General features: G+C 42.3%; 1 protein-coding gene across 1 annotated transcript; it reads right to left on the reverse strand.

Moving 5' to 3' along the window:
- Window positions 1-17,581: 17,581 nt before the first annotated feature.
- On the reverse strand, window positions 17,582-118,798 carry CNKSR3 (CNKSR family member 3). Its single transcript, XM_081941090.1, has 13 exons — window positions 118,436-118,798; window positions 62,373-62,536; window positions 51,367-51,569; window positions 45,998-46,085; window positions 42,616-42,657; window positions 36,514-36,633; window positions 34,888-34,947; window positions 30,845-30,913; window positions 29,039-29,185; window positions 25,283-25,401; window positions 22,557-22,765; window positions 20,140-20,229; window positions 17,582-18,811 (listed from the first exon to the last, which is right to left on the reverse strand). The coding sequence occupies exons 1-13, from the start codon at window positions 118,485-118,487 to the stop codon at window positions 18,513-18,515; spliced, it is 1,662 nt and encodes a 553-aa protein (XP_081797216.1). The 5' UTR covers window positions 118,488-118,798; the 3' UTR covers window positions 17,582-18,512.
- Between the last annotated feature and the right edge of the window lie 25,381 nt (window positions 118,799-144,179).

A 144,179-nucleotide genomic window follows, 5' to 3' on the forward strand; every position in this document is an offset into this window, starting at 1 on the left:
TCATGGTAAGAATACATTAAATTAACATGCCCACTCAATCCTGTGCAAGGCGTTTATATCAGAACATGTCTTAAAGAGTTCAGGTGCACCTAGCAGAAAGCCTTCACAGAACAATTCTGTGTATTTCTACTCATAAGTAAATCATTCATTGTTCAATTGGGCTTCTGTGTAAGGGTAAACAGAGGGCTGCAGAGCTGCTCCCAGGTGTTCTTTGCACCTTTAATTTGCATTCCTTATTCATCTAGTTTGTTCCTTTGGCACAAAGGAAAAGCCCAAAGTACTAAAAGCCATAGGCAGGAAAAGTAAAGAGGAGCCAAAAAATGGAGTCCCGTTTTATTCAAACTACAGTATGTATCTGTTTTTTCCCCTCACTTGAACTTTACAGAAAAACACACACACACAAATAAGGCTTTGTGCTGCCCTGAATGCGGTCCACAGTTATTGGTCCAAGTAAATATCAGCACCGTCTCTATTTGGGAAACAGAGAAAGAGCTTGTTGAATGGGCAGCCAGTAGCTGATTCTGATAAAAGCATGAGATCTGCAGATTTATCAGACCAACCTTCTATGAATCTTGTTCAATTCCCTACCAGGGCAGCCTAGACAGTCTGTTTCGTTACTGCTAATAAACTACACCATTGCTAAGGTCCCACTGTCATCACTGGAGCTTAAGAGACATTGCATTTGGGATTACAAGCTTTGTATTTATGGTTTGAATTTATGTCATTGCCATGCTATTAAAGCTGCCATCACATACACACTTGCCTGAAAGTAAATCTCTACTGGAATAAGAATATATGTTGTAGATCAGCGGCCCCCAACCTTTTGGGCACTAGGGACCAGTTCCGTGTAGAGAGATTTTTTTCGCAGACTGGAAGGGACGTGGTTTTGTATGCTACCTGCATTCCGCAATAGAGGCTCCGCTTGTTTGTGGGTCCCGGTTTCTGATATTCCGTGGACTGTGACTTGGAGACCCCTGTTGTAGATAATTCCCTTGCCTGGATATTATATAGACGTTACATTAGAATAATCTGTATGTGCTGTATGGATGGATGTATTAGTATACTTTTTATGCTTATCTGAATATGGCTAACTCTAAGCAGCTCACAATAATCAACAAGCCAACAATACAAATAAAAGAAATAATAACAAAGAACAACATCACATCGTACAACATTAAATCCACAGTGCCATCATTCTAAGGCTTGTTTTGTTTTGCTTTCATATTTTTAGATATTCATGTCTTTCCATCTATACCCATTGTTCTTACTTTGTTTGTCACATGTACATAAATTGCACATGCTTCAACTGTTTTATTTCGCAGGGAGAGATAATATTTTCTTGTAAATGGTTAGCAAAATGTTGTTCCCCAAGTATTGCCTTAGGTCAAGTTAAAACTATACACCTGATCCCACAGTTCGGAAAATAATGTCAGAGCTAAGGCTTAGATGAAACAATGTCTGATTTACAGAGAACAAAATACAAGCATGTGTTGGTGATTTCAGAGAAGAAACAGCGAATTGAAGACAGTGCTGCTAAAAGAAAAGTCACCAACCACAGTAGGATGAACAGCATAATTCCTCTGTCCGGACAAGGAAAGGACTAGAGCTCACCCACAAGTGCTCCAGATAGTTGCTCCTTTTGAGGAGATCACAAGACAGTGCTACCAAAAAAGTGATTTTGATAATTTTCTATATTGGATTTACAAAAGAGGCTTGTTAAATCTTTGAAGAATTTTCTGAGAAGGTACAAAGAAGAAATGAAAAGCAATCAAGCTCTAACACATTATTTGAAGGAACTAAATATTAAGATTGTAAGTAAAGGGAAGGAATACAAAGTTGGCTTATTTAATCAAGGTTAAATAGATATATTGTCATCCCAGGTAACCCTTAATGAAACTTTGCTGATCAGGACAGAATTGATGTGGTTTTAAGGATTTGTTTATGGATAAGACATGAGATATGGGAAGCAGAGATCATTTATTGAACTTTAGAAGCAAGTGATAAGCTACTAAAATTGTTTCTACTTGTGATGAATGGGAAAATCATTCCCTTATATATTTTTCTTAATATTATTAAGTTATGAATTTACAATGATTTTGTCCAAAATAGGAGCTACAATTTATGTAGGTATATAGTTCACTGATGTTTAAATTCTCTTTGCGCTGCTGTTCTACCAGAAGAACTAATTTTGCTGCAAGTCAACTTAATGTTTGTAGCCAGAAATACTTTATCACTCCTCAAAACTCCAGCAGTTCAATACAACAGTGATGAAAGAAAAACAGCCTTTAATAAATCATTATAATCTCTTGCCAAGTTAAACAAATCCTGGCATGTGTAGCATAGCCCTCAACCTTGAAGAGACCTCTCACATGGATGATCAGTGACCTTGTTACTTCACTCCACAAATCTTTTTGAACTGTCAGGTAATCTACAGCACAGTATAATAGCCACATTTTGTGTTATTTCCTATGAATATGGCCTTGTATCAAAATATTCTGCTAACCACTTTGGAAAATGATGTTTGCCTAGGCCAAAATTTGAACAGATCGTGACATTTTATACAGTGACTATTGTAATGCTGAACATGTCTCACGGTGTGAGGGGGGGCTTTTCTTTCTCTTGCATCTGTAATAACTTTGGTTGCCATATAAAGATACAAACATGCATTTTTTTTCTCATTTCTCTTGCTGAAATTTGTAGAAATAGCAGTATGTCATTTTACCTTTAGCTATGGAATTCTTACTCCTTCCATATCAATATGTGGAATTCTTATTCCTTCCATATTAAGCAAATTACCTGAGTTGAATATCCATAGCTGCTCTGGAAATGAGGAAACAATGGGCAGCTAACCATAGCTCTATATTGCATTTCCCAAGTCTGTTATTCTATTATGTTCTATTTATCCTGTTAAACCAGTTAAAACTTAGACTCACATATCAGGCTAAGCCATAATGTTGTTTGATTTTGACTGAATGTATATGAGAACCCATAGCCAACTATGACTTATTTAAGAATTATTCTATTCTATTCTATTTCCTTCCAGTTGTAGCATGTTACTTGGACTCCTTTTCCTTGATAGTATCCATATGCCAGAGACAAGGAACACAGTTGGAGTGCCTCCCAATCTTTCAAAAAATAGGGAGTGGGGGGTTAGGGTAAAAATATGGCTAAGAAGCAACAAGAAATTAAAGAGTAAATCTTAGGATGAGGTACACTGAAGAAAAGTGTATATTAATCTAATTCTACTTAGGGTGAAAAAGCTTTTCTCCACCCAACCTTCAGGGGAAAGCAGATGAAGAACATAGGATGATGGTGAGTGAAGCCACAACGTGAAGTGAGCAAGGCCCAAAGAAATCTATCTTGTTTTTTTCAAAATAGCCATACAAAAGCAAATCATTATACAAAGATAATTCGTGCCACTAAAAGTCCCTAGTACAGTAATCCTATTTCCTTCTAAAATAGGCACATGACAAATGTGTCTTTCTCTTCCTATCTAAAAGTGACAGAATGGGCAGTTGTTACTTTCCTTTCAAAGTCAAGGGCTGAATTCTCAGTTTCATTCTGCAGACAACACTGTTCTATTTTTAAAGCTAACACAGTAACTTCGGTGTCTCCTAAATTGCATTACGTTTGATATTAAGACTTAGCTTCACCTGTCTGTATTATGGCTATCGTTTGATTGGGGGGAAAAGCTAGACTATACAAGCAAACAAAAATGGAGCAAACGTGGAGAACTTGTGATTAATTTGTTGACTGATTGATTGTTTCATTATATTTGTTAAATGCGTCAATCGGATATTTCTGGACTATTTCCATGCATCTATTTTAACTTCTGCTTGAGCTGAATAAGGAAGCAGAACACCATGTTGTGTTAAAGGCTACTTTGAGGAAGGCTAAAATATTTCATTTATATTTAGCCATGGTAGATTTTCTACCACTTGTTTCTTTCTTCCAAAATGTTATCTCTGGCATGGTTTCAGTATGAATTGGGGGGGGGGGGGGAGGAAGGCACTGAATTAGGAACATAACTTGACAAAACTTCATTTCATACCATTGCTCATCAGGACACTATGCATATTCAGAGCTGGAAAAGAAACTGCTTTTCTGACTTTTGACCCCTCTTCCTACACTGTGGTATATCCAGTGTGATGTATTGTGGCTGATGTATGTTTAATTTTAGAGCAAAGCTGGGTAATGTGCAGACATTCAGATGGGAACTGGAATGTATCATCTGGAGGGGAACTTTTTCCTAAATTTGTTTTCAAGGCTTTGCTTCATGCTGATATTTAACTGCAAGAAATTTTGAAAAACAATTCAGTGGCAAAGCAAAAACGAATCTCAACTTTATTGTTTAATCTCACAGGCTTGTAAATTATAAACTTTGTTTTAATCTTTGGAGAAGTCTTTGTATTTCATTTTTGGTTTTTGAGAAAGGTACAAAGATGGAACTAAATGGATCCATTCAGATAACATCATTGAAAAAGCTGTGAGTAATTCCTTCCTTTCTAAGCTGGTGATGTCACTGAAAAGACTTCTTCACTATAGACAATTATGCCTGGAAGTAGCTGTCCACCACTCCCAAGTATTAAACTTTACATATGAACTCCATAAGCCTCTGTGATGTTGCTAAGGATTTCAAAACATAATTCCAGCCTCCCACATTAGGAAGGAGTTTATATACAGAATTTTATTTTGAAAACTGGAATGCTTTGTTGATAATTTTATTGTCCAGAAGGTGAAGGAGGGAACAAGAGGGTCAGCTAAATTGAATTTAATATTACCAAGAGTGAAGAAGTGATCATTGAAGTGAAGCCAGTAGGAACCTTGGATGAAGGTAACCAAATGATAAAAAAAAAATCACTATATTAGAATGTAGGCATGGAAAACTGCAGATAGCTAGTTAAGTATTCTAGATTTCAAGAGGCCTTCAACAAACTAAACAAACTAAATCTTTCATATTTTGGAAAATTTCCACGAACAAAAAATGCTACAGGGGGAAAAAGATCAGAAGAGCTGAGTAATTCCGAAAAATAGTTTTAAAACTTAATCACCAATAATAATAAAGATGGGGAGGCCACTAACAAGGCCAACATGGTTGCATGAAAATCTCTCTAATAAACTAAGAAACAAGAAGGACGAGTTCATGAAATGAGAAATCAAGAAATGAGAGCCAGTTTGGTGTAGTCGTTAAGGCACTAGGCAAGAAAGAAAGAAAGGAGGGAGGGAGGGAGGGAGGGAGGGAGGGAGGGAGGGAGGGAGGGAGGGAGGGAGAGAGAGAGAGAGAGAGAGAGAGAGAGAGAGAGAGAGAGAGAGAGAGAGAGAGAGAGAGAGAGAGAGAGAGAGAGAGAGAGAGAATCAGGAACTAGCCCAAATCTCTAACAAGTCCAGTTAGAAAAGCTAAGGTCAGCATGAGCTGAGGTTTGTGGTGAATGCCAAAAAAAGAGGGTTCTTTAAGGTTTCTGCAGAAGACGACAAAATCGAGGAAACGGATGCCCGCTCTGCAGGTCAAAATAGGTAAGGCAAGAGAACACCTAGCTGCTTTGAAGGAATTCAAATCTCCTGTACTGGATGGAGCCCATGGTGGTAACAGAACCTGCTAGATGTTGTCTTAGAGTCCCGAGGAGAAGGGAGCAAACCCAGAGCACCGAAGATTGGAGAAGAGACAATATTGTTCCAAATGGGAAAAAGGAAACTATAGACCATTTAGCAGGATACTAATATCTTGGAAAATTCTAAAAAGAATCAAGCGGTGGGCTTGCAATTATTTAGAAATGAATAAAGCCATTATTTGAGTTAGGATGGGTTTATTAAAAACAGCTTGCACCAGACAATGTATCATTCTTTCACATTGCGACTAGATAAGTGGACCAAGGGAATTTTGTAAGTGTGCTGTACTTAGACCTCTGTAGGGAATTTGATAAAATAGACTATAGTCTCCATCTTAATAAACTAGATTGATTTAGGATGGTTGTCACTACTACCAGAGTGACAATGGATTTGTGGTTGGCTAAACGATCATAACCAACACATGGTTCTCAATAGATCTATGAAAGTGATGGTGAACCTTTTTGGCACTGAGTGCCCGGAATCAGCTGGTTTTCGGCACTGCCGCACGTGCGAAGGACAGCTGATCATTGTGCGCACATGTGCACCAGAAACCTAGAAGACAAACAGGCAAGGCCACGTGTGCCAGGTGATATGGCTTCACATGCCACTTTGCCATAGTTTGCCATCACAAACCTATGCCTGGAATCAGCTGGTTTTCAGCACTGCTGCACATGCGAAGGACAGCTGATCATTGTGCACGCATGCAAGCCAGAAACCAAGAAGACAAAGAGGCAAGGCCGCGTGTGCCAGGTGATATGGCTTCACATGCCACTTTGGGCATGCGTGCCATAGGTTCACCATCACAGGTCTATGATCACATAGTGGGAAATATACAGTGGAGTACCTTAAGATTCTGTTCTAGTCCTAGAACTCTAAAGCACCTTGATAAATTTTATTTTATTTATTTTATTTTTATTTTCTTCGAATTTCTAGACCGCCCCCTCTCCCGAAAAGGACTCGGGGCGGTGTACAGTCCACACAACAAACAATAAGTATCAAATACAAATATAAATACAGATATAAATACACATAAGGAGGAGGTTAAAAATTTAAAAAGAACTGTACGGAAGAATATAAATCTGGTTCTAAAAACCCTAAAATCAGTTAAATTTAAAACCGTACCCTATAAATAACCAGGTGAGAATATGTTTCCAGGAGGTAACAGTTGTCACAATTATAATTATGCCAGGCCAGCTAATCGAAACAGGTGAGTCTTCAATTTTTGTCGGAAGGAGCGGAAGTCTGTGGTGGTTCTGATATCGGGGGGGAGATCATTCCAGAGGGTTGGGCCCATCACAGAGAAGGCCCTACTCCTTGGCGTCGCCTGCTGGCATTGCCTAGTGGACGGCACCTGGAGAAGCCCCTCCCTGTGAGAGCGGATTGGCCGCAGGGATAACTTAGATGAAGGAATAGAAAGGGTGCTCATAACATTGAAGAAGATACAAAGTAAGGCATGTATATTGTTAAGTTCAGAAAGCACAAAATTCAGCATGCAGAATTTCTTACGATTCTGCAATTTGGCAGGAAAAACCAGATGCCAACGTACATGGCATGTGGTACATGACTCAACAGTAATACTTGCCAAACGAATCAAGGTGCCCTTGCAAACTGTAGCTTTAAGTAGAATCCAGCAGTTTGATACAGCTGCAAAAAGAGCCAATGTAATTTTGGACTGCAGCAAGGAATAGTATGAAAAGAACGACAGAAATGATAGCACTTTTCTATGCTGCATTGGTCAAACCACATCTGGAATATTGTTTCCTTTTATGTTGCCACAATAGAAGAAAGATGCTGAGGAACTGGAAAGAATGCAGAGAAAATGGACAAAGCGAAGGGCTTGGAAGCTAAATTGTATGAAGGGTGATTAATGGAACTTGATATGTTTAGGCTAAGGAGAGAAGGCTAAAGGGAGCCATGATACCAATCTTCCAATATATGAAGCAGGGGTGAAATTCAGCAGGTTCTGGAGAACCGGTAGCGGAAATTTTGAGTAGTTCAGAGAACCGGCATATACCATCTCTGGCTGCCCCCAGGAGTGGGGAGGGAATGGAGATTTTGCAGTATCCTTCACCTGCCACACCCACCAAGCCACGCCCACAGAACCGGTACTAATTTCACCTCTGATATGAAGGGATGTCACAGAGCAGAGGGCATGGTTTTATTCCACATAGGACTCGAGGGTAAGACTTGAACCGGCTGATGGAAGCTTTATAGGAGAGATTCAAACCTGAAATAGGAGGAATTTTCTGAATATTAGAGCTATAATTAGATAGTGGAGCAGCTTGTCTTCTGAAGTTGTGACTGTTCCTTCACCAAAGGTCTTCAAGATTGGATAGCAACTTGTCTAGGATATGTAAATTCTCACACTGGGCAGGATGCTGGACTGGAAGACCTCCACAATCCTTTCCAACTCTCTGATTTGATGAAACTTGGTGTTTCTACGAAAGATTAAAATAAGTGTAGCTCCAAAGCTCACTTTTGAAACCTATTAGAAGAGCATGTTCTGCCTCTTCTGGACATCTTTATTGTAAAACCAATGGGAAAAAAATGAAATAGGAAAGCTCCATTTTTACCACCCATTTCCTCATTTGGCACACAATCCAGACTATCCCCCCCCTCCCGCCCATCCCAGATATTGTACAAATGTTTTAAAACCATTTTTTCAGAGAGAAAACAAAATGTTGATTCATTTCCATTTTTCTGAGGTTTTATATTTTTCTTCTGTAATGAGCTTTTCTATAGCCATTAAAAGTAAATCCATCTTCCATTTTTTCTTATAAGGTTTAATAATTCCTTTTTTCCCACTAGGTCAGTTCCCAATGAATTTGCTTAGCTAACAACATTTTAATAACACACTTTCTAATTCATATTTGCAGTTCCTGGGCACTCAAAGGCTACATGTGCACATTTAGAATAGCTTGTTTTTAAACTTTATTTTAAAACTTATTTCTTAATATTTAAAACTGACCTATTTATAGCAATGTGTCAGTTATTTCCAAGCTCATTTGAAATAAGATAAACTAGGTTAAAACAAATAAACACTTTTTATATATTTATAGCTGGATCCAAACGTTTAATTAGCGAGGCAAATCCTGATTTAATTCCAAAGTAAGGCATTTTTTTAAAGATGGAGAAGTGACATTCTCCTTCTGCTACCTTTTACTTGGCAGAGAAAAAGGGAGCAAACCAAATTCAAAAGTGATTACTTTTGATTACTTACCCAAAAGTTTGGCATGAAAATAATCTCCTCAGGAAAAGGAATAATGAGATGAGCATGCAATTAAATTATCATTTAATACTTTCCCTTTGGAAAGAATTTACAAAGAAGAGTAGCTCATTAAGGCTCCGACTAAATACGGTACTTAGTCAGGTTTAATGGAAAAGACTGTTTTGTGTAACCATCTTGCTGATTAAGAAAAGGATGCCAAGGAAAAGTAAACATACTCTCTCACCCAAGTTATATTGACCAAGAATCGCTGTAATTTTAGCTTTGTGGGGGACTATGGTGGAACTTTTCCAGAATCATTTTTTAATATTTATATCTATTTTCATTTCTGTCAGTCTAATCTTATAATAATAATAATAATAATAATAATAATAATTTGAATTTATTAGCCGCTCCCTTTCCAGGCAGGACTCGGGGCGGCGTACAATGGAGCATATAGAACATAAAACATGTGTACAAACACATAAACATACATATATACAAAGACACACATGCACGGAGGAGGTAACAAATTACAACATTTAGACAGTTAAAAATCACCATTAAAATACCCCAATTGTAAAAAACCCAATGTACAATTAAAATTTAAAATTTAAAAAGACAGTCAGGAGGAGTAAGAAAAATTATGGTTGAGCCAGGCCAGATAATTGAAAGAGGTGGGTCTTCAGCTGTACACGGAAGGAGCGGAGATCGGAAGTAATCCTGATGTCACGGGGGAGGTCATTCCACAGGGCTGGGCCCATCACAGAGAAGGCTCTGCTCCTGGGTGTCGCCCCCCGACACTGTTTGGCGGACGGCACCCGGAGAAGTCCCTCTCTGTGTGAGCGAATTGGTCGTAGGGATGTGTGGGGCAGGATGTGATCCTGCATGTAATTAGGCCCTGTGCCATGAAGCGCTTTAAAGATCATAATCAAAACCTTGAAACGCACTCGGTAGACCACAGGAAGCCAGTGCAGCTCGCGCAGGAGAGGTGTTACAGGGGAGTATCTAGTCCTCCCCATAATCACCCGCGCGGCTGCGTTCTGGACCAACTGTAGTCTCCGAGTGCATCTCAAGGGAAGCCCCATGTAGAGAGCATTGCAGTAGTCCAGGCGAGACGTCACTAGCGCATGGGTGACTGTGCGTAGGGCATCCCGGTCCAATAAGGGGCGCAATTGGCGCATCAGGCGGACCTGATGGAACGCCCCCCTTGCCACGGCTGTTACATGGTCATCCATGGACAGCCGGGCATCTAGGAGGACGCCCAAATTGCGCACCTGTTCAATGGGGGCTAGTTGCACGCCCCCGATGGCCAGAGATGGAAGCACCTGGTTGAACCGGGAGGCCGGAAGCCACAGCCACTCCGTCTTGGAAGGGTTGAGTTTTAGTCGGTTGCCATCCATCCAGACCCGTACGGCCTCCAAACACCGGGACATCATTTCGACGGCCTCATTGGGGTGGTTCGGGGTGGAAATGTATAGCTGAGTATCATCAGCATACAGATGATATCCCACCCCAAAACCACGGATGATCTCGCCCAGCGGTTTCATGTATGTGTTGAACAGGAGAGGCGAGAGCACCGATCCCTGTGGCACTCCACATGTGAGTGGCCTCCGGGTCGATCTCTGCTCCCCTGCCAACACACGTTGCGTCCAGTCAGAGAGGTAGGAGCTAAACCACCGTAAAACGGTGCCCCTGACTCCCAGCCCCTCTAGTCGGTGCAACAGGATACATTGGTCGATGGTATCGAACGCGGCCGAGAGATCTAATAGGACCAGGATAGAGGAACAACCCCTATCTCTGGCCCTCCAGAGATCATCAACCAATGCGACCAAGGCCGTCTCCGTGCTGTGCCCGGGTCGGAAGCCGGACTGGCGCGGGTCTAGATAATCATTTTCCTCCAGGTGACGTGGGAACTGCTGTGCCACCACACTCTCTACAACCTTCGCTAGAAAAGGAAGGTTGGAGACTGGACGGTAATTGACTAGGTCCGTTGGGTCCAGGGAAGGCTTCTTGAGCAGGGGCCTCACCACCGCCTCTTTCAAGGCGGCCGGTAGAGACCCCTCACCCAACGAGGCGTTCACTAGGCCCAGGAGCCAGTCGCGCGTAACCTCCCAGGATGCCAGTACAAGCCAGGAGGGACACGGGTCCAATAAACATGTGGTGGGTCGCAGACGTCCACGCAACCTGTCCAAATCCTCGATGGCAACCGAGTCAAACTCCTCCCAAAGCGGTCCCTCAAGACTCGCCACGGGCGTCTCTGCTGAACCACTGAAAAGGGCCCATCCCATCCGGATTTGAGCGACTTTGTCCTGTAGATATTTCCCAAACTCCTCTGCTCTGCCCTGTAAAGGGGCTTCCCGCGGTCTCTCAAACAAGAGGGAGCGAGTCACCCGAAACAGGGCGGCAGGGCGGTTATCTGCGGACGCAATAAGAGCGGCGCAATGTTGACGTTTGGCCGCTCTTAATGCCACGAGGTACGTCCTCAAATAGGCTCGTGCCTGTGCTCGGTCAAATTCGGAACGGGAGGATCTCCAACGACTCTCTAGGCGTCTCTTGTGGCATTTCATCACCCTTAGCTCCTCGGTAAACCAAGGGGCCAGGGTGGTTCGTCGCCGCAGGAGAGGCCGCAAAGGCGCCACCCGGTCTAGGGCCCCGGTAGTCGCACTATTCCATGCGTCTACCAGGTCCTCCACTCGGGGGCGGGTCAGGTCCACAGGAGGTGGCCCAAGCTCCGTCTGGAACCTATCTGGTTCCATCAGGCGCTTGGGGCGGAACCATCTAATACCTTCCAGTTCCGCCTCCTCGCGGCGGGGGGTAGCACCAGGGAAGTCCAGCCGGAGAAGTGAGTGATCCGATCATGACAGGGGAATAATGGCTGGATCCCCTATTTCCAGATCACTCATCCACTGGCCAGAGACAAAGACAAGGTCCAGCGTGTGGCCTCCCTCGTGAGTAGGGCCCTGAATTAACTGGGTCAGGTCCATGGCTGTCATGGAAGCCATGAACTCCCGAACCCCCTCAGACGCTTCTCCCATCGACGGCAGATTAAAATCCCCCATCACTAAGAGTTTGGGGGTCTCAACCGCCACCGATGAGATCAGCTCAAGGAGTTCAGGCAGGGCCGCTGACGTATAGCGAGGAGCCAGGTATACTATCAGCAGGCCCAACTGCCTCCCTGGGCCCCATCTCACGACAAGGGACTCACACCCAGATGTCTGTGGCACGGTGAACTCTCTCGGCTCTAGGTCTTCCCGGATAATCACTGCTACCCCGCCGCCCCTTCCCTGGGCCCGAGGCTGGTGAAATGCTCGATAACCTGGCGGGCACATTTCCACGAGGGGTAAACCTCCCTCGTGGCCCAACCAGGTCTCGGTTATTCCTGCGAGGTCCGGCTCCCCCTCCAAAATTAGATCGTGGATGAGGGGGGCCTTATTGACAACGGACCTCGCGTTGCATAACAGCAGTCTCAGGCCTTGGGTCTGTAGATCCTGACCACCTAGTATGCAGGGGTTGGTACAAACGACCGGGAATGACCAAAAACCCCGGTCTCCCAACCGACTACGCGCTCTTGATCTGTCCTCGCACCTGCCCCTCCCCACGACCGTTGGTATCAAGGAGCCCTGCGCAGGAATGGTATCTTCCCTCTCCTCCCCCACTCCGCTCCCTCCTCCCTCCTCCTTCGACCACACCTAGGTGCCTGGCTCTCCTATTTAGTGTTACATCTTAGGATATGGACACTCTGGTGCCATAAAATTTGTATTCATGTGTGCACTCTGACCTTTACATGTACAAATTAAGTCAAATAAGGAAATTTGCTACATTTCCACATGTATATTTTACTTATACAGTATACATGTTGCTTCTTTGGTATAATGTATTTCAAGCAAAGTAATCAACAAGGTCATTAGAACTCCATGCTTTGAATGGAAATGTTATTTAGGATTTTTCGGAATTCAAGAAACTTCGTCTATATTTTATTGGAGTCAGGTACGAGAGTTAGAAGCATGCTTTCCATATTTAAAAGTGGAGATTGCCAGAAATTTAAATTCTGCACTGACTACCTTCTTTCTGTACCTATTGCAATTCTTATGGTTGTGAATATGTACCTCTCCAATGGGCCGAACTGAAACAATAGTTCTCCTAACTAATGACAATTACGTGATGAACAAGGAATTGGAGGAAGGTAGTTTTCAATCCTATTTCATTATGGTTCTGGAAAGTGTGGGAATTTCCTCTCCTTGGCTAGTCTTTCCAGGATGCAGATTTTGGGGGTGCCTGGGAATTGCAGGATAGAATAAACCTGTTTACACTGTGATGAATTGATTTAAGTGTGAAAAGTTAGACAAAGTTTAAGATAACAAGAGTGGTGTTCAATACTCCACAAAAATGCAAACACCCACTGAAAACTGTTGGTATCTACTCACTTTTTTGCTGATCCCAAAGTAGTCACTTCCTTTGGCTGCAGACTTCATAGCAAGGTCCATTTGTTACTTTATCACTCACTTCAGCAAAATTAAAGTAAAAATTGCTTTTCACACATACAAAAAAGGACAAGCTGATTTTGAATTCTAAATGAACCTAGAAGGACCTGTGAAGTCAGGGTCAGCTATCATATCCCGGGCAGGAATGTGCAGTTAATTATAAAGGAGGCTGGCAAATCTCATTTTTAAAATCTTAATTGGCTTCCACTTCTCAACAAGTTAAATTTATTTTGCAGTAAAGCTATGGCCTTCTCTGCAACCACAGAATCAGCACTATAAAACTGCACATATCTTGCAAATTACAGCAACCACATACAGAAAGGCTAATTTTATGGCTGATTCCCACCAAGAGTGGCACCCCAAGGGTAGACAGATTCTGACCAATTCATATGTTTTGCCCTATTTCCCATTGTGGAACTGCGGCACTGAGGAACTGCTCCCTTGTGTACAAGAAAGTACATAAACGCTTAAGGCTAAAAACAGTTGAACTTCACTACATGCATGAATATATCCAAAGATGCTTTTTCAAAAGGGAACTGGACTTGGTTTTTTTTCCTTTTAGACATTTCACTTCTCATCCAAGAAGATTCTTCGGTTCTTGGATGAAGATCTGGAGGGAACTGAGGAAGCTTCTTAGATCAGAAGTGAAACATCTTCAAGAAAAAAAATGAAGTGTAGTTGCCTTTTGAAAAAGCACCTTTTGGACAATCATGACCTGGATGACTGAGAATCTCCATGGATATGCATGATTACACAGATAGCAAAGCCATTAATTTTTCTGGTGTATTTGCTGCATGCATAAAATGTAAAAAGACTATATTATAGTTTAGATCTGCAAGACCTACTGTATCTGGTCACTTTCCATGTACACATATTCTTTGCAATGGGTAATTGTGAGCAGGGTTTTAATTTTTCTCCTTTTCATTGATGCAAAGAATTCAAATGCAGCTGGCCTGGGCGGGACAATTGTTCTGCTTTCTGTGTTTTCTAAAATAGAAGAAATATAACTGAAATTTGCATGCCTACTGCCTTCTAAAGCGGTGGTATCTATTTCTAAAGAATTCTGTTAAGAGATTCTTGAAATATACCCTAGAGGAAAGAACTATTATGGGCACTGAATTCATACAAACATAGTTCCAAGATTACCTCAGAGATCATGTAGTTCTAGATGATTTCTCCAACTGTGCTTCTGTGGGTAGATGGTATTTCATGAGAGATTAATGGACTTTGGCCCATCTTCAGGTTCCAAGAAATTTCTTTTTAAAAAATCTGGGAAGTTCCAAGGCCTGAAAGCTTGAAACACCTAATCGAGTCCAATTTAATGTCAGTTTTTCTAGAGCAATTCCAAGATGGCTCTCCAGGTTCTGTTTGAAGACCTCCAGTGAAAAAGAACATACCATTTCATGAGGCAAGCCATTATACTGGCTGACAGTACTTACCACCAGGACATTTCCCATATCTACGCTGATTCTATGGTTTTTAGTCTTGCCCTTCGGGGCAAACAAATAATCCACCCCCTCCTCTATATCACAGCATTTTAGATATTCAAAGGCTGTTGTTATATTCTCTTCTCTTAGTCTTTTCTTCTGGATCAACATACCTACTTCCATTAGCCACTGTCTATAAATTATAACCCATTACTATAAATGCAGGTAGTCCTTGACATAGGACCACAATTGAGCCTGAAATTTCTGTTGCTAAGCAAGACAGTTGTTGGCTTTTGCTCCATCTTATGGCCTTTCCTCCCATAGATGTCAAATGAATCATTGCATTATGTTAGGAACATGCTTGTTAAGTGAATCTGGATTCTCCACTGACTCTATTTGTCAGAAGATCGTTAAAAAAAAGGTAAACACATGACTTCAGGACACTGCAACCTTCGTAAATACAAGGCAGATTTTGATGACATGGGAATGCTGCAACACTTGTGTGAAAAAAAGTCATGTCAATTTTTTTCCACTGCCATTGTAACTTCAAACGGTCACTAAATAAGTTCAAGCACTACCTGTACGTTAATCGATGGCCCCGAAGTTGGAATGGTGAAAAGTAGACTTGGTTTTTTTTTTTGCACTGCTTTGAATCTGTACTCTATACCCCGTCAAAGGAAACACACTGCTTGAGCAATGCAAACATCTCCATAACAATTCTCCATGCTTCCCCTCAGAATAATCTTTGAATGTTTTTTTTCCAGAACCTTTCCTCTAAAAATAGTAAAATCAGGATTAGACTCCATCACGCCTCATTGGCTCATTTACAAATTAAAAAAGACAAATCTTCATTCAGTGTAAGCATGTCCAGCATTACTCCACTCTTGCAGATAGAAGGCAAAGGCTAAATGGGAGTCCAATCAGATTACAAATTAAATCTCAGGTAACATCTGAACTCAGGACTTCTTGACTCACAATCAGTAGCACAATCACCTTTTTCTCTCTTATTATTTTCAGTATGTACCTTCCATTACCTGCTAGCTAAGCTGGGAAAAGTTTTAAGGCACAAGATTCCTTCTTTTGCCACAGCAGTGGTTTCTGCCTCAACTTGCAGAGAAATTATCAGCTTGATTAAACAGACATATCAAAAGCATGTTAGGTTTCTTGTCCAACTTGTTGAAACCCCCAAGATAACTTGCTAGTCTTAGAAATATCCTCCTCTATCATTGTATTTGAACTGTTTAAATTTTCTGAGAATTCTTTGTGGTAGACATATCCAAACCTTGATAGACATTTCTGAATTTCAGTTCCATTTGAGTTTTTGGGGAAAGGTCCGTGGAGGAAGTGTCTTTCTCTTTATAAAAGTAGAATACAGGTAGTTCTCGACTTAAGACCACAATTGAGCCCAAAATTTCTGTTGTGAAATCAAAAGTTTGTTAAGTGAGCTTTGCCCTATTTTATGACTTTTCTTGCCACGATTTGTTAAACGGATGACTGCAGTTGTTAAGTTAGTAACAGTCGTCAGTTGTTAAGTGAATCTGGCTTCCCCATTTGACTTTGCTTGCCAGAAACTTACAAAAGGTACATGATCCCAAGATACTGTGACCGTCATAGATATGAATCAATTGCCAAGTGTCTGAATTTTGATCACATGACCATGGGGATACAACAACGGTCATAAGTGTGAAATATGGCCATAAGTGACATGTCTATGGAGATTCTCAGTCATCCAGGTCATGGTTGTCCCAAAGGTGCTGGAATGGAATCTTTCCATTGCCCATCATTTAGTCAGAGCTGAAGAAGCTTCTTGGATGAGAAGTGAAATGTCTTCAAAGAAAAACCAGAAACTCCAGTTGCTTCTTGTTCTTCAAGAAGCAATTTGGGACAGCCATAAGTTGCTTTTTCAGGGCCGTTTAGTGACTTTGAACAGTCACTAAATGAACTGTTGTAAGTCAAGGACTACTTGTAAATATTTTTGATATAATGGGAACACAAACAAAATAAGGCACGATGACTCCGGCATTACTGGAGTTTATTGAACTGATGCCACTATCAGGTTGGGTGTGAAAGCAATATTGCCTTCTCATTTTTGGCTCTTACCTACAAGGCATATTATGTTGACCAGCTCCAGTTAGCAGTTTGTATAGAATCTAAATTGCTTTGGCTTCATAGATAATGTGAGGCCTATTTTCCAAATGTTAAAAAAAAGCCTTATTAGTTTCAAAATTAACATTTTTAGTTGATAAATTTGTCATGAACCTCTGTGGAAGTTAATCCAATATTTGAAAGCAATGTAAAATCTACATTTTTCTTTTTCATTGCAAATAGTATACCCCAAAAGAGGTTTTTTGGAGTAAATGACCATGACAAATCTAATAACAATGGCACTTTCACAGCTGTCCAGAAATCATCTAAATGAGTTAATTAAGTGAGATAAGGTACCAATAGGTTCGTACCAGAGATGGGTTTCTGCCGGTTCGGCCCGGATTGGGCAAACTGGTATTGGCAGTGGTAGGAGGCTCCACCCACCTGCCCAGACGCATCTGCGCATGCACAGAAGCATCTCGCACATGTGTGAGCACACACGAGCGAACTGGTAGTTTAAAAAAATGGAAGCCCACCACTGGTTCGTACTCATTAGTAACTAAGGGAATAAATAAATACTGAATGACCTCTAAATCCAAATAAATAAACTTTAACAGAAAAATACAGCACAATGTCATTTTTAAATTATTTTAAAAATGAAAGCTCTTTGTGAAACTATAAACAACACATTCTTAGTGGTTTTGCAATTACTTTCTTCCATAAATGGCTTCCATTCCAACCCAATGCTACGGAAATAATTGGGACAGACACAATTTTGTCTACCAGTGTTTTAACATAGCAAACTGTTTTAACAACATTGTCATTTATCAGAACTCAATCTTTATAACACAAACAACATCAAACCAGTTCAACCTTGACCCACCAGGATTCTCCAGAAGTCTGCAGGGTTTTAAAACACCACTTTGGTTAATAGCTATTCAGTCTTTTTTTTAATTTTTCCACAAGAAAATATATATTCCTTTAGTTTTTACCATTGTCACTAAAAGGGCATATCCGTGACATGTGGTAACAATCTATGTCAAGGGGATCAAGACTGCAGCAGTTAAGGCAAGGATAACTCAAAACGGCACTGAGGTTTTAATAATTGGGATTGTACCCAAAATAGTGATATTTGTGGTGAAGCAGAATGACTGAAGAAAGCTTCTCTTCCCTTGGAGCTGTGGTTTCCACAGGCACTTGCAAGTTGCATAGTTTTGAAGCAGAATGACACCTTCTCTTTCCTCTTCCTTGGTCAGAGTTGGAGCTTAGAGGTTTTTATCTCAGTGCTACAAAACCTCCACATATGAGTAGCTGCATAGCATCTGAGCAAATGAAAGGCCATCTGACCTTAGGCCAAAGCAGAGTCTGCTTCTGCCCAGAATCCATTGATTTCACATTAGCAGTGACTCCTGAAGTTCTCAACCTGGACTGAATTCTCTGGAGGTCTACGTGGAAGTTCTCTTCATAGGCAGGTGTTGTTGTTTTTTAAACATCTTGAGATCTCCTCTGCCTCTCCAATAACTCCCCTCTCCCCCAGTTCCACCAGTGAGATAGCAACATAAGGGAAAAAGGATTCTCTGAAGGAGGGGGAGGGGAATAAAAGACTTAGTCACTAAATATCTCTTTAGGAAATAGAGATCCCTCTGACTGGAGAATAAAAGAAGGCACTTGGTGAGACATTCAGCCACTTTCCATTCAAACTACTCAATGAGTCAATAACCTCAACCTTGTGATCCAGCTAACCAGCAAAGAGGGTTCTGTGGAGGAAGATTTCGTGGACGTGGTCACGGGCGGCCTTTTAGCAACATCCTCCTGGAAAGGGATGGTTGAACTGTTGTGGAGATCCACGTTAACAAAACACCTGCTACCCCTGATGTAGTCGGCGCCTTTTACTAACTGTTTTTCCGCCACTGGTCTGGGAAACGGATGTTGCAAAGGGGAGTTTTCTTCAATAATGGGTGGGATTCTTTCATTGCTGAAGTATCGGCAGAGGGCGTTTTCAGCTGGAAAACCAAGTGGAAAAGTCTTATAAGAATTCGCATTCAAAAAGCCTGCAAAGACTAAGTAGCTTTTAATATTATGCAGCAGACAAGATAAAAATGACTTTCTCTGTCTGCTGTGCAGAAGGAATATAATCTGAACTGGCCTCCACATTTTTTTTTTATACTAACATTCCTTTTCTTAATCCGCTAAAACCTGAATCTTAATCATCGGGAACAGCACCAGCCCAAATTTAAGTTAATGAGTAAAGTTTCTACTTTAGGAATTAATAAACTATACATAAATACATTCATTCTTAAAATTCCATTGGTGTTTCCTTTAGGAAATAAAATAAACTTAGTAAGGGACAAATTGAAACACATGAATTGCAAGGAAAGTGTTTATTTCCTCAGTCTTTCTGTTGGAACTTTCTCATTTACCACTTCTGCTATCTCCATGCCTTTTCCTTCTAAGCAAGCTTTTGAAACACAGCAAACTGAGATTGCTTCAAACTCTGACACAGATACAATGATGTAATGATATACACTTGCATCCTAATGTTTGCTGCAACCATGCAAGTCACACTTTCTGAACCACGGTGCATGTTTTGGACTTGACACACACCAATATATACACACATTCCTTGCAAACGCCAATGCCCTGAAAAGGCTCTAGGAGACAGATGTTTTCCTATTTCGGCCTAGAACTTAAGATTTGCTAGCTGTGAGCATTTTAAATATTATTTTAGCAACAATGGAATGTCCCGACTCGGTATTCATCTCAAATGAGACATTAAAACCAGTGTTTGTGCAAAAGTCCACAATTCCTGCTAGGCTAAGGGCCTCAATATGGGTGACATCAAACTGTATTGTGATTTCATTTACGCCTCATTAAAATTAAACATAGGTCTTGATGTGATTACTCTCCAATCAAGCATTTCAAAATTTCCTCAATCCATCGCATTAAAAATTAAAATTTGGTAAGCATTTCTAGAGATGTCTGATGCATACACCCAGGGCTTTCGGGAGCCACAGGCAGCCAGGGTTGTGCACTTTTACTCTCAGTATAATAACAGGTTATTACATTAATATCTGGAGTATGAAGTATCATCGAAAGCACCTCTCCTGTTAGATTAACATAACATAAACTAAGAGTCAAATATTGCTTTGACATTTGCCAAAACAATGTCTAGTTTGCTGACCCCAGGGAGGCTATCTGATTAAATAAATATGATGCCTGTTTCTCTTTGCTTGGCAAACGCACAGAGGGAAATGTAACATTAAATTGCAACGTGGACCATGAATAGACATCCTCATTGGGAAAAGCCACTGAATGTCAACAAGTTCCTTACCTTTTCTCCCCATCGCTCGCGGCTTAGAGAAAGATTCTGCAGCTCCCGACCAATTTCCATCAGCAGGCATAGACAATGGGCGAGGCTTTCCTAAAAAAATCACAGATAGTGTTACTACAAAGATACTATTAAGTTATGTGTAGGTTCTTGGTGCTTTTTCAGCTTGGTTGTTTTATTGCAGACATTTAATTACCAGGCTAGGTAACATCATCAATGTAAGAGGGGGATATTTTTGCCTTGATGGTAACAAGAACCCAGCACTTCAACCCTGAGTTACATGTACTCTCCTCCATGAGATCTGTGTGATGGCAATTATTGTGAGAAGACAACTTTAAACAAGTTCATCTAAGGCCAGCAGCTCCCATCAAGAGACCACTGGATTCTCACAAGCAAGACCTCTTTACTTCCTAATATCTAAAGCTAGACTATTTCAGTATATGGGAAGTTTATTTAAGTTAACAAAATTCAGAGGTTGATTTACTAATCATTAATAATCTAGCTGATGAACTGATAATTATTTTTTAGTTTATTACATTAATTTGTATGCTATCCTAGTTAGCCTACAGCAAATAACATCATAAAAATACGTTAAAAGTCATTATGCCTACCCAGTCCCTCAAGCACCACAGCTTGAAATAATTCCCAGATCTGAAAAATCCCATGCATTTATCCCATGAAAAATCTAGTTAATATATCAGAGCAGTCTGCAGGAGAGTTCTCCAGTCTATTCTTGTCCAACAGGGAGCAGCTGACCTTAAACATGAATTTTTTTTTCAATTTTATTAACAAACATGTAAAATACACACACACAAAACTTAGACGTACAACACATTTACACAATGCAATACAAACAGGAGCTTCCTGTTCTTTCTAGTAGCAATTATCAATCGATAGCGCTCACCTTATATTATTTCCCATTCAATTGTATTTCATTTGGGTTTCACCATTCTTAACTTTCTTATTTTACTCATAACTATTATTTTTGAGTTTTGTTACATTCCTTCATTGATTCTTGTTTCTTTCCTCCATCCACCTGTACCATTTATCCCATATCTGGTAGAATTCTGATTCTTCTTTTCCCTGAATTTCTTTAGTTAGGCTTAAACATGAATTTCTATGCATGCAATAAGTGTGGAGAAGTGTGACTTTCACCATTCTTATCACCACAGCGTAGACCGAAATAGGGGCATGCACTTGTATTCAATTACTTTCATTCTTCACCTTTTGCCACCATTACCGCATGTCTCCCTGCGGTTGTTCTGTTTCTCACAATTCCTTGGTAAGCCACTCATTCCACTCTATTTCCATTTTCCTGGACTTGTGTGGCACAACTGACTGTCTTCCAAGGTCAGTAAAATGAGGACCCAGATTGTTGGGGGCAATATGCCGACTCTGTAAACCACTTAGAGCGGGCTGTAAAGCATCGTGAAGCGGTATATAAGTCTAAGGGCTATTGCTGTTAAAGGATCCAGGCACCTGAGATGGACCACCTTAACTGATCCTCTACTTTTGTCTCTTGGGCAAAGAGTGAGAATGGAACTAATTATTCTGAGTTAAATTTCAGCAACACATGATTTTGCAGGTCTACTCAGAAACAGCTTAGTAGGTTCAATGGGAATTGTTCCTATATCAGTGAGTATAAGACTGCAAATGAAAAGTTATAAACTGCAGATACATAGCAGAGCTTACCATATTTTTCAGATTATGATGCATCTCCCTCCCCCCTTAAAAGTGGGTGAAAATTTAGGTGCATCTTTTTTTTTCCAAATTTTTTTTATTGGTTTTTACACATATATGGGGAAAGGTAAATGGGTATACAAAAATTTTTGGCAAAATTTAGGTGCATCTTATAGACTGAATACGGGTACTTTTGGCCTCCAGAACCCTCCACACATCGCTTTTTCCCCCTCCCCGACCCCCAAAAGCACTCTGCAATGTTCTGCAAATCCCATTTTTGCCAAAAACTGGCCTGTTTCCTCAAAAAATGGGCCCTTTTTTTAGACTCCTAAGCCCTCTGTGCATTGTGTTTTTGCCTTCCCAGTCCCCCAGAGGCATTCTGCAGTCCAAAAACGTTTTTGGCAAAAATGGGCCATGCAGAGCACTGCCGAGTGCTTCTGGGGGGCCAGGGAGGGTGAAAATGCGACACACGGAGACCAAAAACTATTTTTTTCTTGTTTTCCTCCTGTAAATTTAGGTCTTATAGTCCAATGCGTCTTATAGTCTGAAAAATATGGTATGTTTTAAAAACCTTTTAAGTATTTTTCATAATTTTTCATAATACAGTATTTCCATCAGTTATAGATTCTCTATGTTTGAGTCTTCTAAAAAGGAAGAGTTTTTTAAAAGCTTTTTTTTAAAGGTGGGGGTTAAACCCTCGGAAGAAAAAAAAACCACATATAGGCTCACAGTTTTCTCACCATAAGATGGAGTTTTCTCCCTCATCTTTGCAAGTGGAATATTCATTTCTCTGGGATAGGTAGGCAATGGATCAGAATCTATCAGAGTAAACCTTCGTCTTCTACATTCCTGATCAAGGAAAGAATTGGGAGATTCTGCACCTTTAGAACCAGGGAGAGGCTGTCTAGATTTATTGCCTCCTCCATAAATGAAGTTCCCTTTCTCGTCCCTGAAAAGATATGAGATTTAATTAGCAACATAAACAAAGGGCCTGAAACTCTGAACAATTCTAAGGCTATTCAGTTGCCACCTGAGAGATAGTGAAAAGAGTAAACACAGAAGGAAAACAAAAGGAACTCGGAGTTCATATGCCTGCTGCAATTTTGCAAGTTGCAGGGAAAAATAGAAAATGTGGTACAGCCCCAGAATTAAATTTTCTTCTTTTCTGTTTTCTTTATAAAGTCCCAAGCTTTTACGGTGCAAGCAACAGCATGTTTAAAGTTAACTCAAGATATTATCACATAGTACTCAGACAGGCGGCTGAATAAATCTCTGCGATCAGAAGAATGGCCTAAGTATTCTGCAATTCAATTGTTCTTCCCTAATATTGGCAGCAACTCAATAAATCATGCAAGAGACCTGACTCATAATTTTCAATAAATTACACAATGAGCACACCTATGTATCATTTCCTAATTTATACCCAGCAGAAGAACTCAATTTTTACCTTCCTTTAGAGTTCTATTAATGTTATATAAGATTTTTTTAAAAACAAGGGAATTTCTGGTTAGTACTCCTGTCAAGTATTACAAGGATTTTCTTTTTTTTAAAAAAACAACCCTTTGTTCTTTTTATAGGAAGAAATGCTGTGCACTTTTCCATCAGTATCCCTCAGAGTTCTATTTGTGATGGATGCATTACTTGGAACCTGACAGTATCTTCAAGGTGGCTTACTTTTTCCTTTTACAATATGTAAAAAAACCAGTATTCAAAACCAATTAACATGACATCCCAAGCTAGCAAATTCAAGTAATAAATAAAAAGTTGAAAAGGAAAGACAGAACGATTTGTTATCAAAAGCTGGAAAGAATGAAGCTTCAACAAATCATTTAGAGATGTCATAGAACTACTCCATAAGATTGATTCTGACATCTTACATTTATTTTAAGTTATTGCTGAATATCCAGGTGAGAATATCCATATGCAGAGTAAAACAATACTTAAAGAACAATTTGCTTCTGGGGACATAAATGATTGAACTAGACCTCTCACCCTCCCACTCATGTGACAGAAATGTTTTGGCAAATCTCCGAAAAGTAGAATCTGAATGGAGTTTTCAACATGTAGATTTATTTATCTAAAGCAAAAGATTCCAATGGAAGCTTTACCATGTTACAAGCATTGTGCATGAATATGGTGCTTAATGTAAGTCTCCACACTAACATCAGAAGACAATTATCCTTTTGCACTTTTAGTGACTTTGGCATGGCTACTTTGGCTTCCAATTCACAGTCTTAGCATACAGCATTCTGTATCTCAGAGGTATCTGGAAGGTGGGTAAGTCAAGATGGCAGGCACCCGTGTGATCAAAACTCCACCCCCAGAATAGAAGTGGGACCTTCTGACAGTCTTCCCAGTAAACTAGACAGGAAACACACCCTGATGATTTAATTCTACTTTATTGTAAGGCTACATTAAGAGAATCCAGCAAGTCTAAAAGTAAAAACTACCCACTGCCACTTTTAACTGTTTGATCCATTAGACTGGGCTCTCCCTAAGTGTTTCTCTGACCATTAAGTCACTGGGGGCTCCTCCTTCTCTTGTCTGATTATTTCCTAGGCAAGACTTCTTCCCCCTTGTTCCTCAAGGTCATCTACACATTCCACTACACCATCTCTTTGCAATCATGCTCACATCTTGACTTTCTGACATGCCCCAAGAATGCCCTTCCTGCTTTTTTCTTCATTCTGAAAAGCAAAACCAACATTAGGTCTAAACGTAAACTATTTAAAACATTTACGAGTGAAGAGATGCACAGACATTTGCATCTCTTTTTATTTGCACATGCTTTTTTTATTTGAGTATAAATAAATGTGGCCTCCGCTAAAAATCTACTGCAGTCAGGCCACTGCGAATGATCACGTCCTTTGAGCCTAAATGAAGCAACTTTAAGTCATTTCAGCTGCTTAAAGTTATTTCAGCACATCAACTTGGATTCAAAAGATTTAGAGCAGAGGTCTTCAAACTTGGCAACTTTAATTAAGACTTGTGGACTTCAACTCCCAGAATTCTCCAGCTAGCTATGCTGGCTGGAAAAATCTGGGAATTAAAGTCCATAAGTCTTAAAGTTGCCAAGTTTAGGGACCCCTGATTTAGAGGCACAACCATTTAGAAAAGAGAAATAAAAACTTCTAGTGCTAGACCGGAACTTTTTAGGAAGCAGAGATACATAATGGACAAAATGTAGGAGTTTTGCCAAGCACTACCCCTAACCAAATTATACATCTTCTACTAAATTTTTTCTAGTAATTTCTTTTTGTAGCAAAAACCTGTGCTATATAATTCTATCGACAAAGATTTTTTTCAGCCAACAGAAAATAACACTGCGGTACATTTAAGAGTTCAAAACTCTATGAAATACAAAGTAAATCCTGATTACAACGAAGTAATTCATCTGGAGAATGAATGCAAAATAGCCAGATAATAATGAGCGGCTCTTTTAAGTAATATGTAGCTGTTGGCATACCGAGGTGCGTAGGGAACAGCTGGCGGTGGAGGTATGTAAAGATCCAGAATGGCTGGTTTCTCTTTCTTTAGTGATGTCTCCTTGGTGTTTTCTGATGATTGAGTTGGGTGTAGGCTGGTCTACAGGGAGAAGATACAACAGTTCTTAAGTCATTTTAAAACTACAAAATGTAGTCAGGCCAGTTTCTCTACCATATGCTTACTTTATTCTCCATTCCCTATTTTTATCTGATTCACCGGAAACTGGAAACAATGATTTCTTTAAATACTTTATTTTAGGATAATTATTCTTGGAATTTTATCATATGCTAACTACCTAGGATTGATGACAATAAGGACATGCACAATGTTTTTAAAATAAATACTCTGTCCCCCACAAAGGTGCCTTTCATTTTTTGTGTTCTATCATGTTGGACTTAGGTTTGGCCAAAGGCTTTAAGCCAAACAGAAGTACAGAAGCAGTTTTAGGAATACAGAATTGCTTTAAAACATTAGGCACAAATTAAGAATTAAACATTGGGCAGAAGTTCAGGTTTTACCCTGCTAGAGACAGATGCTATCTATGGAAGGTTTAAGATTGTTCATCAACCTGGAAGCCATTTCCCAATGTGATCTTTCCCCAAACCTCCTCAAGCATTCAAGTGATTAATCTCATAGGGTAATTCAGTTAGATTGTATTTCCCCTACATATGGTTCAGATCCTAAATAACTTGCAAAAGAGTATATATTTTGTTCCACTTATATAGCATGAATTAATATTGTAAAAAAACCCAAGATACTGTTTTTAAATTTTTAAGGCACACTGCTTTCCTCAGTGGATTCTTTCTTAGAGATATTGAATTCACCCTTCCCTTGCCATTATCTGCTTAGACCCCAAAGAAATTCTCTTTGAAAAGATTTTAATCCCCATATCTTCCCCACCCCTTTTCCCTCCCAGGTTAGACAATGCCTCCAGTTTTGCTAATATCAGCAATTGGCACTTCAAGGGGGAACAGCATAATTCGGCATAATAGCATAATTCAGAGAGGCTATAAAGATTAATCTTTGACAAATGCAATATTTGGTCACAATTTTTCTACTCTCCAACTATCCACAGTTATTTCCTGAATTCAACTTTTGCAAAGGAGTATAAACAATTCAGCTCAAATAGCCTTTTAGATATCCACCCCAGTTAAGAATGTTCTGGGAGTCAAGGGAAAAAAATATTCTTCCCTATTTTTTAATTTCTTTTGTGCAGTAAAATAAGATTACTATAAAAGGAGACTTCACAAATTCATTTAATTTTTTTAAAAAGGCTGAAAAACTATTTTGATAAAATCAGTCGTTATGACCTACCAATTATTAAATTTGTTTTAGATTTATTTATAAACATACACACACACTTGCTACTAATTATACTAATGATACTAATATATCTCAGTACATTTCAGACCTTTTCACAGGCTCTCTATTGGAGATTTTGTATTTTTTGTTGATTTTCTTGCTTTTTTAAAAAAAAATTATTAGCCACCCAGATTTGTTTAAAACGGACAATCACATTAAGTAAATAAATACCTCATCTTATCTAAGGGAACTATTTTTGCTTGAGTTATCTTAAAATTAATATGTATTTACTACGTTTTGAGCTAATTTGACTGAGTTGATTTGTATTTACTATATCGTGTTTTTATAGTGATTTTTTTAAAACGTGTTTTTTAAAAAATCATCTTAATTTAATTGAAAGGAAAAAAATCACCTTTAGTTTAATTGAAAATTTTTATTATGAGCTAATGATGCTCTAAAATGTTTCAATCGCAGAGACTGCTTCATTTCCACATCCCATTATAATCTATAAGAACCAAGTATACACCTTTGAGTGTTCTATCATTAGAGTTGACTCTTTTTTTCCCCTTTCATTTTCAAAGTTGGAACGTTTTAAGTAGTTCCAAAGGAAATAGGGGAAAAGAGATGTAAGCAATTCAAAATTGTCTTATGCAAGACAATCCTTCCTGCAGGAATGTATGTAGATGAAAGATCACAGAGTCAAATGCCGATGATTAAAAGATTTAAAAAAACCAATCCCCAAAACTGAATACGGGAAACTGGAATATAAGAATCACAGCTAATCTAAAATCTTAGTTTCTGACATCCTAATTTTTCATGTTCTTAGAAGCTATCTTTTTGTTTTTGTTTTTTTAAAACGAAGATCACTGGATATCAAACAACTTCAACCAGTAGAAGTATGAAAAATAACAATTCAACAAGGACTCTATCTAGTGCTTATTTTGCATGGTTAAATGGATCACCGAAAAAAGAGTACCGTATTTATCGGCGTATAACACGCACTTTTCCCCCCGAAAAATAGGGGGCAAATGATGTATGCGTGTTATACGCCGATATACGCCAGGCGATATACGCCAGGTGCACAGAAAAGGATCACGGAGCGCTTTGCCCCAAAAGCAGCTGCTTTTCTGTGCGCCTGGCGTTTAAAACATCCGGCTATCTATCTAAACGCCAGGCGCACAGAAAAGGATCGCGGAGCGCTTCGCCCCAACAGCAGCCGTTTAGATAGATAGCCGGATGTTTTAAACGCCAGGCGCACAGAAAAGCAGCTGCTGTTGGGGCGAAGTGCTCCGCGATCCTTTTCTGTGCGCCTGGCGTTTAGATAGATAGGCGGATGTTTTAAACGCCAGGCGCACAGAAAAGCAGCTGCTGTTGGGGCGAAGCGCTCCGCTATCCTTTTCTGTGCGCCTGGCGTTTAGATAGATAGCCGGATGTTTTAAACGCCAGGCGCACAGAAAAGGATCGCGGAGCGCTTCGCCCCAAAAGCAGCTGCTTTTCTGTGCACCTGGCGTTTTAAACATCCGGCTATCTATCTAAACACCAGGCGCACAGAAAAGGATCACGGAGCGCTACTCAGCGGGGTGTGGGCGAGAGGAGGAGAGAATGGATGAGCCGTCTCTCCTCTCCCAGACACCCGACTAAAACACTTTCTTTCGCCCGCGGAAGAGCTCGGGCGGGCGAAAGGAAGCGCTTTAGACAGCGGGGTGTGGGTGAGAGGAGGAGAGAATGGATGAGCCGTCTCTCCTCTCCCCGGACTCCCGACTAAAAGTTAATTAAAAAAAGGAAGGAGGGAAGGATGGAACTGGAAGGGAGGCAGGGAAGGAGGGAGGGAGAAAGGAAGGATAGGAGGATAGGGAAAGAGGAAAGAAGGCAGGCAGGCAGAAGGGAGGGAGGTGCAAGGAAGGAAGGAAGCATAGATAAGCAGGAGGGAAAGAAGGCAGGCAGGCAGGAGGAAAGAGGAAGGAGGAAACTGGAAGGGAGGCAGGAAGGAAGGGAAGGAGGAAGGGAGGGTGGAAGATAGTAGCAGTGAAAGCAGCAGTGTTCATAGTTGCTTTTACTGTCCTTTTACATTATTTACCTTATAAGTGGTAATAATATTAATAAAAAAAAAGTTCTGAGCTACCCTTATTTTGCTTCAAAGTTCTTTATTTGAAATTTAAATTTTTTTCCTGAAATTTCCCTCTTAAAATGAAAAATACGCCTGTGCGTGTTATACGCCGATAAATACGGTACATATGTTTTCCAATATGAAAACTGCATTTATGACAACATTTCTATCCCACCCTAGCTTTGTAAAATCCAAGGCAGTTTGCATAACAGCAAAATATAATTAAAAGGTTCTGTCACACATAACCAATTATGGAGACAAAGTATACGTATTCAATAAATAAATAAATAGGTATATATAAAGGGGAAACAAAAAACTTCATATTACCTGTACAAGTGGTGGCTTCCACCTCAGATTTTTAAGTGGCGCGGGGGTAAAATTAAAAGACCCTGTATGGCGTTTCTTTACTAGGAGAGTAACTCCAGAAGGATTCTCACGGAGCTTCCTTACGAGATTTTTCAACTGCCATCCCACCTTTTAAACACACAACATATAAATCATTTCATTAAATCCAATTTAAGAAATGAATTTAAAATAAGGGCATCTTCAATACATCAGAAGAAAGTCAAAATGTTTCCCATTGCTATGGTTTGTGTTTGTTTGTTATTTTGCATGCTTTCAAGAGTGTAAGCGCAAAGTCTCAACGGATACAGTCTTCTTTGACATAAAACAGTTGTGGATAAATAGGATATCACTAGTTTTAGGTATATTGTTTCTGTGAATCCTTTGGATGTCAAACGGCTTTAGAGGAAGAACCATTGTGGAACAAATAATGTATCTATGGGGTCTATGTCACCCCAAGGAGGTAGATATGGTTAATTCATGTGGGAGATGAAGCATTACACCAATAAACTCTCTCCAGTATTCTTGAGGATATTAAGTATTTTTCTCTTAATGGACCACTTCCATTTGTTCTATAAACTTTCAAGCCATTGGGATAGTTTAAGAAGCAAAAAAAACTAGCCCATGCAAGAATTAATTTTGGTTTTTTTTTAACCACTAACCATTACACTCTGATTTTTCTTTTTTTTTCTTTTTGGCAGAGACTATGATTACTGTTAGGCTAGGGAAGGCAAATAATAAACAGGGAACAAATCGTCCTATCCTAGGGCAAAGAAGAAATAACGATGGGGATGATGATGGCCATTAAACCTGAATACAATTTCAAAATGGAAACTGCCACCCAAGTTCCTGTTCTTCCAAAGCCCTCTGTGCATCCTTGGTTACAATGGAAAGCCTTTTTTGCTTAACTGGCCAAGAATACAATATTTAGTGTTTGTGCTGCTTGACTATATGGCTCAAAGCTTTGTAGGTTGGCAGACAACTGGCAGAGGCACAAAATCACATAAGGCAGAGGGAAACTGTAAAGCGATGAATTGGAAATATTTCCCATAATAAAATGCTAATTCTGCTAAATAGAGATGTATTTGTTTATATAGATAACTATTCATCATAACTGTAATGATTTGTAATTGTAAAGATGCCAGAGGCTGCATTCATGGACATTTACAACATTCCTTGCATAATGATCTTAGACATTTCACTTGGATAAATTCATAAAACACTTAATAATCCAACACTGGATTATTATCAGCAGCCAACACTGAGCTTGTCAATCAGAAAGGTCGGCAGTTCGGATTCCTAGCGCGGTATAACAGAGTGAGCTCCCGTTACTTGTCCCAGCTTCTGCAGTTCGAAAGCATGTAAAAATGCAAGTTGAAAAAATATAGGAACCACCTTTGGTGGGAAGATAACAGTGTTCCATGCGCCTTCAGCATTTAGTCATGCCGGCCACATGACCACAGAGACGTCTTCAGACAGTCTCTTTGGCTTAGAAACGGAGATGAGCACTGCCCCCTTGAGTCGGAAAAAACTAGCACATATGTGCGAGGGGAACCTTTACCTTTACATAAGTATTTCTATTTTTTTACAAGAATCAACTATTCAAGCCTGTGTTTTCTTTAACCAAAATGGTTTGTGACATTTCATCCTTTTTTTAAACAGATGGTTTTGCTACATTAAGATATAAGCAGTGTTCCAGTATAAAAATAAAGGAATGCAATAGTAAATCAGGCTAAATTTTGGTTCTAAGTAGGGTATTTTGAACCACTTTTGCTATGGTCATCTGCTTACCACTGTCTGCCGGTTCACCTGAATCACTTCGTCACCAGCATGGATTTTCTGAGACCGATCAGCAGGAGACTACATAGTATAAAAACAAAGAAAACAAACATTTCCAATTTAAAAACCTCCAAATGGTACACAACCTTTGGCAGAAAAACTATATAAACGGAAATGTCTGTAGTGTTTCTGTATGAGATACAGCTCCAAAGGCAGGCCCCCTACAATTTACTAGTCATTAAATAACTAGCCAATTGTTAAAAACCAAAAAGGACTTTTCTGACACTGAGACAAAGGCTAGCAATTGAAAAGGGGGGGGGGGGGGATTCATTTCAATCTGCAGAATTCTTTTCTACTTCTCTAATAAGACACCAGAAATTTAATTATGCATCCCTAACTGAGTGAATGAAGCCACTTGTCTTGATTCCTGACAAAATTCAACCTGAAAGAGAGAATTAAAAACTTTGAGATAGTTCAGAGATCCTAGGAAAAGAGGTGAATTGTTTCATTCTCTATTAGCAGACAGCTTTGGAGTCAATCAACATATCATGCTGATGGAAAATATTTTTTGCTGAAGAAACAAGAGGGAAATTATTCCAGAACACCTTTATGTGCCTTTAAAGTCTGCAGCAGAGACTCCCATCAGGGTGTGGGATGAAGAGGAGAAAGTTCTGCTCTGCTGGCAAAGTTAGTAAGACAATTAGGAGAAATTTTGCTCAGTTCTACACTGCAAGGGACACGGTGGTTCAAAGGGACACAGTGGCTCAGTGGTTAAGATGCTGAGCTTGTTGTTCAGAAAGGTCGGCAGTTCAGCGGTTAGAATCCCTAGTGCCATGTAATGGAGTGAGCTCCCGGTACTTGTCCAAGCTTCTGCCAACCTAGCAGTTCGAAAGCACGTAAAAATGCAAGTAGAAAAATAGGAACCACTTTTGGTGGGAAGGTAACAGCGTTGCGTACGCCGTTGGCATTTAGACATGCCAGCCACATAACCACGGAAAAGTCTTTAGACAGCGCTGGCTCTTTGGCTTAGAAACGGAGATGAGCGTCGCCCCCTAGAGTCAGGAATGACTAGCACGCATGTGCGGGGGAACCTTTACCTTACACTACAAGGAAAGGAGTGCTGCAGACTTTGTTTGAAATGGCTCTGCGGCTGCAAATCTGTTCCAGTGTTTCTCTGACAGATCTCATCATAGATAAAGAAAAAAGGTCCTGAATTGACCTGCGTGACTCAAATCAGCTGAAACCAATGGCTCATTTCCCCTGTTCCCTTATCAGGTGCAAAGCAGGGCAAGAAAAATTCCCTTAGGGCCATCTGAGATGGAAAATCTTATTAGGAAAGAGATCCCCGCCGTCATCGGACTGAACTAAGGCATTCTTTTCTTACACATCAGCATTAAGAGGCAAAACTATACATGTTGCATCCTTTCATAAATGGAAGCTCTGGCGAAAGAGAGGAGAGACATTGGGAAACATACAGACTCCAAGATAACTTCCTTTTCTTAGTAACAACATTCCTTTCAGGGACCTAGCCGATCTCCCTCTGAACAGACAACTGTAGACACTGCGTATCCAAAACACATTCTTTCTGAATTGAGAATTAATTTGTTAATAAACAAAAGAGGGGGTGAAGCCCAATCAGCTTTCATCACTAGGATTTGGAAAATGACTGGAAAGTTTTGTTTGGGTCAAAACATTCCCATCAAAAGCAGGAAATCAAAAGTCATTTAAAACAACTTGGAAATCCTGTCACCTGACAGGAATTGGACACATTTCTCCATGGCACTAAGAGCTGCTATGTCAGAGATGCAGCTGGATAGATACCAAATGACAGGAAGCCACCAGAGGCAAGACGCTGTTCATTATACTGCTACAAAGAAGGGAAAGGACGCTTATCTTAGCAACATGATTTCTCAGCAGAGATCTGGAAACCCAAGAAAAGAAGGTTACATGCTTGTGAACGCCGACGAAGGTTCCTAGCACTGAGTTCGTTCAAACAGAAAACATAACAGTAAATCTAAAAGGCCAGTTTGTCATGGTTAGGAGAAAGATTTGAACCCATGCATTGCTTAGGTGTTTTATATGTTTGGGATAGGAAGCAAAAGAATATTCTCAAATGACCAAAGGCCACACTGGCTGGGGAGAATGGGAATTGTCATCCAGTTCTATATCTGCAGGTCAATGGGACAGGACAGGGTATGGAAGAGAATCGTTATCTTTCTATTAAGGCAAAAATGAAACGGGAGCTCATAATTAGTTTTCCCACCCATTAATTAAATCTCCATGGCTTTTCCTTTTCAATTCTAGAGACGCTTTGCATTTAAAGAACTCTCTCTTATTTTAATAAGTTCCTTTGATTCCCAGGAAGCATATGGACTCTTCCATGCCCAGTCTAAATATCGTGCTGGTGTTTTCGGAAGGAAAAGAGTGCACTACATGAGCATGTATTTGCTGAGCCTGCATTTGCCGTCTAAGCATTTTGCTCATTCTGGGAATTCCAGTTGGTACAACCCCAAGTAGCATTTAGAAAGACTTTTACTGATTTGCATACAGCAAACTGAACTAAAGGGTGGATATAGAACAGATAGTCAGTCATGCACATGCTAAATTACTGCTGTCAGCAATAAGATAATGATAACACTATGAAATCAAAATAAATGAAAAAATAACAAGCATTTGCTTTCTATCCCATTTTTTGCCACTTTTGGTAGAAGAAATGGCAAACTGAAAACAGTGAAGCTTTGATGACTATAATGGACTGTTCCAACAAATGGACCAGCTCTTCAGGATTCTGGACTAGGAGAGAATTTGGAATTGTCCACAAGTACTCCAGACGATGGTACCGTTTCCCTGAAAATAAGACCTAACCGGAAAATAAGTCCTAGCATGATTTTTCAGGATGCTCGTAATATAAGCCCTGCCCCCCAAAAGAGCCCCTGTTAAGATTGGCAGCCAGATGGGTGCATTTAGTGCCGTATTTCCCCCAAAATAAGATCTAACCAGAAAATAAGCCCTAATACATCTTTTGGAGCAAAAATTAATAAGACCCAGTCTTATTTTCACGGTAGTCTCCAGCAGCTTTAGAGGTCTAGATGAGGGATCCCAATCTTTGCCCAAACTGTGATTTTGTGTCTTTATGTACATAGGGTTCAAATACTTCCTTTATTAACCAATTTTGGAAATGGCTGGTTAACTGCTTTTCAGATTTTATCAACCTTCAAATGGCAAGATTTATTATACCAAATGAGTTTCCTATAAATACAAATTTAAGGACTGCACTTGGGAGATGATATGGAAGAGGAACACATTTTAAAGGATAGGATTGAGACTGATCTGAAAATGGATTTTAAAATGACTAAGGGCTGTAGAAATGATGTAAGGAGACACTACACTGGATATACAAATGAAACTGCCTGATAGCTTAAGAGACTAAAAGAATGACCTGGATAACTTTTCTTATGCCAGATTTACAAGAGACCTATTAAAGGTGCGTTTTTTTTTTAATTTGTTAAGATGGGACAAGGAAAAATTGAAAAGAAATCAACCTCTAGGACATTTCTGAGGGGATTAAGAATCAAGAGTGTTAAAAATAAAGGGAAGAAATATAAAAAAAATCAAGTAAAGTAAAAGGAATATGAAGTTAGTTTATTTGACCAAGATTAAAATAGATATGCTGTTATCTCTGGTAATCCTTAATGGACTTTTGCTGACCAGGACTGAATGTCAAGCCTTTAAAGATTTATGTATAAAGAGATGGAATATGAGGAAAAGAGAAGGTGATAACTTAATAAATATATAAATTATTAAATAATTTACTAAAATTGTTTATATATGTTATGAAGGAAAAAGTTTTTCTTTATATATTCCATTTTTTTTACTTCTTTCCTATTCTTTTTCTTTTCCGCTCTTTCTCTTTCCAGTTTCTATTAGTTCTTATCTCTTTAATTATAACGTTTAACAAAACTACTACTTTAAAAAAAATGTTTTGCCTTTGGTTCAACTTTATCACAAACAGTTAATGTTAATTTCTCTTTGATGAAGTCATTAAGAATACTTACATTTTCTGTTGTCCCAGTAACAACATGTAAACCATCATAAGTAGATTTTATGTACATTCCCTAAATTGAGAAATAGAAAGATAAAATAAGCATAAGAATAATTACAGCACATCCACAGTTATACCTCAAATGCTTTTCAGACAATTATTTCTGAGGAACAGTGTGGCTGATAATACCATGCTGGAGCCTGCCCCAAACCAGCCCTGTTGAATTGTGTAAACAGAGTATAGCCTCCTTTTGGAGAGAAAAAGGAAAATAAAACCTCCTCACCTATGGAGGTGAGAATCTAAACAAAAACCACTTAACACCAAGACCCTCCAAATCAATCATGGAGGAAAAGTGATCTCAATTTATTTCTTAGGAGAACATCACAAACAGAAAATTATTGAATGGCTCAAGGGAACAACTGTTTATTTTGATCTTTAACATGGGGAATAAAAAGGAATATTTATGTTTAGTCAAGGTGGCTTGATGTTCTGTTCATCTATTTTTCACATTTTTGAATCACCCATCTCCCTTAGTGTCCCTCATGTTATTTTAGGATGGTATTGTTTTATTGAATCTGTGCTGGCAGTACTTACTTCTACTTTTGTTATTATTGATTGGAATTGGGCAGCCTTAGGTAATCTAATGAATAAACAAGCATAAAATGATTTATCTGTATATAAAAGTTGATAAATTTTGATTTATTGTAGCATACTATATGCATTGCTTGTCATGCTCAAAGTCATTTTGAATCGTAAAATAGAAGCAGTATATAAGCATATGTGATGAATAAATAAAATAAATATACAAGGGTAATTTCCCCCCATATTCTCAGTATTTAGATGAGGGACACAAAATGAGTGTGGGTCTCATGGGAATAGCTGAAAATCTTTAGTCTGAATATAGCCTAGAAAACTCTTCAAAATGTATATATACGTGTTGGTTGTCAAATTTAGCTTTTTAAGATGTTTTTCTAAGCTAGAGCATAGATCACCAAGAGGTTTGTAATATTTCAAATGTTCCTCTAAAACAAATCAATTTCAATGTAATTAAACTTTTAATATTAATAACACAATCCTCTCTTGATATCCACATTTTTAGCAATGACAAATCTTAATGGGACTCCATAATGATGTTTCAGGGCCAATACAAAGAACCCTGTTTTTAAGTGTTTCTCTGTTCTCTTGTATAGAGTAGGATACTTCATATGGGAATTCCCTATTGGAAAAAAATTAAAGTCCTGGACATGAAGAATTACAACTTTTATATTTCAGTTTGCAATGAAAACTAATTATTCAAACTAATTAAGAGGGCACTTGCATTCTTAGCCAAAATACTGTCATAAGTAGGAATGTCCACAGGTCTGTCTGTCTTTGTTTGTTTGTATGTATGTAAGAGGCAAACAGTGAGAGAGGAATGTCAACATGGTGGCCCACTCCTTTTTATATGTGCATACATGCTGTGGATAAGATGCATATAAAAAAAGGGCAGGATTTCAATTATGCAATTATAGCCTCCATCTTGACTTTCTTTTTACCCTTCCTGCTTTGAGAAAATAAAGTAGACTTTGTTATTTTAAATAAACTTTAAAGTAGTAGCTGGGAGCAATTTAGAAGAGCAAGGAAATGCAAATATTCTTACCAAGCCTTCCCCAGGTTTGATATTGTTTAAGTGAACTTCTTCGAGGCAGGCACCCTGACTCATCAATGGATCAGTTGTTGACCTGATTGTCTTGTCACAGATTCCATTCAAAACCTTTGACTAGAAAAAATAAATAAAAACATGCTTCTTTACACATTATTTCAGGAGGTAGAATGCTGGTCTCATGCACAGCCCCTCCAACAAAGAAAATAACAACTAAATTAAGAATAGCTTTAGTGCTAGTTCCAGAGTCATAGGATACAGCATTCTGCTCAAAGTTCACTTTCATTAATTTCATTGGTAACAAAGCTGTGGTACTTTATTTCAAACTAAAAATTCTATAGCCATAATATAAAGTCCTTTTTTTAATTTTGGACACATACGATCCAAGATGGCTATAACTGTTTATCATCCACAAGCCTGGAAGATAGTAAATAATATTTACTGGCAATCCTCTGGGACAAATGATAACATATAGGCTGAGTCCAATTAACCTGAAAACCATGAATTAACCAGGAGATTCTCCTCTCCTGTATCTAAGTCAGCTTTCCGTTCCCTATGCCCAATCAGATGTACTACGAATTTCAAATCAGGACGGACAACAGCTAGGAATTACTAGATTTACAATCTCATCTCATATGGAGAAAATCAAGTTAGAGGAGAACATTTTCCAGAAGTTTGCTCACCAACATTAACCAAAAACCTGACTTTGTCTAAAGAAAAAAAGTTAGTCTAATTATCTTAGTGGTCATTAAATTATAGAATTTATGTCCTAAAATACGTCAGAAAATCCAGTATTAATCATTTAATACGCATTTAAATAAAATTTAAATGTATTTCTGTTTGAGTTGGCAATGTTAATGTTTAGGTTTTAACATTTATAGTATTTACTTATTTCAAAAATAATGAGATTAGTTGCCTTGGATTTCCCAAATATGGATGCATATTTCAAATAAAAAGAACATTTTATTGCCTTGTTTGGAATCCCAAACTTTTGGCTCCGAGATGCAAATTTAACAATACAGGGGGGAGGGAGGGATCAAAATTAGATCAAACTGAAGCTGGCCAAGGAGAAGCGGATTTAGAAAGGCATTGAAGAACAAAGTCTTCCCATTGTGGATTTTTGCTATTGTGATCCCTGCTTCTGAGTTGACTCAGCAGAATATTTTCAGCATGAAATGGAGAGAAAAAAGCCAAACTCTCTCTTCCACCAAATGCATAGTATACAATTTTCTTTTATATATATGTATGTATGTATTTGTGTTACAACCCCTGGTATGCCCAAATATGGGAGGAAGCTCACTACTCCCTCTTTCTGTCCTTCGGCTCATCACAGAAAACCATCCAGGCAGAAACCCATATTTTTATTTTTAATGTTGCCTTTTTATATTTGTGTTGTATTTGTGCTGATAAATAAATAAAGGGAGACTAGTATAGATCCATTTCAAGCTATTTAGCTCTCATCAGCTAGCCATACCCTTACTGGGATTCGAACCTGGGCTGTATTACATATTAGGCAGGAGTCTTAGCCACTAAGCCACAGGGTCTCCTCCTTTTATCAGCTGAGCCAGGGAAATAAATAAATAAATATATATATATATATATATGTGTGTGTGTGTGTGTGTGTGTGTGTGTGTGTGTGTGTGTGTGTGTGTATTCCTCCCATATTTAGGCATACCAGGGGTTGTAACACAAATACATATATATATGTTTTTCTCCTGTCAAATAATAAGGAAAAGCAGCCATGGTGTGTGATGTGGTGGTTAGAAAGTAGTACTGCAGGCTAACTCTGCTGTCTACCAGTTCGATTCTCACCGGCTCAAGGTTGACTCAACCTCTTATCCTTCCGAAGTCAGTAAAATGACGACCCAGATTGTTGAGGGCAATATGCTGACTCTGTAAACTGCTTCGAGAGGGCTGTAAAGCATTATGGAGTGGTATATATGTCTAAGAGCTATTGCTAGCCAAGAGCATTGAAACCTGAAGGCAGCAGCAAACAGGGAAGTGAAAAGATGTTTGACACAATTGTAGAAGGCACAGGAAGGAAAGACCAAGAGACAGTCTTCTCAAAAGAATGCATCCTTGCACAGTCAACATCTACAATGTTATCACTGAATGATAAACACTCAGAATTGTTTCCACATCATTTCACATTTTAAAAGGATGCAATGGTTATATATCATGAAGCAAAACAGGATAAAATCATTAGGATGAGGCTGCAATTATTCAATGGGCTCGCAAACAAAATATCATGCAAGAAAACTAGAGGGAAAGCATCAGAAGATAGGTCCAGGTTTGGATGTTGGACCGTGTCTCAGAATCCATGTGCACAGGTACACAATTGTATGCCGGAATGTTTACAGTCAAATCATTTGAAAATTGAAAAAAATAAAATATTGCCAGTCGTAAAAGGTATATTGTAACAGTGAAGTAAGAAAACAAACTTCAAAGATCCTTGTGAAACATTATTTCAGTAAATCAAAGAATCATCCAGAAGAAGAATAAGCTTTGAGAGCTGCTGAAGTCAGTTTATAAATATAAATATCCCCAAAATTAAAGAAAAGATACTCCTATAACAAATGAATGCAATTACCCTACATGTGCATCTTCACTGTCAATCAGAATAATGTGTTAATCTCAATAATCAATCAATTGAAATTCTCCAACACTTATCTAATACCTCTCCAGCCTTGTACTTCCAGCTTCTCCTTGCTATCAGTGCCCAGTTTTTATCCCTTATTCACCAATATGTACGTATAATTTCAAACCTAACACTGTATTGTTGCAAGTTCCACCTCCATAATTTATTAGTGGAACAGCATTTATCTGTGTCTTGCATCCAATACAAACAATTACAGCCTCAGTAATATTTACTCCTGGCACCTACTATTGCAAAAGCTAGGAACAGTGTATACAAATGTTGTTGGAATTTGACTAATAAGTTGACTCTTACCTACTATTTCGTAGAATTGCCCCAAAGCCAAAACCCATCACAGCATTTCCCTTATGGGGAATGTTACTACCGATCAGGTTGAATAAAAATTAATGATATATATCTGCTGTATATTCCGCAATATTTAAATTTTTGGTAAACTCATTCAATGAATCCAAGTTCTGCAAGATGAGATAACTTGCACTGCTTTGATGCAATCACACAATTTCACAGTAACCATGAGATAAATCATAAAATATAAATCATAAAACAAAGTTCAGGAATATTCCTTTATCCCATTGTTTTGCAAACTTATGTACACTACAAACTGTATCAGTGGTGGGTTTCAAAAATTTTTAGAACCTCTTCTGTAGTTGTGGCCTGCTTTGTGGGAATGGCTTGCCGGCCCTGTGACCGGGTGGGAATGGCTTGGCAGTCATGTGACTTGGTGGGCATGGCCAACTTGTAAAATGTGGTGAAACTCACTTAACAACACTCTTGCTTAGCAACCAAAATGTTGGCTCAGGAATTCTGGCATTTGAAGCACGCAAGTCTTAAAGCTGTCAAGTTACAAGACCCTTTGCACCCCTAACCCTTTAGAAAAAAAAACCCCAGGGGTGTTCAAACTTGACAGCTTTTAAGACTTGTGGACTTCAACTCCTAGAATTCCTCCTCTCGCTCTTCATCTTGATGATGTGCAGACAGGCGGGGGGAGGGAGCTGGAACCGGTTCTAAACGGCACTGTAGATTTGTGGAACCTCTTCTATAGAAGAAGTTAGAACTGGCAGGAACCCACCCCTGAACTGTATGATTGTTAGAAGAGAAATGCATTTGTACCACCAAGCTCTAAGTGTGAGGAGGAAGACCAAGCAGTAAAAATGAAAGTGAAACCTTCTAAACAGGTTATAAATGTAATATTAAAGAGCATCTGTCATTTCAGATCCATCATGGCAGCCGGCATCCATTCACCTTCTACCTGCCACATCCCTCACCTTATCACCACTCCCGCATCACCAGCCGTCCCATTAAAGTGAATGGGACTGTCAGTGAGTGAACAGCAGGTCAGAGAAGGAGCCTCTGCAGGACAGAAATGACAGCTGCTCTTTAAAAATTATGATTTAAATCGAGTTGATTCAAATCAAATCCACCCTGCTACCGATACAGGAAGAATGTCAGGAACACCTCTCAAGCTACAACCCAACATACACTATGACACTAATTAAACAATCATGGCTACTAGACCAGAAAGGGATATGGGGCAGTGAAAAGGAGCCAGTGAGCTGGATAGGCATGCTTTGTAAGCTACAAGCTTCTCATGTTTTTAGAACACAGTTGTTGAAAGCAATTACACTTACACACACACCAAACAATGTTACTATAAAAAGTAAGAGTATTGAAAGAACCATAATGCATAAATAGAAGGGCGTATGGATATTTTTTTTTACGGAGGGTAATCAACAATTGTTCTGTTTTGAATGGAGGTGTGAGTATTTTTAGATACTGTGAATTCCTCCCCATCTCACTGGCAGGCGGAAGGCCTTATCAAAGAACACAGCCCGATTCATGTCAAAAGGAGGAAGCAATGATTAACCATTACAAAATATTGAACGCAGGTCACTGCATCCCTATTCCAGTCACAAGGCCGCCTCAAACGTATTTGGAAAAATCTCCTTTCACATCCGTTCTGATTCAAAAGAGCGTTTTTCTACTATTGTAATGTATTGTCAAGGGACACGATGGCTCAGTGGCTAAGACACTGAGCATGTCGATCAGAAAGGTCAGTAGTTTGGTGTTTCGAATCCCAAGCACCACGTAACGGACTGAGCTCCCGTTACTTGTCCCAGCTTCTGCCAACTTAGCAGTTCCAAAGCACGTAAAAATGCAAGTAGAAAAATAGGAACCACCTTTGGTGGGAAGGTAACAGCGTTCTGTGCGCCTTCGGCGTTTAGTCATGACCACGGAGACGTCTTTGGCAGCGCTGGCTCTTCAGCTTTGAAATGGAGATGAGAATCGCCCCCTAGAGTCGGGAACAAGTAGCACATATGTGCGAGGGGAACCTTTACCTTTTTTGCTGTGTGTTCCCCTTAAAGTTCTGTCCCCAGAACAGTGAGCTCTGAGCTCTATTGAAGCAAAACTGTTCCCCTTCTACTTCCATTGGAGGCCTCAAAACAGATTGCCACGCTACTCCATCTGTCAACACCCTTTTGCACCAGCAATTGTATGCAAGGCAGTGACTAAAAGAAAAAAGAACAGAATTCCTTTCCACCTATTTTACATTAATAATACTATTCATTGGGATTTATAAGCCACTGCGGTCCAGTGAGACTCTGAATGTGTAGTATTCTCTTCTTTCAGTAAGACGTTTAAGACAATAAAGCCACATAACGAAAGAGCCACAGGAGGAAAAAGAACTACAAAGACAACTATGGCTATTGAAGGAACCATAAGTAAGCATCCATACAACCTAGGCTGGAGGTCCCAACTTACAACAGATCCATGGTTCTATTAAAGAGCCAGGCTTGACAGCTCTCCTGAAACTCAGCAGGGTTGAGTAGATCAAAGGAAGAGCAGAAACAATGCAACTGGAGAAGAATCTTTCATTTGCTTTCTCTGTGGGTCACATTACAAACAGCTCCCATTGTTTTCCATTTCCTGTCCTGAAATTTCTCTGCTCACACAGAAAAGGAATATAAACTCCCCATTCGATGGACCAATATCCTTCGTATTCAACCTCGGTGTATTTAGTCATGAGTCTTGCAATGACGGGATAGGAGTCTATATGCATTTCTTTGAGAAACAAAAGCTTGAATCCAGAATAATGTACAGACTTGTATTTGCATTTCAGAGCAGATGAAAACCAAACTGAATCAGCAGCAGAAAGAATGTAGGGAAAATGCTCCCTACATTGAGTGGAGCCTCTACTTTGTCCCATTTTTAGCCTTCAACTAAGCAAGCTACATATCAAAACAGGGCTTTTGGATCATCCAAAAATAGTTTGAACTTTCTCATTTTAGGCGATTAGATAAGCCTGGAAACTATGCAATAAGGAGCCATAGATGCCTGTTGTTCCTATTGAGCTTCGTAATAAGTAAAGCTGCTTTCAATCATAAAAAAAGTCCTTAACAGAAAGGAATTCAAAAAATGAATTGAACATAAACATTTATACTTACTACATTGAGAACTTTATCTTCCATTTCAGCTACGAGGCAGTCCTTTAAAAAGAAAAGAACATATTCTATTACTGGAAGATCCTTATATAGCATCAAACTGTAATTTTGACTCGGCAGTCAGTAAAATATGTCTGGAGCATAGAGGACAATGCAGAAGGTTTTTTGTTTTTTACAATGATCCAAAAATCTAATTCTCTGCAGAAGCTTCAGCAAGAATCTTAACTGTTGGTTTTAAAATGTTTTTATAAGCCGTTTAATCAAAGGCTCACATAAAATAAAATATATGGTTAAAAGAAGCATAGTTAAACTATTAGTTCCTCAAGAGACTGGAAGCTTAAAATCAACATTGATTTTCCCAGAATTCCTCCAACAGCATGCTGCAAGTCCAGACATCTTTAAATTGACAAGGGTGAAAAACATTGCTTAAAGAAAAAGGAAGCATCAATAAAGTAGGATACTTAAAAATTCAGGGTTGAAATGAGTGATCCTTAATGGTCTCTGAGCTTGGTTGTTTTCTTGCCAATGTTCCATAGCCCAAATTAAGTAATATTCCAGGGTTTCAGAGGCAAGTATTTCCCAATTCTAACCAGAGATACCAAGGAACAATCCAGGACAAAGTAACAAGGCACTCAATCTATCATGTAAGGTATGTGCTCTGCTACTATAATAGAGCCTGTCCATCTTCTGAACACACAATGTAAAAAAGTAATATAAAGCACAATGATTGGCATCTAAATAAGGGCCTCTTATGTGCAAATCCTCCATCCGCTTAAAAATAATGGGCAGCAGCTTCAGTGATTGACTGTCAAATCAATCCCACTAAATTGAGAAAGTTTGATCAAACCAGTTGAAGGACACAGGGAAGTAGTGGAAAGCAAGCAAATGGAAGGGAGGCCTATTTGTTATGTAGATTTCCAGCTAAAGTTGGAAGTTTGCATCTCGGCCATCCAGCAGTGCTTCTATTATCTTCACCTGCTCTACTATAACTCCAAAAATATGATTCGCAATGTATTCTCATAGAAAGGTGTTTGGCTTTGCAATTATTACCTGCAAAGACTCTGGGATGAAAGGACTACATCCAGCAGAGTGTGAAAATATACAAGGCATCGTATATTCAACAGGAGCAATGAAGAATTAGAAGATTACACACACTTTCTTCTCCTTTTAAGGAACTGTCTGAGCCAGAATGGCAAAATAGACACGCTAGCAAGCACAAGATTTTAAGGTAGCATCCAATTACCGTATTTTTTGGAGTATAAGACAACCCATTCCCCCCCTAAAAGAGCATGGAAATGTTGGTGTGTCTTAGACACCGAATACAGCCATTTTTGGCCTCCCAAATCCCCACCCCCGCATCCAATTTTTGCAAAAAACAGACTGTTTTCTGCCCGTTTTTGCCTTCCCCTTGCCTTGCTGAAGCCTACAGAGAGTTCCTGGGGGACGGGGACGAGAAAAACTTTTTTTTCTTACTTACTTCTTCAAAATCTTGGTGCTTCTTATACACCAGTGCATCTTATAGTCCGAAAAATACAGGAAGACTCTGGGATGCAACATCAGAGAGCCTTTAGAGATTTCTATCACTGGAAGAAGAAAGTGGATTTTTTGGGTTGGGGGTCTATTTTCCCCTCCACACTGCACACACAATATTCTGATAACAGATATGGGGGTTAAGGAGATAAAAATAAGCCTTTACTTCTTATTCCACTGGCATAAATCTCACCTGGATCAACTGATGGCCCTTTGCCAGCAGTCACCTCAATAGGTCACAGCTTAAAATAATTTATCTTGATCCAAGCAAGAAGAAGAAATGACCATGCCATTACTGGGAAAAGAAACGACCCTAAAATGTGCAGTTCTGTAAAGATGGCTTCAGCTGAAAATAACTATAATCACACCTATATCTAGAGCATAATCTTTTTAATCCTGTGTGTGTCTACTGTAGAAAGTGACAATAAAGGCAAGAGTGGCTAGAGAAAAAAACAAATATTAGCAGCCACTGAATAGGGTGAAACTACTGTTGCCCACAAGCCCTACACATCCAGAGGCAGGTTTTTAGACCCAGCCGTAAGTTAAAATATTTATTGGATCTTTCAGCTGTTATGTTTAGTCTGACTCTAAACTGTTTCTACATTTGAAAGCATCACTTACCGTGTTTCTCTGAAAATAACACAGGGTCTTATTATTATTTTTATTCCCGAAATAAACGCTTGGTCTTATTTTCGGGGAGGTCTTATTATTTTTGAGGTGCAGGAGGTGGCAAGTGTGGTCACCTGATGGCTGCTGCTCTGTTGCAATATTTGGGGGGGGTCTTATTTTAGCACATGCTCCCCAAAGCCCGATTGGGCTTATTATCTGGGGAGGTCTTATTTGGGGGGAAGCAGGGTATTTCTTTTTGTCTTTCTTTTTGGATCAATATACAAGTAGTCCTCAACAACAACCAACAACCCCAGGTTTCTGTTGATAAACAATGCAGTTGTTATGTGGGTTTTGCCCCGTTTTATGACCTTTCTTGCCACAATTGTCAAGTGAATCATTGCAGTTGTTAAGTTAGTAACACAGCTGTTAAATAAATCTGGCTTTCCAATGGCTTTGCTTGTCAGAAGATCGCAAAAGGGGATCACATGACCCTGGGACACTGGAATGGTCGTAAATACATGCCAGTTGCCAAGCGACCGAATTTTTATCACATGATCAAGGGGATGCTACAACGGTTGTTAAGTGTGAAAAGCATCATCAGTTGTTGTTTTTTCAGTGATTTTGTAACTTCAAATTGACACCAAGTACTGTAAATGGTTGTAAGTCAAGGACCTTTTTTATTCCAGTTCTTGCTTCCTTCTGTGTATTTATCTCTCTTCTGGTTTTATAGATGCCACAACTACAAGTTGCTGCTAGCAAAAATGAGCTGCTATGTATAAATTACTCAGGATTGTAACTGCCTTGCTTTATTGGCATGCCTCCTACTATTCTGCCTTTTAAAAAAAAATTAAGAGGTATTACCAGTAAAAACCTGGAGAAAAATTATATGTTAAGGCCTTATGTTTTTTATAGATTCTAACAGTGGCGGGTTATTAGCAACAAACAGCTGCTACAAAGGTACTGTTAGAATTAAAAATCTAATAATGAACTTCCTAAGTAACTAATTTAATAAAAAATTAATTTAAAAAAAATCCTTGTTAAAGTAATAGTCTTAGCAACAACAACAGTTTAAACCAAAGCTGCTTGATCTGATCATACAAAATCCAAAACTCACATGCATCACTAAGCTGCTCATAAAATTATATTACAATTATTTCTGCACATCTACTGTTCTGCATTCCTTTGGGGCATTTAGGAAGAATAACAGCAGAGAAAGAGAACAGACATACGCACTCTCTTAACTGACCTTCTGAACAGTGGTGGTAAGATCCAAACACAGCTGAATGATTTTATTCTTTGTCACAGAAAAGTCAGCTATCCCAGTAAACGGAGTCCTGTGGTAAGACAAGAATGTGCCATTAAGGAAAGAGGAGGCCACACAACAAGAGTCATTACTAGAAGCTTACTTTGTATGACAGTGTTGCTATTTGTTGATTAACAGTGTCATCATGTCACTTTTCATGGCTATTTACAATAAGTTCAACTCGGGATTTGCTGAAGATGTCTATATCTGGGGAAAGGCAAAGTCGGTTTTACTTTAGTTTTCCAACTAAGGTATCTTTTGTGCAGAAAAGTTCAAAAGAAACAAAAGGGCACAAGTTCTAATTCTAATTCTTTCCCCTAACTTCCATATTTGTGGAGTTGCTCATTGGCAAGGATACACTCCTCTTGACTTCATTCCCAAAGCCTACATTAAAGGTTAAAGATGACTTTCCTTAGGCCATTGCAAGGTCAAGAGACCAACCTTCATGCAGGTACCAGTAATCCTCAACCTATGACCATAATTAAGCCCAAAATTTCTGCTGCTGAGCAAGACAGAGGTTAAATGACTTTTGCCCCATTTTACAATCTTTCTTGTTTATTAAGTGAATCACTGCAATTGTTAAGTTAGTAACCCAGTTGTTAAATAAATCTGGTTTCTCCATTGACTTTGCTTGTCAGAAGGTAGCAAAAGATTATCACATGACCCCGGGACATTGCAACCATCATAAATATGAACCAGTTGCCAAGCTTCCAAATTTTGATCACATGATTATGAGGATGCTGCAATGTAAACTTTTTTCAGTGCTATTACAACCAAGTGAATGGTTGTAAGTCGAGGACGATCTGTATTATGTGTGGTGGAAGAAAAGGGAGCTACTTCTAGTAATAGGCTACACAGATCAGTGAAACCCTGATTAAAATTTATGAGGCACGACAAGGAATTTCCATAGATGAATAGGGAAAAACAAAAATAGAAGCAATTGTTCTAAGTATGTAATTACTCTCTGAAAGCTAAGCTTGTTAAAATGCAAACTTCAGTTCAGATTAAGAGTTATTTTTTACCAACAGTTATAACCTACCACGTAATACCAAGAAAGTATCGATGCCACCCAGGGGAAAAGAAATGGATTTTCTCACCCTGGTTAGAACAAGTTATAACCACAGTCTGTCATAGGGTGTTTTGAGAAGCAGAGACCTCTGACTGGTAACAGATCTCCCCATCATCCTTGACCCCAGGAACTGAATAGAGAGTAGCTTCCTTACAAACATAAGACATTCACATGGATGGTATCTGTCTGATGTTGGAAGCTAAGCAATACTGGACTTTGTTAACAGCTGGATAAGAGACTACAAAGAAATCCCAAGGTTAAAGTGTAAACTAGGAAGGAACTGAAATAGAGCTCCACCTCACCCACCCACCCACCCCAAAAAAAAATCCAGAAGAAGAGAGTGACAAACTATTTCCATATTACTACCTACCGTATTTCCCCCAAAATAAGACCGGGTCTTATATTAATTTTTGTTCCAAAAGACACATTATGGCTTATTTTCCAGTTAGGTCTTATTTTGGGGGAAATACAGTACTAAACGCTTCCATCTGCTGACGATCTTAACTGGGGCTTATTTTAGGGATAGGGCTTATATTACAAGCATCCTGGAAAAAAATAATGCTCAGGCTTATTTTCCATTTGGATCTTATTTTCGGGGAAACGGAGATATATGGAAATGCTCATGAGGTCACCAACAGTTGAGCCTAAGTTGAAGAAGTCTACCTACAGCATACATCTTGAGTCAATACTGTCTATTCTGACTCATTATGGCTTTCTGATCTGAGATAAACTCCCACTACAATCTTCCAATGAATTATAGCCTCTTCCCATGTAAATCTTACTTCAGGCCTGTCTATGTGTGCCTAAGTTAGTTCACATTGGCTATTGCAATGCCCGTTAGGAAATCAATACACTTGACTGAATAAATCCACCTTTCTTAAGACTAAAACACAAGAATAAAAAAAGATTTACTTTGGAGATAGTCCACTAAATACAGCTATTATTGTGATATGAACCCAAGTGACAGGATAGTATTTGGAAGGAGTGACATATTTCACAAACCAAATTCCTCTCCATTCTCTGGTCCATATTTATATACACAATTTCCTGATGCCGAACATCTCATTAATGAACTTATTTATTTAGCACATTTTACCCTCATCGATTCCAGGTTCAAATGTGGGACCACTTGCTGAAACTGGGAACCCTAAGGAGGTGTTCCCAGTCAGTAAAGACACTTACTGAACAACAACAACCTTTGAAAGAATGAAGATTGTGAAGAGCCTGCATTATAGCTTGTTGCACAAAGTTGGATCCATTGCAACTCAGTGAAAAAGGAGAAGAAGCTATGCTTACAATAGGCAGCCAATATACATCAAGGGAAGAAAAAAAAACAGACAGAAAAATGGGGAAAAAGGGAATCCAAGCAGAAAACAGAGGCTATTTGTAATACATGTCTGTTTACTCAGTTATAATCTCTTTTTATGGTCACTTCATGGTATCATGACATGGTATATAATATCAGCTCAACTGGATGGCTCAATGGTACAATGAACCTTTGTCCACCAACAAGAGTCCTTGAGCCTACTATAATTGGGAATCTACAAAGTAAGTCAGTAATCTCTCCATTTTTCAGGGTTCTTTAATGTTCTAACAAGTGCTTTCCTGCCAGTAATATATCTGGTGTATTTCAATCCTTTCGGTAAGCCAGTGTTTCTCAACCTTGTCGATCATAAGATGTATGGACTTCACCTCCCAGAATTCCCCAAACAGCATGCTGGAAGTTGAAGTCCACACATCTTCAAATTGACACGGGCGAGAAACACTATGTAAAGGGAAGTATCAATAAAGGAGAATATTTGCAGCCTAGGGTTGAAATGAGAGGTGGTCTCTCAGCTTCGTTATTTTCATGCAGATGTTTAATTACACAAACTAGGTAACTTCATTGATGTGTAGCACTGATGATGTTACATTTGGGTAATGAAACATCTGCAAGAAAACAACCATGCTCAGAGAACAGCAAGAAGCTTCCAAAGAGAAGTATTTTCTAACCCCAGATCCAGAGATTATTTGTTCCCAAAGTAGGCATTAAAAGCAGCTAAAAATGCTGCCCCTGCCGTAGCATCATCAATTGCCCCTCACTCCACTTTTACACATAGGAACAAATGATTCTGACTGATCTGTGGGAGAAAGTAAACAAAGATGAACGCTTGGCTAGGCTAGAGATGAAAACATCACTTATCTCTTGGCAGCAAAACCAAGGGATACAAATGAACGCCAACATCCACTGCGTGCGTTTGGTTTGAAAGTCAATTCTCATAGCAATTCATGATGAACAGACCACAAAATCGCAACGTCCTGCATTAAAATGCAAAGTTGCTTTTTAAAGATAATATTTGAATTTAATCTCATTCTGAAATAGAATTGGGTTGGAAAACAAAGGCCCTTTTAGAGAGCCGGTCACCTGATTCTCTTCATTATCTGCAGGAGAGGTCAAGGCAGAGACAAAATCAGGCTGGGAGGTAGCGATGCTATATGAGCTGCCTTTCATCCTGCAGAAACGTCTCTTCTCTTTAGAAATCCATTAGATGGGGGTGGGGCCAGTCAGAGGTGGTATTTTCCAATTCTCTGAACTATTCAAAATTTCCGCTATAGGTTCTCCAGCACTGGTCAGAACCTGCCAAATACCACCTCTGGTATAAAATTCACCAAAGGATCTGGTGCAGGACGTTTTCATCTCAGCAGCATAAATTGCTTCAGAAGGCTCTTGAGGGGACATAATGATATGAGCAAAGTTTGGATTTGAAGCAATCAAAGTGCTAAGGGTTAGGACTGAGTCCCTTGCTATAGCTTTTTTGCAGCTCCTTCAAGGAGTCATAACCTTTCCTGAGCTGGTAAGGTTTGGGCTCCAGAAAATGTTTGAGTTAAGAATATTCCTGAACTGAACTATTTTCCTAAGTTTGCACAGCTGCTGATTGAGGAAAAAGAAGCCGTTCCTTGAAGAAATAGCCAACAGGTATAGTAAGAGCGCTGATGCCAGATCTGAAGTACCATTGGCTGCTTCACCTCCAAATATTGCATACTAATGGTTGTACTGAATGTTAACTCTTTTGTCCTTGTTTGGTTTTGTCTAGCCCAGAGTACAGCAAACTGCGGCTCTGGAGCCGCATGTGTCTCTTTCCTCCCTCTGCTGTGGCTCCGTCACCGGTCGGCGCCACAATTTTGAGAGGAGCTTCCAGGGGGCGGGGGGAGAGAAGCACAGTGCGTCAGGGGAAGATTCTATGGCAAGGGGAGGGTTTTCCAGTTGTGCCCACAATTGATAGGGCTTTGGTTATGATAGGTAGAGGAAAAAGTATGCCGCGCTAGGAGGAGACTCTATGGTGGGGGAACTGAACTTCTGGTCAGCTCCAGAATTGAACAGGGGGCTTCCGGTTAGGATCTTTGTGGCTCCCAGTATTTTCTTTTCTGTGGGAAACGGGTCCAAATGGCTCTTTGAGTGTTTAAGTTTGCCAACCCCCGTCTAGTCTTATCTTTGAATGTAGTTTGCAATCATAAAAATACAAGCATATTTCTCTGCTTGCAAAAGGACATTTTCAGCCTTCTAGATACAGTATGTACTGTGGGTAGGTACGTAAGCAGACAGACAGGGAGAAAGGAAGGAACAACGAATATGACCCAAGACTGGGAACAAAGTCCATCTGAAGGACACCCTGAAGTCTCTCTCAGAATGTCTCTCCTCTATATTTCCTGTCTCACAAGGTGGAAGGACGCAAGAAGTTCTGTGCTATCTCCAAACCTCAGAGGATCTTCTCTGCAGTTGTCACTACACTGTAATCTGTAATATTAGCTAGAAAGAAAAGACATTTCTCTCAATATATTTCTCTTTAGGCCTCTGACTTGGTTTCCCTTCATGCATCGGTGAGGAATCAGGCAAGCCAGACTGCAATCTTGCATCTTCTCACCTGGGAACAATCCCTACTGCAAGCAATCATACTGCCTTCTGAATATTCCCATATGCCTGTTTAAGATTCAATTGCAAAATGTAAAGCCAGCCTAGTTACCATAATAAGGAATCTGGTCACAGTTAACTATGTTAACTGGAAATGCCTCATATAAAAAAGGAATCCAAGGGAGATTTTTTTTAAAAAAAAAAGTACTTTTGTTGGCTCACTCAAATATGTGCCTTGGCAAAAAGATGGGCAAAGAGAAAAAAAACAACCATTACTAATCCAGGAATAGATCACCCCTAGACACATGAATTACCTCCTTGTTTGCTGAGTTTAACAGGATACAAGACTCCTACCTGTCCAGCCATGTCAGCAAAGCCTTAGCAGCACCAATGAGTTCTACCACGGAGGTAAGGAATTCATTAGGAGGTTTGCGTGAGCTATTTCCATCGTAGTTTGAACTCTTCCTCCGGGTGCCAATGTAGTTTTGCAGGTTGTTGGATGACGCTCGCAACTTAAGAATCAAGTTCTTCATGTTGTCTGTTTCAAGGCCATAATTCTACAGAAAAGAGAATAATTTTTTTTAAAATGAGTGTCCTGGTCTCTCAAAATGATCACTGAGCGCCCAAGGTAGAAACAAAGGTAGACTATCGGGAGGCACCTATCATGCTCTATAAACCTGCATACAAGGTAATCCTGAATTTGCAACAGTTCATTTAGTGAAAAAAGTTACAATGGCACTGAAAAAGTGACTTATGTCCATTTTTTCACACTTACAACATTGTGGTATCCCCATGGTCAGATGATCAAAATTCAGGCGCTTGGCAACTGACTCATAAATATGACGGTTGCAGTGTCCCAGAGTCATGTGATCGGCTGTTGTGACCTTCTGACAAGCAAAGGAATCTGGAGAAGCCAGATTCACTTAACAACCGGGTTACTAACTTATCAAGCGCAGTGACTCACTTAACAACTCTGGCAAGAAAGGCCATAAAATGGGACAAAATTCACTTAACAACAGTCTCACTTAGGAACATACATTTTGGGCTCAATCGTGGTCGTAAATTGAGGACTACCTGTGTTATCTGAGTGCAATTCCTTAAGTGGTACACATCTTTTCCCCACTACAGCTGTGGGGAAGGGAGGGCATAAATGCATGATTTACAGGAAAGATGCAGATGTGTTAAGGTGCCATGGTGCCACCCTTTAGGCACTGTGAAATAGCATTTATTCTTGGAACCAAAGAACTGCACAGCCTACACTGTCAAAATCATCTCATGAGCTGGTAATCAAACTTATGTATTTTCAGACCTTCTACATCAGGGGTGTCAAACTCGATTTCATTAAGGGTTGTGTTTGACCGGGGGGGGGGCAGCAGTGGTGGCCAGGGTGGCCATGGCCAGCTCAACATCCTGCAGCCCATTCACAGTCCTCCTGGGCACAGTTTTCGTCCGCAATGCAGCCCTCTACCAGTGAAAACGAAGCCTGGGAGGGCAGCGTGCCACCATCCCAAGCTCAGTTTTTGCTGACAAAGGCACCATGGGCCGGTCCTTCGCTGTTTCCAGGGCAGACCCCCAGGCCAGATATAAGTATCCTGCAGGGCAGATGCAGCCCACGGGCCTTGAGTTTGACACCCCTGTTCTACATGGATTGATTTGATATTTTAAAGCTGGTAATCTAATATCTACTTCCTTGAAAGAAAACTCCTCTGAATTTAATAGGACTCACTTCTAAGCAGTTATGAATAGGATTATCCTGCCAAGTCAGCAGTGGAAAATTACCAATACTAAAAATACTAGTTTTAATAAGTTAATTAAAATCATACTTTTGATTTCCAGTATATGCTATTCCAAACATAGCTGTATTAAGTCTTTTTACAAATGACTAATAATATATGCAATTCAATGATGCGTTTCTATTATTGCATGTCCTCATGCATATTATTCCATCTAAATGTTTTTATGCTCACATTAAAAGATGCTCACAAAGAGAGTTAGCTAAACACAAGCAACCAAATCTAGGTTAGTGCTAAAACGAAAGAAGGAATGCCAATTAACTGATAATATTTTAGATAGAATGTTCTCAGATTTATAGACATAGATTAATCACAAATTTCCTCCTGTTGCCACCCAAAAAGACACGAGGCACTACACTGTATTTTTGCTTTTCTTTTTAAAAATAAAAATAACGTTTTAAAAATCCCAGACATTCAGTTTAAAGAGGAAACTAAATAATTTATACTTGTCTCGGCATTATATTTAAACATCCTTTTAAATCAGATTTAAAACTTGATCTAAATAATTTCAATCAGTTTTTGTTCATCTATTTGACCGTAATTAAGTTGCATTTCATATATGACATTTGATTGATTGATCAATGCACACTACTTCAGACACTCACATATGTTTAAATTCATCCCTGGAGAATTCATTTAATCCTCTTAGGGGGATTAAAATAATGCTTATTAGTTCAAAATCAGCATCACGACAATTCTGTCACCCAAAATATTTTGTCTCAAACTACAATATGGGCCTCCATGAAGAATGAAAGTAAGAACAGGAATATGTTAAAGAGAGACAGTAATGCTTACTTTTTTTTTTCCTACCAAACTATGCCTGTCTGCATTCTCAAGTGCAAAGCATAAACACTACAAAAACCACCTTAAATCTACAGTAGTTTTAAAAACATCTGGGGCATGTGGGCTAAAGCAATATGTTAAACTATAGGTACCCACTCCAACCAGTAATAATTGTACCAAGTAGTAGTTATGCACTAAGGCCGTGATAGCTAACCTATGGCACGTGTACCGTAAGTGGCACACAGAGCCATCTCTCTGAGCACGCCAGCCGTCGCCCATTGCTTTTCTGAGTTCCAGTATGCACATGTGTGCTGGCCAGCTGGTCTTCGCAAGCACCAGGAAACCGAGCTTCCAGTTTTTGGCATGCACATGCATGCTGGTCAGCTGGTCTTCATGCGCAAATGTGTGCCAGAAACCAGAAGTCCAGGTGACCGGCATGCATGCATACGCTGGAAACTGGAAGCTCAGCTGACCAGTGTGCGCATGAGCACTGGGGAGCTGCTCTTCCGGTTTCCGGCACTCCCCTGCAAGCATGCACGCTCCCGTTTCGGCACTCAGTGCCAAAAAGGTTTGCCAACACTAAGCTAGGGGTTAACTATATAGCAATAGCACTTAGACTTATATACCTCTTCATGGGGCTTTACAACCCTAAGCGGTTTACAGAGTCAGCATATTGCCTCCAACAATTTGGGTCCTCATTTTAGCGACTTCAGAAGGATGGAAGGCTGAGTCAACCTTGAGCCAGTCAAAATTGAACTCCTGGCAATCCGCAGAATTAACCTGCAATACTGCATTCCAACCACTGCATATATGGCCAAAAAGAAGTTTCCTCTTTCCCCTTTGGCAGGATGTTTTTACTACCGAGTTTGGTCTTAATGCAATCCTGGTTTGTTTGTTATGTGCACATGTACTGGCAAATGCATTTGCTAAAGTCTAAGTAATAAGTATGAAACAAACACAGCTACACATGTAGAGAGGTTTATATCTGAGGCTCACATTTGCTTGTGTATATAATCTTCCATCATTTTCATTTCTCTTTATTACTAGTCATGATTTCTGAAACTATTTCTTTCTTCAGGGTACAATTAAAGAGCAATAAAAGGTAAAGATTCCCTTGAGTCAAGTCAGTTCTTTGTTACCTTACGCATATGTCCATGTAGTTTGCTTGGTATCAATTTGGAAGTAGTGTGCTATTACCATCTTCTAGAATGTTGTTTACAACTTCCCAGGACAGCCTGCAGATTTGGATCTCATGGGTGGTCTCACATCCAAATAATAAGCAAATTATACTGCTTAGCTTTTTCTGTGTCAGCCAAGTGTGCCCAGGCTGTTATGGATTAAGTAACAAAAACACCCCAAACTGGATTGACCACAACCTCCAATCCTCTACGATGTAGTTCATCAGCCCTCTATTGGATCACCTCTGGTTCACAAGTCAATCATTGCCTTACTTGCTTGACCTCCACGCCAATGATGATTAATTAAGATGGAGTAACTTAGGCAGAAAATGGTCTAAATTAAAATTATTGCCAGAAGACACTTGAAGCCTTTTCTGATGATCAGTTCTGCTGTCTCATTGTGCAACTACTTCTTTGGAATTAAAAGATGACTAGGCACCATTGTCCCTAATGGCATCTCCTACATTACTTTTTCTAGAGCGAACTCCCTAGCTATCTTAGGAGCATCCGCATTTGAAACAGCAGAAAACAAAGAGTGAATGATTGGTTGCACCACGGAATCGTGGCAATAACAGCAGCAAAGCAGTTTCATTTCTTCATTTTTATTGAGCCTGCAAGTAAAGCAATAACAATAGAATCTAGACTTACATACCGCTTCATGGTGCTTTACAGCACTCTCTGGGCAGTTTACAATGTCAGCCTATTGCCCCCAACAATTCTTGTCCTCATTTTACCAACCTCAGAAAGATGGAGGGCTGAGTCACCCTTGGGCAGGTCAGGATCAAACTCCAGGCAGAATCAGCCTGCAATACTACATTCTAACCACCCCACCACTCGGCCACTGAGCCAGGGCTCAGTAATTCCACTCATATTATTCACTATCTATATGAAATTTCAGGAGTGATACTTCAGGAGTGAAATAACATTGGTATGGTGGTCAGACAAACCTGGGATTATATGGAGATCTTGACTCTACAAGGTGATAATTTGAGTCTACATAGGTCAAACCAAAATCAGATTGAAGCCCTGAAAAGAGGAGGTACTGCCTATAGGTGATCAAACAGGTTTCATCTTGATCCTTAAATCAGTTCTACACAAGGCTGCCCTAATCTTGAAAGAAAAGATCCTTGCTTTGGGGGCCCTTCTGTACCTGCAGTTACTATTTCAGCAACTGTGTGTTTTTTTCTGAATGAAGACTCCCTAGGAATTATTCATGTTCTCATCACCTCAAGGTTAGATTATTGCAACAGTCTCTACTTGAGGCTACTTTTGAAGATAGCCCAGAAGCTGCAATTGATTCAAAACTCAGTGGCTTGATTAGGAGATTCAGCCATACTGAAATCATTGATTTGAACATGCTTCTGAGTCAATTCAAAGGACTGATTTTTACTTTTAAAGCATTACAGGGCTTGGCACTTACGTTTTAGCAGTCATCTTGACAAGAATGTTTGGTCAACAATCAATTCACCCTATGTATGTGTCCTGAGGAGGACACTCCAGGTCTCCAACTCCTGTAAGTCCAAAGACAACCCCTCCATACCTTACTCCCTGAAGTACAAGGGGTTACAGCTTTACTTGTACTTCATAATGCAGTTAAAACCATCCTGTTTAGATGGACTCTTGGTATGAGCTATGGGACTGGGCTATATTGGTAATTGTTTAGGATCTTGTTTCTTTATGGCTTTATTTTTTAGTTTAGTTTTGTGTACATTACTATCTTGAGCTGTTTTGAAGTAGGCCTATTCACTATATTAATATAAATAAACAAATGGTGCTTGAGAGACAAAAGAGACTGCAGAATTCAGACAGGAATAATGTGTGAAAGAAGCACTTAAAATATCTCTGTACTCAACAGAGAACTTCATGCTCAGGCTGAACTTCACCCTTTTCATGGTGAAAAGTCTGCAGAGTGTCAGAATGGAGTTTATATGCATGTCCTCAATCCCTCTATGCAAAATATGCAATTTCTAGAAATATTTTCCCCCTTATTTATGTGGGCAGTTGCATAGCACATCTCAGAAGCTCAATACACCTTTTCATCACACGGATAAAAACACACACAGCACTGGGAACACACGAAGGTCAAACATTCCTGTCTTGTTAATCATTAATCCAAGTAACTGTGGCTCAAGTTGCCTTTGACAGTGTTTCCATAAAGCTTATTAGAATTTACCCGGGCATAATGCAGACGGTATAACACATGTATCCTATGCATCTTACCAGACAGGACAGTGAAAAGTTAACATTGCCTTTTAGTATTCAGTGTTTTAAAAGATAGCCAGGGAAAAACAACCTGCACCCAGTGATATTATTATTATTTAGTACTTACACAACATTTCAAAGCTGCAGGCTGAACTCAGCAATTTGTGTTATAGACAGCCTTACAACAGTCAACCAGCCATCACTGTATTGCTATTATTTCCACTCTCTCCTCCCAAGGGAATGAAACTAATTTTCCCTTAAGGCCATCCGTGGGTAAGTAGGGATTAACCAGCTAACACTCCAATCCTCTTAAATTTCTCACAGAGGCTCTTAGAAGGTAGGGAGAGTTCTGTGGGCCTGAATTCTGTCTGTCTATCTATCCATCTACCCACCCACACATCAATTATCTTCAAGTTGATTCTTTATCAAATGCCTAGACAGTCCCTTAAATTTTCTTGACAAAATGTTGGAAGTGGTTTGTCATTGCCTTGTATCTTGCCTTAGACACAAAGCCAGCTGGGTGATCTTGGCCCAATCTTAAGAAGAAAGGATTGGGCCAAGGTCACCCAGCTGGCTTTGTGTCTAAAGCAAGAGCAGAAAACACAGACTCATGGTTTGTAGTCTAAGTGCCTTAAGCACTATCTATCTTAATATATCCCCACTTTTTCAATTGTCTAGCAAATGGAATAGAGTGGAATAGAGTTGAAGCTGGGCAAGAGTGGCCTACACAATTTTTGGGCGGAGAAACTGAATAGATACTTTCTTTGAATTTCTCCAAGGGGAGAAGATGCCTTTTTAAAGAGGATAGTAACCCCATCACTGAAAAAATCCAATGGGAAGAACTACAGCTTACTAACTTCCAAGCTAGGGAGACAGGTAACCTACGTTCTGCTGGAGAGGTGACTATACAACAAATAGCAAGACATCAACACAAGCTCTTGACTATTTCATAACTAACTAAATCTAAGAACACTGTTTGTTTGTTTTTAATTCCATTTCTCCAGCTGCAATGACCATTCATAGGGGGGGAAATGCAGAATTTCTCTATGCATATTAGATAAATTTAACCTAAACGATATCAATTATTGAACCACATTCAAAACAGATGAATAGGACATCTTGTTCTCTTGTTCATGAGCAACATTTAATAATACTTCTACCAGAACTGATCTACCATTCACAGAACAAGTCTCCAATTAATTGTGTGGCACCAACCCTAGTGTCTTCTGAGCAGGAGATAAGAACATTTCTGTCTAGAATATTTTTGGGAGCTGGTCTTTCATGCTGACGCAGGGAATGTGAATCACAGAGTGGGTCTGACCTAATAGTAACCATAGATTTAACAGAGTGTTTCTCAATTTCTGAAACTTTGTGGGTGTGTGGACTTCCCGCAAGCTGGCTGAGGGAATTCTAGAAGTTGAAGTCCACATATCTTGAAGATGCAAGGGTTGACAGTCTCTGAGTTAGTATTTCAAGAGAAGAGTCTATATAAAAGGCTCCTTTCTGTTTTAGATTAATGGCAGCTTCTCATCCTCCAATCTTGGACAAAATGTGTTTAATTACACATTCATTCAGAAAAGCAAACCCAGTTCAGACTATAGTTTATGGGAGTACTGGGTATCTTGTCACTTTCTAGTATTTCTAAGAGGAGCATTTTGTGACCGCCCATGCCAACTAGACCAGTTTTTTTCTGAAAATGAGCAAACCGTCAACCCCAACAGCAGCTGTTTTATGAGGGCACCCAGGACAGCTAAAAATAGCTCTCTGCCTCTGAAGTAATACAAAATGAATAAGTTATATACTACACCAGGTTATATCATGGCTTTTTGTTTGTAGCTTAGATTGAGGGTTCAACTCAGCCTCTGTAATACAAAAACCATGGTTTATGGCTTGGGGCACTATGGTTTGTTCAATAAACAAAAGTTAAGCAAATCATGTGTGTGTGTGTGTGTGTGTGTGTATCAGTGGTGGGTTTCCGTTTTTTTACTACTGGTTTGCTCGTGTGTGCGCTCGCACATGATGTTTTTGCGGTGGTTCGGCTCCCACCTCTCCGACCGGAGAGGCAATGTGTGTTGACAGGGGGACAGAGGTCGACCCCGAGGCCACTCACTTGTGGAGTGCCACAGGGGTCGGTCCTCTCGCCTCTCCTGTTCAACACATATGTGAAGCCGCTGGGTGAGATCATCCGTGGTTTTGGGGTTGAGTATCACCTCTACGCTGATGATACTCAGCTGTATATTTCAACCCCAAACCACCCCAACGAGGCTGTCGAAGTGATGTCCCGGTGTTTGGAGGCCGTCGGGGTCTAGATGGGGGACAACAGACTTAAACTCAACCCCTCCAAGACTGAGTGGCTGTGGCTACCTGCACCTCGGTTCAGCCAGCTGATTCCATCGCTGGCCATAGGGGGCGAACAATTGCCCCCTGTGGAACGGGCGCGCAATTTGGGTGTCCTCCTTGATGCCCGGCTGTCAATGGATGACCATGTGGCAGCCGTGGCGAGGGGGGCGTTCCACCAGGTTCGCCTGGTGTGCCAATTGCGCCCCCTACTGGACTGGGATGCCCTACGCACGGTCACTCATGCGCTGGTGATGTCCCGCCTGGATTACTGCAACGCTCTCTACATGGGGCTGCCCTTGGGACGCGCCCGGAGACTGCAGTTAGTTCAGAATGCAGCCGCGCGGGCTGTGATGGGGAGTACGAGGTACTCCCACGTAACACCTCTCCTGCGCGAGCTGCACTGGCTACCTGTGGTTTTCCGGGTGCGTTTCAAGGTGCTGATTACCATCTTTAAAGCGCTCCATGGCACGGGACCTAGTTACTTGCGGGATCGCATCCTCCCACATACATCCCTGCGGCCAATTCGCTCACACAGGGAGGGACTTCTCCTGGTGCCGTCCACTAGGCAATGCCAACGGGCGACACCAAGGAGTAGGGCCTTCTCTGTGATGGGCCCAACCCTCTGGAATGACCTCCCCCCCGACATTAGAACCACTTCTGACCTCCGCTCCTTCCGGCAAAAATTGAAGACCCACCTGTTCCGATTAGCAGGCCTGGCATAATTACAACTGTCCCTCCTGGCAAATGTATTATATCTGGTTATTTTAGGGGTTTTTTAATTTACTGTGTCTATTTTAGGGGTTTAAACTTATATTTATATTAGCTTTGTACAGTTCTTTTAATTGCATTTTAACCTCCTCCATGTCAACTGTACATATTTAACTTTTTTATTGTATTTTGTTATATTCTGTATGGACTGTACACCGCCCCGAGTCCCTTTTGGGAGAGGGTCGGTCTAGAAGCATCAAATATAAATAAATAAATAAATAAATAAATAAATGCACAGAAGCATCCAGGCGGATGGGCGGAGCCTCCTACCACCACCGCCATTACTACTGGTTTGCCCGATCCGGGCCAAACCGGCAGAAACCCACCTCTGATCTATATGCGTATATATGCATATATCTCATGAATTCTGCTTTCCACAGGAGATGGAATGGCATTTCGACTAATTCTGTCTAGTGCATTAAACAAGAAAGATTAAGATAAAGGGCCAAACTGAAGAAGGGACGCTACTTTGTCAAATGTTGATCTCTTTTCACTCTATATCCCCAGAACAGAACAGAACTAGAACAGAAGAATGTCCCTAGATGGATGCCATACATATTATTCAAAGCAAGATTGCATTCAACAATTTGAGTATGACAGGAATATGTTTACTGGTATGACCCTAAACTCCCTTACTCCAACATGGATAGTTGTATTTATTGAAAATTGCCAGGTTAAATATGTTTACTTAGCGTCCTTTAACCCAAATTATCTGCAATTGTACAATTGCAAGGAATAGGATTGATTTAAGTCAATAGTTGCAAGTCTAATGCATATGTTACAGTACAAAAAACATCTCAAAGCTTCCAGTTGATGAAGTGCAAATGATTTTGGTCCTAGACCTCTAAATGCAATTTGCAAAGGGAATCCAAAGCTCTGCCCATTTCAAAAAGAATACACTTAAATGCAAGAAGTGTTACATAATACATGGAATGCAGCCGGTTAAGGGCAAAAGTGTGATGAAAAATTCTTTCCCACCATTCTCACTGGTGAAACAGTATATGCTTTTGGCACTGGCTCACAGGATTGAACAAACACTTTATCCAAATATATTCCTACCGTGAAATAGACTACTCACAAGCGCAACAGCCATTAATGAAAAGGAGGGTGGGGGCATGGAGGAAAGCATGTTATTTTAAATATTTAAAGACAACCCTGTATAATACATATTTTTGCATGAGAGGAAGAGGGGAGAAAGTCATCCGTGAAAGATTTCCCTTTTCGATGAACTTGCTCTATCATATGAGTTGAAAAGCTCCAAACCTTTTCCAGGAAAAGAAAATGATTCTTCCCAATCCTCAAAATACATAATTCCCTATATAAACACCTCCCAGAAAAACCCACTGAGCCCTCTCACGCATTGCTTAGAACATGGAAAGTAACCAGTGGTTGGCTAGTGGGTGGTGGTGGTGGTAATTTAACAACCAGTTCGCCCAGGGTCAGGTTGGCTGTTGTGGGAGGTGTGGCCCACCCACCCCCACATATGGGATGAGCCTCCCACGACGGTCAACCTGACCCTGGATGAACCGGTTGTTAAATTACTACCACCGCCACGCTATCAAAGTGGATCCTGGGTGCTACGCTGTAATGGGGAAACAGGCAACGGAACGGCCAGCACAAGGGAAGGAGGAGCAGTAGGGAGAAGAGAGGGAAAGCGTCCTTCTCCTTCCATTGCGCCAGCCGCTCCATTTCTCCAGCGCAGTGCAGTGCCCAGGATCCACTTTGATTGGGGGGGGGGGATTTAGCAACCGTTTCGCTTGAACTGGTGCAAACTGGCTGAATCCTACCACTGAATGCAACCTCCCACATGCTTTCAACAAGATAGCCCCTTTATAACAGATGAACAAGGTACAACAAACAAGGTATGACCAAATCACAATCCCTATCATTCCTCATCAATAGGCCAGCTGAAAAATGCTGGAGAGGTAATATTTAGTGGCCCATCTGTTAGCCACCCTTGCTATGCGCTCCCTAGAAAAACTCAAGATTTTCCTTGGTCATCATCTTTGATTTGAATGGGAAGCATTCAGGAGGCAATACGTATGAGTTAAAATCAGAATGACTGGACAACTCATGTATAACAACTTCTCCGTCCAGTTAATCCACTTGCAACCATAATACTGGTCTACGTGTAAAATACAAGTACTGATTGCATTGAGAAAGGATTTGGCAAAGTTGCTCAACCTTTCTCAACGCAATCAGTATCTCTCTTTTGACAAATATTATTCAAGCTGAGAAAAATGGAACAGGATGACAAGGTCAACAATGCATCTCAACATTGATTTTATCAACTGACCAGTGCACAGAGGAGATCCACAGCCTCTAAAACAAGCTCTTGGTGGCCAATCCGGGAGACCCCCAGTTCTTCAAGATCCTGGTGGGAAATCTGTAACAGCTGAGCACCATTTATCTTCTCTCGTTCAAACTTTTGGACATACTGCTGAAGACAATCATCCAGACCTACATTAAACAAAAACAAAAACAGCCGATGTAATTGTTTTTCTTTATTGAGTTTTAATTTAAAACCATGCACATTAATTATCTACACAACTCTTACCTGGTTAATATTGCCTAAATAAAACATTCCACGCACCTTTTATGTCAAATTAAAAACACTTTAAAAATGAAAGCAGGAGAGGCAAAAAAAAAAAAAAACCCATGAAAGCAGAGAAACACAGTATTTTTTAGTACAAATGTTATTTTGGAAAAAAAATGCTTACTTGGGATAACCTTGTTGGATAATTCTCTAAGTGACTCATATTCATATAGCCCTGCACCTTTCCTTTGCCTCCATTTTATATCACTGCTACATCTACCTCCATTACTTTCATATACAGGTAGTCTTCAACTTACAACCATCCGTTTAGCGATCGTTCAAAATTACGGCACTGAAAAAAGATGTATTTTTTTCACACAAGCATTACAGCATCCTCATGGCCATGTGATCAAAATCTAAACACTCTGCAAGTGGCATGAATTTATTATGATGGTTGCAGTATCCTGGAGTCATGTGGTCACCTTTTGCGACCTTCTCACAAGCAAAGTCAATGGGGAAGCCAGAGTCATTTAACAACTGTGTTACTAACGTAACACCTGCAGCGATTCATTTAAAATCTGTGGGAAGAAAGGTCACACCATGGGGCACAACTCACTTAACAGCTGTCTTGCTTAGCAATGGAAATTTGGGGCTCAATTGTGGTCATAAACTGAGGTCTACCTGTATTACAATCAAAGTGCACAGATCATGACATGAGGAGTCCTCTTTCTGCTACTAGCTCTAGTGATGTGATACGATGGAAAGTAATGATAGGGACAGAGTAACACTTAATTTCCAATTTCTAAAGTTGGCAAGAAGCAACCTTCATCACCACTGTTATTACAGTCTGAACTTTTATTTTTTTAATACCAACAATACCAAGATAAGAATAGAACATCCAGTTTTTCTGGTCGTCAGCCAGGTGACCACAGCATTCTCACTCGTAAGGAAACTAGAGGGAAGTGAACTTTATGCAGTGATGGGATTTAAGAAAGAAGTGATTTCTGGCATTCTCTTCCCCAAATTAAGTAAGTTATTAAAACAGGAAGATTTCAGTTAAGAGAGCTGAACTGGAATGCTTCTGAATAGTTTTGTAACTCCGTCACTTTAGGTGCCTGTAAAACAGGCAGATTCTACAAATGCATACCTATTTGGTGCTAGAGGTTGCAGGAGGATAGCCCCAAAGACAATAGGATACAAAACCAGAAAGTCATATGGAAAGGATTTGGTCTTTGCACCAGAGCAAAACCATTATTTTTTTTATTCCCCCACTGTGTTCAAAAAGGAGGTTTTTAAAATGATTTTTTTTTTAGCATTTATAGTGCAACGTTCATGGACTTACCGCCACAATGGTTAATTTTTACAGCTAGGGTTGGGAAAACCCTGGAGAAAATCAAAAGCCTTGATGTGTCTTCTACCCATGGAGTAAAGTTCTTCATCCACCCACCCATCCATCCACCCAGCTAACCGGCCCAGGATGGCGAACCAATGGCACATGTGCCACAGGTGGCACGTAAAGCCATATTTGCCGGCACGGCAGCCCACATGGCAGCTGATTTTCAGCCTTCTGGAGGGCCAGGAGAGGCCTGGGAAGGGCTAAAACTCCTCCTCCTGGGGGGAAGGGGGTGTCGCACACATGCACAGGTGGGTGGAACACGCACACACACATTTTGGCACGCCTGTAGGAAAAAATTAGCCATCACTGTAATAGGCCATGCCAATCATTGATGCAGTCTTTGGTTTTGTTTTTAAGCAAATATAAACTGATTCTACACACATGTGTGTACGCAACACACAAATACACACATACAAATCTTACCTAAAATTATCTATAAAGAACATAGGTTGAACACAGGGTTGGCAACCATTGCCATCCAATTTATTACTTCCGCTCTGGAGGGCACAAGGTCAAATTGTGTGAACTCTGAATAGTTACATAAAACTCCGGGTTAGTTATCAGTCTTTAAAAGTGCAGGAGTTTGTGCCTTATTTCATTTAGCACCCTACAGATAACGAAGAAATGGGATAAAATGAAACTCTGGAATGCCAAAGAAAACAATGCAACTGTTATTAATCCATTAGTTCAATGTGCTAAAAGCTTCTTTGTCTGGATAAAATTCTTTTCCAGGGGAACAATCAGATAATCAAAATAGGCCACCTAACAAAGAATCTTTCAACAGTTTAGTTCAGCAAAAACCTAGTATCTAACTTTAATTCTTAGGCAAGTTATACAATATACTTATGTGGGAGTTACAAAAATCCAGAGCTCTGTCTTTCAGTACAGTATAAGCACTGAATATAAACTAGGGCACAGCATCCTCAAACAGGTGAGTATGGAAGAAATAATATCTCATCCAAGTACTAAGTAAAGGGGATGTACCAGCCTAGCTGTTTTTATTAAAATACAGCACATTGTAAAATGTTGCTTTACAAAAGAACTGCAAAAACCACCTTTCTCTCTCAGAGCTTGATCAAAAATACGACAAAATGAAAATGTTTTGCATATGTAAATAACCACTTCTTGGATATTTTAAGGAAAACTACATTCCTCACTTCTCCACCCTACCCCACTCCCCCACCCACCCCAAAAAACCACTTTCCCAGCCCTACACAAAATTCCACCTTTACACTGTAGCTGAATTAACAACATTAGCACACAATTGCTTCCAGGCCTATACAAACAAAAAACAAAAAACCCAACCTCACTAAACTAGATTAAATCATCATGTTCCATATAAACAAACACCAAAACAGGAAAGGGAGAAAATGACCATTGGCTTACCTGAAGGGTCCTTTTCTGTACACCGCGGGAGAGTCCAAGCAATGGGTTAATTCAGTCTGCTTGCCCTTAGGACTGAGGAACTATTTTTCCTTTAGCCACACCTCCTCCTGGTGTGCTCAATCCCCCAGAATTCTTAGAAGGAGTCAGTTCGTGCGGACGGAGCGAAGCGTCCAAGATGATGTACTGTTGGCACGAAGAACCCGAATCCCGGCCCTGAGAGCCAGGGTGGGTTGGACTCTCCCGCGGTGTACAGAAAAGGACCCTTCAGGTAAGCCAATGGTCATTTTCCTGTACACCGCTTGGAGAGTCCAAGCAATGGGACATACCCAAGTTATTGTCCATCTGGGCGGGCAGAAGAAGGCTCCCGGGATTCGGTCTCTGACACAACCGCCTGGAGCACACGCCTGCCGAAGGACGCCTCAGCCGAGGCGAAAATGTCCAATTTATAGTGTCGCACAAATGGAGAAGGAGAGGACCACGTAGCAGCCCTGCAGATGTCCAGGATCGAGGCCTGGGTGGCCCAGGCCGCGGAGGTAGCAGCACTTCGTGTGGAGTGTGCAGTGATGCCGCGCGGAACGGCCTTGGATTGACTTTCATAGGCAGTCACAATGCAGGCACGAAGCCACCTGCCAATCGTGGAGGAAGAGACCTTCTTCCCTAGGGAACCAGGCTGGAAGGAGAGGAAAAGAGCCTCTGACTTCCTGAATTCCGCAGTACGAGCGATGTAGACCTTCAGGGCCCTCCTGACATCAAGATTGTGCCAGGATCGCTCTCTGGGATGCGACGGATGAGGACAAAAATTTGGCAACACAATGTCTTGCGCTCTATGGAACCATGAGTTTACTTTGGGGGTAAAGGTCGGGTCCAGCCTCAAAATGACCCTGTCAGGGTGGATGACGCACAGATCCTGGCGAACAGAAAGAGCCGCCAGCTCCGAAATCCGGCGAGCTGACGTGATGGCAATCAAGAAGGCCGTCTTCAGCGTCAGGAATCGAAGAGAAGTAGTGCGTAGAGGCTCGAATGGAGGGCCAGAGAGGGCCCGCAGGACCACGGACAGCTGCCAAGTGGGGTAGCGATGAACGGTGGGAGGGCGAAGGTTAGAGGCGCCCTTGAGGAAAAGGCGCACCTTCGGGATTTTGCTGAGAGGCAAAAGGTGGTCGCCCGACCAGACGGTGGACAAGGCCGCCACTTGGCGTCGAAGGGTGTTCGGGGCCAGGCCTTTGTTGAGCCCCGCTTGAAGGAAGTCAAGTACTCTGGAAACAGGCGCGGTCGTCGGCTCGATGAGCAGCTCCTCACACCACTTGGCGAAGGCGGCCCAGGACGCATCATAAATCCTGGTGGTTGAAGGGCGTCTCGCCGCCTGAATGGTGTTCACTACCTCCTCCGACAGGCCTTGGCCTTTTAGTTGGTCCCCCTCAAGTGCCAGACGGCCAACTGGAGCCACTGGGGCTCTGGATGAATCACGGCCCCCTGGCTGAGGGAGATCTGGTCCGGAGGGATGCGCCACGGAGGAGACACCGACAGGTGGACAAGGTCGGCGAACCACGACCTGCGGGGCCAATGCGGGGCCACGAGGAGGACCTCCGCTCCCTCTGCGATGACTTTGGAGATGAATTGAGGAAGGAGAGGCAGGGGAGGGAAGGCATACAGTAGCTCGCGGGGCCACTTGCAACGCAGTGCATCTGTCCCCTCCGCCCCCGGGGTGAAGAACCGGGAGTAGAAGCGGTCGAGCTGCTTGTTGTCCCTGGACGCAAACAGGTCTACGGCCGGAGTCCCGAATCTGTCGGACATCTGGTGGAACAGGCGAGGGTCCAGTTTCCACTCCGCAGGATCTATGGTTGTCCTGCTCAACCAGTCTGCCTGTGTGTTGTCCACTCCGGAGATATGGTCGGAGCGGAGGGATTCCAGATGGCGCTCCGCCCAGCGGCCCAGGGACTCCGCCTCTCTCATCAGTGCTCTGGATCTGGTGCCGCCCTGGCGGTTGATGTGGGCCTTGGTGGCCACATTGTCCGTCATCAGAAGCACATATTGATGATGGATGGACCGGCTGAAATGGCGCAGGGCCAGGCGAGCAGCTCTCAGTTCCAGCAGATTGATGCTGTAGCTGGTTTCCACTTGGGACCACTTGCCCTGGACAACCAGGGAACCCATGTGGGCTCCCCAGCCGGAGAGGCTGGCGTCTGTGGTGATGATAAACCTCTCGGGCTCCTTGAATAGGTGGCCCTTGAGGATGGCTGGAGACACCCACCAGCGGAGAGACCTCTTCACGTCCGGCGTAACTCGAATCGGCCTGGTAGAGTTGCTCCTGGATGCCCTCTGGTGCGGCAGCAACAGCCACTGAAGAGCCCTGGAATGCAGGCGGGCCCACGGCACGATGGAAATGCAGGAGATCATTTTTCCCAGCAGCTGCGACAGAAGGACCACTGGAGCCTGCCTCAAGCTCATCACCTTGTGGGTCATGGACCTTAGACCGTCCAACCTGTCTTGGGAGAGGAAAACCCTGCACAAGTTGGTATCTATCACCGCCCCCAGGTGTACAAGTCTGTTTGTTGGAGTGAGATGGCTCTTCTCTACGTTTAGGGTGAAGCCGTGATTCCTGAGGGATCTCATAGTGGTTTGGAGATCCCGCAGGGCCTGCTGTCTGGACGACGACTGGATAAGGATGTCGTCCAGGTAGCACTGGAGCCTTATGGGCCTGCGTCTTAGCTGGGCCGCCACTACCGCCAGCACTTTGGTAAACGTCCGAGGGGCGGACGAAAGGCCGAATGAGAGAGCTTTGTACTGGAAGTGGCGACCTGCATAATAGAAGCGCAGGAACTTCCTGTGCTGAGGACGGATGGGAATGTGGAGGTATGCCTCTTTGAGATCTATAGATGTGAGTAGATCTCCCTGTCGAATTCCCGCCAGAATGGTCTGCAGTGACTGCATCTTGAACCTCCGGTAGGCGATGTGCCTGTTGAGGTTTTTGAGGTCCAAGATGGCTCTCCACCCCCCTGAGTTCTTTGGCACCAGGAAGAGGATGGAGTAAAACCCCCTCCCCTCTTCGCCCTGGGGAACTGGTTCCACAGCCCTGATGTCTAGGAGATGTCTGACTTCCTGGTCCATACGCTCCCTCTTTTGGGGGCAGGACGGGACTGGGCACCGGATGAAGGTCCGGGGGGGGAGGGACAGGAACTCCAGAGAGAGGCCTTCCCTGACTATCTGCAGAACCCAAGCATCCTCGGTGGTCTGGGCCCAATGGGAGGAAAACAGCTGGAGGCGACCCCCGATGGGCGCCGAGCCCGGGCAGTCACTTTGACTTACGGAACGGCCTGTTGGAGGCCCCACCGCGGTTATACTTGCGGAAGCCGAACTGCTGCCTGCCTCTGTCCCGAAAGGGCGCCCTGTCCTGGGATCTGTCGCCCTGCTGACCGAAGGACCTATTGGAGGGAGAGAAGGAAGAGGCAGAGGTGGAAGGCTCGGAGGCACGAAAGGACTGCCTCCTAGAATAGGGAGCGGTCTTACGTTCCTGCTTCTTGTTTAGAGAAGGGAGGATCTTCCTCTTGTCCTTGGACTCGATGAGGAGAGGATCCAGGGACTCGCCAAATAATTTGGACCCCTTAAAGGGGGCGGAAGCCAGTTTCCACTTGTTTTTCTGGTCCGCTTGCCAATGTCGGAGCCAGATCAGCCGGCGAGAAGTGATATTAGAGCCGAGTGCCCTGGAGGCAAATTTAGTGGCATTAAGGGATGCGTCAGCGGCATATTGGGAGGCCGCGATTATTTTAGACACGTCCTGGTGGAGGCGGACGTCTCCCGCCGGGAGCTTGGTTAGGAGCTCGCGCAGCCAGATCACAGAAGCCCTATTGAAAAAGGAGGCGGATGAAGAGGCCCTGATGGCCCAGGCAGCCGCCAGGTGGGTTTTGTGGCACGCCTTTTCCGCCTTCTTGTCCTCCGCCTTAAGGCCTTCCAGAAGGTCGGCCGGCAGGGAGGAGTTGGAGGTGAGCGCAGCGATGGGCGGGTCGACAGTGGGAAGGGCCAGAAGGTCCTCCAGCACTGGCTCCATAGTATAAAGCTTCCTATCTACCCCACTGGGAGATGACTGCGTGGCTGGTTGAGCCCACTGGCGCTGGATTAGGTCGAGAAACAGCCCCGGGACCGGAACCAGCTCTTGTTGGGGTGCTGGGACATCAAACATGACCGCATTGGGATTAGCCGGAGTGGCATCCGCCGCCGGCGCGGCCGGTTTGGGCTTGATCCCCACCCTGGTGGCAGCCTTGACCTTGTGAAGGACAGATTTGAAAAGGCTGGGCTTGAACAGACCCGCAAAGGCGGGCGCTTCAGGGGGAAGGTCCTCGTCGTCCGAGAGACCTAGCACCTCCGGGTCAGGGTCCTCAATGGCAGAGGCCTCGCTGACCACCGAGGATTCCAGGGAAGGATGGCGAGCACGCTTGCTTGGAGGGGGAACTACCTGATCGGGTTTGGGACCCCTAGGGGCCACTGCAGTGGGACTCTTAAATTTCATGGCCTCCGTGATGCCCTTGGCAATGGCACGGGCCATTAATTCCTGCATGCGGGGAGATAACTCCTCAGAGTCAGAATCAGGATCCAAGCCCTCCTCTAGGGGGGGTGAAGCCCCCTGCATATCATCTATGCTAGCATCCCCAGGGAGAGGAGCCTGCTCACAGGCCCAAGAGGGTGCCGGGGAGGCCGGCTCTACAAATGACCTATTTGGGGATAGGTCCTGGGACTCCACCTCCTCGGCGAGGACCATCTGGAGATCCTCCCGGGAAGGAGGGATTCCTGAGAGGGACTGCTCCCTGTCTGCCTGGCGTCTGGCCTTCTCAAACTGCTTGTCAAGGGCCCACTGGCGCCTTTCAGCATCTTTGGCCTCAGCCACAGAAGGGGTTCTGGAACGCTGTTTCCCAGAGCTACCCCCACCACTCTTGCCCGCACCCCCACTCCCCGATGAGGAGGAACCCTTGCTAGGGGCCTGCGAGAGGCTCGGCCTAGTATCTTGGGAATCGGGGGGACTGGGCAGGTCCATAGGCATGACCACACAAGATGGAGCAAGGCTATGATAAGGCAGAAGGAGAGAGAGAGACTGGTTGCTGCAAGGGGAAACAAAACGAAGGGATTCGTTAAAATTGCCATATGCACAGTAATTGAATCAATACGTATGAAATTATCCCATGCTTAATACCAGTCGGAGGCCCAGGGGTAGGATTGGGGCCTGCACCGAGGTGCAAGGCTCCGCAGGAGAAGCAGGGAGGAGAATGACTATAAAAAAGCTTTGGCCTGCGCTTACTTAGGCCTCCTCCCTGAGCCGGTATGATGACCGTTGGAATGGCACAGGAACCAGCGCCGCTCGCAAAAATAGACAAAAGGCGAAGGTGGCGATCCTAGCCCGAGAAACCCTTGCTAGGCCCTGCCACCTCCAGCGGTCTCCTGATAACGAGGCTGATGCAAAATGGCGGCCATGGCTGGGCGCGCTTATTTTCACGCCTAAAATGGCCGCCGCAACAGCGTGGGGCTAAGGGAGAGCGAGGAGCGAACGCGCCTTGAATGGCGACGATCGCCCACTCCTCCCTGCGGCAGAGGTCCTCTAGCAGGCCGGGGACGAAAAATACTTCGTTTAAAACAACAAACGGGGGGCCTGGGGACGTAGGAGCCTCGCCGCTGCAGCCGCGCCGTTTTAAACGACAAGCGGCAGGCCTCCGAAGCCGTCCCATGAGGATCGGCTGAGGGGCACCCCCCACCACCTTCCAGCTTACCTCCTGGCCTTCAAATGCAATTTCTGCTGGAGAGAAGCGCAGCAATGAAGAGAGAAACGTCTCACAAGGTTGGGGAATGTTAGGAAATAGAAATAAAACGCAAATAGAGAGTCCAAGCCAAAAAAAGGATTAATTTAGCTCAGAGCTCTAACTAATTACGTCCAAACGGGCTGACTGAGGAAGAATTCTGGGGGATTGAGCACACCAGGAGGAGGTGTGGCTTAAGGAAAAATAGTTCCTCAGTCCTAAGGGCAAGCAGACTGAATTAACCCATTGCTTGGACTCTCCAAGCGGTGTACAGGAAAAATCTATGTTTGATCACTCATTTTTAAAGTAAACCTTGTTGCGGGAATAATTTACATTAACACTAATTCAGATGTGTGTTTGAGGAGGCTGTTAACACAGAAAGAATTGCTTTTGCTTCTAATGTCAGGGTACTTTTGAGAAAACTGAATGGATCTCTGCAAAGAGATCTAAATTGAGATGTTCGGAATCCATATGCACATCAAAATCTTGCCTCCTATAATACAGCTGCAATCATATAAACTGGCAGTTCCTTCAAGTAGAGCCTAGTGCTTGATAATTTAATGGATACCTCCTTGCAATTTGCTTTACAATTATGAGGAATGTGTTTGTTAAAGCTTACGTCTAGTAAAGACTATTCCCAGATTAATTGCATTCCCAGGAAGTTCCTACCATAAGAAAAGAGAAGAAATGTTGAATGTACCATAGAGTTCTTGGCAACAAGATGACAACAGGTTTTGGCTGTTGACTTAGGGATGTTCTTCAACATCCCAGGATAAGTTAGACACTTGATATTTTGGAGAGGTGTAGCAACTATGCTTTAGCCCGATATGACGCCAATCGTGGGTTCCGGATCCCGTTGCAACCAGTACAGTGCAGCGGGGCTGGGCATCTACCACGTGAACGTACGCAGCACGTGCATGCATACTTACTGCCCGAGATGCCTTGATGACGCTCCAGCTGCTCGGCGGAGCATCGCACAGGCACTGTATGTTCCGCGCGCATAAGCCCCGAAAGCCTCAAATACCGGTAAGGAGCATGGGCGGGCCCTCTGTAGCACCGTACCAGAACGGTGGTGTACCGGTCGTAACCCACCATTGTATGACGCCATTTAGTTTTTCAAGGTCAGCCAAAGCTAGTTATATGTTAATTTATTACATTTATTATGCCACCCAACCTCAATGACCGGGGGTACCTCACAATAACAACAAAAAGATAAAGTAAAATGAATAAAAGATAGAAGACAGAAGATAAAAGATGGTAAATGAGATGGATGGATGCAATGAAGGAATGGGCTTCACTCTCCTTCACTAAAGGCCTGGATGAAACAAGAGTAGAGGGCATTTGGATCCCTAATTCCAGAAGCCAGATGCTACTACAGAGAAGGTGCATTTCCAGGGTCCCACTAGATTACATTGTTTAATGGAAGAAATATAAAAGACAGCAACGGTGCAGGATCTAATTGGTCAGGCAGATGTTATGGGACACAGGTGGTAAACAGGCTCTATTCCACATAGATTTTATAGGTAATAACCAGTCCCTTGAAATAACTTGGCAACCAGGGTAGCTCATGAAGCAAGATGCTGCATCAGTATTGCCAATGCATTCTAGTCCAGTTGAAGTTTCTGAGTGATTTTCAGGAGCAGGCCAACTACATTGCAATATATTCGGATAAATACTTGTGTACGGGTCACTTTGCAGCTTGAGGAGATAGTGATCTGGAAACATGACTAGATAAAATATAGATAGATATATACAGATAGAGAAGATAGATAGATAGATAGATAGATAGATAGATAGATAGATAGATAGATAGAGAGAGAGAGAGAGAGAGAGAGAGAGAGAGAGAGAGAGAGAGAGAGACTGACTGACTGACTGACTGACTGACTGACTCATGTTTCTAGACTACCATCTCCTCAAGCTGCAAAGAGACTTGGTTATCTGAAGGGTCGCCTGATTTAGGAGAAGGCACAATAACTCCAAATGGAATTGCACAAATGTCTCCCTGTCCATAGTGGACACCTGTTCTTCAAACAGGAGAAATTAAAAATGATGTACGGTTAATATTTATAGCGAAGTCTGTAGCTTACTCCTTCTTGCAGGACGAATGTGCATGCATTCAAGACCATGCCAACATATATTGAATCACACTTTTTTTGCTCATCATTTTTACGTCATTGTTGTGATGGACCAGTGCAAATATAGGATTGATAAAACAACAGGGGTTTTAAACACTGTGCTGAGTCAGGAACCTTTGCTAATCATGATTTATTTCATTGGCTGAGTCCATAAATGATACTAAGCCAAAGATTATGGCTTTCAAAGCATAGCTTGTTATGTCTGAATGACACAGTTGAAAGCACAGGGTAACCCAAATGGAATTCTAACTTCTGAGTAATTTCTATGACTGAACCAGACTACACTAACATAACAGATTTAAAGGAACAGGACATGAAACCACTGCTGATCCAGTGTGCTAGTTCCCTCAATGAGTAACAGCTGAAAATGTCATCTGAGCTTTCTCACCAACAAAACTGGAAGAGACTTGTAGCAGCAGACTAATTTTAAAAGAGAGAAGGCTGATGTTTCATAAATTCTAGCAGTCTCCATGTGCAACTCCCTTCATTGAAGGAAAACTATCATTCAACAATGCCAGATTAGCTAGGTCACGTACATTATATTGTCAAATGACTGGGGAAAAAACTTCCCATTTGATTATTCCAAAGCAGAAAAAAATGAGTTTTCTAAATCAACAATTTACACAGAGGCAAACTGGTTGTTGTTACCAATATTATAGCTATTAGAATGTGTAAGTACTTTGCAGCTGAAACAGGCATTAGTCTTACTTTTGACTAAGCAGCGAGGAGCTTCATGTACATATATTTATTTGAAACCCAATGAGGTTATTTAAAATTTTGACAAATACCCCCCCACACCTTAAAGCAGGACTGAGACATATTCTTCAAAAAGACCTAACTATACATCACATCTAGGAATAAACAAAAGAGGAAATACAGGTAGTCGTCAACTTATGACCGCAATTGAGGCCAAAATGTATGTTGCTAAGTGAGAAATTTGTTGAGTGACTTTTACCCCATTTTCTGACTTTCTTTGCCACATTTGTTAAGTGAACCACTGCAGTTGTTAAATTAGTACCACAGTTGTTAAGTGAACTTGGTTTCCCCATTGATTTTGCTTGTCAGAAGTTTGCAAAAGGGGATCACATGACCCCCCCCCAGGACCCTGCAACTGTCATGAATATTAAACAGATGCCAATCATCCAAATTTTGATCATCTGACCATGGGGAATGATGCAATGATCATAAGTGCGAAAAATTGTCACAGGGCATTTTTACTCAGTGCCGTTGTAATTTTGAATAGTCATAGCCATCCAGATGTTACTATAACTCCTACTATTCCTTATCATAATAAGACATTTATAATACAACAATAATTGATGTCAATATTAAGGCTGCTGGAAGATGTAATTCAGCACCATTTGTAGGATGCAGGTTCCACATACCTGCAATGTAAGAGTCGAGGTGGCGCAGTGGTTAGAGTGCAGTACTGCCAGGCTACTGCTGACTGCTAGCTGCAGTTCAGCAGTTCAAATCTCACTGGTTCAAGGTTGACTCAGCCTTCCATCCGGCCAAGGTGGGTAAAATGAGCACCCAAGTGCTATTGCTATGTGATCCCACAGTAACAGGTGGCAGAAATGGGATCTGTTTGTAATTTTGACTCCTGGTTTACTTAATAAAATGAACTTTGGAAGTACATGTCTGTAGCAACTGTAAGATTAGGAACAGTTCACCAACTTTCCATATTTGACCAACACGTAATCTTTCAGCATGGCACACGAGCTGGAGTTGAACAAACAAAATGGAAACAAAAGCACATTCACAATTTTTTTTGCAGACACCTGGTATTTCAAGTTTCAACAAAATCATATACAAAGGCTGTTGGCTTGCAACTATCAGATGCAGTATCAACTGAACTAAAGAAACACCTGCCCAGAGAAGCAAGTCTGGGCAGTGTTTGTGCCACCACAAAACCATCTGGATGGGTATTGCTGAAATAGGACACCCATTTAAAGCTAAAAGTTGCCTTGTCAGAATAAGATCCCAAACTGGTAGCCTGCATTCTTTCAGGATTTCTTGAAAAAGGAGACCAGCCAAATTGGGAGGAAATATTTCAAATTCCTCATTATGTATCATTCAGGAGAAAATGTGGTTTAATTTTACCTCTTGGATTTTGTAGTGAAAAGAAAGATATTCGCTGAAATAATAGAAGTACAAGAAGAATCTGAAGACTCAATAAAATCATTCAAAGCAAATATAAAACTAAGGTAAAACTAAGCCGTAACTTACAAACCACAATGGCTCAACGGTACAACACAACACACTAAACCCAACCTGGCAGAAACCTCACTATGCAACATTACTGCTCATACACGGTGGTTTGCAAAGAACCACGTTACGATTTCAGTACATTAGAATTAAATGCTTGAGTGAACAGCCACATTGGCACTAACCTACAAAGAAAGAGCATTCCTCTACTCAGTGCCACATAATGTAGCACTCTCAATGGGCGGTAAAAGAGTCTCTCCTTGACAAATTGTAATAGCACTTAGCAATAGCACTTAGACTTGTATACCGCTTCACAGTGCTTTTACAGCCCTCTCTAAGCGATTTACAGTCTCAGCACGTTGTCCCCAACAAACTGGGTCCTCATTTTACCCACAGGGGAAGGATGGAAGGCTAAGTCAACCTTGAGCCTGGTGAGATTTGAACGGCCAAACTGCAGGCAGCCGGCAGTCAGCAGAAGTAGCCTGCAGTACTGCACTCTAACCATTGTGCCACCGCATAATACATGTAGAGTCCTCCTTTAGTGACCACAACTGGTACTGGTAACTCAGTTATTAAGGAAAGTGGTCATTAAATGAAACTGCAACAACGCTTCCAATCTTACTTCAGCTTCTTTGGTTTACGGACCTGCAAAAGTGTTAAATGTGGACATTGGTCACAAAGCTATTTTTTCATCACTGTTATAACTGCAAACAGTCATTGTCCAAGGCAGTTGCTAAGCAAGCACTGCCTGTATATGGGTAGGTGGAGAGGCTTCTCTCAAATATTCCAACTCTTAGTTGTTTTAAAGTAAAAATTTGAGACTTGGTCCTTATAGCCAGACACAGACTTCAGAGGATAATTAGAACTGCAGAAAAAACAATTAGTGCCAACCTGCCTTCCATTGAGGACCTGTATACTGCATGAGTCAAAAAGAGGGCCGTGAAAATATTTACAGACCCCTCGCATCCTGAACATAAATAGTTTCAACTCCTACCCTCAAAACGACGCTATAGAGCACTGCACACAAGACAACTAGACACAGTAACAGTTTTTTTCCCAAACGCCATCACACTGCTAAACAAGTAATTCCCTCAACACCGTCAAACTATTCACTAAGGCTGCATTACTATTAGTCTTCTTACCGTTCCTATCACCGATCTCCCACTTATGACTGCATGACTGTAACTTTGTTGCTTGTATACTTATGATTTATATTGACATTGATTGTTTCCTGATTGCTTATTTGTACCCTATGGCTATCATTAAGTGCTGTACCTTATGATTCTTGATGAATGTATCTTTTCTTTATATGTACACTGAGAGGTTATGCACCAAAGACAAATTCCTTGTATGTCCAATCACAGTTGGCCAATAAAGAATCCTGTCCTATCCTATCCTATCCTGTTAAGCCAGTTAAAACTTAGACTCACATATCAGGCTAAGCCATAATGTTGTTTGATTTTGACTGGATGTATTAGGAGAACCCATAGCCAATTATGACTTATTTAAGAATCCATGGCTTAGACTGTTTTGACAACTTCAAGGCTTCCATCCAGACCATTAAATTGTTTGTTGCACAATCCAGCTCTTATAAAGCCTTACTTATTATCTTGATACTGGCTTTCTATTCTAAACAGTGATACAAATAGTCCTCGACGTATAACCACAATTGAGCCCCAAGTTTCTGTTGCTAAGCGAGACAGTTGTTAAGTGTGTTTTGCCCCATTTTACATGAATCCCTGCAGTTATTAAGTTAGTCACACAGTTGTTAAGTGAATCTGGCTTCCCCATTGACTTTACTTATCAGCAGGCTGCGAAAGGTGACCCCAGGACACTGCAACCGTCATAAATATGAGTCAGTTGCCAAGCATCTAGATTTTGATCATATGACCATGGGAACACTTGACAGTTGTAAGTGTGAAAAATAGTCATACGTGACTTTTTCCAGTGCTATTGTAACTTTGAATGGTCACTAAATGGACTGTTGTAAGTTGAGGATTACCTGTACTTTCATCAAGTAGCTTCACTTGTATATTAAAGAACAAGGAAAAAAGGTTAGAATCTCGTAGTAATGCCCTACTCAACTGCTGTAGAGCCAAGCTCCAGTGAAGTATCTTTAGAACTGACTCTGTACATAAGGCCTCTCATCCCTAAACTCCATTCAACCCGTCATTTTTAATTGGCAAGCAAATTTAAATGTTCTAGAAAAAGAAAATGCAACTTTGTCCTGCTGGTATCAATTCAATGTTTGCACACCAGCAGGATTTCGGGAACCTCCCTCCTTCAAATCAGACCAACACTCCTAATGCTTGTTCAGTGTTTGAAAGCTACTCCACTATATTTTTGTTTATAAATATTAATGTGGTTTGAGTTATTACTCAGCCAGGGTGACTAAAGAGGAAGTTAAGTATTTAAAAAAAAAAAACAGAGCATCCCCACCTCTTCTGCTTACATTACCACCATTTGTCCCACAAAATAAACCAATCCCGCCCAGTCTGAAATGTGGAAACCCATATTCAATATTTAGATTCTAGGAGATTTAGATCTATTATACTTTGGACTGGTCTATGGGTCAAGAATCTGGAAATTCTGCATACAGAAACAGCAAAGTAAATATACTCAAATGTCCACACTGCACTTTTTCAGTGTACATTTCTATAACCATATGTTTTTTTGTTTAAATCCAAATACAGAAGTACAAACAGATTAATCCATGAAGGCTTATGTCATCTTTTTTTTTAATGCCCTATTTTAACACGCTATAAGGTACTTTGTGGCTCATTTTTGCTGCAACAGGATAAAAAAAAGATAATCTCTTTGAAAATTAAGGGGGGGTAAAAATAGAAACAAGGCTTCTTTGATGTGGAATGCAACATTTAGGAAATAATCCCAAGTAATTTAATCTTGTTTTGTTGAAAACTGTTTTAAGGAACTACAAGATTTTGAAAAAAGATTTAAAAAACCAAACAGTCAGTCACTCTTTTTAAACACTTTGTTTATTTCCTGAGTTGCCTACGAAACATTTCAATTTCACTAGTGCCATCCAGGAAGACCAGGTTCAACCTTTCCAACTAGACTTTTATTTATAGAATTCCAAGCAAGCATCTGTTAAGTCAACAAATGTTCTATGTTTCAACTGGTCAAGCCCAAGTTTATTTTAATGTTTAACAGCAACAGCAGAGATTTGTTTATCGTATTACAAACTGCTATTTGTCCTTCGCTCATATGAGAGTTAGGTATCACCAAACATATCCTGCTTAGAGTTGAGCGATCACACCCTATCTTTCAAGATACATATTATGTGGCCTGCCATGGAGAGTGGATGTTACAAGACTTGTTTATGAATCGCAAGGACTCCTTTGGCTGAACTCTAATAATGAATAGGTTGCCACTTATTCCCATAACGAAATCAGGAAACTATGTTGCAATGTTACTTGACATGAGGAAACACCTGGGTTGGTGTGGGATATCTCCTCCTGTAGCGTGACACAGCTTGGAAGATTGCAACAGAGAACGTGTTCAGATCGCCATAATGTCTGCCTTCCCAATTTGATTGTGATTGCAGATTATGCATATATGTATGAGTGCCCACAGAAACTGTGGTAATGCCGATAAACAAGTCAGAAGAGCGCCATAGGAAGTGCACATTTGCATGTAATGATTTTGAAATCAAAGAAGAAGAAAAACAATGCAAAATAGATGCACTTAGTCTGTGAATAACACCTGTCTCTAGCACCTTAAAGCAAAATTCCAACTTTTTCCAGGGGTCTTTCAAGGTGATTTAGAGACACTCTGCAGCCCTTCATGGTCCAAAGCTCCTTTTGGAGATGAAACCCACAGAATTCACTAGTGCACGCAATCTTTGACTGACAATCATTCATTTACTGACCATTCGAAGTTACAACGGCACTGAAAAAAAAGGGACTTATGATCGATTTTCATACTTATGACCCTGTGGTCACATGATGAAAATTCAGGATACTTGGCTACTGACTCATACTTATGACGGTTGACGTGTCCCAGGATCATGTGATCACAATTTCTAATATTCCCAGTTGGCTTCAACAAGCAAAGTCAATGGGGGGGAGCCCGATTCGTTTAACGACTGCATGATTCACTTAAGAACTGTGGCAAAAAGGTGATATAGTACATGACTCACTTAACAGCTGTCTTGCTTAGCAACATAACGCCTGGGCTCAATTGTGGTATATAAGCCAAGAACTACCCATAATGAACATTTCCAAGCTCTGAATCCTTCAATATTACCATTTCACCATCATGCTAAAACCAAAATGTATATGTGTCCATTAAATTCATCCTCAGCCAGAAATTACAATTCTGTCTTAGTGTGACATATAGTGAAAGATATAGGCAAGGCCACAAATCATAGTTCCATCAATCATAGTTGAAAGGGATGCTTAGTGCAATATTTCATCCCACTCAATGTAGTTTTTCTAACTTACAATAGACATATAACTTTCAATCAATTTCAACCCCATTCTTATTTCCTGCAAAAAGAATTTACTGGATGAACTATACTTTGTATTTAACAGAACATGGTCTGTTAAATTGCTCACTGAAGCAATTTAAGCACTTGCAGTTATGCAAGCTCCATTAATGCAAGCATAAATCATTAGGTTCTCAAGAAAGTTGTGGGAAGTGAAGGAAAGGTAAATAAAAGGCCTGGTATGCCAGATTTGGGACTTTATTATGGGGAGTTAGCATTCTTCTCCAATTATACTTGAATTTTATGCAAGCACAATTTCTGTTTGGCTAAAAACCTGAAGGAAAATACAGCCAACACCCCACCATGCTGCTATTAGAGCTGCCGAAATAAGTCAATGAGCAGCTTAGCAATGCAAGATTTGTATACCTTTGGAAGCAATTTGGGAGAATCAAAGATAGGGCTATATAATATGTTAGCCATATTATGTGTGATAATGAGCCAGTTTGGTGTAGAAGTTAAAGGCACCTAGAAACCAGGAAATTGGGAGCTCTAGTCCTGGCTTGGGCACAAGGCCAGCTGGGTGAACTTGGGCCAATTACCCAAAGTCTTTGAGACCTAGGAAGAAAGCAATGGCAAACCAGTTCCAAAATTGTGCAAGAAAGTAGATTCATCCAGGCAGTTCTAGGAGTCAATACTGACTCAAAGCCACAAAAAGGAGGAGAGGAATCAAAAAGATGCAACGGTTGGGACTGTCATGTAGCAATTTAAGGTGGCTCCCGTTCAGAATGGTGCTTCATGCTAATAAATAATGTTGTTCACCATGTTGTAGCAACCCCACCTGCCTTCTTTCACAATTTGCATAAAAAGAATGTAATTCCTCTTTCCAAGGTAGGGCATTCACAGAACCTCGGCTGGATGGGCAGTTGCCAGAAACTGCTGCAGAGAAGAAGCAAGCTGAACCAAAGCAGCCACTTCAGCTAATCCAGAGAAGTGAAGCGACCTCCCTGCTTTACCACACAGTGGCGAAACAGCTGCTTTGTTGAAATCCCAAAGGTGCTTTTTCAAGAGGCAACTGGACTTTCTGGTTTTTCTTTGAAGACGTTTCGCTTCTCATCCAAGAAGGAGGCTTCTTGGAAGAGAAGTGAAACATCTTCAAAGAAAAATCAGAGAGTCCAGTTGCCTCTTGAAAAAGCACCTTTGAGACAACCAGGACCTGGAGGACTGACAATCTCCACAGTCTTCATTCAAATCTTTGTCAAGGCAAAGTGCCCCTTTGAAGCTTGTGAAGCCCCTTTCTTATCACAGTTGAAATACTGTATGGAAACCTTGTATCGTATATTTATCCAGTAATTTTAAAAACTGAGGAACAGAACAGATAAACCAATAATTATGATACAGAACGATGGTTTTATGCAGATCTCTGTAAGCAAAGCATATATCATTTGTCAACTTACAGCCACTATTAACAACTATTCAAAGTTATGACAGATTTAAAAAGAGTTACTTAGGATCCATCCTCAAAGTTATGACTGCTATACCATCCCCGTGATCATTTGATCACACTCCAGGTGCTTGGCAACCAGCACACATTTACAACCAGCTGTAGCGTCCTTTAATCATGTGATAGCCTTATACACACACATATACCTGCGACACCACCTACTGCCACCAGTAGCCTCCCACCATCCAGTGCGATCCCACAGAGTTGGCCTCCTCGGGGTGCCGTCGGCCAGACAGTGTCGGATAGCAACCACCAGGGGGAGAGCCTTCTCTGTGGGAGCGCCTCCCCTCTGGAATGAGCTGCCCCCGGAGCTTTGCATAATCCCCGACCTCCGGTCCTTCCGATGCGCTCTAAAAAGTTGGCTTTTCCAGCAAGCCGGCCTGGCCTGAACAAAATAAAATAAATGCTTGATTTAATTGTTAATTTTAATCCAATTTTTAAAATGTTATTGTTCATACTAATTGGGTTTGTTGGATACTCTATCTAATTTCTTTTTAACTTTTGTAATATGTTTTTTTTTTATGTTGTACGCCGCCCTGAGTTCTTTGGGAGAAGGGCGGCATATAAATCCAATAAACAACAAACAACAACAACACACAAAAAATAATATATAAAATTAAATTAAATTAAATTCTGGAATTAAGTTTGCAATAATCAGAAAGAAAAGTATTTTGGTATACTCAAGGCTTAAGAATATTTTCAGCCATCAGTTTGTTGAGTAGAGAATGTTGTTCTAAAATACTCTTTAAAACAAAATGCGGGCAATAAGAGATGGTGTAGTCTAGTAGCTAAAGTGCTGGGAAAGACTCGGGTCTAAATCCACGCTTAGCCACAGAAGAGAGAGAACCATGAGGTTCTCAGTATCTTTAACAGACAAAGCTAATGATGGAAGTTACAGTTCAGGAAAGACCTCCATGCCTGCCTTAAAGCCTACTAATTTTTTTTTCCAAAGAAAAGCTTATCAGATTAGATATATGAACTAAATTTCCAAGCAGATAAATTTGAGAACTTGGAAATCATTGTGCATTCCAGAAATAGTTACTCAGATTGCCAAGAACCTATAACTAACCCACAAGAGAATGACTTTGTATATAATAATTTAAAAATACCAAATGCATTTGTGCAAAATAAATCATTTTCCCCTTCCATGCTCTAACTCTGAAGTGTAAACACTGCATGGGCCTCTAGATGTTTCAGAATAGTCCTCAACATACCTAATAAGCCAGGGTTCCTGAAAGTTAAAGTAAAACAACATCTGGACGGCCACAAACTGACCAAACTTGAAAACTATCATTTAGTTCTTTAGTGCCCTAAATTGCATATAGGTCCCCTATTTTATTATCCCAATGTCACTCTACTGCCTTCAATCAGTATTTATTTCATTCTGGATACCAGTGGGAAGAGCTGCTGCTTACAGATGTTGCTCTATGACAACTCCCAGCATTTATTACCCTGTTTCCCTGAAAGTAAGACCTCCCCGGATAATAAGCCCAATCAGGCTTTTGAGCGCATGCCCTAAATTAAGCCGTCCCCAAAAATATTGCAACACAGCAGCAGCCATAAGGTGATCACGCTTGCTGCCTCCTGCGCCTCAAAAATTATAAGACCTCCCTGAAAATAAGGCCAAGCGCTTATTTCGGGGGTCAAAAGAAAATAAGACCCTGTCATGTTTTCGTGGAAACACAGTATTACTGGTCACACTGGCTGGAGCTGCTGGGAATTTCATAGATATCCACAAATTTCATAGAAATCTACTTGTGGATAAAGGAAGAAGCTCTTTATTTGCTCTCTTGCTTTTTCAACCCCTCAACGTCAGAAAAACCAATTTCTGACTTCAGAAAATCTCTGGAAGAACAATCCCAGCTTCACATTAGGTTTAGTAGAAAAACCAGACTTGTCTCTATTCAGTTCATCATATGCAGCCTGCACTTTTTCTCAGGAAAAAAATAATTTACTGTAGTATTGTACACACCCCACCCTACACATAGTAGACACTCAGCAATTATTCAATGTGGGCAACATATATTCTTGCACAAAACATCAAATCTTCAACTTTGCATCTCCAAGCTATTCATATTGAAGTATTTTTTTTAAAAAAATTCTCTCTTATTTAGTAAACTTCAAGCATTCCCTCTTAAGACTGTAAAAACTAAATGCTTCACATCAATGTAAAAAAAATAGTATTATTCTATACAACTTTTTAGGGGGAATGGAACTCATGTTTATAGACATTCATGGATCATATGATACTCAGTGGGATTAAAGCATGTGACCATATGACTTGACGGAAATGTTCCATTTCCTTTAAAAAATATTTCTGATGAAGCTAATCCAACCCCATTGCTTTTTTTCTCCCCTAAATATCTCTGTCTCTTACAAACTGCTACTGGTGACAGATTTGTTTCTAATTTACATTCTTTGGGCATGCCTCAACTTGTTCTACTCACAACAGTCTTCTGGCAAAGGAGGTAACAAACAATGACAAAAGCTCCCACTTACACACAGTTTTCATAACAGCACTGAGTTAAGCTCTCTAAGGATGTCATCCTCATTCAGGATCTAAAGCTGCCTGCCAATTAATGGTGAAGACTAGGCTAGAAAACAGGGGACTGTGAGTTCAAGTCTCGCTTGGCTACGAAAGCCAGATGGTTGATCTTGAGCCACTCTCTCTTAGCCCAACTCACCTCACAGGGTTGTTGTGGAGAAAACAGGCAGACGGAGGTGTGCTGGATATCTTTGCTGCCTTGACTTATTTGTGAAAGTAATAAGGGCAGGATGCCAATAAATAAATGAATAATTTTTTTAAAAAATATTAAATCTTATTAATACCAAAGGCAAGGTATATTCGGGAGACATTAAGTTACCATACAGTCATTGATCGCATATACTTGTTCATATAGACTATAAAGTCATGACGGACTTTATTGACCTTTCCCTCTTCCCAAAATCTTACTTGTTTATATTCCACGGACAGCTAAGGTTGAATATTATGGGGATTAGTTAACTAAAACGTTCTACAATATTAGTTAGTTGACAGAAGCCTTTCAATTAACTGCAAAATCTGTCAAACCACTGAGACTGATAGACTCATGACAGAGTCACTAGACCAGTGGTGTGTCCAAACTTGGCAACTTTAAGACTTGTGGACTTCAACTTCCAGAATTCCCCAGCCAGCTGCTGGCTGGGGAATTCTGGGAGTTGAAGTCCACAAGTCTTAAAAGTTGCCAAGTTTGGACACCCCTGCACTAGACTATCGGTCAAATGTGCATGCAGCACACAGAGGATTCAATGAAATGTAGATCAGAGTTCATATTTGTGGATGCTTTATTTTCCCTCGGTGATCAGGAGCTTCTGAATATCCTAGGTCCTAGGACAATGTCTAACATCTAACATGTCTAACATCTAACAATAGCCCCCGCGAAGATGAGCTGCAGGGGTCCCGAGGAGGCAAGTGTCCATCTTTTCCTGGGCCTGGTCATGGAGGAGAGACACCAGGGGGATAGGTGGACATTTGCTGAAGGTGTGACTTTTTCCTTCCTGCCTTTATCGAGTACTGATTCTCTTGCCACAGCTTCAAACCTCATTAATTTATTTTACCATCGACTAGCCCACTAACTTACCCTTTCCACCTAGGGTTAGGACAATATCTACGACAAACTATGATACATCTTCAGCATCTGTAACTAACTTTGCCCCTATGATTTTTCTATATGATTCTTATGCACACGAAGTCGGATTTACTGCAGCTGCGGGAGTCCCCTCTCTCGCAGGTCTGGCCTCCAGCCCTCTCGAGGGCCCACCTTGAGGACGGGTTTATTAACCCAGAGAGGTGGAGGAAGCGTAAATTAAGGGGTTTTTTAGTAAAGCGTTTTTTAAAAATTTGTAGGGGTTCCAGGGTTGGGGGGTGGGTGGAGGTCAGGAGTGATGATAGAGCCAGGTCACCAGGTGTGGTCTGGAGGGGAGGGAGTGGAAAGGAGGAGGAGAGGGAGGATATCGTTCCAATACAGGGCTCTTTGATTCCAACGGTCGTAGGGAGGGGCAGGCGCGAGGACAGATTAAGAACCCGTAGTCGGTTGGGAGACCGTGGTTGTTGGTCACACCCGGTCGCTTGTACCAACCCCCGCATACTAGGTGGTCAGGATCTGCAGACCCAGGGCCTGAGGCTGTTGTTATGCAATGCGAGGTCCATTGTTAATAAGGCCCCCCTCATCTACGATCTAATTCTTGAGGGGAGCCGGACCTCGCAGGAATAACGGAGACCTGGTTGGGCCACGAGGGAGGTTTACCCCTCGTGGAAATGTGCCCACCAGGTTATCGAGCATTTCACCAGCCTCGGGCCCAGGGAAGGGGCGGTGGGGTAGCAGTGATCATTCGGGAAGACTTAGAGCCGAGGGAGTCCACTGTGCCGCAGACATCCGGGTGTGAGTCCCTTGTCGTGAGGTGGGGCCCAGGGAGACAGTTGGGCCTGCTGATAGTATACCTGGCTCCTCGCTATACATCAGCGGCCCTGCCTGAACTCCTCGAGGTGATCGCATCGGTGGCGGTTGAGACCCCCAAACTTTTAGTGATGGGGGATTTCAACCTGCCATCGGTGGGAGAAGCGTCCGAGGGGGTTCGGGCGTTCATGGCTTCCATGACAGCCATGGACCTGACTCAATTGATTCGGGGCCCGACACACGAGGGAGGCCACACGCTGGACCTTGTTTTTGTCTCTGGCCAGTGGATGAGTGATCTGGGAGTAGGGGATTTAACCATCACTCCCCTGTCATGGTCAGATCACTCACTTCTCCGACTTGACTTCCCTGGTGCTACCCCCCGCTGCAGGGAGGCGGAGCCGGAAGATATTAGATGGTTCCGCCCCAAGCGCCTGATGGAACCGGATAAGTTCCAGATGGAGCTTGGGCCACCTCCTGTAGACCTGACCCGCCACCGGGTAGAGGACCTGGTGATCGCATGGGACAACGCGACTACCGGGGCCTTAGACCGAGTGGCGCCTTTGCGGCCTCTCCTGCGGCAACGAACCACCCTGGCCCCTTGGTTTACTGAGGAGCTAAGGGTGATGAAACGCCGCAAGAGACGCCTAGAGAGTCGTTGGAGATCCTCCCGTTCCGAATTTGACCGAGCACAGGTACGAACCCATTTAAGGACGTACCTTGTGGCATTGAGAGCGGCCAAACGTCAATATTGTGCCGCTCTCATTGCATCCGCAGAGAACCGCCCTGCCACCGTTTCGGGTGACCCGCTCCCTTCTGTTTCAGAAGCCGCGGGAAGCCCCTTTACAGGGCAGGGCAGAGGAATTTGGGAAATATCTGCAGGATAAAATCGCTCAAATCCGGAAGGAATGGGTCCCTTTCAGTGGTCTAGTGGAGACGTCCAAGGCGAGTCTTGAGAGACCACTCTGGGAGGAGTTTGACTTGGTTGCCATCGAGGATTTGGACAGATTGCATGGACGGCTGCGACCTACCACATGTTTGCTAGACCCCTGTCCCTCCTGGCTTGTACTGGCATGCTGGGAGGTTACACGTGACTGGCTCCTGGGCCTAGTGAACACTTCGTTGGGCGAGGGGTCTCTTCCGGCCGCCTTGAAAGAGGCGGTGATGAGACCCTTACTCAAGAAGCCTTCCCTGGACCCAACGGAGCTAGCCAATTATCGTCCTGTCTCCAACCTTCCCTTTTTAGCGAAGGTTGTTGAGAGTGTGGTAGCTTCTCAGTTTCCACGACATCTGGAGGAAAATGATTATCTAGACCCGCGCCAGTCCGGCTTCCGACCCGGGCACAGCACGGAGACGGCCTTGGTCGCGTTGGTTGATGATCTCTGGAGGGCCAGAGATAGGGGTTGTTCCTCTATCCTGGTCCTATTAGACCTCTCGGCGGCTTTTGATACTATCGACCATGGTATCCTGTTGCACCGACTGGAGGGGTTGGGGGTTCGGGGCACCGTTTTGCAGTGGTTCAGCTCCTACCTCTCCGGCCGGACACAACGTATGTTGGCAGGGGAGCAGAGGTCGACCCTAAGCCCCCTCACTTGTGGGGTGCCACAGGGGTCGGTCCTCTTGCCTCTCCTGTTCAACACATACATGAAGCCGCTGGGCGAGATCATCCGTGGTTTCGGGGTGGGATATCATCTGTACGCTGATGATACCCAGCTGTACATTTCCACCCCGAACCACCCCAACGAGGCCGTCGAAGTGATGTCCCGGTGCTTGGAAGCCGTACGGGTCTGGATGGATGGCAACCGACTCAAACTCAACCCCTCCAAGACGGAGTGGCTGTGGGTTCCGGCCCCCCGGTTCAACCAGTTGTTTCCATCTCTGGCCATCGGGGGCGTACAGCTAGCCCCCGTGGAGCAGGCGCACAATTTGGCCGTCCTCCTGGATGCCTGGCTGTCCATGGATGACCATGTGACAGCCATGGCAAGGGGGGCGTTCCACCAGGTTCGCCTGGTGCGCCAATTGCGCCCCCTATTGGACCGGGATGCCTTACACACAGTCACTCATGCGCTGGTGACGTCTCGCCTGGACTACTGCAATGCTCTCTACATGGGGCTTCCCTTGAGATGCACTCGGAGACTGCAGTTGGTCCAGAATGCAGCCGCGCGGGTGATTATGGGGAGTACTAGGTACTCCCATGTAACACCTCTCCTGCGCGAGCTGCACTGGCTTCCTGTGGTCTATCGGGTGCGTTTCAAGGTTTTGATAACGATCTTTAAAGCGCTCCATGGCACAGGACCTAGTTACCTGCGGGATCGCGTCCTGCCCCATACATCCCTACGACCAATTCGCTCGGACAGAGAGGGACTTCTCCAGGTGCCGTCCACCAAACAGTGTCGGGGGGCGGCGCCTAGGAGCAGAGCCTTCTCTGTGGCGGGCCCAGCCCTGTGGAATGACCTCCCCCCAGACATTAGGACAACAACCGATCTCCGCTCCTTCCACAGTAAACTGAAGACCCACCTCTTCCAATTAGCTGGCCTGGCTCAACCATAGTTTTATCCTATTGCTCCTGACGGGTTTTTAAAATTTTTGTAATTTTAACTGAGGGTGTTTTAAATAGCTATTTTAATTTTATTTTTATATATATTTTATGAGTGTTACCTCCTCCAGGTACATGTATGTGTATGTGTTTATTTGTATTTGTATATGTATTGTATATATATGTATATTGTATGTGTTTTATTGTACGCCGCCCCGAGTCCTTTTGGAGAGGGTGCGGCTAACAAATTAAATTTCATTCATTCATTCATTCATTCATTCATTCATTCATTCACAATGATGAACATTTTTATGCTCGGGTGCCAAAAGGGCGTGTGCGCTAGCGTGCGTGTGTGCCCACACCCATAATGCAATGCCCACTCCCCGCACATGAATGCACACACACACACGCGCACCTCACCCACCCACCCACCCGTGCATGCACGGAGGCCTCAGTGAAGCCTCCGGACTTCCAGAAGGCCCGTTGGGCTGTTTTTCGCCCTCCCCGGGCTTTAGGAAAGCCTCCGGAGCCTGTGGATGGCAAAAAATGGGCCCAATGGGTCTAAGTTTCAGTTTCCGGACACTTTCCTGAAGCCTGGGGAGGGCGAAAACTGCCTCCTCTGCCCACCAGAAGGCCAAAAACCAGCTGGACACGCTGGAGCTGACATAGGGCAATGCCTCACGTGCCCTCAGATATGGCTCTGCGTGTCACCTGTGGAATGTGTGCCATAGGTTTGCCATCACAGTCCTAGGACAAAACACAATGCAACAAGGCGAGCACTGACTATTTTATTAACTGAAACCAATCATCCTTTCTCCTTTGCATCAATAACATTAATAGAATGTCAAATCTGTCTTCCAAATTCTTCAACGTTTTCTCCACTGACAAAAGAGATTTTATTTTTATTCATCTCAGGTTGATTTGGAGTGTAAGACATTTTTAATTGTCCCTGATTACTACAGACTGACAGAGATTATCAGGGATAGGTTCTGTTTGTTGTTTGTCACAAATCTTTCCACCCCTCTGATGTTATTGGTGGCTGCATACTTCCTGAACAAAAAGACCTACATATGGAATTCCCTCATATGTGTTCCTTAAAATTTAGTTGAACTTGTGGAAAACCAGAAATGAAAGGATTATTTAATAAACAACATTCACGTACATTATGCCCACTTTATACAACTAAGCCAAGAGCCTTCCACTTCACTCATGAAAACTCCAACAAATTTTTCTTATCTTTCAGAGGGAAAAAAATAAATCCCATTTCTCTTTCACCAAAGAGAATTAAAATGGTTGAAAGAACGTACTTCAGCCTTTCATTAATAAATCTGAAACCTTACAATAAAGATCCAAGGAAAATATAGATAACAAGCTGGCAGCAATCTGTAATTTCAACATATGTTTCGTTTCAACACTATGCATGACAACCCTATATTTGCAAAACTGGAGCCAGAATAGTAAACCAGAATAATGGAGCCAAGCACTTAGTATTCTCTCAGGGTACAAACATGTCCCAAGCGAATGAGGTATCATTCCAAGAACTTTGCTTAATTTCCCTGTGGTACCCTAGTGAAGGATGCCTATTGCCCATGAGGCTATACTGAGGCACAGTACTTTATCAATACACTACAATAGTTTGACAGATATCTATATTTTTCTTTCATATGTGTTGGGGATTAAGTCAAAGGTTTCTCAGCCAGCAAAGTTACAGTTGCTGGGAAATCTGAGAATAGCAGACCTAATGCATCTGGAATCTGCTGGGTTGTAGTATGCAGATATACATTGCCTATACTAATGCAACATTCTTAACACAACTATTTTTCTGGATTTTTCACAATATATTAAACCATAATCTTAATCCGTTTGTCTGAACCATTTGTCTGAAATGGTATAGGATTCCTGACCGAGCAGTGGGTTGGATTAAAAGACCTCCAAAGTCCCTTCCAACTCACTCTACTCTACTCTACTCTATTTGGCCATGTATGATTAAACACACAAATGTCTTCCAAATGCATTAATTTAACATGAGAGATCACAAAAGAAAGCTAATCTCAAAACCAACCAATCTTACCATGCTATTACCTATTACTTTTAATGGACTTCACTAAATGTAATCTGAATACTACCATTAAACTGTATCTTATCTACTGTAATTAAAGGTTTGCATCTTAAAAGCATGCATAAGCCATTAATGGGGATACATTCCACTACAAACCTATATTACTTCTCTTATTCTTTATTAGTAATAGAAAAACATATAAAGAAGAAACGTTCTCCAATGCTTGAGGATGTTGCTCCCACCATTTTTCTTATGGGCCTTCTACTTGATAGCCAAAAAGAACTGGATGATAAGAAACCAAACCATCCACATTTTAGAGAACTTAAAGCAATATGAAAACTAACGTTGATTTGCCTGGAGACATGTCTACGAAGTCTACAAGAATAAAATATATACCACCGCAATGCACCAGTTAATGGATGTACCCATTTATTTCCTTTTTTGAAGGAACAAACCAGCCAGCGTCTAATTAACTAGCATTTCATCCAAACCAGGAAACTATGGATGACATAATTAAAATTTTACATTATTTGCATGCCCAGATGCTATAAAGTGTTTCAAATAACATAAATGTTGATGGTATAATTATGCAAATAAATTATATACATTTGGATACCACAACGTTCAAATGTAATAAATACCTTCCCTCACCTTTGGTTGGTTAAAACAAGGTTTTACAATATCTGATAATCTGTATTTTCCATTCATTCATTCAATTTTCTTCCTGCCACGGAAATAACTACTGAAATGCAACAATCTTTTATAGGATGAAATCTAAGCATCTCCTTTGGAACTCCTTAACAAAGAAAGCAAGCTACAATTTTTCCCATCCTGAAATCTGTTTCGTGACGCAAGTCTTAAGCAACACCCAAATGGTTAAGATACAAATTATTCTTCCCCTGCATTAAAAAAATAGTTACTTTATTTCAGGAATGGAAAATGGATAGTGACTGAACAAAATAAATGTAATAGAAAATAAATGCAATAGTAAAATACAATAATAAAATAAAATTAAAAAATTAAAAAATAAATGTAATAGTAAAAAACCCAATTCTATTCTGGTTGGTTTCATTGTTAAAGACTGAAAGTCAATTTGACTTTCATTGGTCAGTTTAGGCCTTTGTAGATAGCCTCCTATCCATCAGCAGCTTTCTGGTTGATGACGCAAAGATCCTTCAATATATTTTTAGGGGTGGGGGGGAGAGTTGAAGAAAACTCAAGAAAAGAACAATTTTCTCACTAAGAAATGCATGCATACTATCTTTTTAAATATCTAAAATGCTTGATTCAAATATTGCCCATCTGGCCATTTTTGCTGAAAAGGAAAAAAAAAAGCCTTTACTTGAATGTGTCTGACAAAACAGATAACTAATGTGTAGACTTTAAGTTGTTTGCATATATTAAATTCATATTTAATTGAAAAAGTATTTTAAAGAAAAGAACATTTTATCTTTAGTTCTTCCCACTTCATATTATCTAACATATTTTTATTGTGCATTATTACTATTTTATTTGTTACTTTTTAGGATCCACTACTTTACCTCAGTTAGTTCAATTATATTGTGAACACATTTCTGGCAATAAAATAGGAAATTCAAAAGTAGGCATAATTAACTGCCAGCCCACTTGCTAAATCCAGTCACTGTTTCATTTGGGCTAAAGTTTGCTCTAAGTATTTACTCTACAATTCTTCAAGATAACCACATCAAATAGGAAAAAAAGAGGGGCAGTGAAATATATTCTTGTTCACAGGCTAACAGTCAATGAGTATGGGCAGCCTATGGATGTCACACTGATTATCATCTAAATTTGGCTTGTACCTTAACCAATTTTATCTCTCAAAAGTAAAAGACCAGAGATGGGAAGAAAAGGGATTGGGGGAAGGAAATAATAAAAGCACTATTGTAGAATCACACTACACTGAGTCCTTTGGGAGAAGGGCGGCATATAAATCCAATAAAACAAACATAAAACTGCAAGCTCCATTCACATGTCATAATATCACATCCATATATGAAAGAGTTGTTTTGAATAAAGCATCCTATAGATCTTATAGATCCGGGATGGCAAACAGGTGGCATGCGGAGCCATTTGTCAGTGCATGTGAGGTGTTGCCCTGTTAGCTGGCCAGCGCACATGTGCGCGCTGACCAGCTAAGTTCAGCCTTTTTTAAAGCCATTTTTCGCCCTCCCCAGGCTCCCCAGGCTTTATAGGAGGCTGGGGAGGGCGAAAAGAGCCTCCCCTGTCCCCCTCGAGGCCCTCTGGAGGCTTCAGGGAAGCTGAAGCCTCCGGAGTGCAAAAAACCGGCCCTATGGGCAAACAGGAAGTTTGGGAACGGACTTCCGGTTTGCTCATAGGGTCAGTTTAAGCCCTCCGGAGGCTTCAGGGACCTTCAGGAGGCTTCCCTGAAGCCTCCGGAGGACTAAAAAGGACCTACAAGACTTCCGGTTTGCTCGTAGGGTCCTTTTTAGTCCTCCGGAGGCTTCAGGAAAGCCTCCTGAAGGTTCCTGAAGCCTCCGAGGGCCTCCGGGGGTGGGTGGGTGGGGGGAGAGGCTGTTTTCACCCTCCCCAGGCTCCTATAAAGCCTCTGGAGCCTGGGAAGGGCAAAAGAAGCATGGACAAATGGGGGGAGTGGCTCACATGCGCATATGTGCACTGGGGAGGTCACACATTGCAATATGGGTGCAGCACACCCGCGCACGACTTCCCTGCGCTCCCCCCATGGCACGTAAGCCAAAAAAGGTTCACCATCGCTGCTATAGATACTTCCGACTGCACTAACATCTATAGCTTTTTTTTCATTAGTAGAACGCATTCCAAAGCAAGGCAGCAGATATTTAATGCAGGTAAGTGCCAACAAGCTGTTTCACAGAGATACAGGCTGAATCCACATTTCCCATTAACTTCCATATTGAAGTTTCTTTGATTGTGATCCAGCCAATTGTTGTTTAAACCGTGGTTAAAGAAATGATCGCTTAGCACCCTGTGTGAGCTCAGTTACAAACATAGGAACCAAACCACACAGCTGGCCCAGATGCAGTTACACAACTAATTTATTTAGTTAAGACTTTTGTAGGACCTAATTATACCTTTTGTAACATCAGGGGATTGCCCTTCTGCCTATTTCCCAAGACGTATATATTATCATTTGCCAGTAATATTCTATTGCATTAGGCAAACAGGCTAGTGTACAATCCTCCCCCACAAAATAGAAATGTTGGGGAAGTCAATCGTCATTAATGCAAGAATATATCACAGCCAGGTTTCATAACCACAGTTTATCTCAATGCTTTCTGCATTCTTTTTTCAGACTTCACTGTTTACCAATCATTCTTTAAACAACTTCTAATTTTAAAGTGTGGCCCTATGATTTCTAGGATTCTCCCAAGACACTCTCATGGAACCACAAGGTCAAAATTATTTGCTAGCCTGTGTTGAAAATAATAGCATGATATTAAAATCCCATCAAACAATTGTGAAAAGCTGTAACAGTAGGGAATGCATCAATTTTGATTTTAATATGGTGCCATCCAAAGGTGGTATTCAGCAGGTTCTGACCAGTTCTGGAGAACCAGTAGGGGAAATTTTGAGTAGTTCGGAGAACCAGTAAATACCATTTCTGAGTGGTCCCGCCCTATCTATTCTCTGCCTACCGAGTCCCAGCTGATTGGGAGGAAATGGGGATTTTGTAGTAACCTTCCCCTACCATGCTCACCATGCCATGCTCACCGAGACACACCCACAGAAACAGTAGTAAAAAATTTTGAATCCCACCACTGGTCTGAGCCCTGTTGTCCTGTTTACATAGCCTGTAATTTCTTCTGGTTTTATTTGCTTCCTTTATTTAAATATTCAATTCTCACTGAATCACTGAATGATCACAATATGGCTGATCTGGTGGAAATTGGGATTTTGCAGTAACCTTCCCCTGGAGTTGGATGGGAATGGAGATTTTATAGTATCCTTCCCCTACCACGCCTACCAAGCCGCACCATGTCCACCAAGCCACGCCCACAGAACTAGTAGTAAAAAAAATTGAATCCCACCACTGGTGCTATCTATCCATCCATCCATCCATCCATCCATCCAAAAACAAAAACTCTTTTGGGAGTCACCGTAATTTTGTAAACTGTAAAGTGGTCCTCAGAGAAAAAAAAAAGTTTAAAAAACACTGGTCTAGAGCAAGGATCCCCAACATGTGGGCCACGACCCACTATCAAGCCTTGGCCTATTTGCAACTGGGCTGTGCAAATGGCAGACCAATGTGCGCACGCATCACTGCCCCTCGCACTAAACCATCCCTTCTCCCCCCCCCCCAATGCCAGGCCAACAACCAGGAAAGGTTGGGGAACACTGGTCTAAGGCAATGTCTAAAAACAACCAATATCAGAATAAAGGTGTAGAAATTTAAGGCAAGGATTTAGATTTAGAGCCGAGGTGGAACAGTGGTTAGTATGCAGCACTGCAAGCTACTTCAGCTGACTGCTAGCTGCAATTGGGCAGTTCAAATCTCACCAGGCTCAAGGTTGACTCAGCCTTCCATCCTTCCGAGGTCAGTAAAATGAGGAACCAGATTGATGGGGGCAATTTGCAGTTCAAATCTCACCAGGCTCAAGGTTGACTCAGCCTTCCATCCTTCCGAGGTCAGTAAAATGAGGAACCAGATTGATGGGGGCAATTTGCTGACTCCGAAAATGGCTTAGAGCGTGCAGTAAAAATACTGTGAAGCAGTATATAAGTCTAAGTGCTACTGCTATTTAATGCCTAGATGGCCAAACCCAATGTTGAAAAACTAAAGAAGATAGTAGCCGAGTATACAGACATACACATAGAGAGACAAACATACAGAGACACACACGCATACATACACATACATTCCTTTCCCATAAAACATTAAAGCATTGTTTTGGTCCAGTTGCAAAAAAAAATTGTGTTCAGCAGAGGTACCTATGAGGTCACTAGGAAGCAACTTTATTCAGAGGCGATTTTAGATAAATGATGGAGAAACGTTCTGGCTTCCAGTGGTTGTGTGAAGCATTTGGGGGAAAGAGCTGCCAGAAGTTGGGTGATGATGCAACAGGCAGAGCTGGGAATTTCTTAAGTCACGGTGAATCCAGGTTTGAGGTTGTTTTCTTCATTTAAAACATAGGAGGAGGCTTATAGTTCTTGTACGCTTCCCACTTAAAATGGGCACCTATCTTATGGGACAACCCCATTCCCAAAACAGCCTCCCTACTTATTTTATGGAAGTCCCTCAAGACCTGAATATGTCATCACACTAGGGGTCCCAGGGTACCAATGAAATCTTAAGGTGATTTCCATTATTGTTGCTAACATCTAATATCTTTTATGCCTTATTCTTTTTTATATGTTTATTGTTTTATATCTTTGTTGTAAACTACTACTTTTTGTGAGATGGGTAGCCCTATAAAATTTAATAAATAAACAAATGACAAACAATGAAGCTACTGAGCTTCAAGCAGTTGTGGTTGGGGAAGCTTTTAAGAAGCACAAAAGTGGCTTGGAGGCCACTTCCAATTATTTTTGCTAAGCCAATTTAACAGAATGATGAAGCCAGAAAACCCTTTAAATGCTTCAAATACAATAGAACTAAGATCACGCGAAGTGTTAATGCCACCTTATAATGCCTTAGTAAAGCCACCCTTGGAATACTGCAACCAGTTTTGGTCACCACGATGTAAAAAAGATGTTGAGACTCTAGAAAGAGTGCAGATAAGAGCAACAAAGATGACTAGGGTACTAGAGGTTAAAACATATGAAGAACAGTTGCTGGAATTGATTATGTCTAGTTTAATGAAAAGAAGGACTAGGGGTGACATGATAGCAGTGTTCCAATTTCTCAGGGGCTGCCACAAAGAAGAGGGAACAATTAATCAGTGGAACAACTTGCCCCCAGAAGTTGTCTGAAATGGCATAGGGCAGCGATGGCAAACCTTTTTTGGCTCACGTGCCATAAGCGGGGGGAGCGCGGGGGGCGTGCGTGGGTGTGCCACACCCATAATGCAATGCATGATCCCCCCACATGACAGGAGCAGTCCCCATTCTTTGCATGCTTTTTTCGCCCTACCCAGGTTCCATAGGCTTTGTAGGAGCTGGGGGGCGAAAACAGCCTCCCCCGCTAGCCCTCTGATTTGCCCGTAGGACCGTTTTTTGTGCTCCGGAGGCTTCAGGGAATGGTTTACAAAAGGCTGAACTCAGGGCCTCGCGTGCCCTGACAAATGGCTCTGCATGCCACCTGTGGCCATCCCGGGCATAGGGCATCCTGCCTAAGCAGTGGGGTGGACTAGGAGACCTCCAAGGACCCTTCCAACTCTGTTATTCTATTTTATTCCACATTAAACAGTTCATTTTGAGTGGCACAGTGGTTAGAATGCAGTATTGCAGGCGAATTTTGCTGACTGCCGACTGCCGACAGTTCGATTCTGACCAACTCAAGGCTCACTCAGACTTCCATCCTTCTGAGATAGGTAAATGAGGACCCAGATTGTTAGGAGCAATATGCTGACTCTGTAAACTGTTTAGAGAGGCTTTAAAGCACTGTTAAGCAGTGTAAAAGTCTAAGTGCTCTTGCTAGTAAGTAAAAGTTTTTAAAAACCCTTCTCTATCCCTCAGATTTACATGGATATTTAAGGCTACCAACAACTGATGACACACCAAGAAGTACGTGTTGTAGCGCCATCAAATATTCTTCCCATCTTAGTTTACATGTAAAACGTCCTTTGGCAAGCACTCAAGTCTCATTAATACCTAACTTTTACCATCTTTGGTGTGAATGATGTTAATGTGACAAAAACATACAGATTAATCTCTTTATCCAGAAGAAATCTCAACCCGCCCATATGGTATCAATCAGGGGAAAGGATTGGCAGACAAATATGGCCACCCTTTAAAAACATATGCTGCAGATTAGCAACTGTGAATGCAAAACTTTATTCAAAGTAATTACTGTTAATTAGTCTTTCCCAAACTGGTGTCCTCCAGATGTGCTAGATCCCAACACTCAGAGGTTCCGCTGGGAATTCTGGGAGTTGGAGTCCCAATTCATCTGGATGTGCTCATTTGTAAGATGGTTGTAATGAAATATCATTCCCCATATGCATCATGAAAGGAATGTTATAGCAGATTACAATCTGAAGGCATTAAGTCTTATTTTTAAGAAACACAAATAGACATTTTTGCAGAATGTCTGTTTGTGTGTCTTAGAAAAACAGGCCAAAATAAACTTTCTCAAAAAATTAAAAAATTAAAATTTCCAACCCTTGTTACATTTGCTTAGAAAGCAAACAATAGAATTTTTTTTTCCAAATTAGTGATTCAACTAGAGGCAATGCTTGTTTGAATGCTTTTGAAACAAACAGGTTTCAAAGGATAGCGTGTTTTGGCACATCTTTTTTTTTTAAAAAAAAAAACTTAAAAGCAGATGGGCTTTAGCAGTTCTCATTTAGTTGTTCCACAACACACAGATGAATGTAGTCACTCCCAACATTTCCTTTAGCTGATACATTCCTAAAGTATTTTCATCTTGTACTGTACAACTCTAGTGGAGCCCTCTCTCCATCCCAGAATTCTCAAGACAATCCTTAGGGTGTGAACTGAGCCTCTCTGACGGATTACTCCTGGTGTATCGTGGTCTCACAAGGAATGTGATCTTCTGAGATCATGAGCTGTACAGATGGATAAGGTTTCTCTTTATCATTTCTGAAAGACAACACAGGGACTTTTTAATAATACATCACTGTGTTTCTGGGTGTACAGATGATGAGCCTAAAAGGGCATTTCACTTTCTAATCCCAATTTAATCTCGACTTTATATTGGACGTCAGTTTTGGAATCCTACAATTCTTTGAACAACTTTGCCCAAGCCGATGTCTTATGCACAGTGATGGAAATGACCATTGGCTTACCTGAAGGGTCCTTTTCTGTACACCGCGGGAGAGTCCAAGCAATGGGGGGTTAATTCAGTCTGCTTGCCCTTAGGACTGAGGAACTATTTTTCCTTAAGCCACACCTCCTCCTGGTGTGCTCAATCCCCCAGAATTCTTAGAAGGAGTCAGTTCGTGCGGACGGAGCGAAGCGTCCAAGATGATGTACTGTTGACACGAGGAACCCGAATCCCGGCCTTGAGAGCCAGGGTGGGTTGGACTCTCCCGCGGTGTACAGAAAAGGACCCTTCAGGTAAGCCAATGGTCATTTTCCTGTACACCGCTTGGAGAGTCCAAGCAATGGGACATACCAAAGTTATTGTCCATCTGGGTGGGCAGAAGAAGGCTCCCGGGATTCGGTCTCTGACACAACCGCCTGGAGCACACGCCTGCCGAAAGACGCCTCAGCCGAGGCGAAAATGTCCAGTTTATAGTGTCGCACAAATGGAGAAGGAGAGGACCATGTAGCGGCCCTGCAGATGTCCAGGATCGAGGCCTGGGTGGCCCAGGCCGCTGAAGTAGCAGCACTTCGTGTGGAGTGTGCAGTGATGCCGCGCGGAACGGCCTTGGATTGACTTTCATAGGCAGTCGCAATGCAAGCGCGAAGCCACCTGCCAATTGTGGAGGAAGTGACCTTCTTCCCTAGGGAACCGGGCTGGAAGGAGAGGAAAAGAGCCTCTGACTTCCTGAATTCCACAGTACGAGCGATGTAGACCTTCAGGGCCCTCCTGACATCAAGATTGTGCCAGGATCGCTCTCTGGGATGCGACGGATGAGGACAAAAATTTGGCAACACAATGTCTTGCGCTCTATGGAACCATGAGTTTACTTTGGGGGTAAAGGTCGGGTCCAGCCTCAAAATGACCCTGTCAGGGTGGATGACGCACAGATCCTGGCGAACAGAAAGAGCCGCCAGCTCCGAAATCCGGCGAGCTGACGTGATGGCAATCAAGAAGGCCGTCTTCAGCGTCAGGAATCGAAGAGAAGTAGTGCGTAAAGGCTCGAATGGAGGGCCAGAGAGGGCTCGCAGGACCACGGACAGCTGCCAAGTAGGGTAGCGATGAACGGTGGGAGGGCGAAGGTTAGAGGCGCCCTTGAGGAAAAGACGCACCTTCGGGATCTTGCTGAGAGGCAAAAGGTGGTCGCCCGACCAGACAGTAGACAAAGCCGCCACTTGGCGTCGAAGGGTGTTCGGGGCCAGGCCCTTGTTGAGTCCCGCTTGAAGGAAGTCAAGCACTCTGGGAACCGGCGCGGTCGTCGGCTCGATGAGCAGCTCCTCACACCACTTGGCGAAGGCGGCCCAGGACGCATCATAAATCCTAGTGGTTGAAGGGCGTCTAGCCGCCTGAATGGTGTTCACTACCTCCTCCGACAGGCCTTGGTCTTTTAATTGGTCCCCCTCAAGTGCCAGACGGCCAACTGGAGCCTCTGGGGCTCTGGGTGAATCACGGCCCCCTGGCTGAGGGAGATCTGGTCCGGAGGAATGCGCCACGGAGGAGACACCGACAGGTGGACAAGGTCGGCAAACCACGACCTGCGGGGCCAATGCGGGGCCACGAGAAGGACCTCTGCTCCCTCTGCGATGACTTTGGAGATGAATAGAGGAAGGAGAGGCAGGGGAGGGAAGGCATACAGTAGCTCGCGGGGCCACTTGCAACGCAGAGCGTCTGTCCCCTCCGCCCCCGGGGTGAAGAACCGGGAGTAGAAGCGGTCGAGCTGCTTGTTGTCCCTGGACGCAAACAGGTCTACGGCCGGAGTCCCGAATCTGTCGGACATCTGGTGGAACAGGCGAGGGTCCAGTTTCCACTCCGCAGGATCTATGGTCGTCCTGCTCAGCCAGTCGGCCTGTGTGTTGTCCACTCCGGAGATATGGTCGGAGCGAAGGGATTCCAGATGGCGCTCCGCCCAGCGTCCCAGGGACTCCGCCTCTCTCATCAGTGCTCTGGATCTGGTGCCGCCCTGGCGGTTGATGTGGGCCTTGGTGGCCACATTGTCCGTCATCAGAAGCACATGTTGACGATGGATGGACCGGCTGAAATGGCGCAGGGCCAGGCGAGCAGCTCTCAGTTCCAGCAGGTTGATGCTGTAGCTGGTTTCCACTTGGGACCACTTGCCCTGAACAACCAGGGACCCCATGTGGGCTCCCCAGCCGGAGAGGCTGGCGTCTGTGGTGATGATCAACCTCTCGGGCTCCTTGAACAGGTGGCCCTTGAGGATGGCCGGAGACACCCACCAGCGGAGAGACCTCCTCACGTCCGGGGGAACTCGAATCGGCTTGGTAGAGTTGCTCCTGGATGCCCTCTGGTGCGGCAGCAGCAGCCACTGAAGAGACCTGGAATGCAGGCGGGCCCACGGCACGATGGAAATGCAGGAGATCATTTTTCCCAGCAGCTGCGACAGAAGGACCACTGGAGCCTGCCTCAAGCTCAACACCTTGTGGGTCATGGACCTTAGACCGGTCAACCTGTCTCGGGAAAGGAAAACCCTGCACAAGTTGGTATCTATCACCGCCCCCAGGTGTACAAGTCTGTTGGTTGGAATGAGATGGCTCTTCTCTAAGTTTAGAGTGAAGCCGTGGTTTCTGAGGGATCTCATAGTGGTTTGGAGATCTCGAAGGGCCTGCTGCCTGGATGACGACTGGATCAGGATGTCGTCCAGGTAGCACTGGAGCCTTATGGGCCTGCGTCTTAGCTGAGCCGCCACTACCGCCAGCACTTTGGTAAACGTCCGAGGAGCGGACGAGAGGCCGAATGGAAGAGCTTTGTACTGGAAGTGGCGACCCGCATAATAGAAGCGCAGGAACTTCCTGTGCTGAGGACGGATGGGGATGTGAAGGTATGCCTCTTTGAGATCTATAGATGTGAGAAGATCTCCCTGTCGAATCCCCGCCAGAATGGTCTGCAGAGACTGCATCTTGAACCTCCGGTAGGCGATATGCCTGTTGAGGTTCTTGAGGTCCAAGATGGCTCTCCACCCCCCCGAGTTCTTTGGCACCAGGAAGAGGATGGAGTAAAACCCCCTCCCCTCTTCGCCTTGGGGAACTGGTTCCACGGCCCTGATGTCTAGGAGATGACGGACTTCCTGGTCCATACGCTGCCTCTTTTGGGGGCAGGACGGGACAGGGCACCGGATGAAGGTCCGAGGGGGAAGGGACAGGAATTCCAGGGAGAGGCCTTCCCTGACTGTCTGCAGAACCCAAGCATCCTCGGTGTTCTGGGCCCAATGGGAGGCGAACAGCTGGAGGCGACCCCCGATGGGCGCCAAGCCCTGGCAGTCACTTTGACTTACGGAACGGCCTGTTGGAGGCCCCACCGCGGTTATACTTGCGGAAGCCGAACTGCTGCCTGCCTCTGTCCCGAAAGGGCGCTCTGTCTTGGGACCTGTCGCCCTGCTGGCCGAAGGACCTATTAGAGGGAGAGAAGGAAGAGGCAGAGGTGGAAGGCTCGGAGGCACGAAAGGAGTGCCTCCTAGAGTAGGGAGCGGCCTTACGTTCCTGCTTTTTGTTTAGAGAAGGTAGGATCTTCCTCTTGTCCTTGGACTCAATAAGGAGAGGATCCAGGGACTCGCCAAACAATTTGGACCCCTTAAAGGGGGCGGAAGCCAGTTTCCATTTGTTTTTCTGGTCCGCTTGCCAATGTCGGAGCCAGATCAGTCGACGGGAAGTTATGTTAGAACCGAGGGCCCTGGAGGCAAATTTGGTGGCATTGAGGGACGCGTCAGCGGCATATTGGGAGGCCGCGATTATTTTTGACACGTCCTGGTGGAGACGGATGTCTCCCGCCGGGAGCTTGTTTAGGAGCTCGCGCAGCCAGATCACAGAGGCCCTATTAAAAAAGGAAGCGGAAGAAGAGGCCCTGATGGCCCAGGCAGCCGCCAGATGGGTCTTGTGGCACGCCTTTTCCGCCTTCTTGTCCTCCGCCTTAAGGCCTTCCAGGAGGTCGGCCGGTAGAGAGGAGTTGGAAGTGAGCGCAGCGATGGGCGGGTCGACAGTGGGAAGGGCCAGAAGGTCCTCCAACACTGGCTCCATAGTATAAAGCTTCCTATCTACCCCGCTGGGAGAGGATTGCGTGGCAGGCTGAGCCCACTGGCGCTGGATTAAGTCGAGGAACAGCCCCGGGACCGGAACCAGCTCTTGCTGGGGCGTTGGCACATCAAACATGACCGCATTGGGATTAGCCGGAGGGGCATCATCCGCCGGCGCGGTCGGCTTGGGCTTGATCCCCACCCTGGTGGCAGCCTTGACCTTGTGAAGGACCGATTTAAAAAGGCTGGGCTTGAAGAGACCCGCAAAGGCGGGCGCTTCGGGGGGAAGGCCCTCGTCGTCCGAGAGGCCTAGCACCTCCGGGTCAGGGTCCTCAATGGCAGAGGCCTCGCTGACCACCGAGGATTCCAGGGAAGGATGGCGAGCACGCTTGCTTGGGGGCGGAGCTGCCTGATCGGGTTTGGGACCCCTAGGGGCCGCTGCGGTAGGGCTTTTAAATTTCATGGCCTCCGTGATGCCCTTGGCAATGGCGCGGGCCATTAGCTCCTGCATGCGGGGCGATAACTCCTCAGAGTCAGAATCGGGATCCAAGCCCTCTTCTAGGGGGGGTGAAGCCTCACCCTGCATATCGTCTATGCTAGCATCCCCAGGGGGAGGAACCTGTTCACAGGCCCAAGAAGGGGCCGGGGAAGCCGGCTCTGCAAATGACCTATTAGGGGATAGGTCCTGGGATTCCACCTCCTCGGCGAGGACCGACTGGAGATCTTCCCGGGAGGGAGGGGCTCCTGAAAGGGACTGCACCCTGTCTGCCTGGCGTCTGGCCTTCTCGAATTGCTTGTCAAGGGCCCGCTGGCGCCTTTCAGCATCCTTGGCCTCAGCTACCGAAGGGGTTCTGGAACGCTGTTTCCCAGAGCTACCCCCACCACTCTTGCCCGCACCCCCACTCCCCGAAGAGGAGGAACCCTTGCTAGGGGCCTGCGAGAGGCTCGGCCTAGCGTCTTGGGAATCGGGAGGACTGGGCAGGTCCATAGTCAATGACCACACAAGATGGAGCAAGGCTATGATAAGGCAGAAGGATAGATATAGACTGGTTGCTGTAATGGGAAACAAAACGAAATGAATCGTTAAAATTGCCATATATACAATTAATCGAATCAATACTATGAAATCATCCCATGTTTCACACCAGTCGGAGGCCCAGGGGTAGGATTGGGGCCTGCACCGAGGTGCAAGGCTCCGCAGGAGAAGCAGGGAGGAGAATGACTATAGAAAAAATCTTTAGGCCTGCGCTTACTTAAGGCCTCCTCCCTGAGCCGGTATGATGACCGTTGGAATGGCACAGGAACCAGCGCCGCTCGCAAAAATAGACAAAGGGCGAAGGTGGCGATCCTAGCCCGAGAAACCCTTGCTAGGCCCTGCCACCTCCAGCGGCCTCCTGACAACGAGGCTGATGCAAAATGGCGGCCATGGCTGGGCGCGCTATTTTCGCGCCTAAAAATGGCCGCCGCAACAGCGTGGGGCTAAGGGAGAGCGAGGGGCGAACGCGCCTCGCAATGGCGACGATCGCCCACTCCTCCCTGCGGCAGAGGTCCTCTAGCAGGCCGGGGAGCGAAAATACTTCGACTAAAATAACAAACGAGGGGCCTGGGGACTTAGGAACCTCGCCGCTGCAGCCGCGCCGTTTTAAACGACAAGCGGCAGGCCTCCGAAGCCGTCCCAAGAGGATCGGCTGAGGGGCACCCCCCACCACCTTCCAGCTTACCTCCTGGCCTTCAAGTGCAGATTCTACTGAAGAAAGTCGCAGAATTGAAGAGAGAAACGTCTCAAGAGGTTGGGGAATATTAGAGAAAAAACTTTAAACGCAATTAGAGAGTCCAAGCCAAAAAAAGGATCAATTTAGCTCAGAGCTCTAACTAAATACGTCCAAACGGGCTGACTGAGGAAGAATTCTGGGGGATTGAGCACACCAGGAGGAGGTGTGGCTTAAGGAAAAATAGTTCCTCAGTCCTAAGGGCAAGCAGACTGAATTAACCCCCCATTGCTTGGACTCTCCAAGCGGTGTACAGGAAAACAGAGCGTTGCTACTTACCTGATACGCCTCTTCTCATAGTGGGGGAGGAGTATCCAGGATGGGTTGACCTTGTTCTCTCTTGATTGGACTGAGTCAGATAAGCTCTTTTAGCCACACCTTGTTCACCAGGCTCCACCCAGTTATCGGCGAAGAACTCTATCCGAATCGCTGTGTCATCCACTCCAGACTTTATTTTAGTTTCAAACCTTTATTTATTACTTCAACAGAACAGTTCAACAAACAACATAACAATTTTGCAACATACCCATATCAGGGAGTGGCTGGATACTCCTCCCCCACTATGAGAAGAGGCGTATCAGGTAAGTACCAACGTCCTTTCTCCATAGTGAGGGGAGGAGTATCCATGATGGGACGTACCAAATCCTACACGTCCCAAGGGAGGGTTACACATTTGACTATATTCCCAAACCTATGCCTGGTGAGACCTCTCCCCCGCCTTGTGAACAGCCTGCAACACCCTACGTCCGAATGAGGCTTCCGCAGAAGCAAAGGACTCCAACTTGTAATTCCTCATGAATGGTGAGGGGGAAGACCCCATGGGTGCCCTACAGATCTCAGATAGTGAGGCCTGCGTGGCCCAGGCCGCCAAAGTGGTCGCGCTTTATGTAGAATGCGCTGTGATAGAGCTCTGTGTTTGCAGACCCCTGCCTGATAGTCAGAAGCAATACAGGTTTTTAACCACCTGCCTATCGTGGTGGAAGTCACCTTGTTCCCCAGGGACCCCGGCTGGAAGGAAACAAATGGGGCTTCCAACTTCCTGTTCGGCCTGGTTCTTCTGAGGTAAATCCTCATAGCCCTCCTCATGTCCAAGGTGCGCCACTTCCTCTCTAATGGGTGAGAAGGGTCCAGGCAGAAATTGGGCAATATCAGCTCCTGCGAGCAATGGAAGCAAGAGCACAACTTGGATATGAAGGAGGGGTCCAACCTTAGCACTACCCTGTCCTGGTGGAACATGCAGAGATCTTCCCCGGTAGACAGAGCCTGCAGTTCGGATATCTTTCTGGCGGAGGTGATGGCCACCAAAAAGGCCACCTTATGTGTCAGGGACTTCAGAGAGACAGTACGTAATGGATCAAACGGAGGGCCTGTCAGAGTGTCCAAAATCTTGTGTAAGTCCCAGGAAGGGTACCTGTGCACTGTGGGCAGTTTAAGATTGGAGGCCCCCTTGAGGAACCGCCTGACCATTGGATTGTGAGTCAGTGTCTGAGATCTACCACACAGGAGTACCGATGAAATGGCTGAGACCGGTCTCCTAATCGTGTTGGGAGCCAACCCTCTGTCCAGCCCCACCTGAAGGAACTCCAGAACTTGTGCAACCGTGGCCTGGACCGGGTCGTGGCCCCTAGAGATGCAACATGTTGAAAAAGCCTGCCCTGTAATGCCATAAATGCGCTCCTTGGAGGGTCTGCAAACTGCCTGGATAGTCTGTGTAACCCTGGGGGAAAAGTGATCTTCCCTCAGGATGCTCCGCTCAAGCGCCAAGTGGTCAATTGGAGCCACTGAGGGTCCGGGTGTTCCAGAGATTCCTGACTGAGAGATCCTCTCCTGGGGGATCCTCCAGGGCCTGTCCACCGAGAGGGATTGGAGATCGGTAAACCAAGGCCTTTGGGCCAGTGTGGGGCAATCAGTACCACCTCCGTCTCCTCCCGCAAGATTTTTTGTATGACCCTGGGGATCAGGGATAAGGGTGGATAGGCATAGAGGAGCCCCTGGGGCCAAGGGCAGTGGAGAGCGTCTATCCTCTCCGCCCCTCCCCATGTCCGGTACCTGGAATAAAACCTCTGGATCTGGACATTGAGAGAGGTGGCGAATAGGTCGGCTTCTGGGCGTCCGAAGCACTCTGCCAGCTCCTCGAAGATTGCTGGCTGCTGGCTTCCACTCCGAATTGTCCACCTCGGTCTGCCTGAGCCAGTCAGCTCTGATGTTCTCCACCCGTGCTATATTTTCTGCCCTCAGTGAATGCTGTCTAAGGTCATAGGCTATCTGAGCCTATGCTATGTGAGGTGCTTATGCGATTTCTCATAGTTGGACATCCAATTCTGAGTTTGTGGTGGGTTCAGGCATGGGGACCGGCCTGTCTGACCCTTTTGCCATGGCAAGAAGAGTGCTATGATTCTATGATTGGATTAGCTCAGAAAATTTCTTGAATGTATTATGAATTCTTTGAGTTCAATTCACTTGTCAGCCACTAGGGTGCGTTGCAAGACTTTGTAGATGCAGGTGCAGTTCACGTGTCAGCCACTAGAGTGCATTGCAAAACTTTGTAGACGCAGACGCAGTTCACTTGTCAGCCACTAGAGTGCGTTGCAGGCTTTGTAGATGCAGGCACAGTTCACATGTCAGCCACTAGAGTATGTTGCGAAACTTAGTAGACGCAGTTCACTGGTCAGCCACTAGAGTTCATTGCAGGGCTTTGGAGATGCAGGGGAAATTCACAAGTTGGCCACTAGGGTGCGATGCAATGCTTTGTAGATGCAGGCGCACATCACTTATTGGCCACTAGGTGTTGCAAGTGTTGGCCTGAAATACTGGATTGCAGTTTGTAGAAGAGCGCTGCTTGTGCCTATTGTTTGGAGTGATTGGTAATGGCGCCTTCCTTGCTGTTAAAGGATGGAAGGCTGAGTCAATCTTGAGCCAGTGAGTTTTGAACTGCCAAACTACAGCTAGCAGTCAGCTGAAGTAGCCTGCAGTACTGCACTCTAACACCTGTGCCACCTCGGCTCTAGTTGCCAAGGCTATTCTGCTGGTTAGGTTGTCAAGCTGACTCTCCAGTTTTTGGAATTCCTAAGAGTCTTTACCCGAACTCGGAACCCGTCTTGGACCTGGCTAGCTTGGTACCTTCTATAGGGGTTGAGCCCTTCCCAAATAATTCATAAACAATAGTAACCAATTCACAAGAGCATAACAATCTTTTCAGCTGAACTACATCTGCCTTTTGGCCCTTTGGCTGCCTGAAGGCTTTGCACACACAAGGTAAGCTGATGTTGGGATGGTTGGGGCATCTTTATTGCCCCTCGTTGTCAGGACAACTTATCATTAAAGTTCAAAGGATTTGGGAGGTCGGGTCTGGGCTAGCTGACCTCTTTTTCATTCAAGTTTCGTTTCCATGGAGATCTTTCCACAAGACTTTTACAACCACTTAAGGAGTAAGGCTTGGAATCTGCATCAGGTTTCTCTTTCTTTGTTAGGCCACATGTGTTTGGCCTTCACAACAGCAGATCAGATTACATAGGTTGGGAAGGGGTGGGGTTACTTTATCCTGCGATTCCTGGATCCCTTCCCCTAAAGCTCAATTAGATGGAAACAAGGTCGATCTTGCTTTCAAGCAAGGAGAGAGAGGAAACATGCTTTTCTAACTTTGCAGGATCTGCTTTCTCAGTGTATCAGAAAAGAACAAAAACAGGCTTTTCAGAGCAGATTGAATCAGCTAGGTGGTAGACACTGCATTTCTCATGCAACTCTTGGGCCCTTTTTAACACATTTTCTTAATCACAACAGAGTCCTTCATCTCAGAAGGCAAATACAACAGCCTGCCAGTCAGGGCTTTGAAAAAGCGGCTTGTGCTACTAAGAGCTGCTGGTCAGGGCTTTGAAAAAGCGGCTTGTGCTACTAAGAGCTGCCGCGCTCTCTCCTGTGGCCTCCTGCTGTTAACAGCAGCTCGCTGAGAGACTTGCCGCCCCCTCCTCCAACTGCATTTCTTTCTCTTCCTTAAAGGGAAAGTTTTTCCTTAAAGGGAAGACTTTCTTTAAAGGGAAAGCTTCAGCAGCGATCTGAGTCTCGTTGCCCTCTCTGGGCTTCTCCAGCTAGTCAGGCACTCAGAAAAGGATTGAATAGGGCTTGCATAAATTGTGATAGCAAGGTTGCCGGAACACAGGATGACAAAGCCCGAGGTGTCAAAGGGAATCCTTACCTGGAGGGAGGGGTCCCCTTCTGCAGCCCTGCCAGGTGAAGAGAAACCTGGTAATCTTTCCTTGGGTTCCAGGCCAGGGGTGGGGGTCTTCCTGTTGCTGGCTTTGTGGCAGATGCGCTCCAAGGCTTGGTGCCTCTGCCTTTCATACTTGGAGCTAGGCTTCGGGGGTTTGAATCCACAGCCTGCCTCTTTAGCCCCTTGGTGGAGATATGCTTCCTTTTGGCCTTTGCCTTGCCTCCCCCGTCCTTGGCTGATGCCTCCAAGATGGTTTCTAACCTTTTTAAGGGCTCCTCAGTGCCTCCGTTGGGGTTGCTGGCTGCAGGGCTGAGTGATTGGCTCCTGCCAGTCTCCTCTGAGCTGCTGGGGGCCGCCATCTTGGACCACGTGGTTTCAAAATGGCTCCCGACTCCAAATTCAAAAAGCTCCTCTTCCTGGGAGCACGTGGAAGCAGCTTGTGCCTTTGCAGGCTGCCGCACGGCTTCCACTGCCACTGGGGGCTCTCTCTCACCTCCCCCTGCCTCCCACAGCTCTTTCTGAGCCTCTCCGGCTCTCACCTTGTTCTCTGGTGATCGCTGACAATGTGGGCGCTCCGGGGCATTTTAAAATGCCACAGTTCGTCGCTCAACCCCTGAGGGGAGCGGTGGAGCGCTCCGGCACCCTTAGAGCCTCCTTGGGCGTTTCCCTTGCTGCAGAGGCCTCTGTGGAGCTCACTTGCCTGTCTTTGGTGAGAGTCCTCACTTAGTGCCCTGGGTCTCGCTCTGTGACCTGGGCTGCGTGCCGCCTTAGCAGTTGCTGCGTGGGTTTTCTACCCCCGCCGGGGGTTTCCTCAGCCTCTAGTGATTGATCAGACAGCGTGGAGGCAATTTCGATCACTTTTGCAGCAATTTTAAAATTTTCCTTTAAGTTTCTTCAGGATCTCATGATGAACACAGCCGTCCGTTGATGGACTGAGTCGATAACTGGGTGGAGCCTGGTGACCAAGGCGTGGCTAAAAGAGCTTATCTGACTCAGTCCAATCAAGAGAGGACAAGGTCAACCCATCCTGGATACTCCTCCCCCTCACTATGGAGAAACTTAGGTTCTCCCAATGGAAGAAAGCATGGTGATGTCCCCCCCCCCCCTTATTCCTTTGCACTATCCACTTCCTGATTTTTGCCCTTCCTTAATTCCTTTGTTTGTGTTTTAGGTTTGATCTTTTGCAGAAATTTAGGAAGCTATTAAAAAAAATTAGTAAAGGGTGTCTCAGTGGCTAAGACACTGAGCTTGTCAATCAGAAAGGTCTGCAGCTTGGCGGTTCGAATCCCTAGCACCATGTAACAGAGTGAGCTCCCCTTTTCCCAGCCTCTACCAAACTAGCAGTTTGAAAGCATGTAAAAATGTAAGTAAAAAAATAGGGACCACCTTTGGTGGGAAGTAACAGTGTTCCGTGCGCCTTCGGTGTTTATTCATGCCGGCCACATGACCACAACGACATCTTCGGACAGCGCTGGCTCTTCGGCTTTGAAACGAAGATGAGCACTGCCCCTTAGAGTTGGGAACAACTAGCACATATGTGCAAAGGGAACCTTTATCTTAAATTTAGTAAATAACACAACCAAAAAAACCAACAACATAGATTCAGGGATGATTGATAAAAACATGGGACAGGAGCACATTTGGGTTTTGACAGCATGTCATAAGCACTCTCCCAAAATGATTGCCAGGGCAAGTCTGACCAATTATAAGGCAGAAGACAAAGCCTTTGTTGCCACCTGCCATTTTATTTTCTACAAATGTTACCTGTTATCAGTCTATGGGAATATACACTGGTTACTGGTTCTGCACCGTTGGAAATTCAAGTTTTTGATTCAGGTTGCTGTTCTGCTCTAAAAGATGCTATTTTCTAGGAATGTGAGCTTCTGAGATCCAAAGCAGGAAAAATGCTTCAGAACTGTTGTGGATATGATTCCGGGGCTCACAGTCCACAGAAAAAAATGAATTTGAGTTAAGTACATGCCTTTTCCCTCAATTCAGATGTGTCTATATTCCTGGCTATCAAGAGCTCAGGAAAAAAAATCCAGTTGCTGGCACATATAATAAGTATACTCATGCTGGATCTGAAGCACCATTTATTTTTCATAGGGGGGGGAGTGGCACTTCAAAAATAATCTGCAAGGAGTGCTTGTGACTTCACAGAAGCACAGTATATATTCATTAAGGCAATCCCTTTTTTTCCTGGGAGTGTCTGGAAAAAAAGATGCAAAGAGTTGCTGTACTCAGATGAGGATTAAAGTCCTTGTGAATCATTTTCAATGCATGCAAAGCTCTAAAAAGACCTTTAAAAGGTACATTTGGGTAGGATAGTACACTTGGCAGGCAGAAAGGGACATACCCTGTTTTCCTGAAAATAACCTCTCTCCGGATAATAAGCCCAATTGGGCTTCTGAGTGCATGCACTAAAATAAGCCCTCCCCGAAAATATTGACACATAGCAGCAGCCATCAGGTGACCATGCTCACTACCTTCTGCACCTCAAAAATAATAAGACCTCCCCAAAAATAAGGCCAAGCGCTTATTTCAGTCAGAAGAAAATAAGACCCTGTCTTATTTTCAGGGAAACACGGTAGTGATAAACACTTTTTTCATTCCCAGATGCCATGCCAGGAACCTGAGCCAATAAAACTTCACAATTTAGGAAAAGCTTTCACAGAATAACCAGATGGGCACTAGCCCAGCAAGCGAAGTTTAGTAGGAATGACTGTGATACATTCTTCAACAGGACACTCTTCAATTACCTAGAATGCTGTAGGAGAAAGAGTAGCAGAACCTGGGGCTGGAATGAAAAGAGGAACCAGCCTAGAATCTCTATGTAATCACAACGAAAGTACAACACCTCTTGAATTCTGTTGACACTTATCTAGCCAACAAAATAGAGCTAACCATTAGTTAAGTACATTAACAATTAGTTGAGTAGATTCCTCTACATAGACATTAAGTAACTAATCAATTTAACTTCACGTGTGGCCCTGCTCTTTTGCACCTGGCCATAATACTAATCTAACACAGGATTTCTAACATTGGACGAATAAACCTTTATTTGTTGAACAAGGAAGGGGCTCAATGTGTCTGTCCTTTGGATTAAGTACTAATGGGTCATTTTGCACATTGCCAAAATCCAAAACCAAACAAACCACCTAATGGTTAAGGTGTGAGCCAACTGCTTCCCTCCAACCTGCAAAGTGTTTTCTTCTTTACTCTTAAATGCCACTTCAAAATATTAATTGCTTTGCACTTTGTATTACCAAGAATGTTACTTCTCATTAAAAACAACAACCCAGTAACATTCATGTATAGCATTCACTTTGGCCAAATGAAAATGTAAGACATATAAATAGAAATCAAAGCTGAGGTAATAGCCAGTTTTCCTTAACTTAAACAATTTAAAATGTAACTTAACACCGTGTAATTAACCAGTCGTTGACTTAATTTTAAATAACTCCTACGAAATCCAAAAGCAATGAATTAAAATCATGCAATGTAATTAGTCCCGGCCTTGATTAATCGGTGGAAGCTCAGCTTAAATAAACAGCAGAAGAAAACAAGTCAAAGTACATATTACAACAAATATAAAGATTTGTTTCCCCCTCTAGGACAGAGATTCAATCATAATAGAGCTGGAAGGGATCTTGGAGGTCTTCTTATCCAACCTCCTGCTCAAGTAAGAGATTCTATATGCCATTTCAGATAGATGGCTGTCCAGTCTTTTCTTTAAAACCTATAGTGCTGAAATACCTACAACTTCTGGAGGCAAGCTGTTCCACTGGTTAATTGTCTTCACTGTTGTTTCTCCATAATTCCAGATTGCTTTTCTCTTCTTTATTAATTTCCATCTACTTTTTCTTGCCATGCCTTATAGTCCTTTAGAAAATAAGTTGATCCCCTCTTCTTAGTGGCACCCCTCATATACTAGAATACTGCTATCTTGTCACCCCTAGTCTTCTTCTCTAGACTGGCCATACCCAATTCTGCAATTGTTCTTCATATGTTTTTGTCTCCAGGCCCTTAATTGCTCTTCTTTGCACTTTTTCCAAAATCTCAGCATATTTTATTTTGAAGTGTGGTGACCAAAATTGATTGATCCTGCAAGTTTTTGTTGGGCTGTAATTTTCATTATGACCAATATCAGAGAGAGATAAGTTACTGCAGTACAGCAACAATCTTAAGGATATATTACTCATCTCATTTTATGTATTGGGTTTTGTTTCAGCTTCTATTACTTGTCTAAATAATGCAAAGCAGCAAACATACACAATGTTCCTATTCCGCCTCTTTTCTCCACAATAACTCTATAAGGTAGGTTGGGCTGAGAGAGAATGACTGGCCCGTGGTCACCCAGCCAGTTTTGATGTCCCCAGGTGGGACTAAAAGTCACAGTCTCCCAGTTTCTAGGCCACCACCTTAACCACTACACCAAAATGGCTATCTTTATTAGGAGAAATAACAAACTTTGGATCAAGTAGCTAAGATGAAGACAATAAAAGAACCCGTGTGGAGTCATTGCATCTATAGTGGAGATCTACAAGAGGATTCATACTTACATTATGGTGCAAGTGAAAGCCTGCTTACAGATAAGGAAAGTGAAGTTTATCTCTGAGGCTACAGCACCTTCAGACCTAGACAGGTTGCCCTGTTTTATTCTGATTGGAGTTCCTTGGGCTTTATGATTGCAACTCTAATACGTTCCATCAAAGATACAGTTTTGGATCTCAAAGTATGAGTCTTAAGTAAGGATTAAGTTTCCTTTGCTTTCTTAGCTTCTGAAGAGGGGGATACAAACTGTAGTTCTCAAATTTTCCTCCTAACTCTCATATTCCATTTCTCTTCCAAATCCTTTTTCTTTTAAATTGTACATCTTATGTACGCAAATTATGACTTTTTTTTTTCCTGCCAATAATGAATTGCTCTCAGGGCTGGCTTGTGGTGACAAAGAGTTGTGGGTCCATATCCCAGAAGCACGAGAGTGAAGAAATCAGTTTTCAGAATTGCTCAGAAGAAAGGAAACCTAAAGTCCGTCAAATTGTACATCTACTATAATTGTACCCAATTTAGAATAATGGAAATCTACTTTGGAGTAGCCATAGGACATTTGATCATGGCCTAATGGAATATATGAAAGGTAAGGTAAATGTAAAGTTTCCCCTCGCACTTATGTGCTAGTTGTTCCCGACTCTAGAGGGTGATGCTCATCTCCATTTCAAAGCCGAAGAGCCAGCCCTGTCTGAAGACGTCTCCGTGATCATGTGGCTGGCATGAGTAAGATGCACAGAAAGCTGGTACCTTCCCACCAAAGGTACTACCTATTTTTCTACTTGCATTTTTACATGATTTCGAACTGCTAAGTTGACAGAAGCTGGGACAAGTAACGTGAGCTCACTCCGTTAACGCGGCGCTAGGGATTTGAACCACCAAACTGCCAAACTTTCTGATCGACAAGCTCAGCGTCTTAGCCACTGAGACACTGTGTCCCTTCAATATTTGTTTAATAATTCAATAAATATTGCCATTTTACAGAAGGGATAGCAAGGAGCAACGACAAGACTTTTTTTTTAAAAAAAAGTAGCTAGAGGTGACTTACTAAGTCTCATGACTTCAGTGAAACTTAAACTGAGAATGTCCTGACTGAAGTGCCCAAGCCTTTTTGTGTTATTGAATTATTTTGTAACCGGAACAGATATCTTATCTTGTTAAGGTGACACTTAAATAAGCCACTGAATGCAGCTCTTGTATAAATAGATCTCTATCTAACTGGACCAGTAACATTTGCATAATTCATGCTTCCAACATGCATACTGTATGTTTTCTGGCTTGCAGAAGTCAGAATGTGGTCTTTTTAAAAAAATCAACATTATGTTTTAATCACTAAACAACAATGATTTATGGGTATCTATAACTTCAAATTTGAACATTCTGAATGCTGCATAGATTGCATTGTTATTCCATGAAACAATTTGGATAATATTTTTTTTTAAACTGACACTGTGAAACGACGAGCACACAATGTTGGTCAGATACTGAAAATATAAAGATAACTACAACGATAAAATAATTCTTCCACTCAATGTCTGGGTTCACAGCATGCTAATAATATAATTTGATGGCTTTCATTCATTTTGGTTTGTAAAAGGGATAAATCAAGTCAAAGCTGCTGTGACCTTGTAGCTAAACAAACTACTTGTGCAGTTTATTTAACTAACAATACAGAGAGAAGACCAAAGCCTCCCTTCCATGCCCTGAGTTATCCAGCTGGGCTGTTTTCGGGATTACAAATGAACTCCCACCCTAAAAAGGCTCTGAGTCTGCTTTGGTGACTGTATGTTTTCTAAGAGGGTGGAAACTTTCCCAACCAGAAACGCTGATGCCATCTCTGTGGCTGAAGTATTGTTACAATAGGGTGAACCCAGCCATTGTCTGCAAATCATTGTTAAAAATACAACTGAAACATTACTATTGTCCATTCAATAAACTACTATTAAAACCCATCATGACTTAATATGATACAGAACCCAGCTACTGGGAAAGCACCTAGAATTTGTAAATAAGGAAATAACATTGTAATGAGTTTAATGCTGTTTGAAAAAACACCACCAGATTTCTCACTTTGGAATATTAACAACTGTACATATAAAACAGCCGAATTCACACAAGATGCTTGGCCAGATAAATTACAATTCACCAAGTAAACTACAATTAACTACGTACAGGTAGTCCTCAAGTGACAAAAGTTCATTTAGTGACCATTCAGTTACAACAGTGCTGAAAAGTGACATAACCATTTTTCACATATGACCTTTGTAGCAATCATGTGATCAAAATCCAGATGCTTGGCAACTGGTTCATACTTAGGACCAGTACTGTGTCCCAAAGTCATGTAATCACCTTTTGCAACCTTTTCACAAGCGAAATCAATGGGGAAGCCAGATTCACTTAACAACCATGTTACTCACTTAAGAACTGCAGTGATTCACTTAACAACTATGGCGAGAAAAATCAGAAAATGGGGCAAAGCTCACTTAACAAATGTCTCACTTAAGAACAGAAATGTTGGGCTGTAAGTCCAGGACTGCCTGTATAGGTAACAATCTGAAACATATTATTGATTCCTATAGTATGCTAAGATGCAAACAACTTTGGCTTAGACTGTAGCATCAACCCAGCCACAGACTGATTTCACATATCACGCTAAGCCATTATTTATAATCCACAACAAATGGGTTCATGTAATCCACTGGACCAGTGTTCCTCAACCTTGCCAGTTTGAAGTTGTGTGGATTGCAATTCCCAGAATTCCCCTGCCATCATACTGGGGAATTCTAGGGCTTGAATTATCTTCAAGGTTGCCACAGTTGTGAAACACTGCACTAGGCCAAAATGGACCATACCACACAATTAAAGTGTACTATGTCATGGTCATATAGTGCAAATGTTAACCTGTCCTTATGATATGATTTTTCTATAAAGAATCAAAGTGGCTGAGGGACTTGTGACAATGCAGGCCAGCAAACCTTAGGCATATTGAGATCTTATTCCTTAGCTGAACTATAACCCATCCAAAGTGATGGTACCTTTCCTAGAAAATCAGATTTTTTCTGTTGGGATGCAGTTGCCTGCATTATTGTCTAGCCTGGTACAAGATCAGCTGTGAAATATTCAATTCTCTTTTTAAAGCAGCATGACAAAACAGCCACATTTCCCTTTTATATAGAAAGAAAGCTCCTCCATCCAATCGCCTCTTATTTCCCTCTTTATTCCTTCACCCCCTCCTTTAAAAGCCTTCCATAATTTCTTCTTGTGAAGGAGGTTTTTTTTTCCCCCCAGAAAAATAAAGATATACACAGAAAACCAGGAAGCTCTAAAAGGGACCTTTTACATATGAGGCAAGGGATAAAGCCACAAAATAAGCACAAGCATTTTTAGAGCCATAGCATCCATTTTCATGCAAGCTATGGTGATTTTTACCACTTGTTGTAGCCATAATCATGCAGGAGCTAGATAAATATTCCAAGACTCCATTTACAAAAACAATTTTTAAAAGTTTTCAGATCATTATCTATTCACAGAGTGAAAGAACTCAGCCATATTTACATATATTTTCACCTATCTGAAAGACATTTTAGATAAACAAGGATCATTGAAAGTATCACACATTCTCTTTTAACAGGCCAGGCATAAGTTGTGTACAAGTGCAAAAGGAAAGGATTAACATTCGATTCAACCTGAATGAAATATAAATGATGTTTTAGTGGTAACCTCCACTAAAGCCCTTGATCCAAAAGAGTAAAATAATGTAACAGAAATATAGAAAGAGCCACAGATAATGGTTTGTGACACATCCTTTCATGTTTTCCTTTGAAAGTTTTCAAAATAATGACTTCACATGAATAATTAAAATTATAGTACTTTTTTAACCCAGGTGTTTCTTCTACAGTGACCTTATTTGCAATCACCGCATTAAATGTATCTTTCATTGAAATGGTAATCTATTATTTTTCAAGGTTGTGGAAACAAAATAATTATCCCATTGTGCTGAACATACAATATTCATGGAGATCAAGTTAGAAAATAGTGGAGGGAAAACTAGGAAGGCTCTACAGCACAACTCAAGATAGTTTATTATTAATGAAAATCTTTGACAATACCAAATAGTTGATAAATACCCTGAACCTAGAAGCTGAACAGATCAAAGAAAACTGCTTATCAAAAAAGCAGAAGTCCTAAGAAGCATTCCTGCAATATCAGGATTGCATGCATCCTTAACCTATGTTGTGCTGTCTAGCCAGTCTTCCCCAAATTGATACATACCCCATTATCTAAAATCCAGGAGGACCATTCTGACAAGTATCTCAAAATTATGAAAATGCTGTGGTTCCACACCTCCAGCTGGATCATCCTGATCTAAACAGACAGATGGCGCATTATTTGGGGCGGGGGGGGGGGGGATGTGTGTTTATAAAGGTTCGGGAACGCCACCCAACCAACTAATGTGCTAGCTAGAACATAATGCACCCCTTGTATTCACTTTTCTCTTGGAATCAAAGTGGCTCCTAAAGTTGAAATGTTCTGGAGCACTGCACGTTTGGGCAGAAGCACATTGGGCTGCGTTGAGACTGGCATTTTTACCTAGGAGGTAGGTAGGTAGCTGCAAAACCTACCCCCTCAACATTTAGCAGTAAAGATGCAGGATAACTTGTTATTTATTTCTTTAAGCACCCTCAATTGCCAACAGGACATCCGTTCGAAAGGGAAGCTCTGGAATCTCGCACATTTCTCAGGCTCCAATGACGCACATCTCCTGTGGTTCCTGGCCATTTTGAACCCTCCTTCGCGCTTCAAGCATTAAAGTGGGGGAGAGGGGTCACTCTAGATTGAGATCTTCGCCTTCAATGAACCGCTACGCCCCATTATTAACCTTCAAGGGCGTCCAAAAGTCCAACGGACACGCGTTCTGTGTTCTCCACTAACTCTGCCCAACGCTTGGCGGAGTGTGCTTTTTTTTGTGTGTGTGTGCGTGAACATCAAAAGCTGGAAAGCAATGAACTCTCGCGATCGGCCTCCCGGAGCCCAAGCCTTCATCCCAAACTGCCATAAGGCGCTCAGGGCCGCGGAGAGCCTGGGCTTGTTTTGTTTACCCGCGCGGGAGGCCAGCTTGTCTGCCAGAGATAGGCGAATATGTGCGCGTGTGTGTTTTGCTCGTAGCCAAGGAACTCGGGGTTTTGCAAAAAGCCCTTCTTAAATTAAGAGCGACAAACAACGGCAGGCACGATCCTTCCGTGATCTACGTGTCCTCCTCGGTAGAACCCGGGAGCCAACGGGAACCGGCAGGAGAAATGGAGAGACCCGGGGAAAAAGAAGGAACAAAGATGGGAAGTTAGCAGAAGAAAGTTTGGAGAGAAGCAGAAGAGGACTTGGAAACGTCCTAAGCAAACAGCTGCGCCGGAGAAAGATCCAAGCGCGGAGGAGCAGCCGGAGTCCTATTTCTTACCCTTGGTCCACTCCACAACTTGCTTAGGATTCCACTTGGTTACGGGCTCCATCCTCTTATTCCTCGGTCCAGCCTTTGCTCTGTCCCACCACCCGGCAGATCCGGATTCCAGCAAGGGACAGCCGCCCGGAGCTCCAACTAGCTCCTTCCTCTCTGTCCCCAACCACGGATTTCCCCCTTCGGGTTCCCATCCGAGCGGGCAGCCCGCGCGCCGCCCGCCCTCCCAGCTCCGCCCTTCGGCCCAGGCCGGCCTCTCCTGCGCGTCCGGCCCCTCCTCCACGTGCTTGGCACTCTTGCCAGGAGACCCGTGCAGAGGCGCTGGCTCGCTCTCGCCCTCCCGCCCTTGGCGGCTCCGGGGCTTCGTCTCTCCCGCTCCCCCTGCAGGACGGAAGGGCTCGGGCTGCTTAGCTCAGGTTACAAAAGTGCGGGGCGGGGGGGAGGATTGGTTGCAGTCGTGGGGACCCGCCCGTTTTTCGCAGCTCTTTCAACCTCCGGCTCTGCGCGGGGGTTGGAGTGAAACTCCTGAAAGGCGCAAGAAGCCCAACTCAGCATGGACCAGCGGCGCCCACGCAGGCTCCCTGCTCCGGCGGCTGTATTTTGTTTTGCAATGCGAAACCCCGCTGGAAGTGGTTGCCAAATATGCACATCTGCGGGCTTGGGCTGGGGGGGGCGGACCCCAAAAATATGAACAGAAAACCACGCGTGGATTTGTTGTCCCTCGTTTAACAGAGCTGGGAAATCTGTGTGGAAGCGCCTACAGAATTCCCATCATTTCCCCATTCAGGTGATTGCAAGGTTTAGAGAAGAGCAGTCCTGTTCCTGTCTCCAGATGTGCTTTTCCAGCATAGAATTTCAGTTGGGTCACCTTGCCCCAACGTCGTTTTTAGTCGTTTTTTTTTTAAAAAGGACACAATTGCCGCCTTAGCCAGCACAGGTATAGGTTCAGTACATGCAGCTACTCTAAAGATGTCAAAATTGAGGCCTGCATAAAAGCTGCAATTTATCTACCTGTGATGCTCACAGTGGATTTCTCTAGAGATCCTTGTTATAAGAGGATCATATTTCTAACCTTTCTGGGCTGGGGAAAACTAATTTTTATATGTTGGCGATTTAGCTTCAGCTGATGACCCCTTTTATTTTGCTTTCTTGCTTGGTTTTAATACTAGTGACTTGGCTAGATCAGGGGTGTCAAACTCAAGGCCCGAGGGCCGGATCCTGCCCACGAGGTGCTTAAATCTGGCCCATGGAGCCAACCTAGAAATAGCAATGGACCAGCCCGCGATGCCTCTGGCAGCTGAAACGTAGACTTTTCCATATATTTTCCAAATCAAGCAATAAAGGTCACATTCTGTGCCATGTGCATGGATAGGGTGTGGGGAAGGGATAAATGGGCCTCAAAAATTGCTACTTAGGCATTTGCATCAGACATTGGAATACAAGGAGATAGCAATGGGGATTTTGCTTTGATGGTCCCATGTGTGTCATCATTTGGATGAAGTATCGGTTTGCTGCAGGCAGTAATGAAGATGATGATTAATTAGAAATAATTATAAATAATAAAATATTAATTAAATGTACATGCCAATGAGTGTACTCTCACTACCCCTGGTGGTTTGCAAATTTGTTAAAAATGTGAAAAACAAAGAAACTACAAAGAAAAACAAAGCAGAAATGATGGAACTGGACAGAAATAAAGAAAAAATGGAGCTTTAGTCATGCTTGCCAAAGGCCTGGGTGTAGAACCAGATCTTCAGAGCAATTGAATTTTGGGAGCACCTCATTTCATTAGGTATAGAAAAACCAGACTCTCAATGGATGGCATTGTTTAACTGAAGAAACATGGAGCCTTCAACTGTTGTGTCCTCAACTTGCAACCGGTCTTAAGTCCTCGACTTACGACTGACAGCCGGCAACAGCTGAGCCACGCCTGATTGGCTAAGGCACAGCTGGCTGAGCATGGGCTGTTTCCTGCAATCTCATTGGTTGCCCTGCCTGACAGCTCTAGTATAAATAGCTGTCAGGCAGGGCAAGGTTCCATCTGTATATAGTTGATGTTGATTCTTGTCTGTTAGCAATAAAGCTGTTCTAATTATCTCAGCCGCTCCACGCCTCATCTGTCCATCGCAGCATTTAACATCAACCCTGCTAGATCTGACCAGCCAGGCAGATGCTAGGGGAGACAGGCAGCCCCCGCTTAAATAACCAGTTCCTAAGCTACAGGTCTGATCTGATCACACTGCATATGGCCTGTTTCACACATCATTTCTTTCAGTTCTGTCTCCTACCAGAGTTTGGTGTCTTGTAGATTGTCAAGTACAGTGTGTCTGATGTCCAACAGACTGCAGATAGAAGAATGGCCATTTACTATAACCAAGAGTTGTGTAATAAACATGCTGAATAAGCAGTCAGGGATAATTGGCAGCAATGCTCAACAGGATGCAGCACCAGTAACATGTAGAAAATAATATAACAATAACGCTATGATTTTCAGTGGTGACTTTTTTTTATCTCGCAAGTAATACCAATAGGAAATATGCATATCCCTGGTACAGTAGTGTTTCCAATAAATCAGGATAGTCTGGAACAAGACTGGAGATGCAGCTCATTTATTCCACAATGTAATAACAGTGTGGAAGACAGTGGAAAATCATTAGTATATATTGACCCTTAAAAGGTATCAGTGGCTAAATACAGTAACATAGCATGTCATACTATGCATTAATAACATGATTTGATTTTGGCCTAGCACAATATACCGATATGTAACCACTTCCAAAAATGTTGCCCAAAAAATTGTAGGGACTTATCCATGTAGTTTCCAGGAGGTACGATTGATACAAACGTGGACATAAACATACACCCAACATTTTATAAACAACGATTCATGAAGTAGCAGAACTATGCCAGGCTGCAAAGTCCAGATTTTTTATTTTATTTATCTATTTAGAAAATTTATATTGCCACCTACTCGCACGTGGAGACTCAAGGTGGCTTAGAAAGACATGTATGATACATACATAGATGAAATTATGGAACCTGAATAACAAAGTTTTTTGGGGAAAAGCACTACCTTAATTATATATTCTAGATTCTCAGTTCATAATGGCATGCTAGTTTTTAACTTGACTTGTGAATGCACAAATGCAACTATTCATATATTTTTACCAAAAAAAAAAACATCACATGGACAGAAAATAAAGCCAAAGCCAAGAAAGACAAAAATATCAGAAAGAAAGAGTCTTGGAGAACTGTTAAAAGAGATAAGAAGCAGCATTACAATTTCATCTGTAAAAACATTGAGGGTGGAAATAGACATGGAAAAACAAGGGAAGTTTCTGAAAAGTTCTCGAATTGGTGTGCTAAAGGATGCCAATGGATAGATAGTAATTGATTCAAAGGAGATGATAGATAGATAGATGATAGATAGATAGATAGATAGATAGATAGATAGATAGATAGATAGATGATAGATAGATAGATGATAGATAGATGGTAGATAGATAGATGATAGATAGATGATAGATAGATAGATAGATAGATAGATAGATAGATGATAGATAGATAGATGATAGATAGATGATAGATAGATAGATAGATAGATGATAGATAGATAGATGATAGATAGATAGATGATAGATAGATAGATAGATAGATAGATAGATAGATAGATGATAGATAGATAGATAGATGGATGGATGATAGGATAAGATTGATTGATTGATTTATAAAATTTATTGCCACTCACCACCACTCACTTTCTTTGTTGTAACTCAAACAGAGATGGAAGATCAAACAAAAATGAAAGGACTATATTGAAATGTACAATAGAGATATCAACATCCAAGATACCTTAAAAGATTTTCCTTACTTACAAGAACCTCTAGGATTAAAAGACGAAATTAGATCACCACTCTGGTCATTACCAGTTTGGAAGGCTACATGAACTGATGGAATACCCACTAAAATATGGAGTTCAATGCAATGATGTGTCTACACTTACAAAGGTCAGTATTGTGCAAACCATGGCATTCCTGTAATTCTCTGGAAGCAAAGATTGGACTTTGAAAAAGCAAAATAGGAAGAGTATTGATGCTTTTGAACGTTGGCATTGGAGAAGATTTCTGTGAATATCATGGACAGCCAAGAAAACAAACAGATGGATTGTCTGACAAATCAACCCAGAGTTCATACACAAGGCGCAATTTACCAGGTTCAAATTATCCTACTTCAGACTCATTTTGCAAACACCTAGCTCTCTGGAGAAGGCTCTGATGCTGGAAAAGTTGGCAGGAAAGAGAAGAAGAAACCAATCAACAACAAGGTGGATAGACTCAGCGACAGTAATTATAAGTGCACTGTTGAAAAAGCTGAATGACCAAATTAGGGACAGGTCATCATGGAAAATAAAATTATTGTGGTCATTAAGAGTCGACAATGACTCAATGGCATATTATCATCATCGTCATAATCAAACCATTGCAGTCTTTCTGCTGAAAGATTGATGTTTATATCTATTTACTAAGGTTTAAGCCCCATTTTACTGAATATAAATAAAATTGTTAGTTCAGAAATAAAGTTTCCCTATCCCCTGAAATATTTGAGCATGTTTGTTTTAGAATGTGTTTATTCTGGTGTTTTTTTTAACATCACTTGAAGGCAGTGAGAGAGGAAAATCCTCTCAAGCTTGCTTTAATCAACAAAAGTATGTCAATCAGTACTTTCTTCAAATCTAAAACCGAAACCTGGCACAGGCTTCAAATACCTCAGGCCTCACTTTTGTTGACATATTTTCCTGCCAACTGGTAGACTTACTAACATGACTGTGTTGGCAGACGCGGCAAAACATTTCCCCACTCCCATCACATGATGTGCATGCATGCATACGCACAAACGTACAAACTAGGAATTGTTCGTTAATGTCTTTCTGGCCTAACGCTCAAAGCATTTGGAGGTTGGGAGGAGCTTGTATTTCAATGGCATATTTTATAAACTGGGCCCAAATGTTTTTGAGGAGTAAGGTTATGAGAAATAACAGTTGTAAACGCAGAATAATGGTTTTGTACACATCCTGGATGATGTGTACAAGGGAAAATTTTTGTAAAAGGGAAAATTAGTCAGGTTAAAGCAAATGGTCCTATTCTTATGCTTAGACCAGGAGTGTCAAACTCAAGGCCCAGGGCTGGATCTAGCCCTTGGGGTGCTTAGATCGGGCCCGCAGGACCGACCTGGAAACAGCGGACTGGCCGATGGTGCCTCTGCCAGCAAAAATGGAGGACCTCCCAAACTCCGTTTTCATTGGCAGAGGGTTGCAGGAGGCCACCACAGCCGAAAACAGCTTGGGAACCTGTTTTCGCTAGCAGAGCTCTCGGGCCACTCCCCCCCCCCCGAGGTCAAACGCCACCCTGATGCGGCCCTCAATGAAATTGAGTTTGACTGTAGTTTGAAACCCACCAGCTGAAAATAAGCTCCATTGAACTCACTCGGACTAACTTCTTAGGAGACGTGTATAGGCTTGACTCATGACAGGCTATTGTTGCAAAATACAGCTGTACCAATAAATCTGCAAAGGTGAGCCACCATTGCACCTTTATTAAGAAAATCTGGATGCAGCAGGAAATAAGGGATCCCCGTCTTCTCTGCACACCTTTGTCCTTTCTTTGATATGTCTCAAAACTGGAACTCTGATCAGTTGAAGCAGGTTGGGAAAAGGATGCTCATGACAAGGAACAGGCAGGAAGGAGAAATCTCTGTTGATCCCCATGCTGTATGAGAAGCGGTAAAGGTGTGTAACAGGTAGTCTTCTATTTACGACCCACAATTGATCTCAAAATTTCTGTTACTAAGTAAGGCAGTCTGGTAAGTGAGTTGTGCCTCATTCTATGACCTTTCTGCCACAGTTGTTAAGCAAATCACTGCAGTTGTTAAGTGAATCATGCGGCCATTAAGCTAATCTTCCCTGGTTGACTTTGCTTGTCGGAATTATACTAGAAAGGTTACAAATGGTGATCGCGTGATCCTAGGACTGTGTAATTCATAAATACATGCTAGTTGGGGACTACCTGAATTTATTTGTAAGTAAAAGTACATCATTTATTTGGTTACAGGTATCCTCGGTTTGAATTGGAAATTTCCCAGAGATTACTATTGTGCCAATAATAATAATAACAACAACAACAGCAACTATAGGCCAATCACCTGTTTGCCAACAACATACAAGCTCCTTACTGGTATCATTGCAAACCAAATTTATGGATACTTGGAAAGAAATGACTTGCTTCCTATAGAACAGAAAGGATGCTGCAAAAATTCAAGAGGAACAAAGGACCAACTGCTGATTGACAAGCTAATCCTAAAGAATTCAAAGAAAAGACGAGCCAAGCTGTTCATGGCTTGGATAGACTATAAGAAAGTGTTTGATTCAGTTCCCCACAGCTGGATCAAGAAATGCCTGAAAATCTTTGGCATCAGCAACATACAAAATTTCATGGAAACTTCAATGAACCTCTGGAAAACGAAGCTAATGGAGAAGAATTGAATGAGGTTAAAATTAAACGAAGCATTTTCCAGGGTGATTCCCTTTCACCTCTACTTTTTATACTCTCAATGCTACCACTGACAACCATTTTGAAGAAGATGAACTGTGGATATGAACTTGCAAAGAAAGGACTGAAAATTTCACACTTGGTGTACATGGATAATTTGAAGCTGTTTGGTAAAACAAAAGCTGAACTGAATTTATTAATTGAAAGCACAAAAGAATTTAGCCAAGACATTGGTATGCAGTTTGGAATTGACAAATGTGCAACAATGGCAACCAAGGCAGGCAAGGTCCTAGAAGATGATGGAATACAACTTGAGAATGAAGAAATGATAAAGGCAGTAAAACCAGAAGAAGGCTACAAGTACTTGGGGATTTTAGAGGCCTCTGACTTAATGCATAATAAAGTCAAGGAATTAACTTCAGCCAAGTACATTTGACGAATTCGCAAGATATTAAAGTCCAAACTGAGTGGAGGAAACATCATAAAAGCCATAAATACCTGGGCTATACCTGTAATTCGATACTCTGCAGGAATAATTGACTGGACCCAGATGGAGTTGGACAATTTGGACAGAAAAACAAAGAAGCTTATGACAATGAATCATGCTTTGCACCCTAAAAGTGATGTTGACCGATTGTATCTACCAAGAGCAGAGGGTGGTCGAAGACTCCTACAAGTAAAGCAGACTGTGGAAGAAGAAATACACAGCTTGAATGATTACATCCAGAAAAGTGAAGAACCAATGATTAAGGAAGTAAATAAAGGAAGCCTTTTGAAGACAACTAAGTCAAAAGCTGAATATAAGAAAGAAGTAATTGAGAAGTGAGCTGAAAATTGGAAAAGCAAAGTTATGCATGGCCAATACTTGAAAAGTATTGAAGGCAAAGCTGACCAAAATCTAACTTGGAACTGGTTAAGATCAGGAGTACTGAAAAAAGAAACAGAAGGCTTTATTTTGGCAGCTCAAGAACAAGCCTTACCCACAAACTGCATGAAGGCAAAAATTCAACATGTTACCACCAACAGCAAATGTCTCCTCTGTAATGAGAAAGATGAGACAGTCGACCAATTGATCAGTGGGTACAGCAAAATTTCACAAACTGACTACCTACAATGCCATGACCGCGTTGCTAAGATTATTCACTGGAAATTATGCCAAACGTTTGGATTTGAGGACAGCAAAAACCACTGGGACCATCAGGTTGAGAAGGTTTAGAGAATGGGAAAGTCAAGATCTTGTGGGACTTTAGAATTCAGACTGACAGGCACTTGGCCTGTCATAACAATAGTTAAAAGAAAAAAGTATGGTTCATTGACATTGCAATACCTGGTGATGCACGAACTGAAGATAAACAGCAAGAAAAAATCACAAAATACCGGGACTTGCAAATTGAGGTTGAGCGACTGTGGAAAAAGAAATCATGTGTTGTCCCAATTATAATTGGAGCCCTTGGAGCAATACCTAAAGGGCTACCTCACTATTTGAAAATTCTAAATTTACCTGACTTGAACATTCTGACTCTACAAAAAACCACCCTACTTGGAACAACTTATATTCTCCGACGTTACCTTAACAGTTCCTAGGTCCTTGCTTAGGACTCAAGCTGTTGAGCTACCAACCAGCCCCAAAGGCTGTGAATCTCACCAAAAACTAACATAATAATATTAATAAATAATAATAATAATAATAATAATAATAATAATAATAATAATAATAATAGTAGTAGTAGTAGTAGTCGTAGTAGTAGTAGTAGTAGTAGTAGTAGTAGCAGCAGCAGCAGCAGCAGCAGCAGTAGCAGTAGTAATGGGAAATCTTCTAGAGCTGTCCTTCTCAACTCCCAGAATCTCCAGCCATCATGGTAGTTTTAATACCCAACTCATAGTGACATAGATGCTTTTAAAGAGGAATCTCCCTAGTGGTTCACCACTAAGGACAACTGAAAGAAGAACATTGTAACTTACCAAGTGGAAGGACATTAGGTACATCAATGTTTGCTTAGAGTAAACCAGAGAGGGATTAAGAGCACTATAGAAGCCAGACTGGCCCTCAACATTCATTATTTATTGCTTTAGAAGTAATCTGGCCTGCTCACAGCCCAAGAAACCCAGTCCAAGTCTAACCTTATAATCACAGTGGCAAGAATGAAGTATGTAACTATGTGCAAGGGTTAGTTTAGTTACAAAATGGGATGGTTCTAATTTTTTCACACAAATTAAATACTTTCAAATGTGGAGAGGAGCAGATGCATCTATAGGGGCTCAAAGGGAACAACTGATGAAAGCAGGGTCATGCAATCGCAATGCAAAGTGCTCCTTTTGTATGTATTAAAAAGATAGAGCTGACTGCATGAAATTGCTTTTTTGCACTTTGACAAAAGCATCAGATCCTGCAAATGCCTCTGTAGGGCATTGACCAATCCTGAATTAGATAGAACATTATATCCACTTAGTTGAAAATTCCTTGAACTGTAGTTAGTAATTATTGGACCTCAATTCCCATTTGTCCCAGGCTGGAAGGCCATTGGTCAGATGATGTAGTGCCATAACTTTGGAAGACCACAAATTCTTCATCCCTGATCTACACTGACTGCTGGAAGTTGCTCTCCAGATTTTCAAATAATCATGTTTACTGGCATCTGCTTAGAAATGCCATGATGGACTTAGAACCTTTTGTATGCAAAGCTAAAGCGAAATATCTCTGTTTCCCATAGGCAGGTGTGATTCTACAGAACTTAGAAAACTTAGCTCGTATAAAAAATGATAAATGCAAAATGTATAGTAAATCTCAGTTCAGGACTTGTTCCATTTATTTTTCTCTTCTTCTGGGGCACAAATTTTCTATTCTGCAGAAACAGATAAAAATTTTTACGAATTTAAAGTCAACATATTAACATATGCAGGGGGACGTGGTGGCTCAGTGGCTAAGATGCTGAGCTTGTCAATCAGAAAGGTTGGCAGTTTGGTGGTTCAAATCCCTAGCGCAGCGTAATGGAGTGATCTCCCATTACTTGTCCCAGCTTCTACTAACCTAGCAGTTTGAAAGCATGTAAAAATGCAAGGAGAAAAATAGGAACCACCTTTGGTGGGAAGGTAACAGCGTCCCATGCTCCTTCAGCGTTTAGTCATGCCAGCCACATGACCACGGAGACGTCTTTGGATAGTGCTGGCTCTTCGGCTTTGAAACAGAGATAAGCACCGCCTCCTAGAGTCGGGAACGACTAGCACATATGTGCGAGTAGAACCTTTACCTTTATTAACGTATGCATTTTCATTGAAGTTTATTTCAGACACATGGCTGTTATTTATTTGGGTCTTTGATGTGTTTTGATGGCTTAAATACTTAACACAGCATTCAGAATAGAACCCCAAATTTTGTCTGAGAAAGAGAAAGAAGAGTCAGCTCTTTGGGGTGTAATTTTGGAGAACCACAATTATTAATTATTCCCTCTTTCGCTTCACTTTCTGAGTAATAAACCAGATTTGCAAAGGAGATCCATTTGTGTTCAACCTGGAATAATATGGTCTTTGTGGAAACAAGTTATATTGTCTTTCCCACTCGACTATATAGAATGAAGTCAGTGAGTTCAGTCCATTCAGGAAATAAAAGGTCATCATTGTGTCTCATCGTGGCATCATCTTCATTAGTTCATACGCATTCATAGCTCTCCTGGGACAGTCAGTGCTAGAGGAGCAGGGTGTGACAAAAGATGGGCTGACTGTGTTAGAAACAAAACTAGATTTTAAGACCATGGGGCATCTTCCCCACTGTGAGAATCTTCCATTGTGGGAGTGCTGGAGCTGAATCACACAAAACATCTGAGGGTGCCAGATTGGAAAAAGCTATTTGAAATAATTGATGGGCGTGGCGTGGCTTGGTGGGCATGGCAAGGGAAGGTTACTGCAAAACCCCATTTCCTCCTGATCAGCTGGGACTCGGGAGGCAGAGAATAGATGGGGACGGGGCCAGTCAGAGGTGGCATTTACTGGTTCTCCAAACTACTCAAAATTTCCACTACCGGTTCTCCAGAATGGTCAGAACCTGCTGAATACCATCTTTGGAATGGACATAGAATGAATAAATAAGTGACTAAATGAATGTTTAGCCTGCGGAAAATAAAACCAGAAAATTAAAAAAAAGAAGAGAGGGATAAAGGAGAGTGCTATGGTAGTGCTTGGCTACAAGGGAATGGGAATTTGAACTCTTTCAGAAGGAAATGAAGGGAATGAGTTCCCAATTATTTTTGCATCACATGTTGGAGGGTACTCACATCAGAGGTGCAGAAAATCCTGGTCCTGAATTCAAACACAAACTGAACCGATACACTCCATAAGAGATCTATCCATCCTTAGAAACTAGACAGGTCGTGGGGCATTTTCCTTTCACTTTCAAAAACTCAGTGCCCCATTATTTAATGCCAAGAATACCCAGAAGGATCCCTACCAAGGCAGAAAAGCCAGAGTTTCATAAAGGTTTCCCAGATTCAAAATAGATCTAAATGGACCAAGACTCTGATCTCTGCACTGATACCAGTTTCAGACTGAACCCTGAATGCTCTGAGGCATTATAATAGCCTTAGACTTAGATGTCTTGCAAAATCAGTGCTATATAATTCATTCGTGGGGAGGGGGAGATGTGTTACACAAAGTTGTGTATGTGTAGGAAAAAAGGGATAGAAACCTGATTTCATTGTTTTCAATTAGCTTACAGTGTTGTATTCATTAATGTAATAATTTTATCCAGAATTAATAGGACCACACCTTCTGCATTAAACAATTGCCCTCTACTGTCCCATTTATCGGTGGCATGTTTTGGAGTCTCTTGTAAGCCATACCCAAGTCTTTTATTTGAGGGGGGGCTGTAGGTGGTGCATGCCAGGTAAAAGCCACAGAAGTTAAGAGATGTCAAAATAGTTGGATTTATTTTGCCCAGGCTGCCTGAACATGCCAAATTAAAGATCTAATTCAGTGTGCATACCAATGTGACTAGCAATTTCTCATAATACACAGGCTACCGGATTGGAAACCAGGTGCAGTCAAGCTCAAATCACAACACATCTGTAGAGATTCTCAGTCATCCAGGTCATGGTTGTCCCAAAGGTGCTTTTTCAGGAGGCAACTGGACTTCCCTGTTTTTTCTTTGCTTCTCATCCAAGAAGCTTCCTAAGGTCTGACAGGATAGTGGGGAATGGAAGGATTTATATTCCATCTATAAATGACCAGTTGTCTGCAAAGAATATAAATCCTTCCATTCCCCACTCTCCTGCCATACCTGAAGAAGCTTCTTGGATGAGAAGCAAAAGTTTTCAAAGAAAAAACAAGAAAGCCCAGTTGCCTCCTGAAAAAGCACCTTTGGGTCAAATCACAACAGCAGACTAAGAAGATTTAGTATCTATCTTGATACAAATGTGGTCAGAACAATGGGAAGAAACTAACTTATCCTCATTTCCAGATAGGATCTAGAAGTTGAAACTGGATGGAAGTGGAGATTTTACAATCTGGGGCCCTTGAGGATCATCGTACACTAATCTAATTCAGAGTGGGAGGCTCTCAGCACGCCTCCTTTTGTTGTGGTGGTGGTAGTGGTACTACTTTCAAGTCAGTGTTGACTCCTGGCAACTTCCTGGACCAGTCCCTGCAGTTTTCTTGGTAAGATTTTTTTGAACATGGTTTGCCCTTGCCTTTTTCCTAAGATTGAGAAAAAGTAACTGGCCCAAGGTCACCAAGCTGGCTTTGTAAACTTAGGAAAGTATCTCACAATATCTAGCTTGGTGCTTTAAACCACCCCATCAAACTGACTCCATAGCAATAAATTAATATTGTATGATGCCAGGGTTAGCACCAATTGGTCTGCACCAATTTCATGTGTTGTTGTTATAAGTCGTGTCTGACTCTTTGTACGCCATGTCCTCCATGGTCTCCCTGAGTCTGCCCAAATTCAAGTTCACTGCGTTGATGATCCTATCTAACCATCTCATCCTATGGTGTCCCCTTCTCCTTTTGCCTTCTGTCTTTCCCAGCACCAGGGCCTTCTCCAACGGGTCCTCTCTTCTTATTTGGTGGCCAAACTATTTGAGCTTCAGCTTCAATATCTGTCCTTCTAAAGGAGAGTTAGGGTTGTAGGATTGAAATTTCATCTGTAGTTCAACTATATTACAGTTAATTCTGTGAAATGGCTTGGTAATCTTTTAAAAAAGCATTCACATTGGTAGGCAACTTTCTAGAACATACTTTCTAGTATTGATGTACTTTCTTCTTAATTTATGTTTTTGTATGTACAAACAGCATCACAACATATGGGCAAATGCAAAACCTGGTGATCTGCTCTGTTCCTTCTATATATTAATCTAGGAAGGGCAAATGAGGTTAGTTTCTGTAAAAATTACTGGCACCCTTTGTGCCTGTTTATGCATTTCTGGCATGTAACATAAAAAAGTATTATGGAGCAACTCGACAAGTCTTCACTATTTTAGTCACAAGAAACCTGGCAAGTAGTCCTGAATCACCTCATCACTTAAAAAGCTGGGCATGCCAAAAAATATTCATTTGGGTTTTTCATTAAAAAATATAGTTGTGTTTGTGTTTGTTTGCAATATATGGTGTGAATGAAAAGAATGTCCATTGTTTGTTAATCACATGTTCATTCTGTCTTTCTTAATTTCTTTAATTCCTTATTTCTTTGCCTGGCTTTTAACATTTTTCATCTTTTGCTGAATCCAACACCAGGTCAGCAAATCTGGAAGGGGGTAGTCTCTGTTTTCTCAACTGCAGCCATCTGTCAGTGGCCGTCTGGATTTTTGTAGAAGGTAATGTAAGCTGACAGTGAATGGCCTAAATTTAACTAATGACATGGAAAAAACACTTTTTTAAGAATAAAGTTTGATAAAGCATATTAAAGTTGGAAAATTATCTTTTCAAAATCGGTCTGATTTCTGACGTAGATTTAGTGGTCCCTAATAGGGTAGTAATTTTCTTAGCAGAAGTCTGGCCACTTTTCCTTTCAGAAAAAACCCTCCAATACTGCTACATACAAAACCAGAATTCCCTGGTTCTTCAATAAGAAACTGATTGTATTTCCTTTCTCATTTTAGAAAGACTAAACTTGAGTCTGACAATATAATTAAATGATCTAAGACTTGGCAAAAAATGGAAACTTGCAAGAAAGCATTGGATGTCAAGCACCTTGTTTTCTCTTCATGCCCTTAACACATTGTAGTGTGATAAAGTTGCAAATATACTGCAGCTTCATAAAGGAAGAACCAAGAACAACTATGAGAATATATTTTGTTGATGTTGGCACTCAAATAATCACATTAGAACCTGACTTTTTGCAATATCTGATTCTTTTCAAAGGGTGACATTCCTCAAATGTTAGAATGTAGCTAAGGGGGACCTCATGGCAAAATTGAAGAGTCTTAATAAACAGGTTAGGGGACGCGGTGGCTCAGTGGCTAAGATGCTGAGCTTGTTGATCGAAAGGTCAGCAGTTCGGCAGTTCGAATCCCTAGCGCCGCGTAATGGAGTGAGCTCCAGTTACTTGTCCCAGCTTCTGCCAACCTCGCAGTTCAAAAGCATGTAAAAATGCAATTAGAACAATTGGAACCACCTTTGGTGGAAAGGTAAAAGCGCTCCATGCACCTTCGGCGTTTAGTCATGCCGGCTACATGATCATAGAGGCATCTTCGGACAATGCTGGCTCTTTGACTTTGAAACAGAGATGAACACTGCCCCCTAGAGTCGGGAATGACTAGCACATATGTGCAAGGGGAACCTGTACCTTTTAATAAAGAGGTTCTATAATTGTAAATCAAGAAAATTGGATTGGTTAAGGCTATCAGAAAAAAATCCGGGTGGCCACTAATGGCAGGAAAAGCACAGGGTAGTGTTTTTCTGCTGTATAGTGCATTGTTTCTCAGATATAAGATGTGTGGACTTCAATTCCCAGAATGGTAGCTAGGAAATTCTGGGAATTGAAATCCACACATCTTAAAGCAGCCAACACTGAGAAACTGGGGTCTAGTAGCTATCTGAATTTTTGTAGCCCAGATTTAACAGACTTGTCCCTCACACCTAGGAAAGCTAGGTGATATTCTACTTGAGGTATAGAGCATGTTTTATGCAAACCTCAGCAAAGAAGTGGATAAATGTCTACTGTTGCAAATCCATTTATTAATTCAATGTATATATGTAGTCCCCTTCATGGTTCTGAATATTTCATAATTTAAACAATCCCAAAAATACAAAATAAAATAAATCTTAAAAGATACAAAATATTGAAACAATTTAAAACAAAGCCGGGCAATACATTTGGAGAAACACAATAATTCATGAACTGTACACTTTATGGGAACTACATCAGAGGTGGGTTGCTCCTGGTTCTGCCCGGATCGGGCGAACTGGTAGCAGCGGTGGTGAGAGGCTCCGCCCACCTGCTTGGATGCTTCTGCACATGCGCGCCCGCACCAGTAGTAAAAATATTGGCAACCCACCACTGATCTGCATCTCTGTGGTCCCCAGGCCTGATGGCAAAGCCAAATCTACAAGTCCTTCTGAATGCCCTCAAGGTCAGGTTAGGTTAGTGGCAGTGACAACCTTGGTATGAATGTTGTTCCTTGTTCTGATTGAATTCAAGGTGACCCTTGAAAATGCTAGAAAATGCTAAAAGTATTCACACATTTAATGTCTAGGGTAATTTTTTCAATAGTGTACTCTAAATACTTTGTAATGATGTGCAATGACTTCACTGATCAAAAAAGTAGCCTGAAGCATTAAACCATAACAGAATACTAATTAACGCCTCTAATATAGAACAATGTTTCCTCAGCTACTACATATGGACTGCCAAAATCCAATCACTAGATGGCAACAAACAGCTAAGAGATTTTTTTTTATAATTTCTTTGCTGCCCTCTAGTGTCACCTGAATTTTGGCAGACTAAATGTCTTAATAGTAGTCATAAACATGCCTGACTTATTCCCTGCCAGATGGGTTTTGGTGTACACGATAACACGTTTAAGCATTAAACAAATGAGAGCATCATTAGCAGTTTAGCTAAAGGCACTTTTACCAGATGGGATTTAATTGTGGTGTTTTCCATTGTGGATTCCTCCTTCATTGTCTTCTTGCCTGCAGCCTTAATATGAAGCCAAGTAAATACATTAGCCACTGTGTCAGTAGGAACCAGTTATGCTTTATGTTTTTTTACTTTAAACTAAATGCAGCTTTGAGATTTTTTTTTTTTAATAAATTTTTTTTATTGGTTTTTCAACATTTATAAGGAAAAGGGTAAATGGACAGGTGTACAAATTTTGGCAGTTGCAAAATGTGGCAGGCGTCCCTCCCTCCATACTCATAGTATACATTTATATATAATGCATTGGTATATAATTGATTACAATCAGCATATTAGTTCTATTACTAAATTCAATCAGATTAGACATTACAGTATAAAATCCAGATATAATTCCATTATCACTTTCGGTCAGTTTATAATAATATGATTTTCTTGTTTATTTTTGTGATCTGAGTCTTCTTGCTATTGCCCCATCTCCCTCCACTGGCAGAGCTCTGGCCCCTCCCGTGTCCTGTGTGTCCGTTGTAGTGTCTTGTGTTTTTTCTAGGAGTGTTTTGTTTTTTTCCATAAAGGCCTGCGCCTCTATGGGTGAATTGATTCTGATTCTTGTCTCCTCCCAGAATATCAGCATACCTTCAGGCATCAACCATCTAAACCACACCCCTTTCTGGTATAATTTATTCGCTAATTGCGAATAATTCTTCCTTTTTTCTCTAATCTTCTTAGGGATCTGCTTCAGAATGGTTATCTCCATATCATGGTATGTCAATGCTTGCCCCCTTTGTACACCCAGAATTTCATCTCTTGTGCTTTTTCTAAGAAATTTAATGTGAACTTCCCTAGGTACATTATGTGTTCTAGCATAAGCTGAGTTCACTCTATAAACCAGGTCTATATCCCACCCCATCTGTTGTTTTTCTTTGTGTGTGTAGTCAGCCAGGATGTTTGTCATGATGTCCTTTATGTTTTCCCCATCTTCTTCTATAACATTTTGAAATCTAAGGTAATAGGACATTCTCTCAAATTCTATTTTCATCTGTTGGATGTCAAGATCTTTGTTCCCTTTCTGCACAGCTTCTACCCTCCCCTCACCTCCTCCACCCCCCCTTCCACAAGATTCAGTCTTTGTGAGTTCTTATATATTTGGGCTTGATTTTCTTTAATTTCATCTTTCATTTCCCTTAGCTGTTTCTTGATTTCCTCCTGGCCCTGTAGAATTTGTTGAAGCATTTGTTGAAAGTCCATCTCTGTAGTCTTAGGTTGCATCAGTTCTGATATCTTTGACTGTGTGGCTGGACTGGATGTTGCGGATGTTGGAGCAGAAGTGGCAAAGCCAGGTTTTCCAGGAGGTGGTCTTTTAGATGCCATCCTTTATAACGTTAGAAGTTCAGTCCATATATAAGATAGACAGTTAGAAAAGAAGGGTAGCCAGGTGAGTCTCGGGAGCAGAAGAGCCAGGCAGAAGAGAGTCTCTCAAATAAGTCTGGCAGTAGATAGAAAATTTCCCCTAGGAAGTTTAAAAAATACCAATCCACAAGAGATTCCTCTGGGAGACACGGAGACAAAGACCGGAAGCCTGAATTTTAAAGGTGGAGTCAGGTTTCACAGTTCATAAAGAAAACGGAAGTGTGCCATCTTGCCCTGCCAGTTTTGGGCACAGAGGCATAACAAAGTTTTAAAAAGTTCCAAAAGTCCTCAAATCACAGTAATATGTAGAAATAAGTTGAAGAGAAAATCATCTCAGCCTGGGTGAGGCTTCATTCGTTGGCTCTCCCCCCTCCTCCTTCCCTGGGGGCTGAGAGCAGAGTTGTTCCTCGCCGCTTGTCCAAGGGGGGGGCGGAAACCCCCCTCCCCCAGCCGCGCCTCCAAAATGCTCCGAAAGTAAAAATCTTTTTTAAAAGCTGAATAGTTCTTCATGCAAAGTAGGGAATGAAGAGAGAAGCAACCTCACCGCACTGCAGCTGCTTCCTTCTATTGTTGCATTCTCCAGTCGGCTTATAGCGAGGTGCGAGGCGCAGAAATGCGAAGCGCCCTCCGAGCTTGCTCCCCGGTGCCTTGGGCATGCGAGAGACCTCCCGCCGGCCGCCACCGCTGCAGGAGTCCTCCGCGATGCCGCCCCTCTGGCAGGACCCCTCTGCAGGGTGTCCTGTGCCCCCCAAGGAGTGGGGAAGCCCACCGGGGAGCCGGAGCGGGCAAAGAGCTGCCCGCCGCCGCCGCCGCCGGAACCGGAACTCCAGCTTTGAGATTTTTGAATAATTTGAAAATGTCAATGAAAAAGAAAGAAATGTATCGATTACTTAAAGAGACCCATGTAAGTTGTAAATAGAGAGGAGCTGTTGCACTAAAGCAAAATAATACTTTGGGATACCAGATCTGAAATGCAAAATTGCAATTGCAATTGCAAGATCTGGATAACAATTGCAGTGGTATTATATGTTTGTTATCCCATCTTAGTATGTTGTACAAACCCAGAGATTTAGTAAACAATGATTAAGCAACCCATAGTTTAGCTCCATGTTTTGAAGTCAGTTTGTCTTTCAGTTTCTCATTTATGGCCCAAATCTAGACATGCCTACTCAGTGGAAAGTATCACTGAGTTCTATGGAGTTTCTTTCCAAGAAATCAGATCAGATCAACAAATTTAATTATTTCTTTGTGGCTTCAAAAAAGTGATACTGAGATGAAATTCATGAAATATTCATGAAACATTTTCTAATGTCTGGTTTGCATGTTTGATTAATATTCAAATGTGCTCTTATAAGTTTTAATTTCAGAAGATATTAAGATCATATTGATATAACGAAAGTAAGTTACTAAAGTTGTACAATTAATGTTGAGTTTAATATTTACAAAGGTTAACTATATCAAAGTACATGCAATTTTTTATGAAATGAGAATATATATGTGTGTGTTGTATTTGTGCTGATAAATAAATAAATAAATAAAAATATGGGTTTCTGCCTGGATGGTTTTCTGTAATGAGCCGAAGGACAGAAAGGGGGAATAGTGAGCTCCCTCCCATATTTGGGCATACCAGGGGTTGTAACACAAATATATATAGCTCCAGTTACTTGTCCAAGCTTCTGCCAACCTAGCAGTTCGAAATCACGTAAAAATGCAAATAGAAAAATAGGAACCACCTTTGGTGGGAAGGTAACAGTGTTCCGTGCTCCTTCAGCATTTAGTCATGCGAGCCATATGATCACGGAGATGTCTTAGGACAGTGTAGGCTCTTCGGCTTTGAAACCGCCCCCTAGAGTCGGGAACAACTAGCACATATGTGTGAGAGGATCCTTAACCTTATATTTCATATATTCCATTAGGCCATGATCAAATGTCCTATGGCTATTCCAAAGTAGATCTCCATTATTCTAAATGGAGCCGGAGAGCAATTCATTATTGGCAGGAAAAAATAGATGTCATAATTTGCATACATAAGATGTGCAATTTAAAAGAAAAAAGATTTGGAAAAGAAATGGAATCTGAGAGTTAGAAGGAAAATTTGAGAACTACAGTTTGTATCTCCTTCTTCAGAAGCTAAGAAAGGAAAGGAAACTTAATCCTTACTTAAGCCTCATGTTTTGAGATCCAAAACTGTGTCTTTGACAGAACGTATTAGGAGTTGCAATCCATAAAACCCAAGGAACTGCAATCAGAATTTAGTCATGCTGGCCACATGACCACAGAGATGTCTTCGGACAGTGCTAGCTCTTCAGCTTTGAAAAGGAGATGAGCCCTCTAGACTTGGGAATGACTAGCACATATGTGCAAGGGAAACCTTTACCTTACCTATTTATAAAACTACATTTTAGAAACCATAATTAGGTTGTTCTCAAGTTACAACAGTTCATTTAGTGACCATTTAAAGTTACAACGACACTGAAAAATGTGACTTATAACTGTTTTTCACACATATGGCTGTTGCAGTATCCCCACAGTCATGTGGTCAAAATTCAGATACTTAGAAATTGATTCATATTTATGATGATTGCAATGTTCCAGGGCCATGTGATCATCTTTTCCCCAGTCAATGGTAAAAACAGATTTACTTTACAATCACGTTACTAACTTAACAACTTGAGCAATGCACTTAAAAAGAAAGGTCATAAAATAGGCAAAATTCCCTTTAACACCGTCTTGCTTAGCACAGAAATTTCGGGCTCAGTTAGGGTTGTATTGAGGAATACCTATAAGTGTTTGTATTTGTCTTGCTGTGTAATATTTCTGCTATACTTATTAAAAGAGGAGGTAGTTCCTAAAATAAAGGGTTCACTTTACTATATGGTCTTGGGACCTGGGACTAAATTGTATTACATGTAGTCCTTGCTTAAGTCACTTAGCAAGTGTTACAATGGATCCTCCACAAAAGCTGTTAAGACATGGTTCTGGGGTTCCAATACCTGTGGTCACATGTCCACATTTCGGGCACTTGGCCACTGGTTGCTTTTTATAGATAGTTGCAGCACAAGAGCAAAATTCACATATTTTTCTGGCTTCTAGCAAAACACCCTCATAGAAATAAATAGATTCACTTAATGATCACAGTGTTTGCATAATGACCACTGTAAAAAAATTGTAAAATCAAATCCAATCACATGGGTGCCTCACAACCATCAAAATTTACAATGGACTCCATTACATGAAGGAGTACTTGTATAGCCCTTAAAATTACACCAGGAGATGCAGACTGCCTGCAATTGCCTGTGTGTTGAGATGAATTTCTCCATGTCAGATCTGCATGGCTATATGAATTTCTGATGGCAGGGGTATCAGAAATGGGTTCTTGGCTTAACTCTATAGCCTTTTTTAACTGAATTATTTATATATATTCGTAGATTTTCACGGGTGTAGGTATGCTGGTCTTGTTGTATTCAGGTCTTTTCCTGTGTAAGATTGAGATTGTCTTGGCAACGTTTCAGCGAGCTCTCCCTCGCCATTTACAGGCTGGTGTTTTCGGCTTCATGCTTGTGTGAGTAAAGCATGGTCGGAGCTGCCATCTTTCTATAAATCTTGGTGGGTGGGTGTGGAGTGCTGGCTTTGTTTCAGTAAGTGGATTGATTGGCTGTGTAGTTGTATCATGATTGGTAGATTGGTGCTGATTGGTGCTGGCTGTGTGTCCGTTGTTGTTTTGTGTTGTAATGGCCTGGGTGGTGGGTGGGGCTCGTTTGTTGACTAGGGCTGGTTTCCAGATGTCTGGTAGGTGGGAGGTATCATCACGTTTATTCATGTTGTGGGGTGTTTCTCTATTTCAATAGCTTCCATAATTATTCTCTTGTTAAAGTGTTCAGTTTTGGAGATTAATTTGGTTCCTTCAAAATCAATTTCGTGTCCTGTAGCTTTAAGAGGCTGGAAAAGAGAGGAAGGTTTTTTTCTTTTCTTTTTACTGCGTTCTTGTGTTCTGCGATGCGTGCATTTATTATCCAGTTCATTTGTCCTATGTATGTTGAAGGGCAGATTTTGCATGGTATTTCGTAGACTCCTTGGTTTTCTAGCTGGATTTTGTCCTTGGGGTTTCTTAAGATGTTGGCTATTTTTTGGTCAGTGTTGAAGGCTGTCTTGATATTGTGTTTCTGTTGAATTTTGCTGATTTAATCTGTGGTGCCTTTGATGTAAGGGAGGAGGGTGATGCTGTTGTCCTGTTCTGTGTCTCGGTTCTTGGGAGAAGTCTCCCTTTGGATTAGGTTGGTAATTGTTTTTCTTTGGAATCCGTTGGAGATTAATACGTTTGGAGATTAATACGTAACACACTGTTCACTTCAAATTACAGTGGAGAAGGGGAAGGAAAAGGAAGAGAAGGAAAAGGTTGCTTTCCAATCCAATTGCTTTTGTCGACCAAATGGATATGAGCATCTTTCCATTCCCTCCCCCCAGTAAAGAACCACCACTTGAGCATAGTAGTAGGGATAGCAACTCCATAGATACTGAATGCTTCCTCTCCTTCATCTTTGAAAGAAAAAAGAGTACATTTATCTACCAGCAAAAAGTATGACGAGAAGTGGAAACATTAATGAATGTTCTGCATCATAATTGTTCCCAGTTTATTAGGTCATTCTTCCAAATGTTCCTTTCAAAAAGGCACTTCACAGAAATGGAAAAAAAAAACAGAGAGCTGCTTCAAACTAATCAGAAAGCTTGTGTCCTTTGAGCTCAATAACAAGTAGTCTTTGACTTACAACCGCTATTAGGCCTGGAATTTTTCATCATCAGTTGTAGTTATTATGCGGGTCACCATATGATCAGACTCAATTTTATGATGGTTGAAATCATCATCAAAAAAAGGTGCAGATTGTGGTCAGAGGAAGCTGCAAACAGTCATTAAAACAAAACCAGATGCCAACTGTCTGAAATACAATCACATTAATACAGGGGGAGCAGCAGTCATAACTCTGAGGATGGATCATGGCTTTTCTTAAGTCAAACATAACTCTGAGCGGTCATTAAGCAATCAGTCATAAGTCAAGGACATTTATTCTCTACTCAAGGGAGAAACAACTTGTGAAATCTGTTTCTGGAAAACTCAGATGAACTAAATATCCAACCTTTTAAAAATACATGTTGTATTTGGAAAGCTTCTGCCAGGATTGTGCCAATATATATATGCCATTTATTTATTTATTTAGTCAATTGTTTACAAGATAATAGGTATAAGAATAAGCGTGAGTATGAATGAAATGGGTATGAATAAATGGGGACAGTAGGACAGGGACGGTAGGCACGATAGTGCACTTATGCATGCCCCTTACAGACCTCTTAGGAATGGGGTGAGGTCAATAGTAGACAGTTTAAGGTTAAAGTTATGGGGATTTGAAGATGTAACAACAAAGTCAGGTAGTGCATTCCAGGCATTTACCACACTTTTGCTGAAGTCGTATTTTCTGCAATCAGGTTTGGAGAGGTTTACATTGAGTTTGTATCTGTTGTCTGCTCTTGTATTATTGCAGTTGAAGCTGAAGTAGTCATTGACCGGTAGGACATTGTAGCGGATACTTTTGTGTACTACGCTTAAATCCGACAGTAGGCGGCGTAGTTCTAGTTTGTCCTAGCCTTACTTCATCTGTTTTTCAGAGAGCTCCAGTTTTTCAGAATTGAAACACCTTCCAAATCCATTGAAGCTTCAGTGAAACTATATCAAACTCTAGTTAATTGTTGCAATTCTTTTCTCTGCAACTTCAAATGAAACTGCCATAAATATGTATAACTCAGTGTGTATGCAGACAAATATATATTGTGGCAGTTGAAAGGCATATATTACTCTTTTGTTACTCTGAGTGGAAATATGTGGATTGCATTGTATGAATTCACCCGTAATTATCTTTGTCATTTTTTTCAAAAAGTAAATATCTTGACATAAAATGGCATTATTATAGCAAATAAAGGAAAATGCCAAAAAGTGTAACTGAGAATAATTACATTAACAGAGATGATTCACAAACCAGCTGTTGCTGCTAAATTATCTGTTTGGTTCTCTCAACTTCAAAACTTGCCTGAAGCTTTCAAAGGAAATGTTGCAGTGGTGGGTTACGACTGGTACGCCCCAGTACGGGAGTACTGGTGCCTGCCGGGAGCACCAGGTACCATTCTGGTATGGTGTTCCGGAGGGTCCACCCGCCCTCGCTCCGTACCGGTATTTGAGTTGTTTGGGGCTTCCACGCCCGCGCACGGAGCATATGGCACCTGCGCAACGCTCCGCCGAGCAGTTGGAGCATCGCGGAGGCATTGTGGGTGGTGCTGCGGGTGGTGAGTATGCATGTGCATGCTGCGCACGTGTGTGCACGTGCTGTACGCATCCATGTGGTGGATGCCCGTCCCCGTTGCACCATATTGGTTGCACCGGGATCCGGAACCTACAACTGGAATGTTGTACCCACATTGATAAGTGGGAATTGAATATTTAAATAAAGGAAGCAAATAAAACCAGAAGAAATTACAGACTATGTAAACAGGACAACAGGGCTCAGACCAGTGGTGGGATTGAATTTTTTTTACTACTGTTTCTGTGGGTGTGGCTCGATGAGCATGGCATGGTAAGCATGGTAGGGGAAGGTTACTACAAAATCCCCATTTCCTCCCAATCAGCTGGGATTCGGGAGGCAGAGAATAGATGGGGGCAGGGCCAGTTTGAGGTGATATTTACCGGTTCTCCGAACTACTCAAAATTTCCGCTACTGGTTCTTCAGAACTGGTCAAAACCTGCTGTATACCACCTCTGGCTCAGACTGACAAACTGACTCAGTGGGCCAGTTTGGTCTAGTAGTTAAGGCTCTAGGCTACAAAATGGAAGACAATGATTTCAAATCCCTCCTTAGCCATGAAAGCCAGCTGGATGACCTTGGACCAGTCATTCACTCTCAGTGCAACCACCTCACAGGATAGTTGTGAGAAAATAGGAGGAAGAAGGTGTGTTGAATATCTTTGACATCTTGAGTTATTTGTAAAAATACTAAGATATGAATGAATGAATGAATGAATGAATGAATGAATGAATGAATGAATGAATGATCAGAAGCATTGGTGTATCACAATGCAAGCCCCATATCTCTTCTGCCTGCATTGCAATGTCGCACACACGCCCCAAACAGGCACAGCACTGCTTTAGTCATTCAGAAACTCTTGCCTCAACTTGTCTCCCACCTCAAGGGTTTCAGCCAGAGGAAAGATGGCTTGACAACTTTGCAGCTCCCCTGAACAGAAGCTGCTCAGATTTTTAAAAATGCAATCAAATGAATGAGCACCACATACAAGATGGGGGGTACCTGTCATTTTTTTCTATTTCTCTTTTCATGGAGATGAGGCAAGGGAATATTAGTTTTCAGACCTGTAGCAACTGTAAAGAAATGGTGAATGTCTTGCTCCTTCTTCCCTGTATTGGGAGGTCAGCAAAACAGTCACGGATCATATACCACCTTCCTTTGAGGGATGGAAGAAATGCCATGGTAGGACTACCAAAGATTTATCAACCCATAGAATTAGATTAACAGGTCATTTCCAATTCCCTGAAACCCTTGCCCACTGCCATTATCTACGCTTGAGAAGAGACCTTGAATGGAGAACTTTCATCATCTTCAGAAAAAGAAAATTCTGACAGAAGTTTAAGGGAAACATTGATATTTAATCTGGCCTGAAACTGAGATCCATTTATAATCCAGACAAACTTGGCTCTTCCTTAAAATACCCTCTTCTATGTTCTGTCTTCTCATCTGCTGTGATTCCCATTTAGCATTAAACCAGCTCTAACTATTCTGCTGTCTGGATATAGCTGCTGTTCTTCTTTCTCATTCCCTTGTATATTACTTTGCCTGTCACCTGGCCAGGCAAGTACTCCAGTGTTTCCTTCCAGGATAGCAGCTAAAAAGATTATTTTATGTGCATAGAGTACTGTTAATTATCATTCCAAGTGTTCTAACAGGGCTCCAGTTACTATTCAAAAGATTGAATCTCCAGCTGAAATCCACACCAATTAATGCTAACGGGACTGAAATGACTAAAACCATATTCCCAATTCTGAGGACATCCTGTTTATTTTTCAAAGAAAATTCATATTCTGGAGCGTATGTTATAAAATGGAAATAACACTAGTTTTGCTTTCCCAGTTTGATGCACAATGATAATTGGTTTAAGTCAGGGGTGTCCAAACTTGGCAACTTTAAGACTTGTGGACTTCAACTCCCAGAATTCCCCAGCCAGCAGAGCAGAGCTGGCTGGGGAATTCTGGGAGTTGAAGTCCACAAGTCTTAAAGTTGCCAAGTTTGGACACCCCTGGTTTAAGTAATTCTCAGAATAGGTTTTGCTTGCACTTTCAGTAAGGTGAGATAAAACACTGAAAAAAACACAAGCTTTTTAATCCCTTAAATAGAGCCAAATTAAACCGCCCCCAGGTACTTGCAAAGTGAAAGGGGCCAGGTTTAAATTTGATGAATGAATAAATAAATAAACATTGATCCAAATACTTAAAAGTAAGTTTCTGATACCCCTGCCAACAGAAATTCCTATAGGCATGCACAACTGATACAAATATATTTCTGTCAACGCGAGACAATTAAAGGGTGCCTGATTAGATTATTACACAAATTTGCATCTAGTTTTCAGGACCTGATATTAAAGATCATTAATATTTGAGGAGTTATCTCCTCTC

The sequence above is a fragment of the Natrix helvetica genome (assembly GCF_964273705.1).
Source record: "Natrix helvetica genome assembly, chromosome: 2".
Taxonomy (NCBI): Eukaryota; Metazoa; Chordata; class Lepidosauria; order Squamata; family Natricidae; genus Natrix; species Natrix helvetica.

Coding starts and splice junctions, on each gene's coding strand:
- CNKSR3 (XM_081941090.1), bottom strand. CDS start 118,487: ATGGAGCCCGTAACCAAGTGGAATCCTAAGCAAGTTGTGGAGTGGACC. Junction 36,634..42,615: donor AAGATAAAGTTCTCAATGTA/GTAAGTATAAAT, acceptor TATTTTTTCTAG/TCAAAGGTTTTGAATGGAAT. Junction 25,402..29,038: donor GGAAGCCACCACTTGTACAG/GTAATATGAAGT, acceptor TTCTCCCTGTAG/ACCAGCCTACACCCAACTCA.